The sequence below is a fragment of the Rhinatrema bivittatum genome, chromosome 7, assembly GCF_901001135.1.
Source record: "Rhinatrema bivittatum chromosome 7, aRhiBiv1.1, whole genome shotgun sequence".
NCBI classification, from domain to species: domain Eukaryota; kingdom Metazoa; phylum Chordata; class Amphibia; order Gymnophiona; family Rhinatrematidae; genus Rhinatrema; species Rhinatrema bivittatum.
The window spans coordinates 281,872,038-282,016,216 of NC_042621.1; positions in this window are offsets into that span (position 1 = coordinate 281,872,038).

The following is a 144,179-nucleotide window of genomic DNA, read 5'->3' on the forward strand; positions in this document are numbered from 1 at the left end:
GCCCACTCCCTTCCACTGAGAAAATTGTCCATTTAATCCTACTCTCTGTTTCCTGTCTTTTAACCAGTTTGTAATCCACAAAAGGACATTGCCACCTATCCCATTTCAATCAGTTGTCCAAAAGAACTCATATTCCCTTTTCCAGGGTAGTGATTCCCAATACCTAACACAGCATCATATGCCTGTAGTTGAGATTATTTTTCCCTATAAAAATAACTTTGCACTTTTTCACATTAAATTTTAACTGCCATTCAGTTGCCCAGTCTTTTAGACTCACAAGATATTTTTTCAGTTCCTCTCATTCCATTCCCATTTTAACAAATTTGAATAATTTTGCGTAATCTACAAATTTGATTACCTTCCTCATTGCTCCCTTTTCCAAATCATTTATGAATATGTTAAACGGCATAGGATCCAGAACTGATTGTTGTGGTAATCCACTAATGATCTTTCTCCATTTGGAAAACTGACCATGTAGTCCTACCCTCTGTTTCTGCCCTTTCAAGCAATTACCAATCCACAATGGTTCACTGCTTCCTACTCCATGACTTTGTAATTTCCTGAGAAGCCTCTCATGGGAACTTTATAAAATACCTTCTGAAAATCCAAATATACTATCTTAACCAGCTCACTTTTAGCTACATGTTTATTTACACCTTCAAAAAAATCTAAAAGATTGCTAATCAAGACTTCCCCTTGCTAAAGTCATGCTGACTCTTCTCCTTTAAGGCATATCTATCTAGATGGACAGTGATTTTGTCTTAAGAAAGGCTTCTGCCATTTTGCTGGGCATAGATATCAGGCTCACTAGTCTATAGTTTTCTGTATTGCTGTCATGGATGTGAGCCCTTGAGCTGTGGCATGGCTGATGCAACCTAGTAGGCGAACCTACTAGGCCCACTCCAACAGCAGGTAGACTTACTCTTACTAGGACTGGAGCGGGGGTTTCTCCAATACTGCCCCATTCCCCACAGGCTGAGCCTTTGGGTTCCAGGGGGTTGTAGGGCTTAGTAAGAGTCCTGTAAGGGACGGTCAGGAGGAGTCAGGTGACAGGCAGAGGTTACGGCTGGCAGCAAGGAGGCAGAGTCTGGGTCTAGGCCAAGGTCAGATGCAGGTAGTGAGCAGACGGGGTCTGAGTCCAGGCTAGGGTCAGAGGCAGGCAGTGAGCAGACATGGTCTAGGTCCAGGCTAGGGTCAGATGCAGACAACAAGCAGGAGGTTCAAATCCAGGCTAGGGTCAGAGTCAGGTGGCAGTCCAGGAGAGAAATCAATATCCGTAGCGAAGCTCAAAACCAGAAGTCAGAACAGGATTGACAGCCTAGACCAGACAAGCACAGAGCTCTGGGACACATCAAACAGGCAAGGCAATAACAAGGCAGGACAAGGCAAGGTAACAGCAAAGCAAGGCGATACAGAGTCAAGGCAAGGCAAGGTAACACAGAGAGCAATATATACTGCAAGGCAGGATGATCTGTTGCTGAGGCAAAGCTGTGAAGCGCGGCAGAGGCTTAAGTAGCCAGGTCGCTGACATTATCAGGGAGTGCTGCTAGAAGGATTTCCGCCTAGGGAAGCCCAAGGTCCTAGTGGCATGGTGGTACTGATGGCGATCAAGGGTCTTGGCAGCAAGGTGGTTTCTTGGCTGCATGGATCACATTTGGGAGTAAGTGCAGTTGGTCGTGGGACATGCCACAGCCAGCCAAAATGTTACAATCACCCCGAGCCCTTTTTAAAAATCATTGTCACAGTGGCCATCTTCCATTTTTTCAGGAATTGTGGCAGTTTTAAATGATAGGTGACATATTACTAGTAACAGGTTAGCAATTTCATGTTTTAGTTATTTTTTTTTATTTTATCTTTATGCATTTTAACAAAAATACAAGATAACATCTTGAAGGAAAAACAGAGAATACATTCAATGTCACTTGTCAAAAACAAAAATAATTCTAAGAAATTTACAACACATTCTCTGATTAAAGTCCACTGAATGAGAGGGTGGAAAGCACAACCACAAGTAATTTTCTTTAACAAAAGCAAATCCACAGTAGCTAACAGAGAACTAATATACCTTATGAGGAACTTAATGCACCCAAACTGTTTCCTACGGGTGTTACGGGAGATTTCCCAATTAGATATTGGGTCAGTTGGGGGTGGGGGATCAAAAAATATATTCATATTAGCAATTTCATGTTTTAGTTCTTTTAAAACTCTGGGGTAGATGCCATCCAGTCCTGGTGATTTGTTACTCTTTGTCAATCTTATCTATTACATCCTTTGTTCTCACAGATATTTGATGTAGTTACTCAGAATTTCCCCCATTAAAGAATATTTCATGGGTGGATATATTCCCAACATCATCCTCTGTAAAGTCCATGGCAAAGAATTAATTCTGTTTTTCTGCTATTTCCTTGCCGTTCTTCAGTACCCCCTTTTGCCCCATGGTCATCTAGCAGTCTTTTTGCTTCTAATGTACTTGAAAAAGGTTTTATTTTTAGTTTTTGCCTCATAGGCAAACTTTTTCTCAAAGTCTCTCTCTTGGCTTGTCTAACTACTATTTTATATCTAACTTGCCAGTGCTTATGCTCTTGCCTATTTTCATCATTTGAGTCTGATTTCCATTTTTGGAATGATGTTCTTTTAGTTTTAATTGCCTCCTTTTCCTCACCATTGAACCGCGCTGGCAGTCATTTGGTCTTCCTTCAATCTTTTATAATACAGGTAATAGATTTTATTTGGGCTTCAAAAATTTCATTTTTAAACAATGTCCAATGCCTCATGCAAACTTTTAACCTTTGCAACTGCAGGAGAACATACAGGCAGCATCTTTTTGGCCTGCCTTGCTTCTGTTTCCTAATTCCTGTGGAAGAAAACATATAAAGGTAGATATGCAGGAACTATCTGGCTGAGATAGCTAACATAAGAACATAAGAACATAAGAAATTGCCATGCTGGGTCAGACCAAGGGTCCATCATGTCCAGCATCCGGTTTCCAACCTGGCAAACATATCTGGCTAACTTAGGCCTGGATTTTCTAAGGTCACAGACCTTAGAGAATCTGGCAGTAACGGGGGGGGGGGGGGGGGGGGGCAAAGCGGGGGGGGGGGGGCCTGCGAAAGCCGGCAGCGATCGCATCTCCACGGTGCGATTGTTGCCGGCTTTCACACCTAGTAGCGCCATCGTAAAAGGTGGTGCTATTGGGCACGCTACTGGCGCCGAAAAGGGTTCTTACCTTTTCACCGCCAGCGAAGTTTCTGCCATGTCCGCCCCGACGACACCCCGACTCCTCCTCTTCTGGGGCTGACTCCGCCCCGACTCTGCCCCGATCTAGCTATCGCACGTGAAAAGGGACTTTTTGCGTGCGATACACTATGAAAATGACCCCCTTAGCTGGGATATTCAGCAGTGCCACCCATGCCACTGAATAATATACCCAGCTATCTAAAAGTTAGTTGGATAAGTTTATCTAGTTAACATTAAACCTGATGAATAGCAGGTCTAACGTATCCAGCTAATTTAACCAAATAAAACGGAATATCTGCACTTCTCCAGCTATGTTAGCCAGCTTAGTAGGCACAGTCTGGAATGCCCCCATCCTGCCCATCAATTAGCCAGATAACTATTTAGCCGGATAGTTATCTGCCTAAATGGCAGCTGCTGAATGCGGCCAAATATTCACTTAGCCAGATAAGCCTGAATTTATCTAAGTGGTGCTGAAAATCAACCTTATAAGTTTTACTTTCTTTTGTTCCCATAGAAATTCATGAAAGATGACCCATGTCACTTTCTTGCTACTTTATCTATTTCAGTTAAAAAATAGTCATAGGGAAAGAGATGGAAAAAGTCCAGTTTCAGAGCAGTTTCCCACTGCTTTTAGAGCGACAGTCCCCTGATTGCTGTGGCACTTATCTGTTGCAAAGTGGTTTTGACAGTCCCTACCTAGCATGCATCCCAATGCATTATCCATACCAAACACACATTCCACACAGCATTTATGCAACATCTTTATATTCACTCTCATGCTACCAAGACTTGCACGTGCATGGGCACTCACATATGACTAAATCTAATGAACAACATACACAGGACACAAAAGGCATGCAAAATAAAAAATGTCGAATTAAACTCCTCTCCTCCCAGCAAAAAAAAAAGCTTTAAGTACATTTTTTGTCTCTTCCCAAGGGTCTAAGAGGGCCTGTTTAGTTTAATTTAGTTAATTTAGTTATTTGACCACCTTTTAGTGGTTTACTTAAAATTACAAAACCACAAATCAATAAAAAGCCAATGTAATGCATAACTTAATAAGCTAAAACATCAATATAACAAAAACATGCAATCACAGAATATCAGCTGAAAAGTAATCTACCATGTGCCATATACTCACACTTCTTTGGAAGGAGTTGCTGGTCCTGACCCTGCATCTGGGGAAGGGAGAGGGGTGGAGGGGTGCCTCTGTCTCTTTCTTCTGTCACTGATCTGAAAAGCAGAGCATGCATATTTTATTGGGTGCAGCTAAAAAAGAAAAATAGGACAGTTACTCTGGATGTCTCACAGACAACACAGAAAGCAGCAAGTGAGGGGGTCTGCACCAAAAGATTTATGATGTTATAAAAATCTGAGCGGCCTCGGAGGGAACTTTCCTTCCACTCCCCCCCCACCTTCCTCTCCCTTCCCCTATCTAACCCGCCCCCCAGCCCTACCTAAACCCCCCCGACCTTTGTTGGCGAAGTTGCGCCTGCCGGCCGAGTGCCAGCACGCGAGCCCCCGGGCACGACCGCTGTGCCGGAGATCTCGGTCCCGCCCCGGCCTGCCCACTCCCCGCCCAGTTTTTCAAGCCCCGGGACATACTAACGTCCCGGGACTTGCACGCATCACCGTGCCTATGCAAAATAGGCTCAGCGCGCGCAGGAGCGGGTTTTCGGGGTTACGCGCGTAACCATTTGAAAATCCGCCCCTAAATGCATTTCTGGACAAACAAACTAGATGGATCTTTTGAGTCTTTATGTGCCCTAATTTATTAGGATAAACCTCCTATAGGGAGCATCTCTTCACCTCCAGTGCAAACCATAGGAAATACATGCATGCATGTGTGCATTCACTAGTGACATGCCGGACTGCAGAAATCTGGCCCTTTGGAGATGCTGCCGCTTTGCATGTTTTGGGTAATCCAGGTTAAAAATAAAAAATGGAAAGGAACTCTGATACAAAGAGAGACCACAGTTGACTAAAGAAGGCAACAACAGGACAAACAGATAGAGAGGTCACACACTGCAACCAAAAGTCAAAGACAAGCATCATGAGAGACATTGCTTAGGGAATACAGAGCTTGCATGTACTTTTCCATTGCATGCAGAAAGTACAGAAAAGAAACATTGCTACGGGACATCATGCACAGGCATAACAGAAAGGGATAAGAGGTAGAAGTACAGGTTTGGCAAACATAAACAAGACATAGGACCATAGCAGGTGCCACGCCAGAGACAGTCACTACATGAAAAGACACTTGCAGACACACACAGAGGAATTTATGATGGACCATAACAGACAAATACAGGGAACTAGTCATTTATTTTATTTATTTATTTATAGGTTCTTCTATACCGCGGTACGTATAGCAATACATCACCTCGGTTTACAGTGAAACATTAATTTAGCAACAGGCTTTACATGTAACAGTATAAAATAAACAGTAAAACAATTAATAGCAACAGGCTTTACAGAAAAACATGGGTTTCAAATAATATGCATAAAGTCATGGAGTAGTCATGGAGTAGATATATTTGACTGATCATAACTGGTTCCTTGGGAGCTCATATTTCTGAGAGTTTAACTCCAACCAACAGGGCACATTCTCCCCTCAACTTCAGCATCCTGACAGGCAGGAGGTAGGGGGGCCCTATTTCAATTCCTGGACCAGACATCTCATAGGGTCTGGATCAATCTGAAAAATATTGCGAAGGCAACGATTAGTGGACCAATGCAAAGCAAAGTATAAGTCAAGAGAAGGCCTCACTCGCTGATAGCACGCGTTGGACTCATTCACAATGTGTATCATCCCTTTTGTTCTTCGCCAGAAAGGTAGGAGACAAAACCTGCAGACTGTAGTTGGGAAGAAGACCCACACATGAGGTTCTCCTTGTCGCAGTATTGATCCCAGAGAAGAAGCTGCAGGTGCATGAGAAGTGAGGGTGCTGCCGAGGTGCTGGTTGCCATCTCTCCTTCTTGGACAATAAGCATGAACATGGGATGCCTGTATGTTTACATTGTGTCTAGTGCCACCATTATAACCATTTAAAGGGTCCTAATTTGTTTTGTATCAGGTTATCATGTACTCGATGGTTCTAAACAGCAGATTTCGGAGAAGTTGCAAAAAGAACGAGTGGCAATACTCCTCCTTTGCCTCTTGATCTGTCCATTTGTATGTATGTGGCATGATTACCTACCTTATCACTAGCATACATCCCTGTTCAGAGCAGTAGCAGTAGGAAGTGTGTAGGAGGATATCCTTGCCAGTCAGTATATATATGATGATCATTTTAAAACAGTGTTTCCCAACCCTCTTCTGGAGGCAAATCTAACCATTCAAGTTTTTAGGATATCTGGAGGTCCATATATGCAAATCTATCTGATGCATATTCATTGTGGCGTTCTGAGAGCCTGACCCGATAGGTGCACATCCAGGACAGGGCTGGGAAACACTGTTGTAGAAGGTGGCAGAGTGCTTGGAAAAAAAGGATATATAAAAGCAGAGCCCCCTTTATAATAGCATGAGTGCTGGAGATGCAGGGTAGGTGATACAGTGAGGGAGACCTTGTGTGAGACAGATAAGGCTGGCTAGTGCCCCTAGCTTTGCTGGCCTGTGTAAAAGGGAACTGAGAGATAGTGAGATCAAAAGAACACAGGGGTTGAGAACTAGAGATGTGAATCGTGTCCTCGATCGTCTTAACGATCGATTTCGGCTGGGAGGGGGAGGGAATCGTATTGTTGCCGTTTGGGTTTTAAAAATATTGCGGGGTTCAGGAAGCGATTTCTTGCCGCAAATCGTTTTCCGTACGGAAAATGGCGCCGGCAGGAGATCGACTGCAGGAGGTCGTTCAGCGGGGGTTCTGGACCGCCGCTGAACGACCTCCTGCAGTCGATCTCCTGCCGGCGCCATTTTCCGTACGGAAAACGATTCGCGGCAAGAAATCGCTTCCTGAACGCCGCTGGACTCCCAGAAACTTTTGGCCAGCTTGGGGGGGCCTCCTGACCCCCACAAGACTTGCCAAAAGTCCAGCGGGGGTCCAGAACGACCTCCTGCGTCGAATCGTTTTTGTCTATGGCCGCCGCCATTTTGCGGTGGCCATTTTGCAAAATGGCGCCGGCTGAAGACAAAAGGATTCAATTGAGGGGGCCGTTCCGGACCGCCGCCGTTCTGGACCACCGCTGGATCCCCAGGTAATTTAAAGCATTTGTGGGGGGTTCGGGAGGGTGGGGGATTTAATTTAAAGGGCCGGGGGTGGGTTTTAGGGGGTTTTAGTGTGCCGGTTTTCCTGCCCTCCCCCTTCCCCCGATTTACGATTTTTTAACGATAAATCGGGGGAATTGGTATTGTATCGTGGCCCTAACGATTTTTGACGATTTAAAATATATCGGACGATATTTTAAATCGTCAAAAAACGATTCACATCCCTATTGAGAACTGCATCATATATCTAAAGAAAAAGAAGATAGCAAATATTGTCCCATCATAGACAGGAGAGCTGTGTGTAAAGGATGAAGACTTCAGATGGTGTAGATGAGGAAAAGTAGAGTTTTTTTTCATTTGGACAAATGCTGATCTTGAATGCCAGCACTTCCTCAAGTACTGCAATTTTAATAAGATATTGGTTATATGCTTTCTTACTGTAATAAGCAAATGTTCCATGTGTGTGAGAACAGGTGTTTTCCCTCTTGATTCCTTTGGTGCCTGGATAAATAAATATTTCAGAAAAAATTATACAGATGAGAATGTGTAGAGATTGAAGTATGTCACTCTTTTTTGGCTCCTTGCTCTTAAATAACTCTGATGTTGCATGTCCCGTCCGTGGTAGGCCCGCGTCCAGGCCTACTCACTTTGCAGTTCTGCTCTCGGACCCGGACCACCCTCGCTCACGGCTGTGGGCAGCCGCCTACGCCCTCAAGCAGCTACTGCCTCCTTGGCTGTTCTTGACTCCTCCGCAGACCTCCTCAGCTCCTGGCGGGTCTCCCCGTATGGGCCATGGGGAGACGCCGTCGTCCGGCCTCCTGCAGACCTTGGCTTAGGCGTGCGCATGCCTCTCATACTTTTAAAGGGGCCGTGGTGGGAAACTAGCCCGCGGCCCCAGAAGATGACATCATTCCTGGTTCCTCATCCTGATTCCATTCCTGGTTCCTGCTCCTGACCCATGGTCCCTTCCTTGTCTCGTTGGACTGACTCTCTGGCTTTGACCCTTGCTACTTTGGACCACACTCTGGACTGATTCTCTGGCTTAACCCTTGCTACATTGGACCATGCTCAGGACTTAAGAACATAAGAACATAAGAAATTGCCATGCTGGGTCAGACCAAGGGTCCATCAAGCCCAGCATCCTGTTTCCAACAGAGGCCAAACCAGGCCACAAGAACCTGGCAATTACCCAAACACTAAGAAGATCCCATGCTACTGATGCAATTTATAGCAGTGGCTATTCCCTAAGTAAACTTGATTAATAGCCATTAATGGACTTCTCCTCCAAGAACTTATCCAAACCTTTTTTGAACCCAGCTACACTAACTGCACTAACCACATCCTCTGGCAACAAATTCCAGAGCTTTATTGTGCGTTGAGTGAAAAAGAATTTTCTCCGATTAGTCTTAAAAGTGCTACTTGCTAACTTCATGGAATGCCCCCTAGTCCTTCTATTATTCGAAAGTGTAAATAACTACGCTCTGGACTTACTCTCTGGCTTTGACCCTTGCTCTGCTCTGACTCAGTACCTTGTCTTGCTCAGCCACTTGCCCTGACCTCAGCTTGCTTTGACCAAGCCTTTGGTATCTACTTGGACTGGGCCTTAGGGTTCGGCCTTTATCACTTGAGCGCCCTCTGTTCCTATTGGCGCCCAGATCTCTGGATCCCTGCTTCATCTGGACCTATATCGGTCCCTTGATACCTCTGCTGGCTCCCGGCAACCCTTGCAACTCATCTACTGGGAGTCATCACACAGAGGCCCACCTAATACCAGACGGCCCCAGCACCCAAGGGCTCAACCTGTGGGGAATGAGGGCTGGTATTGGTGAAGCTCCAGTTGGCCTCCGTCTCCTACTCAGCTCCGCCTCCCGACAGTGGGGGCTTGCCCTACAGGTAGCGCCAACCCCACCTCGGGCCAAGGATCCATCACCAGCGCAACACCTGATATAGTGTCCTATAGCCAACTAAAAGCTTCCAGACACACATATTTTCAGGCCACGGTATGCCTAATCTAGGGAATGCTCTTCTTCTTGGTTAATTAGAAAGAATTTGAATTTGTGCTGAAGATATTTTGTCTTTTTTCCCCCTGCAGAAAATCATAATATTTGTTTTTTTTTTCAAATTCACCTGTAGGCTCCTGACTTCTAATGTTTAGGTTCTTTGCAAGACCGCCTGGGGTAGGGGATGAAATGACCAGATTATCTGCACAGAGCAGACATTTCATCTCCAAGCTCTGAGCCTGAGGACTCCCTCAGTAGTGTGAGAGGCTCATCGAAATGGATGCTAAAGAGCGCTCAAGAGTTCCCAAGGATCCAAGCAGAGTTCAAGTCTCCTGCAGGTAACATGGGGGCGGGGGGGGGGTTGGGGGAGGGGCAGTATGCATTAATTCAAGGGGAGTTCCTTGCCATCTTTTACCAGGGGAAGTGAGGGCATACAGGCAAGGAAATGATATCCTTGGCCAGTTACTCTCATCTCTCCTGGTGGGGGTACAAATTCCCTTTGATTTTTGCACACTGGTCTTTCTTCGTTGGGGGTGGGGGTGGGGGGAAGTGCAGGAGTATGCATTGGCCTGCAGAAATCCTTTGGTGGATCCATATTCAGTAATCCATGATCATAATGCATTTGGTTAATCACAAGCACCACCAAAATTATGAACCACTAATTGGGAGTTTTGTAGATTGTGCCTTATTGATCCTTGAATGTTGATATGCACGTCTATAATTGCATGTGCAATCAGAAACTTGGGATGGGCTTAACATTTGCAAAATACAAACAGAAAACAAACCTTTCTGTGCTGTTGACTGCATGGTAAATTGGAAACACTAAATCAATAAACCTGTATTTTTCATGAGCTTTTGGCAGCTAGCGGTGAAGTGAGTAGAATTTTTTTTTTTTGTCAGTTCTGTTCAATTGTGAAACTGGGGCTTTCATGTCTGAGAGTTTCCTCTTGCTCCTTTCTTCTTCTAGCTCTGTTAAAAGCAGCTTCTGCTGGGTTATGGCACCGTGAGTCTTAATTCACAGGTACCTGGTATATTCCCCACATCCCCCTATCATTATCAGTTCAGCCTAGCTATTACATTAATGGTCCTTGGCCGGGATGCACAAACCATGACTCCCTCTGGAAACCTGCTAAAGCAGACCCTAAGTCTGGCCACTAATGTTGCCATTGAGTAATGGCTAAAGCTCCCTCCTCTAGAGGCTATAAATGCCCGCCACCAAGGTATCTTCAGCCTACGTCGTCCCAGGAAACAGAAACCCTGGAAATAGAACCCGAGTCCTCCGCATGGCCGCCTCAACTGTGGTGCTGTTAAGCTCCCTTTCTTTAATTATAATACAGATATATGCAAGTAAGCCCACTAATGTCGAAAATGCCAAATGCTGTTAATGCTTAAGGACATGACAGTAGTCTGCTAAAGGGCCTTGCAGGTTCACTCAGTCTTCAGTGCACTAAGAAACCACAATCAGACCGCAATGAACAAAGCAGGGCACTCTCCTATCAAAATTATTAATACAAATCCTTACAAAAATGTTGCTATGTTTCTATAGCTCTCTCTCTCTTTCTATATCTATCTATCTATCTATCTATCTATCTATCTATCTATCTATATACAAACTTAATTGTGAGCCATCTCTGGGGCTTACCTTGAGAATGGATTTGGAAAGGAGAAAAATTAAATCCATATATATATATATATAGAGAGAGAGAGAGAGAGAGAAAGATGGCTATAGATATATCCTCAGTATCTAATATAAGTATTAGGACTTCTATACATAATCAGTTAAAGTTGGCCCAGGGTTTGGAATAAACTAGGACCATTTGTAAGAGGATGAGATAAGAAACATTTCCCTGTACGCCAAAGCAAAATAAGATGAATATATTACTTCATCCGTCATCAGATCTTCATTAAATTACTGTAGAAAAAGTAAAATAGCCCAAGAGCTAACAGGCTAGACAATGCAATTGCAATCAATATCCCCTTTTATGCAACATTGCTACCAAACAATTTAGTAGGCAGCTGAAAGAAACAATCATTACAATTCTTTGTTATTATTCTGACCTGAATTTCGTGTCTGAAGTGAGATTAGTGTGCCTAGGCCTTTGAGAGCTCCCCCACTCCTAAGCCATTTTCCGCTGTGAATTTGCATAAACTGGAGGGCGGATCCCTAGCACAACACCATGTAGGTATTATATTGACACATGCAATGTCAGACTCTAGCACAAATGGTTTAAGAATGAATCAGGAAAGATTTTTGAGAAACAGAGTGACTCCAGTAAGAAAAGTGCATACATCTGATCCCAAAATGTGCCAAAATGTAAGAAATTTAAACATTTTGAGGTTAAAAAAAATATAAAAAGGAGACCTAGGAATAAGACCCAGGGTCTAAGCAAATGTGTCAAACAGAGGAAGTACACATTCTACTTTAAGACAACGAGTATGTTATGTAATAGAAAAGTGTTTTGCTATTAAGCAAAGCTGATGAATAATTTTAGAATACTAAGAGGTTATGGTGTACATTAGCATCAGGTTTTCCTTTCATTTAGGCTTATTTTACAGTTTCAGCGATCTAGCTACTGCTGCTTTAAAAATGTATTTTTGGAAGCCTCCTGCGCTGTCTCTGCTCCTTCCTGCACCCTGAAACCTCGGCTGAGTCTCCCAGCCAGGCCATGCCCATGCATTAGCATCACTCTGGCGCCTCCTAACGTGCGGGTGTGTTGCAGTGGTGCTTCCGCGGGACAGCAGAGAAACAGCGGCATGCACACAGGATCACAGCCTCGCTGCAGGCCCACCCTCTTCCTCCGGGCTCCACGGTGCCTGTTTCCTAGGCAGAAAGGAAACGCCGACTCCCGGGTCAGGAAGAAGAGGGCCTCCCTGCCGAGTCAAAGCAGAGCACTCCCATTCTTTGGCCACCATTTTGTTGCTGTTATCTGTCATAGCCAGAGCAGAGAAGAGGAACAGGGAATGCCAGGAGCAGCTTATCCCCTAATTTGGGGCAGCCATACAGAAGTACGGCGCGCCCACCCCGACATACCCGCGGCTGCTCCAGCACTGTGTGTGCCCTCTCTGGCCGCAGCAGTTCCAGAAAAGCACCCCACCTCTCACCTCTCCCTTCCTCTCTGATATCTACCCTCCCTTTCTCTCCCCACCCTCCACTGCTTGCCTGGCATCCCGTCAGGAAACAGTGGGATGAATAAATGATGTCGGGAGTTGTCAGAGAAGTAGAGGGGCTCTGACGCTCAGCCGCATATTTTTTAAAGACATTGGGGAGGGCTCTGATGCACAGTTGCTAGGTTTTTTTTTAAACATTATTATGTAGGGAGTGGAGCAAGGAGCAGAGGTCTCTCATGCTCAGTAGACACCTTTTTTTTTTTTCCCCCCAACCTGTTAACCTGATAACTTACCCCAGCTGGTGCTGAATATCAGTGCTGGCCGGGTAAATTCAAGCCAGGCTCATGGATTGCCACCCTAAGTTTCAGCCGGGTATTGACTCCAGGGCATGGCAGGCGTGGGAGGACCGGGCTCTGCTTAGACCCACAGGAGGAAAGCTGGGACCGCACAGCCCCGTTAAGGAAACTCCCCATGAAGACTGGGACAGGTGTTACTGTCCTGCTGCGCCCCAGGAAGTTAAGGTACATCTCTTGAAGTAGCTAACTTTCAATCAAACAACTCAGCTTGCCGACTTTACCGCAGGCAAATCATCTCATTTAAGTACTCGCATTGTGCCAGTTTTTCTGGGGGGAAGATAATGCATAGAATTACAAATTCTGCGCATTGACTTTATTGTAACTTGTTTACTGTGGCTTGATAAATGACCCCCTAAGTTTTACCTGAGCAGGGCTGGCGCAAGATTATTAGGCGCCCTAGGGAAAACTTACAGCTTGCTGCCTCCCTCCCCATCCCCGGTCACACCCTCCCTACACACAAATAAAATTATGCAATTATAATAATTTAACATAAACAATAAAATCAAGAAATATAAATTATCAATAGACTAAAACCATACTAATAAAAAGAATAAATATTTCATAACAGCTGACAAACAGAACGTCATCCAGTAATTTAAAAGCTATATAAATTTTCCAGATACCAACAAACTATTAAAAAACAACAGACCCATCAGAGAGCACCCAATAATTACAGTTAATAAAGATAAAAAAAAATCCCTTGCCGACCATAGCTGGAATCTTTTGAATTCCAGATGCCCTGAGATTGTTGTGGATTAGCAGGGGGAGAGCAGAGGGGTTGTTGCTCATAAACTTTATCCTCACTCTCTCTCTCTCATATATATATATACATATATACATGCTTGCTCACTCATACATGCACACACATGCCCTCATACATGCACACACACATACACTGACATGACCTCTCTCTCATACATGCACACAGATGGACATGCTCTCTCACTCATACACATTCGGGCATGTTCTCTCACTCATACTCACGCACACACACGGTCATGCTCTCTTACTCATACTCACGCACACACACGGACATGTTCTCTCACTCATACACACACAGACATGTTCTCTCACTCATACTCACGCACATACACAGACATGCTCTCTCACTCATACACACACACACACACGGACATGATTTCTCACTCATACTCATGCACACACACTGGCATGTTCTCTCACTCATACACACACGGACATGTTCTCTCATTCACACGCACACACACGAACATGCTCTCTCACTCACACCCACACACACACACGGACATGCTTTCACTCACATAAACACACACACGGACATGCTCTCTCACTCATACGCACACACACAGACATGTTCTCTCACTCATACATACACGGACATGTTCTCTCACTCATACTCACGCACACACATGGACATACTCTCTCACTCATACTCACGCACACACACGGACATGCGCTCTCACTCACACACACACACACACACACACGGACATGCTCTCTCACTCATACTCACGTGCACACACGGACATGCTCTCTCACTCATACTCACACACACACACAGACATGTTCTCTCACTCATACACACACGAACATGTTCTTTCACTCACTTCCCCTCTCCTGGCAGTACAAGGCCAACAGCAACAGCCTCGTGTTTCAGCCCCCGCAGCCCACAGTGCTCTTCCTCTTTCTTCAGGCCTGCGGGGGCCTGACGCTTCTCTGCCTCCTGCGCAGCTTCCTATAGCCGAACTGGAACCGGGGCCGACGTTACGGCTTCCTGAGTGGGGGGGGGGGGGAGGGCCTTGCTGCTCGGCTGCTGCTGTTCTTCCTGCTCTTCACTGTAGCACGGCCCAGGCCAGTACCGCATCTTCTTGCGGCGAGGACGCGCTCTCCTCCTCCCCGCCAATGTTGGCGTCGGCATGCTCTTTCCCTCTTCCTGTCTGTGTGGGATCGCACCGTAGCGCGTTCTCTTCCGGCCGCACGGGCGGGAAGATGGAGAAACCATGCTGATTCTTCCCCCTGATCAGTGGTGCCCTAGACGGTTGCCTATTCCGCCTAGTGCTTCCACGGGCCCTCTACCTGAGGCAGTGGAAAATGAAGCGACTTGCCCAAGATCACAAGGAGCATCAGCGGGAGAAGAGGGTTTTCAATCCACTGCTCTTTCTATTAGACTCCCTCTTCACTCCAAGCAGCTTGAGCCAAAATGTCAACTCCTATAAGCAGGGGATTCCTCTTATTGCTGTACCTACTCCTGATGTTCCCTGTGAGTCTTAACTTTAAGCTGGCATAGCTTCATCTGCAAATTATGCCCTTTATTTAAAACATTTCTTGACAGCTTTCCTGGATAAATGGCCATCCAAAGTGGTGTACAATACCCAACCCTCCACAGTATAAGTCAGAAAGAGCGCATTAAAAATGAAAAAACAAACCAGCAACAACAACAAAAATGGAACACAATACAAAACAAAACAAAGATTTTTTTTTTAATGAAAATGAAAGGTGTCTGTATTCAACTGCTGAGCAGCTACTTAATAACTTAGCTGGAAAGTCCTATCCAGCTAACTTAACCAGGATATTCACTGGCGCCGCAGCAGCACTGCTGAATACACCCTAACCTTAAAAGTTAGTCGGATAGCCCGGGTAACTATAGACCTGCCTACAGCACAGCCAGGGTTAACCAGTTAGGTTCACCGACTAACTCTATTCCTCCCCGGAACACCTACCGCCCACCCCAGGAATGCCCTTGACTTATTCAGCTAAATTCTAGCTGGATAAAGAGCTACGAGGCTAGACTTTACCCTTAATCACTGAATATTTGAAAATTTACCCGAAAATGATTAATTTTCCCATGCACACCCCTAGTATAAGAACAATATTCAAAAATAATACCAGCACGATGCAGGCCAACAGTACAAACTAAAAAAAGAAATTAACATAAACTCATTAGCTCATGAAGACCTATTGTAGCAATATGTTACTGCTGCTACCACTGTTTCAGACCTTGAAAGGCATTTACTGGGATAGGTCCTGTGAGATGGACTCTGTAAATATTCTGTCATGTAAATAAAAAGCAGGCCCGTTCTGGAACCACAGCGAACAGGATTGCATGGAGTTTTCTGATGCCTGGGCACCCTCGCTGGAGTATCAGAGGTGGGTTCCCTGAAACTATTTCAAGTCTACCAAAGAGAGTTTATCCAGCCCCAGAGAGGTCTGGTCAGGCCTTACCTAGAAAAATGTTTCACTTTCTGGTTCGCTTCAACGTCCAATCAGCCACCGACTACTTAGAACCCTAGAAGCCATGCCAAGATGATACCCCCAAAACTTAGGTTACAAATACAATTCAAGAAAAGCCGTTACGTTCCTTATCTTATGACCATCCAGAGCATGCAGAGGATGTCAGCATGTGATGAACAACAATGTAGCCTTGTTTTGGATTAAAGGATTACAGCAATTTGTTTCCCTGAAGCAGTTACGTCATTTATCTAAAGTGGGTTTATATGGATAGCCCCCTAGAGAGATGTTTATGTTGTATTAAGAGAAAGAACTAACCTATGTTTCCTTGGGTTTTGTCCTCTCCGTGACCTGCAGATCTTTTAGATGTCATCAGTGGAACATACTGTGTGTATCAAAGGTGTCCTGCCTCCTTCATCTGAAATACTTTTCTCTCAGCTTTTTCCAATGAAACTCTCATCTGTCCACAGGCTTTCGTATAAATTGACTCCCTACTTCGGGAAAACAATAAAGTAAAAGCTGGTTTTCATTTTGCAAGATTCCCAAGTATAGAGATAACAAATAAGCCTGCTGCATGTTTGCAGTGTATTGTGTTTTATTGTTATTAAGTAAGGAGAAGGTATACATCAAAGAGCCTTGCCAATGGGTTATATGTACTACAGAGCATTATATAAAGTAGGACTTCAAGGGAAAAATTGAAGTATATAATTATTTCAATTCGGAATTGAAGTTGAATGTTGAGAAATATTAATAAGTGAGGTCGGCCCTGTTACTTTTGAGACAGTGAATATATTCAAGATGAATATAAAACACATCTCTATTTGTGATGCAAATTCACTTTTGAATCTTTGTCACATTTACAATCAGAGCACATGCAGACAACAGTCTTTTTCTGATTGCGGTAACAATTCAAAATGAAAAAAGAATCAGAAAGAGAGATGTGTTTTGAATTCATCTGAGAAAGAAAGGTCAACAATCAAGTTGTGAGACCTTTTTATTGGACTAACTTATTCCATCATCATGTCAGTGCAAAATGAAAGCTTTTTGCACTGATCTGTAGGGATTATAACTCTGGTAGTCACTAATGTGTTAAATTAATCCATTGAAAAGTTATCGCTTATAATTCCCTTGTTGACTTTTATTTCTATATATCTAAGAGAACTGGAAGTTTTTCAATGTAATGTCAATTTTGTAAAAAGGGCTCCAGGGGTGTTCTGGGAAACTATACACCATTGCACCTGGTGTCTGTGCTGAGCATATGAATATGGGCATATGGGATAGATATGGCTTATCAGTAAAGAGCCACATGGGTTTAGCAAATGGAAGCATTGCCTTACCGACCTATTAAGTTTTTTGGAAGTGTAAACAAACGTAGATAATGGCAAGACAGTTCAATATCATGCTCCTGGATTTTCAGAAGGTATTTGACAAAGTCCCTCAAGAGAAACTTCTGCAGAAATAAAAAAAAGTCACAGGATAGGATGCAATGTCCTTCTGTGAGTTGGTAACAACTGGTTAAAAGATAAGAAACAGAGAGGAGGACTAGATGGTCATTTTCCCCCAAGGAGAAAGGTGAATAGTGGAGTGCCCCGGGGGATTTGGACTGGGACTGGTGCTGTTGATATTTTCATAAGTGGACCCGGAAAAGGAACAGCAAGTGAGATGATCAGATTTGCAAATGACACCAGATTTAATTACTCGAAGTTGATAGAACATGTGCAGACTGTAAAGAAGTGCAGAAGGACCTTGCCAGACTGGGGAATTAGGTATTAAAATGGCAGATGTGTATAAGTGCAAAGTGATGCATATAGGTAAATAATATAATCCTAACTATAGATACACAACATTAGATTCCATACTAGAAGTCTCCACTGAAAAGAATCTTGGACTCATTCAGGCTAATTATAAAACGAGTGTGTGTGGGACCATTCACGTGCGGATTGGCGCGCGGGCAGAGATACGCTGGAATTTTAAATCATGCATGCTCTTGCACGCATATGATTTAAAATACACCTACTGCATGTAAGTATGCTCCTGATTTTAAGAGGTTACTTGAGCAAGTCTACTTCGTGTATCTTCCATAGGACTTTGCTGGTTTTTATGTGCTTATGTAAGCAGACTTTAAAATAAGGTTGCGTGAGGGGCATTCACAGTCTTTTCAATTAGTCCACCAGTTTGCCTAGTCAATCTTGAGAGGTCATGCAGACCATTCTGGTTCTTCATCCTGCACAGCCCTCAGTTGGTCCGGACCGCTCACCCTGTCGTGTAAACCCTAAAATGCGAGATCTGCAGACATGCTCCTCATTAGGAGCAGCAGTAAAGTTATGCAGCTAACAAGCCGATGCACGCTGCGGCCTCCGGTTTTAAAATACGGAGTTACGGGTGTAACTGTTGGGCCCGCCCTGGCGTGCTTATGCTCACCCATGCCCTGCCCCTTTCCAGCCCTTTATTTTTTGCTCGTGCACGCTCTTATTAGCACGTAAGTCACAGCTTTTAAAATCCTCATTGCTCGCGTGCAGCCGACATTCAAGTGTATGTGGGCATTTTAGCATGAACAACGCTTTTAAAATTGACTCCATTGTGAGCAATACATTAAAATCTACAACTCAGTATGCAGTGGAAGTAAAAAAAAAAAAAAGCCAATAGAATGTTAGTAACATTATCGCCGGCAGCGAAGACACTGCTGACTCCGCCCCTCCCTGCCCCGACAACATGCACCAGAAAGCACGTATTATTCCACCTTTGGTACCCACCCCAGAGAGCTTACAATTACACAGCCCAGCCAGCTAACATTTGATTGATTGTATGATGGAATAGTACACACGTTTGTCACCAGGCACCAGAAAGTATGCAATATTCTGATTTCTGTACCTACCCCAAAGAGTTTTCATTTAGATATTTTAGCTTACGATTTGCTTTCACTTCTATTTCAAACTTACAGGCCAATACAGTAAAGTGCGGCCGCGGTTACCCTGTTCTAACCCGCTTTCTACTCACAATTTGGCCTCGTTAGTCCAACCCGCGATTCACTATCCCTTTTAACCCATCCTTACCGCTTCTTTAAATCAACAGGAAACCCTTTCCACCCGCGGCATGTATATGAGATGTAAACGCTCCGATTAGCTATTCCCTCCCATACAGTAACGCGCGCCCCGATTATCGCTTTTTAAACCTGCAGTTTTGCCGCGCGTTTAACCCGCTAATTTACCGCCTACCCTTACCCCTGCGTTAGAGGCAGGGGTAAGGGTAGGCGGCAAACTTTCCCCCAGCCCCCGCTCACCTGCCCTGGCCGCGTCCATGCTTGCCGGTCTCCGGGGCAGCCCCAGTCCTCTCTCCCCTCCTCCCGAAGCAACTTTAACCAAAAGAAAACCTAAAAACCTAAAATCCCCTCCTCCCGAAGCAAGGCGCAGGGCGAAAAGCAACTCGACATGTAAAGTATTGTGAATAAGTGTAACCAAAGTTAACTTACTTTTTCTTTCTTTTGCTCCCTCGGGAATGAATCATAAACATGTACAGATATGATCAGAACCCCATTTGTAAAATAAAACGTCTCGTTGCTCCTCAAAACACAAGCAGGCACAAGTAAAGCGCTGTCAGACAAGGGACTTGGTCTGAATAAAGTTGACATGAAAACCTATTGTACAGATGGGGGAAAGAAGTTTATTGGGCAATGACTAGCCACCCAACTTGTAAGGGCCTGGAGAGGCAAGAGATTTCTAGCCATGGGGGGGGGGGGGAGCAGACTTCGGGTGGCTGTTTGCAAACAGAAACCGGATTCTTTGGGATCTCAAAAGAAACCCTCCCGAGCCACTTTCCTTTGTAACAATATACTCCCAGTGCCCGTCCAGACTCTGCGCTGAAAGCCGACCAGGAAACTCTCTCAGCCCGGCACTTACCTCATCTCCAAAGCTCAGATTTGACACAATCACCTTTATTCCGGGGTGGGAGGGGGCGGACCCCTCTCTTCTGCTTCAGCTTTATAGATCTAATTCTTTTTTTTTTTTTTTAATCCTTTTTATGGGGTGAGGAGGGGGGCTTGTACTGGATCCGTTTCAGCCGGACGGCGGAGGTGAGGACCAAGCCCAGCTCAGTTTCCTGCTTTCTCAGCCGATCCTGCACGGGAGGAATCAGGTGCTTCTCTTGCCGCTCCCGCACGCTTGGCTCTTCTGCTTTCTTTGGGTCCCGATATCCGGCCTCCTCTCCTCGCCCGTTCATGTGCTTTCGCTGGCTGAGCGCCCGTGCTCTACGGCGAAGATGGACAAACGCACACCTGTAGTGCACGGGCGCTCAAGCCAGCGAAAGCACATGAACGGGCGTGCGTGACGTCACGGCTTGCGTATGAACGCACCGCCGGCTGCCCCCGGGAGGCAGGGGAGCCGCGGTGCGCGCCTCCGGAGGAGGGCAGAGAGGGCTGAAAGAAAGACAAAGTAAGTTTACTTTGGTTACACTTATTCACAATACTTTACATGTTGATTCGCTTTTCGCCCTGCGCCTTGCTTCGGGAGGAGGGGATTTTAGGTTTTTAGGTTTTCTTTTGGTTAAAGTTGGGATCCACTTCCTGGTACCTGTCATTTCAAATGTCATTTGAAATGACAGGTACCAGCACACCCAGGATACTGTATAGGCGCTGTATAAGCGCCTATACAGTAAAATGGATTGGGCTTCATGGACGCGCGTTAGACGCGCGTTGGACGCGGCTTGCATTTGCATGCCATTTAAATAGAGTATCGAGCAGAATGTGATCCGAACTGTGCGTGCGGCAAACGTGGGTGCGCCCGGCACTGCTGCACTCTTTCTACCGCATCCATACTGAATCGGCCCGTTACTGAGCAACCAACCTTCACTGTATTTTTGTTTGGCCAATTACCAAGGATGAAGGAGTCATGGCTACTTCTTAAAACTTGGAAACAACGCTGATGATCGTGATGTTTATTTATTTATTTGTTTATTTATTTATTTATTTATTTTGTATACCGACATTCGATCGAGATATCACATCGGTTTCCAGATAACAGGTTGAATAGAGCCGGAACTGCCCTATTTTACATTGTAACAAGATAACAGTTGATTAAACAATTAATATAAGGAACATTGTAACATCTGAATAAAATTAAAATTAAATATTAAATGTGGGTATATAGAAATGGCATATAGCCTATATACAATATGTACAGTATGACTTGGTTACGAGTAGGGTGGGGGACATTGCACACAATTTTCACATTCAGGGAATGGAAATGTTTCCTGTTATGGCTTGCCATTTCCAATGTGGGGAGGTGAGATCAGCATGGGTGCAAACATTTGCGCCCATTACATTCAGAAGAGATGTGAATCGGAACCGGAATTGGTTCCGATTCCGGTTCCGATTCACATCGTGATTTTTTTTTCGTCCAGCCCGATCGGGTTTTTTTTTATCGGCTGCGCCCGAGCCGATAAACAAAAAACCTACCCCGACCTTTTAAAACTAATCCCTTAGCTTCCCCCACCCCCCCCCAACACCTTTTACAGGTACCTGGTGGTCCAGTGGGGGTCCCGAGAGCAATTTCCTGCTCTCGGGCCGTCGGCTGCCACTAATAAAAATGGCACCGATGGCCCTTTGCCCTTACCATGTGACAGGGTATCCGTGCCATTGGCCGGCCCCTATCACAAGGTAGGAGCACTGGATGGCCCGCGCCATTTTTAAAGATGGTGCCGGCCATCCAGTGCTCCCTCCATGAAGCAAGCTTTCTTTGATACAGCTGGCATACTGAATGTGAGGGATGTGAATCGTATTTCTGACGATTGAAAATATTGTACGATATTTTCAAAGTCGGCAGAAATCGGGGGCTCCCCGAAACCTATAGGAAAACCCCATAAAATTGTTCGTGGGGTTCTCTTATCATTTTGGGGGAGGGCGGGATTTTCATATTTTTTGGAATGAGTCCATTATCAGTTCTTTCTATTTGGAACAAACAGAAAAGGGACTCATTCAACACATTTCACCCATTCGGATAAAACAAATGCATATCCTTAGTAAGCAATGGGATGGGAAGAAATAAAGTTAGACTGGATAACTGATAGGGCTGCCAGCTCACACCAGATCACTTGAACAGTCCTGGTTTTACTCTGTAGTACACGTGAGTTCATGGGACTCTGATTTCCCTAAGAACAATGCAACTGCAAATCTATGGATGGCATGGGGAGCAACCAGGACCGGATCAGCCTGTTCAGTTCAGATGGGATGAAGAGGACAAACTTAGGCCTGGATTTATCAAAATGCACTAAATATTGCATGTGATAGAAAAAGGGGCATGTTTTATTGTAATAGGCAGTTTATCACAAATTTGTGCTAATTTCGTGGGGTTTTCCTATCGGTTTCAGGGAGCCCTGGATTTCTGACGACTTTGAAAATATCAAACGATATTTTCAATCGTCAGAAATACGATTCACATCCCTATCACAGACTACTTGCATATCGAGGAAGTGGAAGCCCTTGCGGTTGTGTTAGGTGGCATCATCTTCCCCGGTACCCTTATAGAGATGTGACTGCAACCTATAGCTATCAAGACAGAGGGGAAGTATGCAATTTGATAAAAATCAGTCATGATTTGTTGTTGTTGATGTTTGTCTCGAGGGATGGGTATACAGTGGTGTGCTTTCTGGAGCAATACTGCCAGGAACTACTCGATATGCATGAAGTTGGCAGAATGGCTGATTCCATTCCTTAGTGATGTCTGGAAGATGCCAGTGGCCAAAAAATACCAGGTCAATAGTGACCTTGGCATGTATTGGCAAAGCATAGCCCCTTCTCTAACATCTGGCATAGGTACAGTAGGGTTTCCTGACTGAACCTGAACCTGGGCAGGAATTGTTCCTCTGAGAGATCCAAAAACTGTGCTCTAGCCCTGCAGTCTCCCTGTAAAGGGTACCTCCTCTTCCTCCTCTTCCTCTGTTCTCTCTCCCTCTTCAGTCTTTGTGACATGAGTATCTATAAGGCCATTAGAGTCATATTGAAAAGAGAATCTCCTCCACTGACTCCCATCCCTGGTAGGTCCCAATATGTCCCATCAACAAGCACTCCCACCTCCCTGTATAGCCCTGTAGGTCCCAGTTACCGCCAATCTGTTCTAGTTACCCCAGAATAAACCAGCATGTTCCAGTTACCATCCACTGTGGCCCCATTTATCCCAGGTACACTAAATCCCACTTCTGTTTTTGACCATGTGTATCCCAGTTACCCTCACTTCCACCACCCTCTGTATGACCCTGTGTATCCCAGTGACTCCCTGTATGATCCAGGTATGTCCCAGTTTGGCCTCAGTGGTTCCCAGTCTGTTCCTTGAGCGCTCCTCTCCTTCCTCTAGCCTACTCTGGTGTCCACTCACCCCGAGAAGCCAACCCACCAAACACAAAGTCAAAAATCAAAATAAAAGTTTGTACTTGTGTGCGTAAATAAGCAGTAATAAATGCACACACATAAGTTGGATGATGTTCACATGTACATCACTTTTAACATACCTCATTACGCACATATATGCAAACCCTGCCTCGGCAAACCCCTAACACATCCCTTTTTGCGTGTGCACTTTTGCTCATGTACGTTCATCTACACATGTATGTGGCCCCTTTTAAAAATACCTAATAGGTGTGATTGGGACACATACATGTGTATATGGCCTGTTTGTACATGAGTAAGCCTTTGAAAATGTACCTTTTAGTGTGCATTAAACATAATAATGCATAATAGGTCAAGTTAGCAGGCACTCTCCTGAAAAAAAAATGAAATAAAACAAAAAGAAAATGAGAAATGAAACAAAAATATTTTACATGTACACTTCTACCAAATAATAAGACCCAGAACATATGAAAGAGTTATTGAAGAAGAATACCCAGAGGTAGTACAACAATGTAAATAAATGTGAACTGTAAATAATATTATATATACTATTTATCATATTTATCAGATATATTAAATCAAAAAAATTCACAATTTATTAAAAGTTAAGAGGGCTCCTGTCCACTAAAATATGTTGATAATTAACATGAAATTCTCTTACATTGGTTCTCAGTGCGGCAACCATTCTCCCTTTATTTTGAAATGGTTCTGTAATTTTCTGGAGTCTTGCAGTAAAAAAAAAAAAAAAATGGACCAAAATAGTTTGCTTATTCCAGCTTTCCAAGAGATGCACATACACATTGTTCCCAGTTGAATTTTCTGAAACTTTCACCTGCAAATGCCATTAACAAGCTGTCATTTTATAACCTGCAGCAAAAAGTGACCAAAAGCATTTCAAACCCATACCACATTCCCCAAAGTGCCATCAACCCCCCTTTTCATTATAACCTCAGGGAATCTGAGAGGAATCCTGACAGCAAACACGGTACATCTCATGTGGAACCGCAGCAGGGACACTGGATGACATATGACAGTGGCACTTCTAGCCACATTTCGAAAAGGAAGGACAGGCACAGTCAATTGTATATAGTACACTATTTCTTGAGGGCATCAGAACAGGAGTCATTGAAAACAGCTCTATTTTAGCCGTGCTGTCTGAGAAGGTCATGAATGCCTAAGCCCATATAGGTTTCGAATACAGAATGTAGAGCAAGGCAGAATGCCTTTTCCAAATGGTGGTTTTTTTTTGAGAGACAGAAGTAGAAGTTGTTTGAAAATAGAGCCCAATTATGGCCGAATTTTAAATCGGGCATGCATGTAAAAAACAGGAGTTATGTGTCTAGCCGGGCCTTGTGTGCGCTACGCATATTTTCAAAGGGGCCCAGCTACACGTGTAACCCCCGTTACGTGCAGAAGTATCAGGCCCAGGGAAAGGGGCGGTCTGGGGGGCAGGGAGGGGCGGGGCTGGAGGGAGCCGGTACAGCGGCCATTTGCCGCTGTGCTGGGGAAGCGCACACTGGCCATCAGCCGGCATGTGCATGTTGCTTCTGTTCCAATGGAGAAGTGATGGTTTGGGAACCTCCATTGGATGATTAGGCCACACCAGGGGCATGGCCCTGCATCATACCTTTACGGCCTTCACCTCTCCCAGCTCCCAATTGTAAACAGGGAAATTCAAGGCTAAATGGGCAGGAATTTCTACCTTCCTTTAAGGTTTGGACCATTTGCTCACCCATCGGCAGAGTTTGGTTAGCACTTATGTCCTCCTCTACTGACAACTGTGACCACCATAATTATGGGCTCTGACACTTGAAGTTTGGAACAGGCCTTGGGCAAAATCTCAGCTGACTCAGGAGTGTGGCTTCCCACATTGCAACTTTTACTGTTCTCTTCCAACTCAAGAGTGACAGTCATACTAGAGTCCCTCCCGATAGTCATATGGGTCAGAGCACGCACCATTGCCAACTCGGTCCATACTAGTCCAGTGCTGGCACCTGGTTCAAAAAACATGGGAGTAGCACATTGGCAGCACTGCAGTGCCACAGGGTGTGATTGTTGAAAAGTGTGGTATTCAGTATAGTCTGCTGTCCCCATTATGGCACAATCTACCACAGCCAACTGCAAATGGCCCCAAGGATAGGAAAATCACATGCCTTCCATGCTGGCAGTGATTGCTGCACTGCTTCTCACTGCGGCTACAACCAAAGAGGTTAAACTACTTTCTGATTCACCACTGGCTTTGGCCCAACCATTTTCCCTGCATGATGGCTGGATGCCATCTTCCACCCAGGAAGCAGATAGGTCCGACATCATTCTGCAAAAACTCAGGCAATTTTTGCTGCATTCCGTGCTTCCAACTTCAGCAGTCTCTGACACTCTTTGCTCGGAGTCCATGGACTGTACCACCACTCACACTTTTTTGCTCTTGTCCTTGTGCTGGCCAGGATCTGCCCCCTGCCTGGGAAAATTGGAGCTTGCTGAGTGGCTGGTCAATGATGACTCATGATTTGACATCACGACCATGCGCACAGGCAGTTTCTTCTCCAAACTAAGGCTATCTTGCCTCTGCCAGGACAGGAAAGGTACCATCTTGTCCAAACTTCAAGGTTTCAGACAAATACATCAAATTCACAAAAATTGGTCAAAAATAGATAAATCTTCCTCATTGTCCCATTCCACCACACAAACACCATGGGGTCCCTGTTTGGCTGCCTTCTGTAGCTCCCTCTCTTGTGGAGGGTACGTGATGCAGGGGCTACAACAGAATCCCAGCACTGTCTTTACTCTCCCAGATCTCTTTCACTCTCAATCTTGGACTTCAGCCCTGGGGACTGGGATCCTTCAGCAGTGAGGAGGCCTGAGCATCTGGGGCCCAAGTGCTGTGGTGGAGTAACCAGGCTGCACAGTCATGCTCACATTTAGCTTGATACTCAGTGTTAGAAAGTCTATTGAACCAAAATGGCACACTCGAATAAAAAGACTCAGAGTCTGAGATTGGTATTCAAATAATAAAAAGGTTTACTTACGTTTGAAAATTAGGATTCATGCAATGATTCCAAAACCCATGAATACATTGAGAACATTAAAAAAAAATGAGGTTTCCCTGTCCATAGTATTTCTTTGAATGACTCTCCTGCTCTTAACTGATAGATAAATTCTTCTTCAGTTCCAACATATGCCAGAGATGATGGAAAACTTTCCCCAGGTTAAAAAAACCAGATAGATTCCCAAAAACACTTTTCACAAATGCTCAAAACTCCAATCTCTCAAAAAAGAAAAACTTCAGTCTGTTTTCCACCTTGCTGTTAACTTGGTGCAAGGTGCAAAAAACAGGGATCCAGGCCTTTATCCAGGAGGACCCCATTCTAAGATAGGAGCTGATCCAAAATATCAAAAAATCGTCTTTCAAAATCCTCGAAACTCTTAGTCTTCACAAATCTCTTCCCTTGACTAGGCCTTGAGGATCTATCCAAGTCTTCTCCCACAAAACACATCTTTTCACTGTGAGATCCAGGGATGATAACTTTCCCTCTTAATAATTCCTTCCCTGCAGTTTCCTAACCCTCTGAATACTGCATGTGCTCAGTGGTAATTTATACCACTAAAATCAATCCCATAAAGAGAATAGTCCACTCACTGGGGAGGTGCAGAATATGCAAAAAACCTCTCTGAAAATTCTCACCATGACCACAGTGAAAATATTAGAATGGGGTTTAATCCCCACAACATTTTCAATGTATGTGTGCTTTGCTGTATGTACTAGTGCTCACTGACTCCACACACAAAAAAACCCTGTTAAACATTAACAGACAGAAAAGACTCTTCTCCTCAGTTTCTGAGTGTGTACTGCTCACCTCACTGATGTCCAGACAGTCAGAGACAAAAAAACCCCCCCAAACAAACCATTAACACTGTTGTAACTATGCTCCTCACTCTGTCTCCCACCCTGACCTTTCCCAGTGAAGAGAAAATCGAAATCAGCAGCAGTGCATTTCCTGGCACAATAAGTGTGTGAGACCACTGGAGAACAGAAAAAAATATCTTACCAAAGTTGGTAATATATTTTTAAACTCTGTAAAAGCTTCTAGTAGCACATTCTTCTCTTCCATGACCTAGAGAGGATCTACAGTAGTTTTTGGTCACACTCAAATTTCATGGTGGTAGTGGATCAATGTTACTTTATTCAGATAAGCTGCTATAGGCTAGTTAATGTTTCCTCTGGTGAGTCTCCTTGCCAACTTGTCCTGCTTTAACTCTGACAAGAGATGAGATCACACAGGCAAGAGCAGGTTGGCAGTTGTTTTTTTTTTTTTCACACAATGCACAGCCATAGACTTCAGTGCACAATAGAAATGAATGGGAAACATAAAAGAATGGGACAAAGCATATTCGTTTCAGTTATGGGATGCCTCCACTTGTTTTGGGGGACCACAAATGAAACAAATATGGGCATATTCCTTATGTTTAGCCCTACTTTCTAAATCTGTAGAATTTTTGGCTGCAACAGCTTCATATTTGTATGACGAGCATACTATATTCCACCAAGAATATATGTTTAGGAAGGAAATGACATTCCAGTTATCAGAATGCATTTTAAAGCCAAGGATAGTAAAATATCTATCAATTTATAATTACAGGTTGAAATAGGTTCCATAATTTTAATTGATTTACAAATAATTTCAGACATAAAAAGGGGTTGAATTAGGCACAAGTTTGAAGCTTGTGAGCAGCAGCACCAATTGTCAAAGCTTCAGCTCTGGAAATTGTCCTTTTATGCTTCTTTCATATACTGTATATTCATAATTCAATCAACTTTAAGAAATCCATTTAAAGTGGAAAATATATCTCACATTTACTTACCACTTGTTTGCATCAGAAATGGCCAAGCATTCAGCCTAAAAGAACATTTATTTATTTATTTAACACTTTTCTATACCGACCTTCATGGTAATAACCATATCAGATCGGTTTACATCGAACAGGGTAAAAAATTGAAACAGAAATAAACATATGAACGGAGGCGGAACGGAGGCATAGAATAGAGATGGCTGCTTAGTATTCTAGCTTTCTCCTGAGATTATCTGTTTTTAAAGCAGTAAAAATGCATAGGTGCCTGACTCTGGTCCAGGATGGGATTTCTGTTTAGATCTGTGGACTTCTAGATTCTTCCGGTATTAGAAATCATTTACTAAAAGGCATATGTTGCTGCTGTTTTCTTTTCAGGAGCTCTTCCTTCACAGTTGCTCATGGTACACCATTTGAGTATGTAAATGGACCCACAGAGATTTATGGCGTGATTTTTTAAACCATGTGGTGGAAGCTGCATAGTTTATAAATTATCACATATTTTTTTCAGTGCATGTTTCAGTACACGTGTATACTTGTAAAGCAGGAACACACATAGTTTCTCTACCTATTTTACAGACATATATTCGAGCCATTGTGAAGGAAATGCTCTAAACAACGGTATAGAAAAGTCACCAAATAAATAAATAAATAAATATGCAGAATAATACATATGTAGTTTTATAATTAAGTCATAATTAAATGCAGAAGTAGGTATTTTATAAATGTGCATACTTCACTTTTCAAAATACTTGTGCACATACTTGGAATCTTCAGTTTCTCATTACTTCTGTCAGCTTATTTATATTATTTATTAAGAACATAAGAACATGCCATACTGGGTCAGACCAAGGGTCCATCAAGCCCAGCATCCCGTTTCCAACAGTGGCCACTCCAGGTCACAAGAACCTGGCAAGTTCCCCAAAACTAAGTCTATTCCATGTTACTGTTGCTAGTAATAGCAGTGGTTATTTTCTAAGTCAACTTAATTAATAGCAGGTAATGGACTTCTCCTCCAAGAACTTATCCAATCCTTTTTTAAACCCAGCTACACTAACTGCACTAAATATGTACACGAGGGCTCAGGAGCCTGACCTCTGTGGCTCACCTGACACATGCTTGCTCCATCATGCATGTGACGCAGACTTAAATCCCCTCCATGGTAACACATGACTCTGTAACCTGAGCCATGGAGCTGGCCCAGGATACACTTTTTAAGTTTGAATGCACTGTTTCTTGTTTTATAAGAATATTTTTTTCTTCTGCACTTTTAGAATAAATATAGTATTCTGTATGTTCTCTGAGTGAAGCAAATGACTGAAAGTTCTCAGTTTAGGAACTAGTCTAGTAGAATGGTGCTTCACAATGGAATGTCTTTTCAGGTTTATTAAAACAAATTTTCTAAGATACTACATTCTTAGTTTAAAAGTTCTAGCGAAGCACAATAAAGTCAATAGCTGATTCAACTAATATACCCAGAGAAAATCTCTTGTTGTCACGTATGAATGATTCTGCTCCAGAAAAACCTCCTTCCTGGATTCAGAATCTTCTGTACTCATATTCTACTTGTTGGATCCTGCATTTACGGGCCGATACAGTACAGTGCGCTCCGACGGAGCACACTGTTAACCCTTGATTGGACGCGCATTTTCGACGCGCTAGCATTACCCCTTATTCAGTAAGGGGCCGAAAACGCATGTCCAAGCCCCCCGAACCTAATAGCGCCTGCAACATGCAAATGCATGTTGATGGCCCTATTAGGTATTCCCGCACGATTCAGAAAGGAAAATGTACAGCCAAGCCGCATATTTTACTTTCAGAAATTAGCGCCTACCCAAAGGTAGGCGCTAATTTCTTCAGGCACCGGGAAAGTGCACAGAAAAACAGTAAAAACTGCTTTTCTGTGCACCCTCCAACTTAATATCATGGTGATATTAAGTCGGAGGTCCCGAAAGTTACCAAAAGTAAAAAATAAAATTTGAAGTCTGCCCGCGGCTGGCTGGTCGAAAACCAGACGCTCAATTTTGCCGGCATCCGGTTTCCGAACCCGTGGCTGTCAGTGGGCTCGAGAACCGACGCTGGCAAAATTGAGCGTCGACTGTCAAACCCACTGACAGCCACCACTCCGGTCCAAAAGGAGGTGCTACGGACATGCTAGTGTCCCTAGCGCCTCCTTTTACCTGTTTTTAATGACGGGACTAATTTGTATACTGAATCGCGCGCACAGGAGAGTGGCCTGTGCGCGCGCACGCCCGCTCTCCCACGGACTTTACTGTATCGGCCCGTTAGCTAGCTATTCTTTCCTTTCCTTACTTCGTATTCCCATGGTTTCTCTGATTTATAGTCCCTATTCCCCTTAGAAAACAACAATTAAAATATCCAGGATTTGTTGGATGGAAGTTAACATTCAAAAATGACAGGTGTCAAACGATGTTTTCTACACTATTTGAAAGGATGAAACTTTTGAAAGATTTAAACTGGGCGAATGACAGTAAACTCCTTTTAATGGAACGATCAGTAGAGCTCATCTCCCTTCTTTGTTCTGGCCTGTCAAAGATTTTGCAGCAGTTTTAAGGAATGAGCAAAATTAGGACAACAAAAATGCTAAATGTCTGCAATAGAGTTCATGATATGAGCCCCAGCAGGGAAGGATTTAGTAGTAATATAAGGAAATATTTCTTCATGGAAAAGGTTGCGGACATGTGGAATGACGTCCCAGGGGAGATGCTGGAAACAAAAGCAGTAACAAAACTCAAGAAAGCATTGGGTAAGCACGAAGGATCTTTGGTGGCAATGAAGAAACGGGAAAGTCTAAAATCAAAGCTTTGGTCTATGGCATTGTAACAAGAGGTAAACTGGCCCTTACTTGTCATCCTATTCTTTGCTTCTGTAGGTTTCCCTATGCTGCCAGTACCTGTGGCAGTGTAGTGGTTTCCCAATTATAACTAACTGGAGTTTGAGTCATGCAAAAGTAAGCCCCAAAATTGGTAGCCCCAATTCTACATAAACATGTTTGAAGCTGAAGTAGAATGCAGTTCAAGGTAATTTGAAGTTAAAGATTACACTGTGTCTGTCCACCTAAGCATCTTTGCTTCCTGAAAATGAATGGCTCAGCCTTTGCATCTCCAAGCAAGGCAGCGCATATGAATACCAAGTTCAGTTGACCTAATTCCTAATGCCTTAGAGAAAACATTGCTGCGTTCCTACAAGCTGAACAAATATCATAGCCTCATTTTTGTTTTTCTAATAACCTTATTTAAAGGGAAGTCATTCGGCCTATTCTACAGATTCATTTGTAAACTGGACATGTTACAGAAAGTTGCACATCTGCTGCTGCGCAAAAGGAATGAAACTTTGGCAAAGTCTGATGGGTCTCACAGGCAGGCAAGAATGGCATTGGTGCAACTCTGCTATTTCTGTCTTTGGAGAAACATTTATAACATGCAAATATTTGTCAACACATGTATCTGTGTAATAATATCCTGCAAACTTTGATATTATTTTTAAAGCACATGTTGCACATGAAGAACAAAGCCCAATAAGCCTTTCTTGCTGGCATTGTAATGTTCAAACATGAATGAGGGATGTGATATGAATGGGTTGGATGCAGAGGAATGAGGGCATTGTAAAGAACATTCCTTTGATCTAATATAAGAGCCTAAGAAATTGCCATACTGGGTCAGACCAAGGGTCCATCAAGCTCAACATCCTGTTTCCAATCCAGGCTACAAGTACCTGGCAAGGACCCAAAAGTAGATCCCATGCTACTGATGTTAGTAATAACAATAATATTTTTTGTTTTTTAAATGTATGTTTTGTTTTCTTCTTATTTTCTTTATATTTTTTTTAGTTATTTAGGCTTTGATTTGTGGTATTTTGTATGATTTTAATATTGTTGGTTGCTCTGGCCATTTTTTTTTCCTGAGAGTGTGGTATATAAGAATGTTTAAATAAAATAAATAAATAATTTTCAATTAAATTAAAAAAAAACCAAACTGTTGATTAAAGCAGAAGTGATAACCATTTTTAAAAAAATGTCAGAACCAGTCTGGGGACTCTAGCAAGTGCTGTGTTGCTGTGCTGAAGACCTGGGTTGAAGTCTTAAACCAGGTCTATGTCCTGAGCCCACCTGGGCTGGGGATATTCCAGAGGCAGTGTTCATAGTTTCAGGGAGGGAAGGCTCTCTGGAGACATCTAGTGGTCAGATTCAGTATCCTTGTTACATTTCAGAGGACTCTGGGTTCTGTCACTGAGATGGCTAAGTTAAGTAACTTGGAAGGAGATATAAAAATATGAACTCCTTTCCTCCCAGGCAGTTGCAAATGAAAGTTCATGGGAACCATAGCCAAACAGAGGCAGGTTCTTAAAAAAAAAAAAAAAAAGTATTTGCTTTTCAAATTTAAATCATGTACAGTTTGAAAGAAGAGAAGTACATATAATGCAAAAAAAAACCCAAATCCAAAACAGTATCCAAAGATAAACTATTGTAATACAGAATTCTTTATAGGCCACTACATGGAAAGAAACTAAAAATAAAACCCTTGGAGAAAAGGCTAAATTTTAAGAAGTGGTAAAATAAAATCTGAACTCAGAAAAGCAAAACATCCAAACAAAAGTGCAAAACTAAACTAAGAAAATAGAACTAACACTCCTAAATTATTGCCAACATCAATTTTAAAGACCTATCAGAAACAAGCCTACCTTGGATTTGTGTGTATATGTAGCTTTATATTTCAGTCATCAGTCCATGCATATAGGGATGGTAACTTTCAAACTGGTGCACGGGAGCACATGTGCAAGTGTGCGTCGGCCTGTGTCCAGGGATGTAGCCATTTAGTATAGTAACATACATACACATATGCATGCATATTATAAAATAGTCTGACTGCACGCACATGTGCACCCAATACTAAGTGGGTGTGCGCATGTACACGCAAATCCTGCTTCTATCATGTAAGCTGGGGGATTTTAAAAGTGGCATGCGCTGATACCCTTGTCAGTTAAACCAGTTCACGCCTAGACTACCCGGTTAAAGGGTAGGTCCTCCAAACCTCCCTAGTTTAATAGCCTTCACTTCACCCAGTTAGCCCCAATCCTTAAAACCCTGCAGCTCTACCTATTTTTCATTTTATAACTTACACCTCATCCATAGCAGCATGGGATCTGGGTGCATGACCAGGCGCATAAGTATTAACACTCACACCTCTGGTTCATGCCCCTAAGTGCCCATGCCCTGCCCAGACCATGCCCACACCCCATTCCTTTTTGCAAACTTTGGAGATGTGCATGCTGTGGGAGATACGCATATGTCCGGCTGCTTTTAAAATCTGCTTGGCGCCCCTGAGCCCAAATTATTTGCACATCCCTTAATTAATGAGCACGCCAGGCTTTTAAAATTCACCTTAAAATGTCCATTTGATAATTTTTTGAAAAAGTTTTCTTTATGCCAGTAAAAGTCACTTATCTCAAATGCTATGAAGGCCTCCCAGCACTGGTCATATTTCAACATTTCTGCATCAGGGAAACTGTGCATATGCGATAGAGTTAACTAGCAGCCATTTTATCTTGAGTTCAACAAATGACCTGCAAAAGTAGGAGAGGATTTGTTGGATCTTTTAAAAAAGCAAAAGGCCACTCACATCAAGGATTGTCATAGCACATTCAAATGACAGAATGCCATTCAATAGTTTCATTGAGCTCAGAGGGATGGATGGAGCATAATTTGAATATCCAGAACTGCTTGCGGTAATTGAATAATGAGACTAAATCACCACCCCGGTCCGAAGAGGAAATGAGGTCCATAACAGTCCATTTCAGATCTGTAAAAGCATGTCCAAACTCAAAACAATGAGCTACAGTAGGTGCTGTTAATGTTTTGGTTCAGGCAACAGTGATACTCAATGAGTCATGCCTTAATTGGATGCTTGGTTCCCCCACATAAATAAGGTGACAAGAGCAGACAATAAGATAGATGACACTGCTAGACTGGCACATAGTATATGTCTTCCTCCTATAAGTTCTTTTAGTTACAGAAAGAATCCACAATGGCCCCTGCAATGTTTGACCACAAAAGGAATGGCTGCTGCAGGCACAATGACCCTTTCTTCTGAGAGCGCTGAATGAAAACCAATATCTCTAATATCTTCCCCCATTTGTATGCAATTCGTAGTTGTTGGGAAGAAAAAATGGAATAAAATGACAAAATATAATGGACGCTGGCTCAAGGGAATTGGTGGAATGACTCAACACACATACCAGCTTGGGATCAGGAGATGGCTGTCTGTATGCCAAAAGAAGATCTCTGTTAACAAATAACATGTGTCAATACGCGGCTTTAATACCAGACATGAGACAGCCACGATCTATAAATCACTTAGCCAGATCATTAGCAGCTATTTTAAAATCATGTTGTCGATTAGAAGAAATATGGCTCAAAAATTGGCTGATAAGGAGGTCTGAAGACACTTGGGATGATGGCTGTGAAATTGTAAAAAAATCATTTCTGTCAATGGGCTTATGATACAGCTCGGCTCCCAAATGAAACTGATACTTATATACTAACACATCCAAAAGGGGCAAAGTATGTAACTCATACATCATAGAAATCTTTAAGTTGGTGTCAAGTCCATTACTGACGATGACCAGATAAAAACGATATAGTCTACATAGCGAACCTATGAATGGATGTGTCAAACCAATGAGGGGAATACAAAAAGGTTTCCTCAAAATGGGCCACATACAGGTTCTCTATATTGGCACCATCCCTGCACCTATTGCCACTTCATGTGTCTGGAAGTAAATCTGATATTGGAAGAAAACAAAGTTGTGGAAAAGCACCAAATGGGCCAATTCTGAAAGAAACCGAGATGGAATTCGTTATGGTCAAAGGTGACAGTCCTTGACTCCTTAGTGGCCTCGGCAATTTCTTGTGCTCCACTTTGTGGAATGTTCTCCTTGCCCCACATTTTTACCTGTCTTTGCTGACTTTTTAGTGTCCCCAAAAGTAAAATCTTAACTGAAATGGCTCAAAAATATGCATGAAATATTTGGTCTTAGTGACAGTGCGCTAAATAGTCCCTCGAGAAGAGCATATCATGATAATTAGCGAGCGGTTGCTAAGCCTAATTTGCAACTCATGTATTTCATGCATATCTGCTTGCTAACATCATTTCAAATGGTTTAGCATTGCACGATAATGCTTTGCACAGTACACAATTTTTCATGGATGGTAAAGGATCTAAGCATGCATGCTAAGCTTTAGTGCATAGGCCCTCCTTCTGCCTGAGTGTGAGAGGCCAGTTCAGCCACCCACCCACAATGCTCCATCCTCTTCCTCTCCACCTCACTGGTAATATGTATGCATGCTGACTTCTGGATGGTTCATGGCAAGATGACAGTACATTAAGTTACTGACTATATCTATTGTACAACTCTCTTCTGTTGATGCCCACACTAGGATATAAATATAAAAAAATAAACATTGTACTGGGACTGGAGCTAGAATTAGGTCACTCGCACTGCAGGATGTAGCCAGCCTTACACATATGAGACCATGGCATTCGCCCTCTAGGTCTGTGATACTGTGCAAGATGCCCTTGGCTTACAGAGGATGCCGGAGAACAGGAAGATTCTGGACTTTGTCCTTTGCTTCACAAAAGTGGTTTATTAATTGCACAGAAAAACAAAGCAGAAAAAGTCCTGCTTACCTTAGCAGCTTTTAAATCAAAATTATAGCAGTCAAACATATACAGTCAGTGTATTGCCTGTTTCCTCCTCTCCATTCTACCCAGGGAAATGCCCTGTGTCTTGGCTTTCCCATCTTGGTGTCCTGTAAGGTGGACTGTGCTAGATGGCTGAAGCTGGTCCTTTAAAGTATTCCGAGGGGTTTTCTTTTATACCCTTTTGCAGGACTTTTTTTGTCTTTGCCAGTATAGGCAGCTATATCACCCGACCTTCCCCACTGAGAGTCACTGTAAAATAGTGGAGGGTGATCAGACTGAGGATGCTCAGAACTGAAGAGAGAGGCTGAAGCACCGCAGTAGTAACTAGTAGAGGTCATCCATATGGCATTTCAGTGCTAACCAAAAATGATTAAATCCACACTTATGATTTTTTGCATTGAATTTATGGTAATCCCACTGTCCTGTATCATTTTCAGCCTCAGCCTTACAGAATCCCCAGCATGGAATGGAATTTGAATTAAAACAAAAAAGAAACTACCCATTTCTCGAGTATGATTTTCATATGACTTAATTTAATCCAGAATTTCTTTATTTTTTATTTTTTTAACTGCTTGGAGAAGATGGTGGGACATTAATTCAATGGGAAGTACTGACATTAAGGCATTTGCAGCGAGCATTGATCACTGCAAGTGGTGAGAATTTCTAGCAGATGCTGCCCGATTTGTTGCTCCTGTTGAAACTGAAGACTTAGTTCCCTTTTCTGTAGTATATCGTGTATTCTGGATCCATCTTATGTCCAGCATGAGTTATTTATCTTTCCCTACCTTATGTTATTGTAAGCTCTGCAGTATAATCAGTAAATCACAAGTAAGCACTAAGAAGTTGTGGTTGTCTTGACATTGACTTTGCTACTGTGGAATATATATATCTCCTCTTTCTGTACTTCTACCAACGTGGGGCCAGATATAAGAAGAAACCTCAGTGATCTATCAGGTTTTGAGTCATGAGTTATCACAGGAGGGCAGGTGGCCTGGCCTGGTCACCTAGGAGCTTTCACCTTGTTGATGGAAAAGCTTTGGAAAACTGGAGAAGAGGAATCTTAAAAACAACAATTTCATTTCAGAGCAAGAGAAAACTTGTGAGCTGTAATTAAAGAGTAATGAGAAATATTATGGAATGCTGAGAAAAATATGAACATGACATCTTTGACTTTTTCAGGAATGTGAACAATAAGAAAACTACTTTTACAGAGAACACTTTTTTTTTAGAAGTTGTAGGGTGTTTGGATTTTTTATATTTTAAATCCGTGTTATCTTCATCTTCTTCAAACTGACCCCTAGATTCATCAAAATGCTATAATTTTCGCATGGATAATGCCTGCAATAAGGAAATGGGTGTGGCTATGATAATTTTAGAATTATTGCATACTGGAGTGCGTTAAAATTTTCACACCTTGGGGGGGGGGGGGGAGAGATAGTACCCTGGTAGAGAATCCATCAAGCTAGGGTGAGACAACATTGTAGAAATCTCATCTTTGCGTGACTTTCCTTAATTCAAATCAAGTCAAATCTTCACCAAGGGCTACCGTGCTCTTCATACATCTCACTCTGCATGTAAAACTGGTCCCCAAACCCTAGACTACCACCAAAACCTTACCTCGAGTTACTAGCTGGCCCTCCTATAGCAGTATAAATAGTTGACTACTCTGCATGCCATTGCAGAGGCTCTCTCTCTCTCACAAAAAGGATTTGCAATATTTATTGTGTTTTGGGCAGATTGCACAGCTTAATGCTAGGAAAAAAGGTGTAGTTATTTCTAGTGTGTGATAGTGATCGATGTGATAATGCTCCTCATTTTCATTAATCTCTTCAAACCCCTCCCCAATCCTGCCCCTTTTGAATAAATGTGACAAATTTGCATTTGTGCCTCATGTTGCGATAACTATTGCGGGTGTTAACGCCATATTGTATTTTGATAAATGACCTTGAAAATTGCTAAAAGAGTCATATATCTTGTGTTCAACAAGTCAGAGAAATTTTACAGAATTAAAAAGTAAGAAAAACCAGTTGCATTCTAGAGATGTGCTTAGTTTTAAACTTTCGGGTTGGGCTTTGGGTCAGGCGCCTTCATGGAAAACTTTGTTTTCCACCGGTTTTTTTTGGGGTTGTTTTTTTTTGGCAAAACCAAAGCCATTGGTCGGCCCCTGTCACATGGAAAGAGCAATGGATGGCCTGCGCCATTTTCAAAGATGGCGCCGGCCGTCCATTGCGCCTACCATGTGACAGGGGCCGACCAATGGCACCGGTAGCCCCTGTCACATGATATGGGCAAAGGGCCACCGGCACCATTTTGATTCCTGGCAGGCCTGATGGCCCGAGAGCTGAAGATCGCTCCCGGTATCCCCGCTGGAAGACCAGGGCTTTCAGTAAGTCTTGGGGAGGGGGGGATCTGGATGGTGGGGGGTTGTAATTAAATACATTTGAAGGGTTGGTTTGGGTTTGGGTTTTTAAAATAAATGTGCCCCTCCCCCCCCACGCTAACCCAAAAAACAAATTTTTCCTGAATTTTGGGGAAAATCCGTTTCGGGGTTCAGCCCTCCCGAACCAGGACGAATTAGGCAATTTCATTGAAATTTCCTAAATGAATGCACATCCCTATAATGCATTCTGCATCTGAAATAGTTCCATACCCAAGAATTGAAAAAAAAAAATGACTTGTCTTTCATTGGAAACTTGCTGCAGGAATGGGTGCGATGGCCGAAACCCAGATTGGAACCCGAGTTGCATCCTCTGAGTTGCAGTCAGTTTTATTGATAGCAGCATAACTGATGATGACAGTTAAAAGACTAAATGGCTCATCCAGTCTATCTATTTATTCTAGTCTGCTCTGCTTCGAATCTGGGTAAAAACCTTGTTTATCACAAGCTGATGTGTATTAAAACATAAAGGCCACTTCTTTTTGAAACTCAGAATATAGACGCAGATCCAGCAGGAGTGTGGTTCATCATTAATGCTCTTCATCGGCCGTTTGGTTTGGAATGCTGATGAAGGGAGCCTGAATTAAGCCTAAGCCAGGATTTTCTCATCAGTACCTGCTTGGATGAGCCTTCCAGCCTCCCCTATTTGTGCACTGAGTTTCTTACTGTTATTAGTAATGTAGTTCGTAATTTTACATAATAGTCTATCTATAAAGAATAATATTGTGTATGCTGTAACTAGCCTTCTGCAGCCTGTTGTGCGGTCTACTTTCTAGATTTTATACACATGGCAAGCCACAAAGAATGCAAGAGTTGAACAGCTTCATTACAGTCCCCCGAAAAAGGTCTTCAGTAACATGCCTCATATTATTTTCCAGCCTGTAGGTAAATGTGACATTGTGGAAGGAACAGCTAAATGCTGGAGGCCATCACGTTTCTTCTGAATGATAATCTTAGTTTTCCATTACGTATTTTCTTAGTACAGGTACTTTTCATATTGGCATTGAAGGAAGTCTTGGCATGAAATGCTGGTGTGCTGCACTTACAACATTAATTTATGTTGGTTGTTATTGGGAGTCCAATAAAACCAGTGTTATTACTGGACTTTTTCCAAGTTTTTTTTTGGAATAATGGCATATTTTATAGATCTTTCCACGGCAATATCCCTTCTTTAATGTCTGTAATTTTCATTATTGCATTTGAGATTTTTAAGATAATTCCCTCTCCATTTGTGTGTATAAGCACTTTTGAACTGAGATATGAAAATTATCAAGCACCATGGAAACAAATTTTTATACTACTACTACACACACACATATATAGACAGATAGAGATAGATATGTGTGTGTGTGAGTGTATGTATATATACACACACAAAACCCTAAGGAAAGAGCACTAATATACTCGTATAACATCTATAAATAGAAAAACGTATTTATTCATGTTTTATATATGTGAATTTTTACTATGTATGAATATACACCACAATTTTACCACATACATGCATGTTGACACTTATACGTACAAATAAATATACCACCCCTGTGCAAAAAAACTAAAAATGATAGAGTATTCTAAATCTAATAACACATGTATCATAGTCTCCTGCTCTACCATCACATATCATGCATATTATCAAACAAAATGTTATCTATAGATACAGAGGTATTTATAATTTAAAAATAAAATTCAAATTATTTAAATACAGAGCTCACAATGCAGTATTTTCACTTTGATGTAATGATAATCCTCATAATATTATCAAAGTTCAGATTTTCCAAATGCATAAATCATAATGCAATGTTTTCACTCTGATGTAATGATAACCCTCATATGTAAATATAGGCATTGTAGATTAGACTGGTTGGTAATGAAATAACCACAGTATTTAATAATGAAGGTAGGAAGCACTTAAGGGGGAGAAAGAAGAATGGCAGTAGAGAGAGAAAACGTTGGCATGGTTAAGTCAAATCTAAAGAATTTGATTCACCTTGAATGTTTGTGCCTACACTAGGTGAATAGTAACAAGTATTGGGTTAAATTTACCTCAATAACCACTTTCATAAAAGTGGATATTCAGTCACTATTGGTGCTGTCTTGAAACACTTCAAAAGTTATTTGGAAAGGCCTGGAATTAAAGATATTTGGAGTGCAAAGGAGGCAGAGTTAGCCTTTAGGCTCAATTATCAGGTTCCACTCCACCTTGAGCTCTGTTAACAAAAGGTTATTTGCCCACCAGGATACATACATCTGCATTATTTCTTTCCCAGGTAGATTTACTCCAGTTCATAGCAGGAATAAGTCTGAGCAGCCTACCTTTCACCCACATAACTTCCATTGTTTCCTATGGGGGGAATTAGTTCTGATTCTGTTTTGGACCTGAGGGAGTGTCAGCTCTTAAAAGTTAGTCAAGGAATGTATTAAGTTAGTCCAATAGGAAGATATTACCGGTGGCCTTAACCCCAAGTCTACTGACTCTTAATCCCTTCCTTGTTTTGCAGAAGGGTTTGAAAAAGGGATTATGTGCCTTTAAGAAGTGATGATATTACCTGTGACACATTTTGAGTATAAAGGATGAGACTTGATGCAACTCCAACATGTACTCTCAACTCCAACATTACTCTTTAGAGATGTGAATCGTTTTCCATATCGTCTTAACGATAGAAATCGTGTGGCAGGAGAAGAAAATCGTGTTTGGCACGATTATTTCGTTGAAAAATCGTTAAAAATCATTTTTTCCGATTAGTGCGCACTAACTCGAGTTAGTGCGCACTAACTCAAAATGATACAAATAGACACTTTCCAGGTCACTGAAGGTCAGTTAGGAATGAATATGTGTTCCTATTGGCTGGCAGCCCTCTTATCTATTGATGTTACCAAGGTTACCACTGAGGTGATGGTTGGGGGGATGGGAAATGGAACTGGAAACTCATGAACACCAACAGAAAATGAAACAAAGTGTTCACACTTCCCAGGTCAGTAAAGGTCACTTAGGAATGAATATGTATTCCTATTGGCTGGCTGTGCTCTTATCTATTGATGTTACCAAGGTTACCACTGAGGTAATGGTTGGGGGGATGTGAAATGGAAACAGTTGGAAGCTTGACATGTGATGATCAGCACTCACGTGACTAGAACTTCTTTGTTTATTATTTTTGTTAGCAGACACGTGCATGTTGAATTTGCCAATCACTGTGCATTTTAGAAAGGTGGTCCTGGCTGGAACTGTACACAGTTCAAATATATGTAATTGATTGTTGGTAAGTGTATTTTTAAGTAGCCACACTGGCACAAGTATGTTTACTTTTCCTCCTACTTAACTCACTAGCTCAGCTTTGTAAGAAGGGCTTCTCTGCTTGAGTGAGGGTCAGGCAGCTCCCCCCTGTCTGTGAAGCCAGCCTCTCACTAGTAATGCAGGGAGGGAGCTGTCTCAGACTTCACCATCCCCCCCCCCCCCCTCACCCACACACCATTCACTAGCTGGGACATGGGGGAAGTCAGGAGTGAGGGTCAGGCAGCTCCCCCCTGTCTGTGAAGCCAGCCTCTCACTAGTAATGCAGGGAGGGAGCTGTCTCAGACTTCACCATCCTCCTCCCCCCCCCCCTCACCCACACACCATTCACTAGCTGGGACATGGGGGAAGTCAGGAGTGAGGGTCAGGCAGCTCCCCCCTATCTGTGAAGCCAGCCTCTCACTAGTAATGCAGGGAGGGAGCTGTCTCAGACTTCACCATCCTCCCCCCCCCCCCTCACCCTCACACCATTCACTAGCTGGGACATGGGGGAAGTCAGGAGTGAGGGTCAGGCAGCTCCCCCCTGTCTGTGAAGCCAGCCTCTCACTAGTAATGCAGGGAGGGAGCTGTCTCAGACTTCACCATCCTCCTCCCCCCCCCCCCTCACCCACACACCATTCACTAGCTGGGACATGGGGGAAGTCAGGAGTGAGGGTCATGCAGCTCCCCCCTGTCTGTGAAGCCAGCCTCTCACTAGTAATGCAGGGAGGGAGCTGTCTCAGACTTCACCATCCTCCTCCCCCCCCCCCCTCACCCACACACCATTCACTAGCTGGGACATGGGGGAAGTCAGGAGTGAGGGTCAGGCAGCTCCCCCCTGTCTGTGAAGCCAGCCTCTCACTAGTAATGCAGGGAGGGAGCTGTCTCAGACTGGTATCAGGGTTAGGGCACTGTGTGCAGGAAGATCACAACACTCCTGGTATTAATAGGGATAGGGCACTGTAAGAGATGACTGTAGTAGATTGAATAAAGATCTGATGTTTCTGCTCTCCTCACACCAAACAAAAACAACACACAAGCAGAGAAGCCCTTCTTACAAAGCTGAGCTAGTGAGTTAAGTAGGAGGAAAAGTAAACATACTTGTGCCAGTGTGGCTACTTAAAAAATACACTTACCAACAATCAATTACATATATTTGAACTGTGTACAGTTCCAGCCAGGACCACCTTTCTAAAATGCACAGTGATTGGCAAATTCAACATGCACTAGCATTTCAGGTGCCTGCTAACAAAAATAATAAACAAACAAGTTCTAGTCACGTGAGTGCTGATCATTACATTACTTTTTTTGTCAAGCTTCCAACTGTTTCCATTTCACATCCCCCCAACCATTACCTCAGTGTTAGCCTTGGTAACATCAATAGATAAGAGCACAGCCAGCCAATAGGAATACATACATACATATTCATTCCTAAGTGACCTTTACTGACCTGGGAAGTGTGAACACTTTGTTTCATTTTCTGTTGGTGTTCGTTAGTTTCCAGTTCCATTTCCCATCCCCCCAACCATCACCTCAGTAGTAACCTTGGTAACATCAATAGATAAGAGGGCAGCCAGCCAATAGGAACACATATTCATTCCTAACTGACCTTCAGTGACCTGGAAAGTGTTTATTTGTATCATTTTCAGTTAGTGCGCACTAACGGGGAGTTAGTGCGCACTAACTCGATTTAGTGCGCACTAACACGATTTAACGATTTTTAACGATAAATCGTTAGAATTTCTATTGTATCGTGTTCTATAACGATTTAAGACGATATTAACATTATCGGACGATAATTTTAATCGTTGAAAAACGATTCACATCCCTATTACTCTTTGCTTCTACGGCAAAAGGCAACAGGGATTTTGGACACAGCAACCAACAAGGGCCCTGACTTTGACAGCATGGGAAACTGATAAGAATGGGGGACTTGTATGTCTCAAAGAAACTACTGTACCATAAACTTGCTGGGCAGGCTGGATGGACCATAGGTCCTTTTCTGCCATCATTTCTATGTTTCTACATTCTATGTAAACAGTCTTTGCCTTTTCTCTTTTGATCTCTCTGGGAAAAGTTTGTAGAGAGAAATTGTAGTAACGGCTGATGCAGAAGGCATTTGATGAATTTCATTTTTCTTTTATGAAGGGAGGAAATCAAATACTCTACTCCTAGGTCAATGCCCTCTATTCTGAAGAGCCCCTGCGAGGCTCATAGGGACAAAGAAAGAAAAATCCTGTTTGTTAGAAGTCTCAGCATTAATCTCAATCTCAAGACTAGATAAGTTGAGAACCTCTTGTCAATGATGAACTATGCCAGGGATGGCAAACCCCAGTCCTCGAGTGCCGCAAACAGGCCAGGTTTTTAGGATATCTACAAGGAATATGCATGAGAAATATCTGTATGCACTGCCTCCATTGTATGCAAATCTATCTCATGCATATTCCTTGCGGATATCCTGAAAACCTGGCCTGTTTGGGGCACGTGAGGACTGGAGTTTGCCATCCCTGAACTATGCTGACTTGATCCAGAGGATGAATTCTATATGGAAAAATATTTAATTTTTGCTCATATGTGCTGCTATGTGTGGTGAATTTGTACTATGGAGCCTGTAGTTTTGAACTTGTTTGATAAGTTATATGTTTGGATGCAATTGGTGAAGTGGAACTTGTCTTCCATGCTTGGAGTGAGTTCATTTCCAGGGCTTGGGTTCGGGTGAATTGAAGATTAACTGCAGCTTTGTCTCTGTAAGAAGAAGACAGTCACTTATGTTTAGCCTCAGAGGGGAAAGTCTCCCTTTTATAGTAAAGGATATCTTTTGGGGTTGGGTCCACTACAAAAACTGTTCAACCACATCCTACTAGGAATGTGCATTTATGATACGACTGTGAAATTTTTATCTGAGTGAGCCAATATTTGGTTCGATTTGGGTCATCCAAACTGAATGGGTGCAGTCCCTAAAAAAATCTGAATCCTTTCCAGCTCATTTGAGTCAGTTGCATTGAAGTCTATGGGAGAAGCAAAGCCAGACAGAGCAGAGTCAGTTGGGGATGGGACAAGAAAGAAGTAGGAGCAATCAAGTGTCAACATTTTTTCAACCAGTCTATCCCAAATGGCAACTGCATGTCATAATGTCATAACTTTTTTAAGGTGAAAGTTAAACTAAAAGCATTTTAAGTAGTGACCACTTTGTTCTCGGTCATCCCTCTTTTGGATCTCATAAAAAGCAAACAGAGAATCCACGGCTCCTTGCTTCAAAATTTAAAGTAAAAGAAAAGCTCATAAAAAAGATAATTCACAGGAGGAAGCAAAGTTAGAGTCACTCATAGACACTGTGCCAAACTATGGTTTGGATTGCTATCTAGCAGTAGGAGAAAGTCTGTAATCTCTTAGGAACCAATGCAATTACCTGCGCTAAGCCATCCGCGTGCTTTTACTCCAATTCTTGCGTGTGTTTTTCTGAGCTAACCTTATTCAGATATGTAATATAGGGTTTAGCATCGAAAAATTCTGCGCAAAAGCCACACAGAAGGCTTAGCATGGGTGCATGCAAATGCCATGTAAACAAAGCAATTAGCTATTTCTGGATAATATAGAAAGCTGTGTTAGAGGGAGACATGGTCAGTCTCTACTGCAGGTCTCCTGAAGAATCTTTTCAAAATATTGATGTCGGGACTTGCTTCTTTGTTAAAGGTCCACAGAAGTCAAGTTGTATCATTCATCGGATAAGTTAAGTACTTTTTACAGCTTACAATGTTGGCATCATTTGTTTAATTTTATTTAAAAAGTTTATTTTTGACACTCTGGCCTGGATTCACTAATGCCGCAAGGCATAGTGAATCCCGGCAGGTAACGGGGAGCAGGGGGGGGGGGGGCAGGCCTGCGCTGCCGGCGTCACCACGCCGAATAACTACACCATAAAAGGTGTAGTCATTCGGCGCGAAATAGGCAGCGATACGGAAACAATACCGTTTCGCTGTACTCGTGTGTTCGCAGAGTTGGCCCTGGTGCCGCCCTGACTCCTCCTCTTCCAGGGCCGATTCCTCCCCGATGTTGCTTTCGCACACATGCTCTAAGCTTTAGAAAATAACCCCCTTTAAGCTCTATTTTGGGCACCATTTACTTCGAAAAAAGACTTTGGCAAATGATGACATGGGGTGGAGTTGCTCACTTAAAAATCTTTGTGCTAAAATTCCATGTCTGATGCCGCTTTAAAAATATTTTTGATCCTTTATTTTTAAACTCTTGTTGAATTTGATTCCGTGTTCATTGTTTGTTTTGTATAATCAATCCATGGTTGAGATGCTTCTTCTCTTACTTGCATTAGTGCCTCTTTTTTTTACTTGGGATTTTTAGCCCCCTGGGTGAGGGCAGGAGTAAAAGTTAAAACTCATGTCTGATGGTCATTTTACTCCACTGCTGGCAATTATGCGGCTGTGTGTACGTGCTTCTGTATTGGTTAAATGGATTACATATGCTTTTTTTTTGATGTTTTGGTACATTTTGAAGGTCAGCCAAAGACTAAGAGAGGCAGAAGTGATACATTGAGGAAGAGAGAGGAAACAGGCTGACAGAAGACAGTTTACTGCTGAAGAGGAGAGGAGGACCCAAGGGGAACAGGCTAACCTGGCTCAAGCTGTTCACAGAAGGACACAAAGACAACGGATATTCCACCCGCGGACAACACTTCTGGGGCTGCTGGAGACAGATGTGGTACGTACCTACAGACTGTGCTCTAAGGGCAATTCTTGCTCTCTATGAAAAAACTCAAGGATGATATAGATCCTCTAACAGAGCGTGGGCATGCCATTCTGGGTTTGGTCAAGCTTCTCGGTGCCTTGCATTCTCTCACCACAGGCTCATTCCAGAACACAGTGGCTGTGGTTGTCAGTTTGGACCAGTCAACGTTTTTAAGGCATTTCAGCCAGGTACTGAGGGCCCATGATGAAGCAGTTCAGGCAATACATGAAGTATCCACAGCGGCTTATGGAGTGGCAGGATACGAAGCATGCTTTCTAAGACATAGCTGGCATGCCGAATGGAATGGGCTCAACTGATTGCAAAGAAACAAAAAAGAGCGCAAAAATGATTCTCACTGCAGGTAACTATTTCTTCCAAAAAGGGGATAAAAAAAATTATTTAAATCTCCAAATAGCCACTCACAGTTTTTTTATATATTTTTTAGAATCACTCTTTCTCAATGTGAACTGTTTAATATAGTTCTTATGATTCTTACGATTTTTATGATTTTTATGACCGCATCATCAAGCCTGACAACATGCATACCTGATATTCAAACGGAGACTGTCCGGTCTTATAATCATTTGCGGTCACAAGCGTGAAAGATGGAATGTTTCTTTTTAACAATGTACTAGTTATTTCTTCACACGGTGATCCATTTGTTATACAAAACGTTTTTAGCTCAACAAACGGCCGATGTTTCGCAGGAACTCTGCTTCATCAGGAGCTGACCAGGTACAATTCTATCCTAGTTTAATCACCATTTCAATTTCTCTCTGTTCCTTTATCTGCATCATATAAAAAGATACTGTTACTATACAATCAGAAATATAATAGATCACTTATTTGCTGTTGGCCATCTACTCCAACCTTCTATCCGGACCAATCCAGTCTCACAGGCTAATTGCTATTACTGTTGCAAGCTAATGCTTGTGTATTTTATTTAAAATGATAAATAAAAAGTTGAAAACCCCCCCCCAAAGCAGTCATCGAATCTTCATTCGGTGTTTTGAAATGCAGGTTCCTCAGCCTTGCCCGATCTAGAAGTGTGCTGTAGTATTCGCTGGAGAAAGTTGCAGATATTGTAAGTGATGTGCTGCATCCTGCACAATATCGCCTGTTGGGGAAACAATACAGACTTAGGAAGAACCTGTAGAATGAAAAAAACAAGATCAAACAATGAGATTTCAGTCAAAGATAATGCAGTATATGCAATGTCCCATTCTTGTGTTCGGTTGATAAAACAAGGAGGTAGGTGATTTAAAAAAGCCGTGAGGGCAACACAAACGATTAGATGCGAAGGGTTGTCCATTTAGAATCTTTATTTGGAGACTCATTCATCCAATAAAAAAAGCCCAACTCAGGCCGAGTTTCACCCACACAGTGGGGCTGCCTCAGGGGCTGTATGAAATATCTCTTATGTATGTATGATGGTTATCTCATACCATTGAGTTTGTCAGAAAGTTTGGAGTGGTATGCCAGCAGCGTACCAGTCTTCTTCTGAACGTGATTAAGAGTTTGATGGAAACAGAAATCTTTAGAACGCTGAAATGCATGCGAAAAATACTGTCACTCAAAGCTGTGGGCATAGGGATTAGAGTTGCTTTCAAGAAGCGCGCCGGTCTCCTATGTGTTCTGCATAAGAAGACCTTATATAAAACAGGAGGTAGCCTGCACTATCAGATTCAGTGTCTTATGTCCTTAACTAGAGAGTGCCAATATGTTTATAATCATTGGTCCATCATAAATCCTTATATTGCATGATCTAAACAATTTTTCAGGATCTAAACAATTTTTCAAAACAAATTTTTTTAATGCAAATAAAAGCTTTCTTATTAATGTAAAGCAAAGCCAAGTAAGGAGCTGGCACTTATCTTACAACTCCATGTTCGAAAACTCAAACGTAGGCTTATTAAAATAATCTTTAAATCCGCAAGAATCGATACAGATAAACTGCATTCTCATGGAGCATCTGATGTTGTGGTATTTTGAAATTTCAAATCTTTGTTAGGGGTCAGTTCATCATATGGCAGTGGAAAGAAATAATGCCTACTTGGTTGTTAGAGTCTCATTCAAATCATAACGCCCTAAAGAACAGTCATAGCAGGGTCAGAAGTTGTCACAAAGGCATTAAGAGCATTATATTCTTCAGTAAACTATTTATCTTTTGGCGCACAACTTGAGTCTGGTGAGTGGTTTGTTTGTGTGATGTGATCTCAGCCTGGTACTAGCCCAGCAGGTTATCTTGTCCCCAGCTCACGGCCCCGGAGATTTAATTCCCTACCTCGGGATATTGACTACAATGCTCCCCGAGGCTGGGAAGGAGATCCCATATATACAGGGGGGTTACACATTTAAAAGGAAGGTGATTCCTACTCTGTATGCTAAACTTATTGCCTTGCTCAGATGTAGGCACAACTGTAAGGTGGAGGGGAGCAGCATTATACATTTCACCATTGACATTTGGACCACCCAGAACACTATGGGCCAGATTTTAAAAGCCCTGCGCATGTAAATCCGGCCGGATTTATGCGCGCATAGCCCCGGGACGCGTGTAAGTCCCGGGGCTTCGTAAAAGGGGTGGGAGGGGGCGTGTCCGGGGCATGTCCGGGGTCAGGAGTTGGTTCGGGGTGGGTCCCGGGGCGTGGCGCCCGTAGGGGGCGTGGCCGAGGCCTCCGGACCAGCCCCTGGGTCGGGTGATGGCGCGCCAGCAGCCCACTGGCGTGCGCAGATTTACACCTGCCTCGGGTAGGCGTAAATCTGCTGACAAAGGTGGGGGGGGTTTAGATAGGGCCGGGGGAGTGGGTTAGGTAGGGGAAGGGAGGGGGAAGGTGAGGGGAGGCGGAAGGAAAATTCCCTCCGAGGCCGCTCCAATTTCGGAGTGGCCTCGGAGGAAACAGGCAGCACTCGCCGGGCTCGGTGTGCACAGGTTGCACAAATGTGCACCCCCTTGCGCGCGCCGACCCCAGATTTTATAAGATACGCGCGGCTACGCACGTATCTTATAAAATCCAGCGTACTTTTGTTCGTGCGCGTGCTGTTTTTGAAAATGTACCCCTATGCGTGCCTAACTCTCCCTCATGGCACACTGGTGGCAGCCAGCTTTAATTGGAGCAAACCAGCAGGGGGCAGGTGGGTTGTGCTGCACACTCAGATGATGGAACAAGGCCTTCCTTGACCCATATGTTAGCAGTGGTAGTTGAAATTTACATAGAAACATAGAAATGACAGCAGAAAAGAACCAAATAGTCCATCCAGTCTGCCCAGCAAGCTAATGGTTGTAACTACTGTGCCATACAAGTCGCCTTTATAATGATCAGTTTCCCAGACTGTCAAAGTCAGGGTCCTTATTGGTTGCTGTTTGAGTCCAATTCTCTGTTCTGTCTTGCCATTGAAGCAGAGAACAATGTTGGAGTTGGTTAAGGGTAGTAACCACCGGTATTTGCCATTCAAAATAATAGATTCATTGAGAGATCTCCTAATTAGATCTGATGAGGCCCCGTATATGAATGATAGTGGAGGAAGTAGGGGACAGGTGCCTTGTGGACAGTGTTCGGTTTGTCCATTGATGTTAAGTGTTTCAACATTTGTGCATCCCTGTATGGGTCAAGCTTATAAATTGAGAGAAGAATATAACTGTAGGGGTATGCAGGTAGTTTATGCTGTAATATGCCCATGTAATTATATTTATATTGGGCAAACTAAACGGATGGTTAGTGCACGTATCTGTTAATGTTTGAGTTGTATTAGGACTAACAAAATGCAGGCTTCATTGGTGGAACATTGGACTCAGATGGCTCATGTTGAAGATGATATAAGATTTTTTGTCATCCATCAGGATCATAATAGACGCGGTGGTGATGTCACAATAAAACTTATTTTAAAAGAGCAGAGGTTTAGTTTTGAGTGGCAAACTCCTGTACCTAATGGACTAAACCAGGAGATTGAATGGCAGGCATTATTGTAAGTGAACTTTTGCAGTGATTGAAGAGTATTGTTCATGGTGACAGTGGATTATGGGGGTTGATGCATAATTTATCTAATCTTTTTTTAAAAAAAGGGAGTAAACATGGTTTAGTGCGCAGGTGCGGTGGTTGTGAGGGAGTCATTAGCGGATATTGGAGAATGTTAGTGGTGACAGTGCATTATGGGTTGCGATGCATAATTTATCTGATTGGGTTTAAAAAGGGAGTAAATAGGTTGAGTGCGCAGGTGCGGCATTCGTGAGGGAGATAACAGCAGAGGATGTGTGGAAGAAAGGTAACTGAAGCAGGGAATGGTTATATTTTTGGGTAGTTGTATTATGAGTCGAAATGCGGTTGTAATATTTGAAAGATCGCAAATGTAATAACATATAATATTTGTTTGGTATGGTAGTGAGATGTTGAAGGAGTCCCATGTGTATACAGACCTAGAAAAGAGTGGGAAAGAGAGGTGATTGATGTAGGTGATCATTATACTTTACGGCAGTAGAATTGTGAGTTGAAATGTCATTTATATTTGAAAGATTGTAAAAATAATAATAGGAAAAAAAAATATAGAGGGAAGACCAGAGAAGGAGTTTGGCGTATTACAGATTTGGGGACTGGAGGAGTTTGAAACAGTATTGGTTGAATAGTTAGTTTTGGGCCAAAGCGGAACCGGAAGCTTTGAGAGGGAATTAACAGCATAGAATACAGGTATGAGAGGTAATTGATATGGGTAAGTAGAAGACTGTATGGTTGTTGAAATTTGGGATGAAGTATAATTTAAAATATTAATAAGGTTGTAACATATATATATTTTTTTGGTTTAGCGCTGGTAGTGTTCTCCGTGATGGGGAGACTTGAGAAATTTGCTGCAGCATTTCCGTAACAGTTGAAGTGTCGGTCTCACTGGAAGCAGATGGAGTTCTATAAGAAATTAAAGCGAGTTGTATACAATCTTGTGCTTGAAGAGGATTTTAACGATATTGACAATCAAGCAGAGAGAGAGAGAGATTTTGTTAAGAATGTTATGATCAACAGATGGGAATTAACAACTTCTATATTAAAGGTTGATGGAATCAGAAGAATTATGCCATAGAACTCATCAGTTAGACCATATTATTGTGAATTAATGGAGATTTAGATGTCTTAAGAGAAATGCCCTGAGGAATCCTTATTGAGGCGAAACAAATAGGATCCTGTTTGTTGGATTTTTATGATATTTGTAGTGTGTATGGGGTGCGTATGTATTTTAAGTGGGGAAAAGTGATATTCAAGTAATAATAATGTCTATAAAAATTATTTTTGTATTAATAAATATACAGTGTGAAATAAATTAAGTTGTGTTTCCTTAGGTTTGTGATTTAAGGCCATATCAGCAAGTTACTCCCATGCTTATTCATTTTCCCTGTCTGTGCAATTCAATGTCTTTGTTGGTTGCTGTCTGAACCTAATTCCCCTTTTTCTCTTTTCCTTCTGCCGTTGAAGCAGAGAGCAATGATGGAGTTGCATCAACAGTATGAGGGCTTATTGGTTAAGGGTAGTAATCGCCACACCAGCAAATTACTAGGGATGTGAATCGGGCTTCGGACGATTGAAAACGGGGGCTCCCGATAAGAGAACCCCACGATTTTGTTCCTGGGGTTCTCTTATCATTTTGGGGGAGGGCGGGAAAAACGGCACACCAAAACAATCCCTAAACCCACCCCGACCCCTTAAAACTGTTCCCTTAGCTTCCCCCACCTTCCCAAACCCCCCCCAAAACTTTTTACAAGTACCTGGTGGTCCAGTGGGGGTCCCGGGAGCCATCTCCCACATAGTAGGAGCACTGGCTGGCCCGTGCCATTTTTAAAGATGGCGCCGGCCGTCCATTACTCCTACCATGTGACAGGGCCTGGCCAATGGCATGGATACCCTGTCACATGGTAAGGGCAAAGGGCCATCGGCGCCATTTTTATCAGTGGCAGCCGACGGCCCTGAGAGCGGGAGATCACTCCCGGGACTTCCACTGGACCACCAGGTACTTGTAAAAAGTTTTGGGGGGGTTCAGGAGGGTGGGGAAAGTTAAGGGAACAGTTTTAAAGGGTCGGATGGGTTTTTTTGTTTATCGGCTCGGGCGCAGCCGATAAACAAAACCGCGATCGGGCCACACAAAAATAATGAACGATGTGAATCGGAATCGGAATTGGAACCGATTCCGGTTCCGTTTCACATCTCTACAAATTACCCCATAAGGGATCTATAATATTTATCCAATGCCCCTTTGAAATCTTTCACAGTTTTAGTCTTCACCACTACCTCCGGAAGGGCATTCCAGGCATCCACCGCCCTTGCTGTGAAGAAATATTTCCTGATTTTGGTTCTGAGTCATCCTCCTTGGAGTTTCATTTTGTGACCCCAAGTTCTACTGATTTCTTTTAATTGAAAAGGTTTGTCATTGATTGTGCATCATTAAAACCTTTCGGGTAACTGAAGGTGTGTATCATAACTCCCTTGCACCTCTTCTCCTGCAGGGTATATATATTTAGTAGGGGTGTGCATTCGTTTTGAACTTAAATGTAAAACGCAACTTTTTTTTTTTTTTTAACTTAAAAAAGTGATGAGGCATAAACGATCGGATTTCCAACTTATTCAACATAGCTATGTTGAAAAAGTTGGAAATCGCGATTGTTGATCTAAATAAAAATTTAAAACCCTCACCCTCCTTAATCCCCCCCCCCCCCCCAAGACTTACCAAAACTCCCCAAGCTGGCCAAAAGTTCCGTGAGGGTCCGGGAGCGGACGCGCGGGGAATCACGTGACGTCCGCGTCACTCCGACGTGACGCCGACGTCACGTGGTCCATTGCGGTTCCGCTCCCGGACCCCTCGTTGGACCCAAACGGCACTTTTGGCCAGCTTGGGGGGGCCTCCTGACCCCCCCAAGCTGGCCAAAAGTGCCTTTTGGGCCCAACGAGGAGTCCGGGAGCGGATCCGCGGGGAATCACGTGACGCCGCGTCACTCCGACGTGGCGCCCACGTCACGTGATTCCCCTCCTTTTGGGCTCAACGAGGAGTCCGGGAGTGGACCCGCGGGGATTCACGTGACGCCGCGTCACTCCGACGTGGCGCCGACGTCACGTGATTCCCCTCGGGTTCGCTCCCGGACCCCTCGTTGGGCCCAAAAGGCACTTTTGGCCAGCTTGGGGGGGCCCCCCCCAAGCTGGCCAAAAGTGCCTTTTGGGCCCAACGAGGAGTCCGGGAGCGGACCCACAGGGAATCATGTGACGCCGCGTCACTCCGACGTGGCGCCGACCTCACGTGCTCCTTGCAAAGGAGTTCAGAAATGGCGTCCTGACTCCGCTGGACCACCAGGGAGTTTTGGTAAGTCTTGGGGGGGGGGGGGATTAAGGCAGGTGAGGGGTTTAAATTTTTATTTGCACATATGGACATAGACTCAACTTATGGAATTCTCCATATGTCCATATTGACCGCAAATGACCCCCCCTTTCGACTTATGGACTTATGAACTTAAACTTTTGGTCTGCACATCCCTAATATTTAGGACCTTCAACCTCTCCTCATAAGTCATTTTATGGAGGCCCACCACCATTTTGGTTGCCATTCTCTGGCCGCCTACATCCTGTCTCTGTCCCTTTTGAGATACGGTCACCAGAACAGAACACAGTACTCTAGGTGAGGCCTCACCAAGGACCTGTACAAGGGGATTATCACCTCCTTTTTCTTACTGGTTATTCCTCTCTCAATGCAGCCTAGCATTCTTCTGGCTTTTGCTATCGCCTTGTCACATTGCTTGCACCATCTTCAGATTGATAGACACTATCACCCCAAGGTTTCTCTCTTGTTCCATGCATTTCACCCCCCATCACATACAACTCTTTTGGATTACTACACCCCAGATGCATGACTCTGTGCTTCTTGGCATTGAATCCCAGCTGCCATATCTTCAACCACTGTTCAAGCTTCCTTAAATCATGTCTCATTCTCTCTAATCTCTCATTCTCTCTAATCCTTCCGGCATGTCCACTCTGTTGCATATCTTAGTATCATCCGCAAATAGACAAGTTTTACCTTCTACCCCTTCTGCAATGTCACTCACAAAGATATTGAACAGAACTGGTCCCAACATTGATCCCTGTGGCACTCCACTTAACACCATTTTCTCTTCAGAGCAGGTTCCATTTACCATCACATGCTGATTCTATCCATCAACCAGTTTGTAATCCACACCTCCAGCTTGGCGTTCACTCCCAAGATTCTCATTTTATTCACAAGTCTCCTATGTGTGACCATATCAAAAGCTTTACTAAAATCTAAGTAAATCATATCTCCTGCTCTTCCCTGATCCAATTCTCTAGTCACCCAATCAAAAAATAATCAATCAAATTCGTCTGACAGGACCTTCCCCTGGTGAATCCATGCTATCTCGGATCGAGCAACCCACCGGATTGTAGATAGTTCGCTATCCTTTCCTTCAGCAGAGTCTCCATTAATTTTCCCACCACAAAGGTGAGGCTAACTGGCCAGTAAATTCCATTTTCCTCTCTGCTCCCACTCTTATGAAGCGGGACCACAATTGCTCTTCTCCAGTCACTTGGCACCACTCCCGTTTCCAAGGATCTATTGAACAGGTCACACAGCAGACCCGCCAGCACATCTCTGAGATCCCTCAGTATCCTGGGATGAACCTCATCAGGCCCCATGGCTTTGGCCACTTTCAGCTTTCCTAGCTCTTCCCATACGTTCTCTTCTGTAAACAGAATTTTGTCTGCTCCACCCCCTTCCACAGTCTTGTTAACTAGCGACAGTCCTTCTCCAGGGACTTCTTTAGTGAACATCAAACTGAAGTATTTGTTTAATATTTCTGCCTTTTCTTCGTCTCTCTCTACACATTGATCCTGGACACCTTTCAATTTCACTATACCTCTTTGGACCTTTTTCTTTTCCCTGATGTATCTGAATAATGTTTTGTCACTTCGCTCTACCTCTTTGGCAATCCTTTCTTCTGCCAGATGTTTTGCTTTCTTGATTACTTTTTTCATCTCCCTAAGTTTTACCAGATGCTCTTTCCTGTGTTCCTCTTTTTAGGATCCTTTATAATTCTTGAATGCTGCTTTTTTTGCTTTTATTATGTCAGCCACCTCCTTTGAGAACCAGATTGGTTTCTTATTTCTCTTACTTTTGTTTACTTTTCTAACATATAGATTTGTTGCTTTTGTAATTGTTCATTTTGTTTGGCCCACTGTTGTTCCACCTCTCCCATTTTCTCCTAGTTCTACCTCCAGGTATGTCCCCATTTTAATAAAGTCTGTATTTTTGAAAGTCAAAACTCGGGTCTTCATGTGACTTCTCTATCCTATTTGCGATGTCAAACCATACTGTTTGATGATCCCTGGTGCTGAGGTGGGCACCTACCCAGACATTTGAGACATTATCCCTGTTAGTGAGCACTAGGTTGAGTATAACTCCCTCTTTCGTGGGTTCCATTACCATTTGTTTGAAGAGAGCTCCTTTCAGGGCATCCACTATCTCTCTACTTCTGGTTGATTCTGCAGAAGGGATTTTCCAGTCTACGTCCGGCATATTTAAGTCTCCAATAATCAACACTTCTTCCTTCTTTCCTACCTTTTGGATATCTTCAACCAGATCTCTGTCTAGTTCTTCAGTTTGAGTCAGAGGCCTGTAAACCACACCTGTAAAATTGTATGCACCATCATCTTTTTTTAAGACGGCCCATAATGCTTCTTCCCTACCCCACTTTCCTTGCAGTTCAGTAACTTGGTTATTGTTTTTGACATAAATAACTACTCCTCTCCCTTTTCTGTCCTCTCTGTTCTTCTTTAACAAGTTATAGCCCTGATGTGGCCATATCCCAATCATGAGAATCCATGAACCAAGTCTCCATGACAGCAAGAATGTTCAATTCCGCCTCCACCATTAGGGCCTGCAAGTCATAGATTTTATTGCCCAAACTACGAGCATGTATAGTCATAACTTTCCAATATTTCTCCCTTGATTTGTAGCAATTCCTAGGCACCTTTTCTGTTTTTTGTTTATAAATTTATAGTCTGCTTACCTTAAATACTAAGTAGATTCCAACATACATATATCAGAGCATAAATAAATAAAAACATAAAACAATAAAACAAAAAAAGCAGGACTTTAAAACAGACATAGAATAAATGAAATCATTAGAAATCATAAAAACATCATTAATGATGAAATGATGAAGGGCAGGTAATTGGGCCAGAAACACAGGACCATTCCTGGATTTTTTTTTACTACAGATGGTAGAAGGAATATGAACAAGGCAGTAAATGATGGGTCTACCAGGGTATCCGATGCTTTGCACACTTGCTGTGTCTGGCAGTAAGGGTCTTCCTGGGACTGGGAGTAAAGGAAAGTGTCAGCATCACCATGCAGGAATTGATAGAGAGGTGACGGAAACTAGTGGGGCATTTTAACTGGAGCATGAAGGGTGGGCAGCAGCTCCACGAGAAGCAGGAAGCAGTTGGGGCACTTGGTGCACCAGCTTATTCAGGATGTGGGTACCAGGTAGGATTCCACTGATGTGATGATGCAGAGCTTAGTGGAGCAAGATACACCCATTTTTGAGTTGTCTTTGGATGCTGAGATTGGTGTGGATTTCCGCTGGAGCATCAGGATTGATTACACATGACCCAGGCAAGGCTCTTCATGCCACCGTTTCTGCCACTTTGCTAGTTTTTTGGTGCCTTGTGGTACTCATGTCACTATTATCACTATTTTGCCCTTATCACTGTTTTGGTGCCTTGGACTATTCATGCCACTTTTTCTGACTCTTGGGGTCTTGGGGTGTTTTTATCTCTCTTGTTGATACCTACCTGCAAGTTTCATAAAACTTGGATGAAAAAACCCCAAATGTTAGGGTCAAAAATAGGATGCACTGTGTCCCCCATTTTATTTAATAGAAACAAAATAAATGACATAGCTTGAGAAAAATAAATGAACAAAATGACACAAAATGGCAAACAAAATAAAATAGCAATGCAAAACAATTTTTCTCCATGCACACCCCTAGTGGTCACGTTTCATAGTGCACAAGAGTTCAGGGTGTGCAAAGAGCTGGGCAGTACGGTCTCTCTGATTTGGAGACTGGACTCACATATTTTTTTCAGCAGACAATCTCAAAGACATTATGATTTAATATTATGCAGCACAATTATCCCAAATCCTTTAATGAAACAGATAAATCCAGACTTAAAATGCAATAGAGATGGAACCAAAGAAAAACCCTTACATTCAAAAGCGTTGTAGCATAAGTGCATCACGTGCTCTCCCCGGGGATTCAAAGTGGCTTTTTAAATGTACTGCATACAACTGCTGATAAATAATGTGAAGCTCTACAGCCATTACAATTCATTTGGGAACATTTTCTAGCGAGCAAATATTCTACCCACTAATATGCACAATTGTCTTTTATTTGTGTTAGTTTTTAAATATGTTTTTTAATTAGCATATTTTTTGTCAATGAATGCCATTTGAATTGAAAAAACTTCTTTGAAAGATATTCATTTCTTTTGTCATTGTTTTTATTTTAATAAATTGTATCCCTTGTGTTAATGTAAGGGAGCCTGAAAGTCCCCTAATCTCTTACTATATAACTGTCTTGGATAGTAACGTTTAAACCGGCGTGTGAGCGCACATGTATGCACGTTCATCAGCCCACACCCAGGGATGCGGCTATTTTATAACATAAGCGTTTATATGTGCACATGTTATAAAATAGCCTGGCTTTGCGCACATAGAAACATGGAAACATAGAAATGATGGCAGAAGAGGACCAAATGGTCCATCCGGTCTGCCCAGCAAGCCCACAGCAGCATCTGCTGTGCTGTGTAGGCCACCCCCATGCTTATCAGTTTCCCACACTGTAAAAGTCAGGGCCCTCATTGCTTGCTGTACGAATCCAATTCCCCTTCCCCCTTCCTGCTGTTGAAGCAGAGAGGCCATGATGGGGCTGTGTCAACAGTATCATGGCTTAATGGTTAAAGGTAGTAACCGCAAGTTACCCCCATGCATTCTTTTCTTCGTTTCCATCCATTAGCCTTTAGGGATCTACAGTATTTATCCCATTCTCTTTTGAATTCTCACACTGTTTTTTGGTTTTCACCACCTCCTTCGGAAGGGCATTCCAGGCATCCACCATCCCCTTCGTGAAGAAATATTTTCTGATGCTGGTTCTGAGACGTCCTCCCTGAGCTTATCCGGCTAACTTAGCCTATATATTCAGCCCTAGTGGGGTGGAATGGATTAGTAATGGACAGTTATGTACCCTTTCAAATAATACTAAAACAAGGGGACAGTGCATGAAACTAACAACCAGTAGATTCATCACAAATCATAGAAAGTACTTTTCCAGTCAGCGCGCCATCAAACTGTGGGATCTGCTGCCAGAGAGGTGATCAAGGTGACAAATTCCAGGAGGAAATCTCCATATCGCATTATTATCCAGGTAGAATAAAGAAAGCTATTGCTGACCCTGGGAATGAGTAATAAGAATAGATCTACTTTATGCAAGCTGGATTAGCCACTGTCGGAGACAGGATGCTGGACTTAATGGACCTTGGTCTGACCCAGTGTGGTGATTATAATGTTCTTGTGTTATGATCTTATGAGTATTCAGTGGTGCAGATGCTTCACGGTATATATACCTTTTTAAAACCAAGTTATCCAGACAACTTGAGGACTGGTATAACTGGTATAACCAGACTTACCTGGATAACTTACCCTAATACAATTGAAAATCGACATTATCCAGCTATCTGGATATCTTGCTCTGTAATGCCCCCAGAACATCCCTGATATATCCAGGTACCTTTTATCCAACTAAAATCTTACCTGGATAAATCAGCGGCATTGGCATGGTGGGATTTTTAAATCCCGTGGTTTATCCAACTAAATGCCAAACTAGCCGGACAAACTGTTTTAATATCCTCTTAAAGTGCAGAGAGAGAGCAGAGGTAAGGGCAAGGAAGAGTAATGGCCAGAGATGGGATAGTAGAGGCAGGAGGAACTGAGCAGACTGGGTGGGCCAAATGATCCTCACTTGCCAACACCCACTACATTTTATCTTCTCTGGAAGTTCCATAAATTCATGGATGCAAAATCTAAGCAAGAAGATTAAAACAGAACGACTTAAGAGGATTTCCAAGCCCTAATGATGTGCTCCTTCCCCCAGCATGTACTGGAATAATCTTGCATGCTTACCCCACATCATTAATAATGTAGTTGTACTAAACTGAGCTCTGTCTATTTGGTTGCACCTTTTTAATAACCTGGACCCTATTTACATGTGGGATAAACCTCTGAGAGTTGCAGTTGAGTAGCCGACAAGACAGTCAAAATTATTGGAAACAACTGACCAATGGCCGGCAGTAGGAAAATATTGATCTTTAAAGCCATACTCAAATCACAATGTTGCATACATTGTGAATCACATAATATTAGGCCTTTACCACATTTTAAATAGAGCCTTACTATGTTTGCCTGCTTTTTAAAAAGCGTCAACGTTTGGAGCAATTTTCACAGCAGTTATTTCTGCTGATAATTTGTATTAGTATAATTGTGCTTGATTATAATATTGAACAAAAAAAAATCTCATTTTATGTCATGCATACATTAAAATAAATTTCAATGCTTAATAATGTCCTCCTGCATGGAGTGCATTAACTGGAGTTTATATTGCTGTAGCACAGGCAGAGGCCAGCAATGTGGATCACAATAGGGTGCTAAACCCTGAAATCATCTTTAGGTTCTAAGGAGAGGGAATCAGAATTAAACTTAGAAAATATTTCTTCATGGAAAGAGTGGTGGATGCACGGAACAGGCCCTCAGAGGAGGTAATAGAGGCAAAAAACAAAACAAAACAGTAACAGAATTCAAGAAAGCCTGGGGCGATCACAGAGGATCTCTAGCGGTGAAGGGAAAGCCAGAGATCAACTTTGGTCTAATCTATGGCACTGCTAAAGGGAAGAAATGTTGCAGATAAGATGGGCCTTGATGGGCCCTGATGTGCTGTCCGCAGTCCATGCTCTTGATATGCACCAATTACAACATATTGCTGAGATAGGGTGCAGGCCAAGACACAGGGATAAACTGTCCCTAATACATGAACGGGACAATTTTCTAAAGACATTTACACAGGCCATTACTGTTTATCTGGTTAATTTGCTATCTGAAAATTGCCTTCCATCTATGTGGCTATGTAGTCATATGTAGTGGAAAAGATGTTTCTGGGAGTGTGTTTAGACTGGGGAAAAAATGCATGAAATATGCAAATATGCATGTTCTTTTCTATGGAAAATATACCAGCAGAAAAAGCAGGTGCAAATGTCTGCAGGTACTTTTAGCCCCAGGGCAATTTTCAAAGGGAAACCATGCATGTACTTTCCCTTCAGGCATTGCTCCAAAGCCCACAGGTAAACAGTACTTACAAAACGTACTTACAAACTTTGTATTGATGCTGACAATTGGAAAATTGCCCCCTTAATGCAGCCCATGACCAGCTGGTGTCCTCTCGCGTGGTCTTTTGACCTTCCCCTAGGTTTCATGCAGGATGGATTTTTGTTAAAACTGCTAGGGGTTGATGCAACAGGCAGGTGGAGTATAAATGGGTCATGCAGAGTAGTTAAGAACATAAGAACATAAGAAATTGCCATTCTAGGTCAGACCAAGGGACCTTCAAGGCCAGCATCTTGTTTCCAGCTCCACCATTCCGCAGCGACCCTTAAGGCATGCACACATACCTCAGCTTTGTAAATAGTATAAATAAATGAATTAGAAAGAAGCTTACCTAAAAACAGGACCTGCGGGGAGAGCCAGTGTATTCACTTTGTCAGGAAAAGAAGTTTCTGTCTGTTGCTTGTCTCAGGACGTGATAAACAGCTCTGAGTTAGATTTGATACAATCAGAGAGGCAGGGAATAAAGTTGAGCCCTTAACAGGAAGTAAACAGTAGGGATGTGAATCGTTTTTTGACGATTTAAAACAATCATCAGATATATTTTAAATCATCAAAAATCGTTAGAGCCGCGATACAATAGCAATTCCCCCGATTTATCGTCAAAAAAATCGTAAATCGGGGGAGGGGGAGGGTGGGAAAACCGGCACACCAAAACAACCCTAAAACCCACCCTGACCCTTTAAAACAAATCCCCCACCCTCCCGAACCCCCCCAAAATGTTTTAAATTACCTGGGGTCCAGTGGGGGGTCCCGGCGCGATCTCTCACTCTCTGGCCACGGCTGCATTAATAGAAATGGCGCCGGTGGCCCTTTGCCCTTATCATATGACAGGGCAAAGGTAGCGCCGGCGCCATTTTGGTTCCTTGCACCCTTCGTCACGAGTGCAGGAGATTGCTCCCGGACCCCCGCTGGACCCCAAGGGACTTTTGGCCAGCTTGGGGGGCCTCCTGACCCCCACAAGACTTGCCAAAAGTCCAGCGGGGGTCCGGGAGCGACCTCCTGCACGCGGGCCATATTGCCAATATTCAAAATGGCGCCAGCGTTACTTTTGCCCTCACTAGGTCATACGGGCGACGTCGGCATCATCTGCCACCTTGATTTACTTTTGCATGTCTAGTCTAGTTCTTATCAGTCTTTTGTCTAGTCTTGTCCTTATCCAGTCCCTTGTATACTATCCTAGGCCTTGCCCTTGCCTTGCCCTTCCTCTGGTCCAAGTCTGCCCTTGATTACAGCCTTGTCTCTGTCCCTGCCAGTACTAGTTCCAGCTTCCAGTCTATATTTAGCTTCTGCTCCCAGCCAATGCCCGTATCCAGCCCCCAGCCTGTGCCTATATCCAGCTCCCAGCCTGTGCCTCTTTCAGCTCCCAGCCTTTACCTGTATTCAGTTCCCAGCCTATGCCTGCATCACCATGATTTTCTCCAGAAGAAGACAAGTCCTAGCAGCCCCCAGAACCATGAGGAAGGGGCTGGCTAAGCAGAAGATCACCTACAGTCCTTTCTTGCAGTCCTGTGTCACTTCTGTGGGGGTAATCCCAGATTCCAGCTTGCCAGATCATGTCAGACGCTGGTCTTGGATCATTGGTCTATCTTAGCATAACATTTCTTGTATCCTATTGTTCATATGCACTGTTTTGGATCAGAAAGCTGGAAATGCTTGTGCCAGGGAGCTAGATCCGGGGACAAACTGAAAATTCCTGCTACAAGGCAAAAGGTGGTAATATAAGGAATAGTCCATTGAAGGATCATGGACCAGGCATGAAGATCTATCAGTGAGAGGTCAGGAACCAAGGCAGAGAGTCTATCAGTGAAAAGTCAGGAATAAGAAGTCAGACCAACAGCAGGAAAGTGTCCCAGGATGCTGCTGGACACCAAAGTGCCTCTGGGGTTGCTTTAAGAATGGGACATGGGAACACGATGGCCTCCAATTGAGACAGATGCCAAGAAGCTCCGTGGAAATTCCCTTTGTTGCTGTTTCCCCCAGCAAATTGATGCCGCATACTAAATGAAAAGCCAGGTTAAGGGAGATGGTATCTAGCTCTCCTCTCCCTGGCTTGACTCAATCAAAAATCCCAGAGTTCTTTGGCGCGACACCAGTTAGAGATTCCAGAGCGATGGCCACAGAAGAGAGGGACGTTGGGCGGAGTCCCCCTTTACAGGCCGATGAATTCTCTCTTAGCCCAGGAGCACCGGTAACTCCCTCACCTCCAAAGTTGGGAACTTTGGCTTCCAAAATACCTTTGGATGATGGCTAAGCGTGAGCAATGGGAAATTGCAGGGAGAACAGAGGCTGCGTCTATGTATGAGATGGCGTCCGCGGCGCAGATTACGGAAGGGGTGTTTGGTTTTGAGGGCCATGTTGAGATCACCTCTGTACCTGCTGATTTGGAGCAGTTGCTGGCTGCAGAACCTGATAGGATCCCTTCTTGGACTGATGGTGAGTAACTTAAAATTGTCTCGGCCAGCAGTGATTACCCTGGATGCATTATGGCATGCTTTGGTTAAACTAGAGATTTCCATCTCTTCTCTTACTTCTGTTGTTTTGGAAACAAGCAATTCTTTAAAGCAGAACTCATTTAAACTATCGACTCAAGAAGTTAAGATTACTAATATAGAATCTAGAGTGACAACCGTTGAAATAGTACAACAACAGCTTGTACAATTTGACTTAATTTGTTCAAAAAAGGTTGATAAAATTGAAAATTCATTGCGTTTTCTAAATTTGAGGATCATCAATTTTCCTATAATAAAAAATATACTACGGTGGAACTTTTTAGGAACTATCTTTATCAGTTTCTCAAAATTCAGGATACAGCTATGCCAGTGATAGTAAAGGCCTACCAATTGCCAAAACCACAGAGAGAGGAAATTCAAGACAATATACCTTCTGGGATCCTGCTGGATCTGTCAGATTTTCTGCAGAATTCTCAAGAGCTTGAAATTAACCAAAGAGGAACATTGTTGGTTAAATTTACTTTTCCAATGGACAGAGAAAATGTCCTACATGTATTTTTCCATAATGGCTTCAAATTACTATATGGTCAGAAAATGTGGGTATATCCTGATTTATCTAGGGTTACCCAAATTCGGAGGAAAAAATTCTTGCAAATGCGTTCCAAAGTTCAATCTAAGGAGGGCTTTTTCTTATTGCGTTATCCATGTAAATGTTTAGTTAAAAACAACAATGTTAATTATATTTTTTTGAGCCTTCTCAACTACGTGCATTGTTGAACTCTCCATTGTAATCGAACCAGTAAACATGATGTAACTGTAGGTTCTCAATTTTCTTTTTTCTTTGTATTCATTGATTATGAACCGCTCTTTTTTTTCCCTCTTGTTCCCTCCCTATTACCTTTAAAATAAGGGGTTGGAAATGTTTTCTTCAATTGTAATGATTACTTATATATATTTTTTTTCTTGTATAACCTACTTTTTTCAAATCAAGGTATTCCTTGTAATTGTTTTGAAAATGCATAAAAAAAAAAAAAAGAATGGGACATGATATGCTTATATGCAGTAGAAAACCAAAGAGAAAGACAATTGCAGAAGACTGCATGGGTCAATTGGTCTTTATCTGCATGGGCATCCATGTACTCATGGTTGCCGACGCGCACATGTTATAAAATCCGCTACCTGCGTGCACATGCGCACACAATTTTATATCAGCAAGCACATGTGCGTGCAAGTGCTGAATTGTGGGTGTAAGTGGGGGGATCTTACAATCTGCGCACGGCGATGCAATTGGCCCTATTCCCTGTTCCCTCCCAGTCCGCTCCAGTAAAGGAGCAGACTAGGATGGAAATTCCTCAACCCCCTACCTAACTTGTCTCTCTTTTTTTACCCAACTACTTCCAATCCCTAAAATCCTGCTAACTATCCTACATTTGTTTTTAAACTTACCTGATCTCCGAGGCAGCAGCCGGATGCGTGGGCCAGTCGGTGGCACTGTCCCGGCCAACCCATGCCCCGCCTCCAGCCCCCGCTTCCAGCCCGCCCCTGTTTCCCTAAACCGTTTTCTGTGCATACCAGGAGATACGCGCGTGGCCATGGAAGTTCGAATATCTGCGTGGCACTCACATGTTCTGGCCACACGCTTATCTCCTGGTATAGGCGCGTGTAGGCCTTTGAAAATTCAGCCTTAAATAAATAAATAAATAAATAAATATGTAAAAAAAATCTTTGTTATTCAAATACATATTGGGAAGATAAAAGCTCAAAGTGTGTAAGGTAATGCACAAAATCCTTCATTGAAATTTTGCTATGTAGTATCTAATGACATATCCCCACAGTATTTTACTATCAGCGTTATTAAAATAGGGATACTAATGTTTTTAATTCATCTCCATGGAGGATATAACCTTGTTTTTGCTAGCTCCCAGTTAATTGACTATTAAATGATATTTTCAATTTTAACATCTGGTCATGCAAAAAAGGACAGACAAAGTGCCGCTGATGTGAACTTTTTCCGCGTGAATGCCAGAAATTGGTATCACAGGGGAACAGAAAGCCCTCATGTTTTTCATTAGGTTAATACAAAAGCCCCCAAGGCAAAAAGAAACTAAAGACCCTTTATAAAACAGATTTAATTTCTTTAAAAAAAAATAATGTATTGTAATCCAGGCTCTGAGGAGCATGCAGGCTTTATTCATGCATCTGCTTCTACATGCCTCAGTCATTTCTAATACACATCACCTTAAAATGCACAAAAGCACAGCTCCGTCTCTTCTCCTGTTCTGGCTGGTTTCATAATAATTTAGTATTTCTTTTCAAAATAATTTGTTCGATCAGTTCAGGCTGGGATACCACATCCTGGGGAATCTCTCAGCTTTTCTGTATTGTGGAGGCATCACAATCTACATTTAACGTTTCCACAGTCTACTTTGAACCTCATTGCTTTTCTGTTTTCTAGCATGCTCAACTCAAAGGTGTGTTTTTTTTTTTTGAAATTCAAATAAAATTCATTTCAAGTACATTTTATGCTGTTTGCTTTTAATTTGTTAGGGTTGGAGATGTCAGGTGGGATTAAATGCAAACTTTGGCTTTAGCAAGATGTAAATGAGAAAGAACTCTCTCTCAGTGTTGAAATCTTTGCAGTTTGTTTATGTTGAAATGACATTTATTGCTGTTTGCCAATAAAACATTTAAATATATTTTTAAAAATTCATTTCAGGCTCCTCTGATGAAAAAAATTACTGCATAACGAAGGATGCACGCAGAAAAACATGCCTCTAAAGCATGTAGATGGTTTCTTAAAATTCTCAATGAATGGCAAGCTTTGCTATTTCTAACTGTGCACAGTACATTCAAAACTTAGTTTTTTTGGCCAGATAATAATTCACTGATAATAAGCCAGTGGTTTTGCGGTAACTACAGCTGGATCAATAGAAGAACAGTGGGGTGGAAAAACTATTTACAGCATACAGGGTGTTCAGTTTTGACTTAACTGCTTCAGACGCTGGGATCAAACCACTCCAATTATTAAGTTCCCCCCCGGGACCCCGAGCCCTGTAGATTAAATGAATCCTTGGTGTTGAAAAGGTCACACTGTAAATGCGTACAATATTGCAGAAACTGCATATCAAGCTTCAACCAGGCTAAAACTTCAGCTTGGTTTTCTGATTAGAAAAAAAAGCAAAACAAAGCATTGCAATCCATTGCATCTTGAGGCTGAATCAAGAAACAGTATTAAGTACATCACAGAATAAACCTTGATTTTAATGGGGAAGTATAGAATCTTCACTGGTTCTATTCTCCTGTGATCTGCTTACAAAATGCAAGCAAAAGGCCATTCCTAGGACATTACAGCAATTTTCACTAAAGAGATCTTTGGGACCAGATGAATGGGTTTCTGATAGAATTTCTATAGATCTCATTTGTTACAGATACATCTTTTGTAAGGAGTATGCTTTCTAAAGACTATGGACATGTGCATGCAAAATTTTAAGTGGGTGTGCACAAATGCATTAAAGGCCACTTCTACCATGTAAATTGGGCGATTTTAAAAGGGGCGTGTGCCAACGCCATTTCCAGGTGAAATCCCTGCTCACAAGAGACAGAGGTTGGGGCAGGTAAACCATTTAAGCGAACTGTAGCAGAGAGAGAAAAAAAAAAAAGGAGAACAATGCAGCAATGTAAGTTAAGCAGCCAGCCCAGGAAACCCAAAATAACCCTTACTGTGACGTGCTTAACTGACCATTGAGTAGATGAGTCACAGATTCAGGTAGGGGATTTGCATATCACAGCCCCCCCCCCCCCCCAAACTTCTGCTGTTAATTTTGTAGGAAATATCACTAAAAAATCAGAGGAGTCAAACTCCTAAGTTACAGAACTATGACTAGGAAAGGGATTTATGAGAGAAATGCACTGGAAAACAGTCCTAGGAAGGAACCAAACACATTTTCACCCTGACTAACAAGGATATTCAGACACGTGGATACCGAGATCCCAGGAGTTGGCCAGGCAGGATAGAGAGGTCTGTACATGATCTCTTGCTGAGGTCCTGCCTGGGTCTTGGTCTTTTAGCTGAGAGATGACCCATACAGTGTCAGACAACAGATAAAGCAAAAGCCAGGCTGAGAAAAGATGACTTATACAGGCTGGATAACAGCATATGATTAGATATGAGCTTAGTGGAGCTGAAATTCCTGGAAGCTGAGACTGTGGAGGGCCAGAACCACTGAATGCCAAAACAGCCATGAGCCTAGTGGAGCCATAAGTCCAAGCCACAGAAAAACTTCCTACCAAGGGAGGAGAACTGAAGGAAGGCAGCAGGCCTGTAGTGGTCCCCCCCTCCCCCTTGAGTGAGGGGATTACAGCGGCAGATCTGGAAATCAAGCAGTCCCCTGAGAGCATTAGGATGTTGCTGGAAAAATTTCCTGCCTACAGGATGAAGTGAAATCTATAAAAAACTGTCCAAGTCTCAATTGTTCAGGATAATGGGAACATTTCCAGAAGAGTAGAATTTATTGAAAATAGACTGAAGCATCTTAACTTTCACTTATTACATTTCCTTTGAGTTGTGGATGAAATACTGTGGTTAATGCTCTGTAGATATTTCTAGAAGGTTCTAAATATTCCCCAAAATTATTTCCTACTATTGTTAAATTAAATCAACCGATTTTCACATGGCCATCGGTGCCATCTTGTGCTCCTACCATGTGACGGGCTGACCAATGGCACTGGTAGCCCCTGTGACATAGTAAGGGCAAAGGCTATCAGCGCCATTTTGTTTACTGGCAGCTGACGGTCCGAGTGCAGGAGATTGCTCCCAGACCCCTGCTGTCCCCACCAGGGACTTTTGGCAAGTCTTGGGGGACCCTCATGACCCCCACAAGACTTGCCAAAAGTCCAGCAGGGGTCCGGGAGTGACCTCGTGCACTCCATAGCCTTTGCCAGTATTCAAAATGGCTATCGATAGCCTTTTCCAGTATTCAAAATGGCGCCGAATGCCTTTGCCCTCACTATGTCACAGGGGCCGATTCCCAATTCGTAGGGAACGAATGCACACCCCTAATAAGCAGCTTGGAATCGGTCTACCCTTTGGGATCCTGCCAGGTACTTATGACCTGGATTGGCCACTGTTGGAAACAGGTTAGTGGCGGGCTTGATGGTTCTTAGGTTTGGCCCAATATGGCAAGATTTATATACTTATGTACTTTTGAGTCTTTGTAGATTCTGTCTTCAGATACAATTTGCTTTTGAAACTGAATATAGTACATAAGGGGCAATATCGAATAGTCCAACTAGACACAAGGTACAGTATGTGTTACTTATGCCTAATTTTCAAAGAGAAACTATCTGGGCGGGTACTGCTACTTTGCCCCAACTAATTCTGTGGGTGGCTGACTGTGGGGGGTGGCACAATGGTGCATGTACATATGCAAATGCCCTTTTATAATCCAGACAGAACTAAAGGACTTGTGCTGTGGAAGTCTCCATTTATTTTGGACCTCACTGAGAAGGACAATCTTTTCAGGTAAATACTTATTTACCAGGATAAATGCTTTTGAACATTGCCTACAACATGTAGCTCCTCTAAATTTGACATTTCTCTGTAGTGAATGCTTGGGCTATAGGTTTTCTTCCTCAACATGATCTAGCAAGCGATCTATTTTTTCCCTGTAATATTACATTTAAGTTGTCTCTAAAATGCTAGAATTATCATTAATATAATGATTTAATGGACTTATAACTGTTTAACTCTCCTCGGTGAGCTTTCATTTTTTTCCCTCTTGCAATATTAATGATATAAAGCTAAAATCGTTTTCAGCCAAAATGGCTAATCCAATGGGAATGCTTTCCAGAAAATAATCTCTAAAATATGACCTTGTGATTTCATAACCTATAGTTAAATAGTAAAAGACTTTTTAAGAATTCAAAATTTTAGGGGGCAATTTTGAATGCAGACCTGACCTAGCCAGTTATGTTATGGCTGGCTAAGTTCAGACTCATTTTCAGAGAGAACTCGGCACAGTAGCACGATTTCCCGTTTGGGTGGTAATTTTAAGACTGCCCTCACTGACGAAAGGCCTGCTGGCAATTTCTATCCATGGACTTTGCATCACTTTCCAGACTGAAAGTTTTGCACTTTCTTTCCCTTTGAAAATGATGCCAGGAAAAATTACCAGCACACAGACATTTGCACCTGCTAACGTGTGCAGGTAGATTTCTGGACGAAAGAGATGTGCCCATTTTTGAAAATGCAGAAGTATGTGGGTAGTTTCAAATCTCTCCCCGAGCCTGCCCCAGGAATGCCTCTTCTCACTGCTGGCACCAATATGTGGACAGAGGCCCTACATGGCATGCATCCTTTTATTCACATATAGGGCAGGCAATTTTTTAAAAAGCCCACTGCTGAAGCACATTTTTACCCACAGAAATGACTTTAAAAATTATCCTCCCTATGCCCTGCAGTTCAGCAACCCACAAGGAAGCCTGGGAAAGCATGTGGTGGGTACAAATAATCCAGGACCAGTATATTAAGGAATCAGGTGGCAGTCATGGGCTCCTTTCTCAAGGCTTCAGAACAGAGTTCAAGTCCAGGCCCTCATAACTCTTCTGTCCCACTGAAGTTCTGTTTAGTGGCCTCCGTTAGGACCTGGTAGAGTCTACTTAAGTGTAGTGAGTCAGAGCAAAACAATAGTGAGTACAATATATGTCTGTAGGGTGTAAGCATGTCCAGAGGTTACATTTGTGTTTTGATTCATTAAATTGTTTCGTAGGTCACTTCTATTCATTTTGCTTGTTTGATGTGAAAAAAAAAATTGTTTGGTTTTTTTTTCCATTTTTCTTTGTTCATTTGTTAACCATTAAATTCAATGTAGGGAATGCCTTGGCTTCAGAAATGGGGTTTTCTCATCAATTCTAATAAAACTGGTGGATAGATGTCATCAGAAGAGTGAAGGCATTCCAAAGCATCAAGACTATGACAAAATGGCACCAAAATTGGCATGAATAGCCTAAGGCACCATAAGAGGGCAAAGGGGTACCAACAGCAGTAGGAGGTGAGAGGTGCAAATCAATCCCCCCCCAGCAGTGGGAAGAACACCCAAAGTATAAAGTCTGGGTATGACAGCAAAGCAAAGTGACAACAAGACATTCAAGTTGCAAAGTCAGGGTATGGCAGCATTGCTAAGTGGAACAAATAGCCCTACCTAAGGTGAAGGATAAGGGGTATAGCAGCAAGGCAGATGTCTGTCTTCTTGTTGAAGCACTTGCCCCTTGTCAGATTCAGTACAAGTACTTGTCAGATTTAGTAATTGTCAGATTTAGTACAGTATCATTTTTGTGACTTAAGACATAGATTTTAAAAGCCTTGCTTGCATAAAAACAGGCAGCCACATACAAATAGCTGAGAAGGACATGCATAACCCTTGATTTTACTCAGCCGGTGCATGTTACTGGAGAGGGAGAGGGAGAGAGAGAGAGAAAGTACTTTGATTCGGGGTGAGTTTTGGGGAGGTAGGTTGAGGTTTGGTGTTACAAACACATTCAGAGGTATTCATTGTAAAACTGACATCATTAAAGAATTTTAGATCTTATAAGTGATGAAAATTCTAACAGGATGAGTTGAATTCGACACCGCAGTCTCTGCTAGCAACATGGCACAAAGCAACTCCTTTTCATCACTCATAACAACTATAATTTTTTAATGATGATGTCAATTTTACAATGTATACCTCTTAAAGTTTCCTCAATGTATACCTCTTAATGTTTCTGTAATACCACCTCCCAAACCCCAATCCACCTCCCGAAAGCTTGCCCCGAATCAAAGTGCCCCCCTTATAATGGTGCATGTATTGAATGTCAGGCTGCACCTTCTAAAGAGTCTCTCTCCCCCCACCCCCCACCCCCAAGCATGCAAAGAGTGCAAACATGCATGTGAAGAGTATTTTAAAACCTATGCAAATACTTTATAAAATTGCACATTTATGGGAAGACCTGCTGCCCTTTTAAAATCTACCCTAACCTTTTACTACATTCCTTACTTGAAATTGATCTTGCTGCTGGATATTTTGAGGTTTCTTTTGAAATTTGCTTTCTGATTGAAACTCCACCTAGCTTGATGGACTCTCTACCTGGGTAACATCAAGCTAGGTGGAGAGAACATTGCCCAAATCTCATCTTGGAGTGAGTTTCCTCACTCCGAAGGCCAGCAAATCTTCACAAGAGACCACTGTTCTGTTCGTACGTCTCATGTTGAATGTCAAAGTGGCCCCCAACCCCCTACACTCATACCTAATCCCCACCTCGAGTTACTAGGTGGGCCTCCCATAGGGATACAAATATCTGTCTAGGGAGGAGGCACTATAGCAAGTCTCTCTCTCTCAGAGATCCTTTTCTTGGGTGGTGACTCCCAAAGTTGAACCTTGCATTATGTAGCTATAATTTGGGTTGCATCACTTTGCACTTGTCCATATTAAATGACATCTGCTATTTGGATGCCCAATTTCCCAGTCTTTCAAGGTCCTCTTGCAATTTCTTACAATCTTCTTGTGATTTAATAACTTTGAATAATTTTGTATTATCAGCAAATTTGATCACCTCATACCTCATTCCCATATCTAGGTAATTTATGAATATCTTAAGAAGCAGTAGTTCTGGTACAGATCCCTGGGGCACTCCACTATTCACCTTTCTCCATTGAGAAAATTGATCATATAGCCCTACTCTCTTGTTTTATACTTTTTAACCAGTTCTCAGTTCATAACAGAACATTGCCTCCTGTCCCATGACTTTTTAATTTCAATAGTCTCTCATGAGATACTTTGTTAAATGCTTTCTGAAAATTCAAATACACTGTATCAACTGGCTTACCTTTATCCACATGTGTATTCACATCTTCAAAAAAAAATGTAACAGATTGGTGAGGAGGGCTTCCCTTGGCTAAATAAATCCATGAATACTTTTATGAATTCTCTGCTCTACCCCTGTTTGTGTGATATTACTAACAGCTTGCTCATACAAAGGAGAATTTTCAGCTGAATTTCCTGCTAAATCTATTTTGCTTCTTTTCAATATTCCTGTGCTCCCCCCCCCCCCCCCCAGTTAGAATAGGAGGAAATATCCTCTCTCTATCTTTCTGACAACATCTATTTTCCTTCCAGATTCTCACTGAACTTCAAGTGCAGTGTCCCTGTATAACAGTTTCTGGGATCATCTTTTTCTGAAGATTCCCTAGAGGTCAAAAGATGGAGATGAAGGAAAGGAATAACTTATGTTAATTGGGGTAACCTACAAGAAGTGGAAGTTACCACCCTAAGGAATAAAAAAACTAAACAAAATTCTATGTATTTATTTATTTGTAGGCTTTTATATAACCATTGTTTGGTGCTTGCCTTCACAACCGGTTTACAATAATAAAAATAAACATGAGAAAATTGTCATCTGGAAAACAATAAAAACTCACTAATACAGGAATTACTTACACAATGAACTATAAATAGAATAATAATATTAATCATTAAATAAATAAAAATGTAAAAATAAAATAAAATAAAATAACCTAAGCTAAATATTAAATATATAAATCCATAAATTCAAGCCTTCATAATTCATAAGAAACCTAAAAACCTTAATAATGACTAAGATAGACATATCTTAGTCATTAAGATAGTCATTAAGATAGACATAAAATCAAATTAAAATAATCAAATAAAATAGTCCTAAAAAGCTTCATAAAATAATGTAGTGAATGTGGAAATGAAATTTAGCCTATGCCGTCCTTATAAGCTTGCTTGAACAGTCATGTTTAGAGATATTTTCTAAATGATTTTAAGTCACTCTGCAGCCTTAAAGTTTCTGGTAATGTGTTCCACAAGCCAGGCCCTGATACGATTGAGGGTATCGATTAAAGGGCCCTTATTGGCTGACCTAAGGTTACGCTGTGGTGTATGTATTCGGATTACTGCATTTAGGCATTCAACTTCCTTGCCATATATTGCCTTGTGCAAGATGCAAAGTACTTTGTACTCAATCCGTTTGTCAAGTGGTAACCAGTGAAATGCTTTTAAGACAGGCGTGATATGTTCAATTTTTTATGACCAGTTAATATTCTAGTGGCTGCATTTTGAAGGATTTGTAGCGGTCGTATTGTTGACTTGGGTAGACTCAAAAACAGCGAATTACAATAGTCAAAGCCCGTGAAAATTAAAGATTGTAATATGGTTCTAAAATCATTTTGGTGCAGGAGTGGATTTAAGCATTTAAGTATTAATAGTTTGCTAAATCCTTCTTTTATCCTCATGGATATTAGGGATGTGAATCGTGTCCTCGATCGTCTTAACGATCGATTTCGGCTGGGAGGGGGAGGGAATCGTATTGTTGCCGTTTGGGGGGGTAAAATATCGTGAAAAATCGTGAAAAATCGTTAAAAATCGAAAAATCGAAAAATCGAAAAACCGGCACATTAAAACCCCCTAAAACCCACCCCCGACCCTTTAAATTAAATCCCCCACCCTCCCGAACCCCCCCAAATAACTTAAATAACCTGTGGGTCCAGCGGCGGTCCGGAACGGCAGCGGTCCGGAACGGGCTCCTGCTCTGAATCTTGTCGTCTTCAGCCGGCGCCATTTTCCAAAATGGCGCCGAAAAATGGCGGCGGCCATAGACGAAAAAGATTGGACGGCAGGAGGTCCTTCCGGACCCCCGCTGGACTTTTGGCAAGTCTCGTGGGGGTCAGGAGGCCCCCCACAAGCTGGCCAAAAGTTCCTGGAGGTCCAGCGGGGGTCAGGGAGCGATTTCCCCGCCGCGAATCGTTTTCGTACGGAAAATGGCGCCGGCAGGAGATCGACTGCAGGAGGTCGTTCAGCGAGGCGCCGGAACCCTCGCTGAATGACCTCCTGCAGTCGATCTCCTGCCGGCGCCATTTTCCGTACGAAAACGATTCGCGGCGGGAAATCGCTCCCTGACCCCCGCTGGACCTCCAGGAACTTTTGGCCAGCTTGTGGGGGGCCTCCTGACCCCCACGAGACTTGCCAAAAGTCCAGCGGGGGTCCGGAAGGACCTCCTGCCGTCCAATCTTTTTCGTCTATGGCCGCCGCCATTTTTCGGCGCCATTTTGGAAAATGGCGCCGGCTGAAGACGACAAGATTCAGAGCAGGAGCCCGTTCCGGACCGCTGCCGTTCCGGACCGCCGCTGGACCCGCAGGTTATTTAAGTTATTTGGGGGGGGGGTTCGGGAGGGTGGGGGATTTAATTTAAAGGGTCGGGGGTGGGTTTTAGGGGGTTTTAGTGTGCCGGCTCACGATTCTAACGATTTATAACGATAAATCGTTAGAATCTGTATTGTATTGTGTTCCATAACGGTTTAAGACGATATTAAAATTATCGGACGATAATTTTAATCGTCCTAAAACGATTCACATCCCTAAATGTGTTTTTTAAAATTCAATTCTGGATCAATCCATATACCTAGGTCCTTCACTTTATCACCTAACTTAACAAATAACTTATCAAGCTGCATAGTGTTATTCACATTGTTTGTTGAAATAAAATAAAACTAACCTTGCTGGGCAGACATGATGGACTACTTGAGTCTTTTTCTGCCATCATTTACTGTGTTACTGTGGGTTAGAACAAGAAAAGAGATGTGTTGGGAGAAAAAAGTTGTATTTTTTTTAAAGTGTTTAACATTAATACGTTTGGGAGACAAAATTCCTGGTATAAACAAGAGAGAAGCAGGGTGGGAGTACTAGGATGGGATCCTAGAGGTATACAACAAAAGAATAAGGTGAAGAACCAGAAAAGAGGTGGGGAGAAAGGAGAAACTTGTATTTGTTTTTTCAATTTTTTCCCATTTATATTTTGGGATAAAACATCCAGTATAACCAAGAAAGAAGTAGGGTAGGAGAATTAGGCTAGGATCCAAACAGCAAACATGGAGGCATCAAAACATCTAAAGTGATACATCATAATAATGGCAACTAGACATAGTGGCACCAAGACCCCCAAGATGGTACATTGGGGCATAGTAGCAGCAAGACCTTTAAGGTGGTACATCAAAGGAATGAGAGGTAGTGTAGCAGCAAGACACCCAAGGTGGCACATTTGGAGCATTGCAGGTAGGCATTGTAGCAACAAGACTCCTAAGGTGGGTATTTACCAGGTTCTTATGGCCTGGATGGCCACTGTTGGAAAGAGGATGCTGGGCTTGATGGACCCTTGGTCTGACCCAGTATGGCATATTCTTATGTTCTTAAGGTGATACATTTGGAGCATGACTAGCAGAAAGACCTATAAGCTTCTTTCAGTCATCTTGCTACTCACATGGAAATTTGTAAAGCCCAGCAATTGCAGATTAATTTTCAAAAAGACCAGCTTTTCTATCAACTCTGGCACCAGCCTTGAGTGATAAGATCCCACAATGTCCCCTGTCATTGAGAAGACATGTTCACTAGGCTCTCTGGTTAAGGAAAGATGATGCTGAGTCACCTTGGACGTCAGGCCAGACCGTGGTCTTATGTGCCCAATATGCCAGTCCATCTGTGTCCATGTCCTTGATGGGGTTTGTTTGACAACATATCAGAGACATTTCAGTTGGGGTCTCTTTTGCTGGGGTAGGGTGAGGGTATCTCTTGTACACTGCTTGAACTATGGCCTATGTGAGGAGAGCTGGTTCTATGGGGGCAATATGCCTTTGGCGTATTAAGATGGGGTGGAAGTGCTAGCTGACAGGCGTGCTGCTTGTGCCTGCACTATTCCCTGCAGTGGCCATGTTTTCTTTTGTTACATCCCCACTGTGCCTCTGCCTCTGGAATGCCAGTTAATGCACCCCAACTACCAATATCCCCTTTATGTAGGTGCGACACTGGGATTGCAGAGCGAGTCTTCCTTTCATCCATGAATCGCAAAGTGTCAGTCTCACTTGTACTTGCCACTGCAAGGAGTCAAATAACTGGCTGCAACACCTCTATTTCCATTCCCTCTTGCTCACAGAAGCCTTTTAACTTTACTCCAGAATATGTCCTATAAGGATGACCCCCCACCAAGGGAGGTGCTTCTGGAACTGAGATCCTCTGTGCATCCCTGAAGGGCTTCAGGATTTGTATCAGCTGCTTCATGACTACCCAGTCATGATGCCCCAGGGGGTGATCCACACCTATTTCTGTTTCTAGAGACAAATTATGAAGGGGTGTCTGCTGCTCCACTAAACTCTGCAGCATCATATAGGTGGAATTCCAGTAGGTGTCAACATCTTGAATCATATGTTTATGAGGCATCCCAAATTCTTCCTGCTTCTCATGGAGAAGCTACCCCACTTCAGGCTACATTGAAAATGCCAGGCTAATTTCCTGCATCTATCAGATCCTTCAGGACTGGATTCCCATGGTCCTTGTGCCCCAGCCCTAGTGTATTCCTCACTGCCAGGTGCAGCAAGTGCACAAAGCAAGGACTCCTGCTGCTCTAGTCTAGCTGCTAAACCACCAGCATCTTTCTTACGCCTGATAGAATATTGCATGAAGTATGAAGTCTATCTATTACCTAGGTATGTATGACCACAGCCCACCTATACACTAATGCTTGATCCCCACTAGAGCTGATGCTTGCCTTAGTCATCTTCACCTGTATGTGACCAAAGAACTGGTTGTACAGGGTGTGGATAACCTGCCTACCATATTTAATCCTGAAGAATAGTTGGATCTAACACATGCAGCATACATTTAAAGCCCATGTTCTCCACTACCTACAGGGGCTGGTCATTTTGGAGAATTGTTTCCCCAATGTACCTTATTACTACATTTAATGTTGCCTGCTTCTTGTCCCTGCACAGTAAAATGAAAACCATCTTATTTCTTCTATGGTGGTTACTATTGCAGACACATTGTAGGGATTTCCTGGCCTGACACATGACTGGTGGAAGGGGCCATGGGATCAGTTTGGAGAAAAGTCTTCTTCTTTTAAATCCTTTTTCTCTGACTTTTGCTTTGAGTGGCAGAGTGGTTCCCTAGGCTAATACTGCCATCATCCCCTGATGCCAATGCTATTGTATGAATATGGTCAGTACAAGAGATGTCAGAGCTGAGAAAACAAAACTTAAGAAGACTGATTTCCTGGAAACTAACAGCAAGTGTAAATGGCAGAACAAGTGCCCCTAGCAACAAGGCACGTATACATGCAAAAATGTACTAATTGGACAAGGGATAAGGGACGGGTAAATGCAGACACCTGTTGATTGGCTGAAGGTAAACTCTTATAATGCTGTGCACGAACAACAGATCTCTTGCACCATTTGCTCTGTAACGCTTGCTACTCCTAAAGAAACCACAACTTTCTTTATAATAAATTTCTCTGTTTGACTTTTAAAGTTGGTCTTTATTAGTCTTAATTTATCTGAGGTTTTTACACTATATATTGCTGTTCCTGCAGGTAATACTGCATTTATCAACATTTGTCAGATGCCCCAGTATCTTCCTTTAACTGATAGCCTGATTCCAGACTAGGTATGACTTCCACATTTTGTTCTTTGCATCTGTGGCTGCTGATGCTGGCACTAAAATTGTCAGATGCATTTCTAATACTCTCTAACTGAACTGTCTGAAGGTTGCTCTTAACATCGTCAGTATCATCTATCTCTGCCTTCACCTTGCTAGAGGCTACTGACTAAACCTCCCAATTTTCTTCAACTACTAGCTCTTCAATTTCTGATTCAGGGAATCTTAGACAGGAATCTTCCTCAGAATCAGTTGTTGAAAATACTGCTTCCATTGCCTGAGAATCAGTAACCATAGATTAGCATGCTGTTTTTGGCTATTGCAATTTTGCTGACCCTGTCCAATCCCCTGCCCTGCTAATGTTAGCTTTGGATGCTCCTCTGCTTTCGACTCTGCTCCAAAATAAGACAGAGACAGATTCACCTGGTCTATAAATTTTAATTTCTTCAGGTTTGACCTGGCTTCCACTGCTAATATTCTGTGGCTAAAAAATCTTTTACGTTTAGGGGCAGGACAGCCTTTTTTTTCTTTGCTACTACTAGGCCAAGTTGGCTCTGCAGCAAATTCTCTGCCCCTGCCATTCTATCCTCTGCCCTTTTCTCGCATGATAGAATTTGAAGTGCCCATTGATATCACAATAGAATTTATTGATATTGTATCTCCATTCACAGTGTGTGCATACATGCACACACACATATTCAGTGTATGCATGTGCACTGCTGACTGACTCATTTTGCACATACTAAAAACTATTAGAGAAATAAAACAAAAAATGCTGGCAGCTTGGCAAGGCTCTTCCTAACTTTACTCTGCTAACTTTACTCTTCCTAACTTTACTCAAAAAATCCCTTGCATGGTTATTGCAACCCCAACACTGCTCTCTGCATCAACGGCAAAGGGAAATGTGGAAAAGAGGATTTGCATTCAGATAACAACCAAAAAGGACTAAACTACACAATCTGGGTAAATAAATAAATGTGGGGGTAGCTTGTTTATTACGGTGGTTACTACCCTAAACCAATTAAGCTTGATACATCACTCAAATGCATGCACAGCGTTGCTCTCTGCTTCTACGGCAGGGGGTAATATGGAAAAGAGGATTAGCATTCAGACAACAACCAACCAGAACTAAACTTCATAATCTTGGTAAACAAATAAGCGTGGGGGTAGCTTGCTTATTATGGCAGTTACTATCCTAAACCAATTAAGCCTGATATATCACTTTGAATACATTTACAGTGCTGCTCTCTGCTTCTACGGCAGGGGGAAAAAAGTTGAAAACAGGAGTTTCATTCAGGCAACAACCAACAAGGACTGAACTTCACAATCTGGGTAAACAATCTTCTTTTAAATTATAGAGGTTATACCCTAAACCAATTAAGCCTGATACATCACTTTGAAAGCATATACAGCATTGCTATCTGCTTCAACGGTAGGGGGAAGTAAGGAAAACAGGATTTACATTCAGACATCATCCAACAAGGCATCGATCTGTGCAGTCTGGGTGAACAAGCATCGGGGTAGCTTGCTTGATGCGAAGGTTACAACCCTTAAACACAAGCCTTATGCTCACCTTTGATGCAACTCCAACATTACTCTCTGCATCAATGACAGGAGATGGCAGGAAATTTGAATTAAACAGTTACCAACAAGAGCCCTGAAGTTGGTGGTTGGTGAAACAGATAAGCATGGGAAAATAAGAGTTGAAATATTGGAAAATAAGAGTCGAAGTTGGTGGTTGGTGAAACACATAAGTATTGGAAAATAAGAGTCAAAGCTTGCTGGGCAGACTGGATGGGCCGATTGGTCTTTTTCTGCCGTCATTGCTATGTTTCTATGTTTCTATATGCTAACCTCACTGCACTGAACTGTGCTATGTCAGACAGAGGTAAAAAAAAATCACTAGCACTGATTCAATCTCCATTCCACATCACCACTCTTCCCCCAGTAAACACAAAAAAGAGTGTCACTGCCTTTGTCTTTCTTTTGATACAGTGAGTGAAAGAGCCCAGACCACTCACTGCAGCAGAGAAGATCAGAAAAAGCCCTTTGCCAATGCCAAAGCCTACTATTTTAGAGCTTTTTTTAAACTCTGAGAGATTTTGAAAAGAGATGCTTCTCTACAAACTGTCACTTGATCCAGATGGCAGTTACAGAATAGATAAAATGATGCATCACTGTGCTTTGTCCTCCTTATCAACTTGTCCTGCCTCAGATCTCAGGAAACCTTGATGTCACACAGACAGAATTTGAAAGTTATAGTTACCAGTTGTTTGTTCATTCAGCACATCCATAAACTTGAATGGGAAACATAAACAAATGAGGTGAAAATTTTTGTTTACATTCATAGGCAGTCTAGGGATGTGAATCGTTTTTTGACGATTTAAAATATCGTCCGATATATTTTAAATCGTCAAAAATCGTTAGGGCCACGATACAATACCAATTCCCCCGATTTATCGTCAAAAAATCGTAAATCGGGGGAAGGGGGAGGGCAGGAAAACCGGCACACTAAAACCCTCTAAAACCCACCCCGACCCTTTAAATTAAATCCCCCACCCTCCCGAACCCCCCCAAATGCCTTAAATTACCTGGGGGTCCAGCGGCACACTAAAACACCCTAAAACCCACCCCGACCCTTTAAATTAAATCCCCCACCCCAAATGCCTTAAATTACCTGGGGGTCCATAGCGGCGGTCCGTAGCTTAAATTACCTCCGGGTCCGTAGCTAAATCAGGGGAAGGGGGAGAGCAGGAAATCCGGCACACTAAATTGTGGTGTCTTCAGCCGGCGCCATTTTGCAAAATGGCCGCCGCAAAATGGCGGCGGCCATAGACCAATACGATTCGACGCAGGAGGTCGTTCCGGACCCCCGCTGGACTTTTGGCAAGTCTTGTGGGGGTCAGGAGGCCCCCCCAAGCTGGCCAAAAGTTCCTGGGGGTCCAGCGGTGGCCCTGGAGCGATCTCCTGCCGTGAATCGTTTCCGTACGGAAAATGGCGCCGGCAGGAGATCGACTGCAGGAGGTCGTTCAGCGAGACCCCCGCTGAATGACCTCCTGCAGTCGATCTCCTGCCGGCGCCATTTTCCGTACGGAAACGATTCACGGCAGGAGATCGCTCCAGGGCCCCCGCTGGACCCCCAGGAACTTTTGGCAAGCTTGGGGGGGCCTCCTGACCCCCACAAGACTTGCCAAAAGTCCAGCAGGGGTCCGGAACGACCTCCTGCATCGAATCGTATTGGTCTATGGCCGCCGCCATTTTGCGGCGGCCATTTTGCAAAATGATGCCGGCTGAAGACACCACGATTTAGTGTGCCGGATTTCCTGCTCTCCCCCTTCCCCCGATTTAGCTACAGACCCGGAGGTAATTTAAGCTACGGACCGCCGCTACGGACCCCCAGGTAATTTAAGGCATTTGGGGTGGGGGATTTAATTTAAAGGGTCGGGGTGGGTTTTAGTGTGCCGGGGGTGGGTTTTAGGGGGTTTTAGTGTGCCGCTGGACCCCCAGGTAATTTAAGGCATTTGGGGAGGGTGGGGTATTTAATTTAAAGGGTCGGGGGTGGGTTTTAGGGGGTTTTAGTGTGCCGGTTCACAATTTTAACGATTTTAACGATACTCTAAACACCCAAACGGCGACGATACGATTCCCTCCCCCTCCCAGCCGAAATCGATCATTAAGACGATCGAGGACACGATTCACATCTCTAATAGGCACCCTCCATTCATTTTGAGAGTCCACAAATGAAATGAAAATTGACTCATTTATGTATTGAGAATCGTGGTACAATGTTAGTAACCTTTGCATTTGTTTCGGATAAGGAAAATGTTTTAAAGTATTTTTTCAGGAACAGAAGGAAAACTTTTTATGGACAAAAGATCTGGATATATCCAGATCTTGCTAAGTCCACGCAAATAAAAAGAAAGACATTTCTAGCTTTCAGGAAAAAGGTGATTGAAAGTGGGGGACAATTCTTATTAAAATTTCCCTGTAAATGTGCTGTAAAATTTAAAGGGCACAACTACTTGTTTACTAACCCTGAACATCTTAGATCTTTGTTGGGGAACGAAGGACAGGCAGTAGAAAGTTAATAGGGTAGAATCTGCTTATTTCAATTGATCTTTAGTTTATTACATATTATAATGATAACGCTCAGAATGTAACAGTGCATCTCTTATTTATCTTTGGTAATATACAGAATATTTTCACTGTATTACAAGAAATGTTCTTTTTTTCTTATTTTTCTTATTTAAATATTTTCCTTATATTCTGCATTATTTTTGAATACAAGGTTATCTTGTGTGATGTGTTGGGGAGCGCTAGGAGAGCGGTCCCACTTCCCAGGAGATGTGTGTCCTTGGGCCATGGCTCGACCCCAGCGGAACTCTGAGGAGGTGCCGTGGTAGGCGTGGCATGCCCGAGCATGGGCTGGACAGGAACGAGGCTGGAGTGGTGACTGGGTAGACAGGCCCTCCTCCGGACCTGTACGCTTCGGAAGACCAACAACACAATGTTGGTCTTATGAACAGTCCTCCGACCGTTCCAAGCTCTTTCGGACCTGCCGCAGGGTACGGCAAGAAGCGGCAGGCCGGATGGAGGCCAGGGCAGCGAAGACTGGAACATTGAGATACTGATGAGACTTCAGGAATGACGTAGACTCAGGCACAGACGTGGACTCAGGAACGAGGTGCTGGATGCACAGACGTGGAGTCAGGCACAGACATGGACTCAGAACGAGGTACTGGATGCACAGAGGTGGACTCAGGCACAGACGTGGACTCAGGACGAGGTGTTGGATGCACAGAGGTGGACTCAGGCACAGACGTGGACTCAGGACGAGGTACTGGAGACACAGACGTGGACTCAGGAACGAGGTACTGGAGACACAGATGTGGACTCAGGCACAGCCGTGGACTCAGGTATTCGGACAATGACGCGATCCCTCAGGGCGCCCTACTCAGCCCACCGACACGGGCAGACCCCATGGGCTGGTTGCAGACCACCCTGTTCTACATCCGCGGGAGCGGGACCAGTGCAGGAAGGAAATATGCTGCGACAAAGTAGTTCAGGGAAAAGTACTGCACTCCTGGCAGTCGAAGCAAGTTGCTGCACTCCTGGCAGCTGAAAGCTGGTGCTGCACACCTGGCAGCCGAAGGCAAGTTGCTGCACACTGGCAGCCTAAGGCAGGTTAAAGCATCAGGGTCAGGAAAAACCACTACGGATATTGGAACAAGAGACAGACCTCAGTGCTGGAACATGGACATCTGGAACAGCAGGTAACATCAGGACTGGAACACGGATACTGGATCAGGAGACAAACCTCAGGACTGGAACATGGACATCTGGAACAGCAGGTAACATCAGGACGGAAGCACGGATACTGGATCAGGAGACAAACCTCAGGGCTGGAACATGGACATCTGGAACAGCAGTTAACATCAGGACGGAAGCACGGATACTGGATCAGGAGACAGACCTTGGGACTGGAACAGCAGGCAGACATCTGGACAAGACGAGGAGCTCCAACGAAGAACAAGAAACACAGGACCTTGCAGAAGTGCTGGAACACGGACGACTCCTGGAGCGAAGGATAGCAGGATCCCAGGAGTGACCAACTCCTTGCGAAGGCAAAGCTGGAATGGACGCTGAGCCCTTTTGTAGGGCTGAAGAGGACAACGCCCAGGGAGGGGTCAGCAGGGGGCCACACCTGGCTGGCCCTTGAAGAGGAGGAGAGAGGCACGTGCCCGTGCCCTAGGAGGCTGGAGAGAAGAGAGCTGGAAGCTGGTGGCGTCCTCAGCCACATGGAGGGCCCAAGGAAGCCAGGCAGGCAGCGGAGCAGCCCTGCCGTGAAGCTGGAGAGGTGGCAAGCTGCTGGAGCGGCTCCCAGCCGCGAAGACTGAAGCAGAAAGAGAGGTAAGGCTGGCTGCAGGGAGTTGTGGGAGACTGCAGGCACCGGCAGGGATGGCCTCCCTGCTGGGCGAGGGCACAGACTGCAGCAGGCACCTGCAGGGATGGCCTCCCTGCCGGCTGAAGACCCCAGGATCGAATGCAGCACATCGGAAGGCACCGGAGCAGATGCAGCTGTCCCAGCCACATGGAAAAGCTCCCGGTGGACAGACCCCGCTGCGCAGGGCTGAAGGCAGCCGGGGAGGAGCCCGGATACGACGGCATGCTTTCCGCGGAGGCAGCCGCGCTCCTCGCGGGCAGGATCGCAACATGATGTATAAGATTTAAAATTTATAAATAAAGAATTAAAAAAAAGAAAATTGACTCATTTGTTGAATTTTACCCATATATTTCAAATACACATCCCTAGTGGAGTGCTTCCCTTCACTTGAGACTTACACCTAATAAAGAGTTACTGTTCTGGGGACCTTTCTGTTACCCAACCCTCACATATTAGCTTCTGTGTGGTGTTCTTGAGCATGGAAGCTTCCCTGGGGATCTTTGGGTTTGAGAGCTAATACCTATCCATCTTCCAGGTACTTGGTGGGCATAGCCTCTTTAAAACATAGAAACCTGACAGCAGAAAAATACCATACAGCCTTACTAGTCTGCCCATTCACACCAACTACTCAGCTCCACCATCCCTACCACTCTCTTAGAGATCCCTTGTGCTTATCCTGTGCTTTCTTGGATTCAAAGATTAGGGATGTGAATCGTGTCCTCGATCGTCTTAACGATCGATTTCGGCTGGGAGGGGGAGGGAATCGTATTGTTGCCGTTTGGGGGGGGTAAAATATCGTGAAAAATCGTGAAAATCGTTAAAAAATCGAAAAATCGAAAAAAGCCGGCACATTAAAACCCCCTAAAACCCACCCCGACCCTTTAAATTAAATCCCCCACCCCCAAATAACTTAAATAACCTGCGGGTCCAGCGGCGGTCCGGAACGGCAGCGGTCCGGAACGGGCTCCTGCTCCTGCATCTTGTCGTCTTCGGGCCGGCGCCATTTTCCAAAATGGCGCCGAAAAATGGCAGCGGCCATAGACGAAAAAGATTGGATGGCAGGAGGTCCTTCCGGACCCCCGCTGGACTTTTGGCAAGTCTCGCGGGGGTCAGGAGGCCCCCCCAAGCTGGCCAAAAGTTCCTGGAGGTCCAGCGGGGGTCAGGGAGCGAGTTCCCGCCGCGAATCGTTTTCGTACGGAAAATGGCGCCGGCAGGAGATCGACTGCAGGAGGTCGTTCAGCGAGGGTTCCGGCGCCTCGCTGAACGACCTCCTGCAGTCGATCTGCCGGCGCCATTTTCCGTACGAAAACGATTCGCGGCGGGAAATCGCTCCCTGACCCCCGCTGGACCTCCAGGAACTTTTGGCCAGCTTGTGGGGGGCCTCCTGACCCCCACGAGACTTGCCAAAAGTCCAGCGGGGGTCCGGAAGGACCTCCTGCCGTCCAATCTTTTTCGTCTATGGCCGCCGCCATTTTTCGGCGCCATTTTGGAAAATGGCGCCGGCCAAAGACGACAAGATGCAGGAGCAGGAGCCCGTTCCGGACCGCTGCCGTTCCGGACCGCCGCTGGACCCGCAGGTTATTTAAGTTATTTGGGGGGGGTTCGGGAGGGTGGGGGATTTAATTTAAAGGGTCGGGGGTGGGTTTTAGGGGGTTTTAGTGTGCCGGCTCACGATTCTAACGATTTATAACGATAAATCGTTAGAATCTGTATTGTATTGTGTTCCATAACGGTTTAAGACGATATTAAAATTATCGGACGATAATTTTAATCGTCCTAAAACGATTCACATCCCTATCAAAGATTGTCCTTCTCGCCACCACCACCTCCACTGGGAGACTATTCCATGCATCCACTGCCCTCTGTGTAAAGAAATATTTCCTAGGATTACTTCTGAGTGTCCTGACGTTCATCCTCATCACATGGCTCTAATTTCTAGTCTCTCTTCCTTTGAAATAGGTATGTCTCCTGTGTATGCAAACCTTGGTGGTTGTCTCTACCATATTTCCCCATCCCGCCATTCCTCTAGTTTATACAAGTTTAGATCTTTAAGTCTTCCCCCATATGCTTTAGAATGAAGCCCACTGATTATTTTAATAGCCACCCTCTGGACTAACTCCAACTGGTTTATATCCTTCTGAAGGTGTGGTCTCCAGAATTGTACTTTGTATTCCAAATGAGATCTCACTAGGCAGGGATCTATACAGGGGCAATATCACCTCCTTTATTCTGTTGACCATTTTTTCTGCAGCCAGGTATTTTTTAGTCTTTTGCTATTGTTTGGCCACCATAATATCATCAGATATGATCACCCCCAGATTCGCTCTTCTTTCATGCTTTAGAATTTCCCCTCCTTTACTGTACTGTTCCCTTGGGTTTTTGCAGACCAGACGCACATCTCTACATGTTTTAGCTTTAAATCTTATCTGCAGGACTTTAGATCATTCCTCGAGTTTCACTAGATCCTTCCTCGTGTTTTGCACACTTTCCTGTTATCATCTGCAAAAAGAGAAACCTTTCCCAACATTCCTTCCCCAATTTTGCTTACAAAAATGTTGAAAACTATCAGTCCAAAGACCTAGCCCTGTGACACACTACTAGAAACACCCGTGTCCTCGGAATGAATTCCATTTACCACCACCTATTATGGCCTCCCGCTCAACCACGTTCTAACCCAGACAGTCACGTTAGGGCCCGTACCAAGGTGCTCAATGTATTAATAAGTCACCTTTGTGGAACTGTGTCAAAGGCCTTACTGAAATCCAGTACACTACATCTAATTAATGTTCCTCCCCTGATCCAACTCTCTGGCCACCCAATCAAAGAAATTGATCAATTTTTCTGCAGGAACTACCTCTTGTAAAAAACATGCTGCCTTGGATCTTGTAATCAGTTGAATTCCAGAAAATGCACCATCCTCCGTTTTAACAGTGATCCCATTAGTTTGCTCAGCACAGAAGTCAGACTAAGCAGCCTGTAGTCCCCAGCCTTCTTCATACTTTTACATTTGTGAAGAGAACCACATTTGCAGAACTATTCTTATGTCTAAAGAAACGTTGGAAAGGTCAGCTGGTGGAGCTGCCAGAGCTTCTCTATGTTCCCCTAAAGCCCTTGGATTTATCCTGTCTAGCCCCATTTCTTTATCTACGTTACATTTAACTAGCTCCTCATAAACACACTTTTCTGAATATTATTTGAGATTTACCTCGCTTCCAATCCTATTTATGTATATTTTATGTGTTCCTACCCCTGCCCTTCCTCAGTAAAAACCAAACATAAATATTGTTATGGAATTCCACTTTTCCTCCATCAGTTTCTTCTTTACCATCTCGGGTGCTTACATTATCTGAGATGAATACGCTCAGCTCTGCTGAAGCCTCCCCCTATGTTCTTCCAGAAATCTGTGGACAATGGTGATACTTCAGCTAGCGGTTCTCTGGGTACTTGCGGGCACCTGTCCAACCAGTTGACTGCCAGGCTCTGGCTCTGTTTCCACAGGAGCATCCGCTAGGGATATGCATTCTTTTCATTGAATTGCACATTGGAACTGAAAATAGTCTTGCACAAAAAACATGGTGCATTTGGTCTCCCTGAGTCCCTCCAACCTCCCCTCCATCCCCCCACCTATCACTGAAGATAGTCATGGAGTCTGGACTTACCTGGCTGGGCTTAGCTGAGCTAGGGCAGGGCCTCTCTGAGCCCCTCTGACCCCTCTGCTGTCCCTGCAAGAAAATTGCAGGGCCCGAGTTTACTTGTCTGGGTTAAGCTGAGCTTAGCTGGGGGCCTTCCCATGACCCTCCAGCACCATAGAAACATTTGCCGGGGCCTAGGGACCCATTTTTCCTCATCCATGGGGTCTGCATCAGCCTGTTGATTTTTAAAAAATGTCACTGGCAGCCCTGATGCTGGGATTAGCGATGTCATTTTGGTGCCTGGTCACAGGGGCAGCTGGTGTCAGACAAATAGTCCTGGCCACACTTGAGACAGGTGCTGAAGTGACCTCACTCAGCACCAGGTTAAGGGCCGCTGGTGACATTTTTTAATCTCTAGCTTGCAGGGCAGATGTGGGCCCTAAGAAAGGGGGGTAAGGAGGGCAGGGGAGACCCCAGCTGCATCTGGCTCTGGCCAGCTGGATAGGTCTTGACCTCACAATTTTTTTTTGCATCTACAAGAGGGTGATTGAAGGGGCCTGGGTAAGGCTTAGCTGAGCTTGTCTCAGTATTACAGCAAAAGACTGTTCTATCAAATTATCAAAATACAAACCTAAAGAAAGAACAGTCTATTATTATAACTCTAAACAATCTATAATTATTGAATATTTTTTATTGTGTTTTTTTCATTTAATTAGAAAGCAAATGCACAAGCTAGATCTTACAATTCAATCTCCAGTCCAAACTTACATTTACTAATGATTTTGGACTTACAGCCTCACGATCACAATTTATAGTTCAATAGTAAACTCATTGAAGTATCTTACTCCAACTTCAGAAATGCTACTCAAAGCAAAGCTCTAGTATTTTAAAGAGTATTTTCCCCCAGCTTCCCCGTGCTTCATCTCGGTCATTCACTACAAAAACTTTCCCTTTTAATCAGGTACTGCCCAGCAAATCCTCTCGAGTTTAGCAGTACCATGAGATAGGGTCTAGCATTGTCTTTGGAGTATGTGTGCTGCGAAGGTTTAACTCTTCTGAGTCCTTATTGATCAGACGCTTCCAGTGAATGCACATTCCTTCAGGAACTCCAGGCTTCACTGGAAGATTGACCTCCATCTCTTTGTCTCTGTGCCTCCGTCTCATGCAGGCAGCCACTCTCAAGCTGCTTCACATGCCAGACTTCAGACACACTGAATGCTCTCTGAACGGAATAATCTAACACAACCTCTAGATAGAACACGCTCCCAGCATCTCATATGACACCATCACAGGAGTTTACCGTCTTCTGGGACAGTGCTTTCCAAGCCTCTCTTGGAGGCACACCTAAACAATTGTTTTCAAGGACATCCATAGTAAATACACAGGAGAAAGATTTGCTTACATTGGAGACTCAGGGGATGCAAATCTATTTCATACATATTCGTTTTGGCAGTCCTGAAAACCCATCTCCTCCAGGAAAGGGTTGGGAAACACCGTTCTGGGACATACAGTACTCTCCCTTTTCTGCTATCCCATCCTTCCTGCATATCAATCTGCCCGGACAAAGTGAAACTGTACCCTGGGAATGTCTCAAGCGCCATTTCTAATTACAGTTTACCTAGACAAAATTTAGCTTGTGAGCACTGGGTTCTGGTGGGGAGTGGGGGGGGGGGGGGAGAATTTCAAACATGGTTTATCCAACTAACATCTATGTCAAAGCATTTGCGGCAGGTCAGGAGCTCTGCAGCCATTCTGCAATCTTAGGCCAATGAGTGGAGGAGTAGCCTAGTGACTAGAGCAGCGGGCTATGATCCACGAGACCAGGCTTCAAGTCCCACTGTTGCTCCTTGTAACCTTGGGGGTCACTTTATCCTCCATTCCCTCAGGTACACACTTAGATTTGTAAGCCCTCTGGAGATAGGGAAATACCTACAGTACCTGAATGTAATCTGGTTTGAAGTGCTGAAAAAAAGTGCAAAAAGCAGAATATAACAATCTAAATAAATAAAATGACCAGGCTTCTTAGCCCTTTCCCTGATTAGGGAGTGCCTGAAAGTAACCACCTGACTGCGCTCCTCGTCTGTCCTCAGTCAGGGCAGATAGAAGAAACGCTGGCCTGGATTCAGACATGGCCTATCTTCCTGATACAGTGAGTAGCTGGCATCTCTATCCTGTTATGTGCCCATTTATCTACTGTCTTTCAGTGCCCTGTTATCTTTACGATAGCAGAAGGCACACAGTCAGTATCACTAGATTCGCCAAGGGCCTGATTTACTCCTTTTTATTTCCGTAGACACAGAATGGGAAAATTCCCTTTATACAGGGCGTTCCAAATTTGCCCCGGGGGACGCCACTGCCAGTTGCATTTGCATGAGCTAAATTTACATTGAATGGGTTCTCAACATATGCAAATTAAGGTTACGACTATTCACTGTGTTTACCCCAGCGGTGGGGTCCTCGGGAGGGATTTGGGAAGGCCCCGCCTTCATATAGAGCAGTCGCTGATTCCGACGTTCCCCCACGGGCCCTCCAGTGGCACCTCCGGCCTGAGGAGCGGGAGCTTGTGTGCGGGGTCGGGCACGGCTTTCTGACCTGCTCATGCAAGCAAGGGCTCGCTCACAGAGCCATCGGACTGCTCGTACTCTCAGTCGCCTTCTTAGGTGCATCGTAAAATACTCTCTTTGGTAGTTCCAGTTGCTTCGATACTCATATCGGCATCAGGGAGACTTGTCTCCTAACAACAAGAAGTTTAATCATTTCCCGCCGCCCCCCATGATCTCATTATCCCAGTATATCATTGCCTGTTTTTCAATAATGATATATTTTACCTCACACTGGCACTCATTTCTTTCTGGCATGTTTTATGGCGTCTCAAGCCAGATGTAACAGTTCATCTTGTGGTTGCAATTCATTCTCTCTAAAAAAAAAAAAAAAAGAAGGATTCATGCTTCACAGTTCTCTTCAATTAGGGAGCGTATAAGTTAAGTGAGGAGGTAATATACTTCATGTAAATTCATATCGTTCAAATGAGAAATAACGCTTAATGCATTTTGGTTGAATTGCTGCCTCTGAAGTCACGCTGTTATTCGCAGGTGTCTCTGTGCGCCTTCTCTCGGGATTCAGCTGTGGTGCTTGATTAGCTATTATAGTGAAATAAACCATTTTGGGTCTGATTGAGATCAGGAAGGGAACGGAGGTAAAGCACGGAGAGTGCAAAGGAACTCCCCCCCCGACAAATATTTTAAGTAGATTTTTTGCTAAAGCTTTTAGCAGGCTTGGTTAATTGCGTGCCCATCATTTTCAGGATTTCAGTTTTCCCTGCACTTCCTTTCTACCTCTCTCTGCCTTCTTTTGCACGGTGTAATACTATTTTGCTAGTAATGTCTCAGAAATGTCTCAGAAATGTGTATCAGCGATTTAACGAGCACCCGCCATAGAAAAATATAATTCACATAAAGGTGTGCCGGCTGAAAGATACATTTGGAATAGGAAATCTTATCGAAACCAAACCCTATTTTTATTTTTAAACTAGGTTCTCTCATTCTATTTATATGAAGTGAAATTTTCCAGTGTCCTTTGTCCTTTCTTTTCCCTCAGCATGCTACAAATTTACTTCTCTTAGCCTCTGTGGGATTTATTGGTGAAAAAAGAGCTAGAGGTGCACATTTATGATATATGCTGTTTAACTTTGCATTGTATTTCTTCATTCCTGACAATTTGTACCTTTCTTCTACTTTGTCCTTAGTCCCTGCATATTAAACATCTGATAAGGTCATTTTCTTACTCCAGGATTTACATAGGGACCAATGTAATAAAAACCACAGAATAAATGTGAGTAAAATGTTGATACAAGCTAGGGCGAGAGAACATTGTAGAAATCTCATCTTTGGGAGACTTTCCTCACTCCAAATGATGTCGAATCTTCACCGAGGTGCACTGTGCTGTTCATAGTCTCACTCTGCATGTCAATCTGGCCTCTAAACCCTAAACCACCACCAACACCTCACCTCGAGTTATTAGCTGGCCCTCCTATAGTGCTTTAAACAGTTGACAACTATGAAGGCTAGGGATGTGCAGCAGGGACAGATTCATCCCATTCGGTATTTGTATTCGTCAGTAGGGATGTGAATCGTTTTAGGACGATTAAAATTATCGTCCGATAATTTTAATATCGTCTTAAACCGTTATGGAACACAATACAATACAGATTCTAACGATTTATCGTTATAAATCGTTAGAATCGTGAGCCGGCACACTAAAACCCCCTAAAACCCACCCCCGACCCTTTAAATTAAATCCCCCACCCTCCCGAACCCCCCCCCAATAACTTAAATAACCTGCGGGTCCAGCGGCGGTCCGGAACGGCAGCGGTCCGGAACGGGCTCCTGCTCCTCAATCTTGTCGTCTTCAGCCGGCGCCATTTTCCAAAATGGCGCCGAAAAATGGCGGCGGCCATAGACGAAAAAGATTGGACGGCAGGAGGTCCTTCCGGACCCCCGATGGACTTTTGGCAAGTCTCGTGGGGGTCAGGAGGCCCCCCACAAGCTGGCCAAAAGTTCCTGGAGGTCCAGCGGGGGTCAGGGAGCGATTTCCCGCCGCGAATCGTTTTCGTACGGAAAATGGCGCCGGCAGGAGATCGACTGCAGGAGGTCGTTCAGCGAGGGTTCCGGCGCCTCGCTGAACGACCTCCTGCAGTCGATCTCCTGCCGGCGCCATTTTCCGTACGAAACGATTCGCGGCGGGAAATAGCTCCCTGACCCCCGCTGGACCTCCAGGAACTTTTGGCCAGCTTGTGGGGGGACTCCTGACCCCCACGAGACTTGCCAAAAGTCCAGCGGGGGTCCGGAAGGACCTCCTGCCGTCCAATCTTTTTCGTCTATGGCCGCCGCCATTTTTCGGCGCCATTTTGGAAAATGGCGCCGGCTGAAGACGACAAGATTGAGGAGCAGGAGCCCGTTCCGGACCGCTGCCGTTCCGGACCGCCGCTGGACCCGCAGGTTATTTAAGTTATTTGGGTGGGGGATTTAATTTAAAGGGTCGGGGGTGGGTTTTAGGGGGTTTTAATGTGCCGGTTTTTCGATTTTTCGATTTTTTCGATTTTTCACGATTTTTCACGATATTTTACCCCCCAAACGGCAACAATACGATTCCCTCCCCCTCCCAGCCGAAATCGATCGTTAAGACGATCGAGGACACGATTCACATCCCTATTCGTCAGGACCCAAATCCGTTGCATCCGTTCTCGGGGGACCCCGAACCGTTCATTACTTACATATGTATTTGTTTCCCAAAAAATACCCCATCCCAACCCTTTAAATTTAATTTACTACAACCCCCCACCCTCCTGACCCCCCCAAGACTTGCCAAAAGTCCCTGGTGGTCCAGCGGGGGTCCTGGAGCGATCTCCTTCACTCGGGCCATCGGCTGCCAGTATTCAAAATGGCGCTGATAGCCTTTGCCCTTACTATGTCACAGGGGCCAACCAATGGCACCGGTAGCCCCTGTGACATTGCCTTTGCCCTTACTATGTCACAGGGGCTATCGGCGCCATTTTGAATACCAGCAGCCGACAGCCCGAGTGCAGGAGATCGCTCGAGGACCCCCACTGGTCCACCAGTGGGGGTCCTCGAGCGATCTTTGGGGGGGGGTCCTTCCTGACCCCCCCCAAAGACTTTTGGCAAGTCTTTGGGGGGGGGGGGTCAGGAAGGTGAGAGTTTATTCGTTAGTGATATGTTGTATTCGTGGGGGTTCGCCATACGCTTCGTGACCCCCACGAATACAACGAATATGGCATATACGTTGCGGATTGCCAATACGTTGCAAACAAATGCACACCCGTAATGAAGGCCTTACTTTAACATGCCCCGTGATACTAGCAGAAATAGTAAAATTATCATAGGCGCCCCTTTTTCTTATTGCTGGCATTATCCATGCAAAATTGGTGGAACAGCCACCTGAAAACGTGGCTGTTCAACCAAGCTTTTCTTTCATACAGAGGATCTTCCTAGGTCATGACTTTCACAACAATAGTCTAGAATTCAGGCTAGCACTCTAACCTGACAGATGTCTAATCTAATTAGACATCAAAAAACCAAGGAAAAAGAAAAAAGAAAAAATTTTTATCACAAAATTGTGCTCAAAAAATTTTTACTCAAAAAATTTTTTATGGAATAAGACTGACTGACTGTATCGGCAAGCCTGACGACACCCCTTAAATAATTTAACAGGGGTAGTCCGGACTTCTCGTCATGTACAGTCAGCCTTTTTCAATTAGATTTTTTCAATTTTTTCAATAATTTTTGTTTTAAATAATTTTTTATATAAATGTTGCTTAAAAAATATTTTTTGAAGTCCAGAGCAATTGTATCCAATTATCTCAATTCAAAGACACAATTGTTTCATTGTTGCACTTGACTCAGTCCAGAGAAGTAATTATTTTCAAAGCCAAAAAAATGTAATTTTCCATAGACAGAGGACAAGAATATTTGTTAAATAACCTCTAATTATTTTCAAAGCCAAAAAAATGTAATTTTCCATAGACAGAGGACAAGAATATTTGTTAAATAACCTCGACACCCGGCCGATGTTTCGCTACTGCTTCATCAGGAGCGTGACATTATTTACTTCCAATGTCTCCCGTTGGTATTCTATACAAGGAGCTTATAAAAAATCTTGCTTGTCCAAGTATGGTGTCTCCCGTCGAAATTATTTCATCGGGAGCTTACCCAACTTTTTCCGCTCAACATTTTAACAGCGGTCTCGTTTTTCAGAATTGTTGCTTCTCATTATTGCCCGGAAACAACCTATAGTAAAACATACATACATGTTCTTAGAATATGTGTAATTGTAAAGCTAGTTCCTAGTTACTTAACTTAAACTCGTGAGCACTGCCAAACCTTCATTTTGGACAAACACCGTCTCAACTGGCTTCCGGAAATGCAGGAAACAGCAACCGCTTGAACACGTAGTAAACGCTTAAATAGAGAATATCAGCCTATCAAAATCAGACAAGGGCAGTCAATCAAAAAACAGAGATGACGTCATTATACGATCAGCTGTGAACCACAACTCAAAGGAAAACATTTAATTCCTGTTCCCCATTCAGTCCATTAGGTTGTAGTGTGTCAAGGAAATTAATCCATTTTTGCTCTGCCTGCATTAATTTCTTGAATTTGTGCAATGGTTGAATAATTGCATTTCCAATTTACATTTTACAGCTGTCTTTGATTTTGAAACTATAAATTTTTTGGATATTTCAATACAAAAAATACCGGATGGTTTTCAGACATCAGTGTATCGTAAACCTGTAAGCAGTAACACCTTTTTACACTTCTCTAGCTCGCATCCTCGTGGGCTGAAAGAAAATCTACCAACTAGTCAGTTCTTAAGAATACGGAGATTGTGCTCTACTAAAACTGATTATCAGTTACAAGCCAAAGATCTGAGTGGACGCTTTTTAGAAAGGGGATACCCATTATCTTGCATTAAAAGAGCTTTTAAAAGAGCTGAAAATGCACACAGAGAATGGCTTTTTCTGCCATCACATCAAGATCAACACACGGAAAATATGTTGACATGTGTTATCCCCTTCACTCCTATGGCATCTATGGTAAAAGAGACAATTTTTCAAAATTGGCACATCCTTCAGAATTACACTGAATTTTGTAATCGTCCAAGGTTTACTTACACTAAAGGATCTAGTTTACGAGACCAACTGGTTCATTCTGACTCATCGCCCCCACAGTTGAATCATAATTTGGGGAGACATCAATCCTGTGGAAAATGCTCGGTATGCAATGTAATGATGGATACTGCACAGGTATTATTACAAAATCCATCATTAACTATTACATTACGACAAGACACCAATTGTACATCTATGGGTGTCGTGTATATTATTATTTGCCCGTGCCAAATGATATATGTGGGGAAAACTATACGTCAACTGAGAGTGAGACTGATTGAACATCGTTCCAGCATAAACACGCAAAGAATAAGTGCTCCTTTAGTCCCGCATTGCTTAGCCAAACAACATACATTTGAAGAATTAAGAGTATGTGTAATACAGCAAATTTTGCCTCATTGGCGCGGAGGCGATCTTAATAAGAAATTAATGCAGGCAGAGCAAAAATGGATTAATTTCCTTGACACACTACAACCTAATGGACTGAATGGGGAACAGGAATTAAATGTTTTCCTTTGAGTTGTGGTTCACAGCTGATCGTATAATGACGTCATCTCTGTTTTTTGATTGACTGCCCTTGTCTGATTTTGATAGGCTGATATTCTCTATTTAAGCGTTTACTACGTGTTCAAGCGGTTGCTGTTTCCTGCATTTCCGGAAGCCAGTTGAGACGGTGTTTGTCCAAAATGAAGGTTTGGCAGTGCTCACGAGTTTAAGTTAAGTAACTAGGAACTAGCTTTACAATTACACATATTCTAAGAACATGTATGTATGTTTTACTATAGGTTGTTTCCGGGCAATAATGAGAAGCAACAATTCTGAAAAACGAGACCGCTGTTAAAATGTTGAGCGGAAAAAGTTGGGTAAGCTCCCGATGAAATAATTTCGACGGGAGACACCATAATTGGACAAGCAAGATTTTTTATAAGCTCCTTGTATAGAATACCAACGGGAGACATTGGAAGTAAATAATGTCACGCTCCTGATGAAGCAGTAGCGAAACATCGGCCGGGTGTCGAGGTTATTTAACAAATATTCTTGTCCTCTGTCTATGGAAAATTACATTTTTTTGGCTTTGAAAATAATTAGAGGTTATTTAACAAATATTCTTGTCCTCTGTCTATGGAAAATTACATTTTTTTGGCTTTGAAAATAATTACTTCTCTGGACTGAGTCAAGTGCAACAATGAAACAATTGTGTCTTTGAATTGAGATAATTGGATACAATTGCTCTGGACTTCAAAAAATATTTTTTAAGCAACATTTATATAAAAAATTATTTAAAACAAAAATTATTGAAAAAATTGAAAAAATCTAATTGAAAAAGGCTGACTGTACATGACGAGAAGTCCGGACTACCCCTGTTAAATTATTTAAGGGGTGTCGTCAGGCTTGCCGATACAGTCAGTCAGTCTTATTCCATAAAAATTTTTTTGAGTAAAAATTTTTTGAGCACAATTTTGTGATAAAAATTTTTTCTTTTTTCTTTTTCCTTGGTTTTTTTTATGATTAATTGAATGGAAAATTATTAGCTCTTTTTGTATATTTTTAATCTAATTAGACTCCATTTTTACCTTTTACCCTTAATTTATCCAAATCCCATTCAGATACTTAGTCAGCCAATTCGAAGGCCCCTCGTTAAAAGCCTATAATTTTATTGTTCTTTGACCTGTTACTTGGCTCCAGGTTATATTATACCTGTTATATGTAAAAGCATTCTTACATGCTAGTTTATGTTATACTGTAAACCGAAGTGATGTGTAATTGTCTACATGAATTTCGGTATATAAAAATGTTAAATAAAGTAAATAAATAAATAAATTATAAGCATTTTGATGAATCTAGGGGTTAGCTGAAAAAACTCTTTTGAATATTGTCTTCATAATGTCTCATACTGCTTTAATAAATTAGTTTGAAACCAGTGATCTCCTCTTGTCCCCTCCCCCCCCCCAGGGTTCTTTCTCCCTGAAACCAAGTTTTTTCAGTTTGAGAAACAGTAAAACCCTTTCAAAACTAACCTTCCCATGTTGTAAATATTTATGACTGTTCTCAAAACCCAGAGAATATCTGCCTTGAGCTTTAATGATTGAATTTCCATGAGAGACAGGAATTAGTAAAGTGTGGAATGCCTGTTGGAAATCTGGGGTGCACAGCGTGAACGGAATTGTTAAATACGCGAACAAACAACCAAACAATTCAACGTAAATTATAAAAAAACAAAACTAGTTTTCCCTACAAATTATATATTGATATCTACAAATACTGTATATTGACAACTCAAACTTACTATGATTTGTACATTTTGGTTTACAAAACATATTGTTTATCCTTCCTTACAGGGAAGGAATGCTGAAATGTCTGCAAAGTTTTCCTAAATAATGTTTTAGTCCAGTAACATTACCAGGGATCAGTTAGGCATCTGAAAACTCCGGCTAGCTAATGAAATACGCAGTTTAATTGCTTTGTCTTCTGTTCATGGCCAATTTTATTGCAACCTTCTGTTTGGCAAATAACTTCTTCAAGGAGTAAGGGTGTAAAAAGAAGTCCATGAAATATCACCAGTGAAAGTCCCCTTATAGATCTCAAACGTTTTCTGGTCACGTAAATGATAGAATTAAGAAAAACATCTCACCCACTTTGTACAGCTGTTCTCAATACAAATATGACAGCTTCCAAGTTAATCTCACCATGCAAAGCTCAGTCATGAAGAATTAAAGACTCATCCTGGTTTGTCAAATTAAGTCTAACAAGGGTTAATTCACCCTTGCTCAGGACATAGAAACTGCCATTAATTTTCTTTTTAGCCATCTCAAATGAATAAAAAGTTTTATTTCCTACGTTTGAAATAACCCGCCTAGAGGCCCCTCGAGTCTTGACAAGCCTGTATAAATCCTCTTTACCCTGGATTTTTAGGTTTGACCTTTATCTCTGGCACATAATATATTATTGGTTTCATTACAGTATACATGACCCTCATTATACCTTTATGGATCGGCAACAGTAGTCTGCAGATATCAGCAACATCTGGAATTGGCTGGAGGGAACGCATATGGTCATGGTGTGATTTAAGCACAAACAAAGAGCAAGAAGCCAAATTCACTTACTCAAACTTCAGTCAACACCTGGCCTTATTTAAATATATTCTTAAACACTTATTTGGTGTGTAGGAAACAATGGGGAAAACAGCAGTAGCAAGGTACATATAGCAAACTGTTTATTTCTCTTCCCAAAAAAAATAAAAATGGGTATGGGAATCAGGCTAACCCAGTGACAAGTGTTGCACAATACTAGGGCTAGGGATGCTGCGGAGGCAACACTCAGAATCCTTTGGGGATGGTGGGGTGCAGAAGGAGAGAGAGAAGCAGCTTCATTCTTCACTCAACAGCAAGGCCTAGCAGCCAGGCTTTCTATTTACATTAAGGTTCTGGAAGGAGCTGCAGTTTATGGCCTCAGGGCGAGGTTTATCACTACAATGGCTGGGCAGAGTTGGGCGGGGGGTGGAAGGAGCATGAAAAAATAGATGGGTAGTTGTGAATGATGGTTTATGGCACCACCGCCCAACAGAGGCTGGATAGTCCAAAGGACACAGAGGAAATTACTGGACCAAAAATAACGGCAATGGCTCCAGAAGGGAAAAGAATGATGGACTGTAACCTCAAGAAGGATAGCACGTATTCTAGCCCCCTCCCAAATAAACCCTCACGGTGCCCTGCGCTTTGCCTTTAATTGAAGACTGGTTGATAAAAAGGCAAAACGATTACCGGCATGGTTAAAAAGGGAGGTGAAAGAAGCTATTTTAGCCAAAAGATCTTCATTCAAAAATTGGAATAAGGATCCAACAGAAGAAAATAGGATAAAGCATAAACATTGGCAAGTTAAATGTAAGACATTGATAAGACAGGCTAAGAGAGAATTTGAAAAGAAGTTGGCTGTAGAGGCAAAAACTCACAGTAAAAACTTTTTTAAATATATCCGAAGCAGAAAGCCTGTGAGGGAGTCAGTTGGACCTTTAGATGATCGAGGGGTTAAAGGGGCACTTAGAGAAGATAAGGCCATCGCGGAAAGATTAAATGATTTCTTTGCTTCGGTGTTTACTGAAGAGGATGTTGGGGAGGTACCCGTAATGGAGAAGGTTTTCATGGGTAATGATTCAGATGGACTGAATCAAATCACGGTGAACCTAGAAGATGTGGTAGGCCTGATTGACAAACTGAAGAATAGTGAATCACCTGGACCAGATGGTATACACCCCAGAGTTCTGAAGGAACTAAAAAATGAAATTTCAGACCTATTAGTAAAAATTTGTAACTTATCATTAAAATCATCCATTGTACCTGAAGACTGGAGGATAGCAAATGTAATCCCAATATTTAAAAAGGGCTCCAGGGGCGATCCGGGAAACTACAGACCGGTTAGCCTGACTTCAGTGCCAGGAAAAATAGTGGAAAGTGTTCTAAACATCAAAATCACAGAACATATAGAAAGACATGGTTTAATGGAACAAAGTCAGCATGGCTTTACCCAGGGCAAGTCTTGCCTCACAAATCTGCTTCACTTTTTTGAAGGAGTTAATAAACATGTGGATAAAGGTGAACCGGTAGATATAGTATACTTGGATTTTCAGAAGGCGTTTGACAAAGTTCCTCATGAGAGGCTTCTAGGAAAAGTAAAAAGTCATGGGATAGGTGGCGATGTCCTTTCGTGGATTGCAAACTGGCTAAAAGACAGGAAACAGAGAGTAGGATTAAATGGGCAATTTTCTCAGTGGAAGGGAGTGGACAGTGGAGTGCCTCAGGGATCTGTATTGGGACCCTTACTGTTCAATATATTTATAAATGATCTGGAAAGAAATACGACGAGTGAGATAATCAAATTTGCAGATGACACAAAATTGTTCAGAGTAGTTAAATCACAAGCAGATTGTGATAAATTGCAGGAAGACCTTGTGAGACTGGAAAATTGGGCATCCAAATGGCAGATGAAATTTAATGTGGATAAGTGCAAGGTGATGCATATAGGGAAAAATAACCCATGCTATAATTACACGATGTTGGGTTCCATATTAGGTGCTACAACCCAAGAAAGAGATCTAGGTGTCATAGTGGATAACACATTGAAATTGTCGGTTCAGTGTGCTGCGGCAGTCAAAAAAGCAAACAGAATGTTGGGAATTATTAGAAAAGGAATGATGAATAAAACGGAAAATGTCATAATGCCTCTGTATCGCTCCATGGTGAGACCGCACCTTGAATACTGTGTACAATTCTGGTTGCCGCATCTCAAAAAAGATATAATTGCGATGGAGAAGGTAAAGAGAAGGGCTACCAAAATGATAAGGGGAATGGAACAACTCCCCTATGAGGAAAGACTAAAGAGGTTAGGACTTTTCAGCTTGGAGAAGAGACGACTGAGGGGGGATATGATAGAGGTGTTTAAATCATGAGAGGTCTAGAACGGGTAGATGTTAATCGGTTATTTACTCTTTCGGATAGTAGAAAGACTAGGGGACACTCCATGAAGTTAGCATGGGTCACATTTAAAACTAATCGGAGAAAGTTCTTTTTTACTCAACGCACAATTAAACTCTGGAATTTGTTGCCAGAGAATGTGGTTCGTGCAGTTAGTATAGCTGTGTTTAAAAAAGGATTGGATAAGTTCTTGGAGGAGAAGTCCATTACCTGCTATTAAGTTCACTTAGAGAATAGCCACTGCCATTAGCAATGGTTACATGGAATAGACTTAGTTTTTGGGTACTTGCCAGGTTCTTATGGCCTGGATTGGCCACTGTTGGAAACAGGATGCTGGGCTTGATGGACCCTTGGTCTGACCCAGTATGGCATTTTCTTATGTTCTTATAATACTAGAAGTTCAACTGAGAAAGCAAATCTTTCTCGTACTCCGATGAAGCAGCACACTCCTCTTTTCTAATGCATGCTAAGGCTTGCTTAACGGTTCAGCAAGGCCTAAGCCAGGCCAAAGCAGCATAAACCAATGTAGAAGCAATGTGAAAAGGTGTCCCTTTCTGGCTTGCCATGGGGTGTCCTTGACAGAAAATTATCTGAAAAAAAGAAAACAAAAACACAATCACCTCAAGACCAGAAAAACAAATTGTTATGCTTCTGCTCCTGAGGAGGGAGGAGTTAGCAATCTGTTAGGGATCTGCTGCTCGAGTTAGCAATCTGTTAGCGACTTGCTGCTGGATGCTCCTGTAAAGGGAGGAGTTAACAATCTGTTGTGTGGTCGGCTGCTAGAGAGAGCTATCGGATAGGATCCTGCTGCTGGACACTCCCACAAGGGGAGGAGCCAGCAATCGGTTGTAATACTGCTAGCAGTTAGCAATCTGTTGCAGGGTCTGCGATGCGGATGGGAGGAGCGAGCAGATACGAATAGCAGTCTGATGGAAGTCCCTCCCCTAAGGGAGGAATAACAATCTGTAGTGAATTGCCTCCTATGGGTCTGCTAAGGAATGGCAATGTTAATGTAGACTGCAGAGTTGGCAATCTGTACCAGTAGAGTACTGGAGATTGTGCTCAGCTGTTCAGAAATAAATTGGTGAATCCTTGGGCCGATGGCAGATGACAGCGCTCTCAGGAGGGAGTCCCGAGAGGGACCACCGTTTAAACTGGAGTATGGAGACAGACACAGATAGTTTCCTTATTAGATAAGCAGTATAACCACCAGAGGTGGCACTAGTGAGCTGGTATGTCTGGCAGGGCTGAAGTCCCTCAGAGACTGGAACTGCAATTCCCAGATGACTGAGCTGCAAAGAGACTGTAGATAATGAATAGACAGGATATGCAGATATACATAGCCAGTACTAGATGATATCTCACATAAGGTCTTGAGATGGCTCAGTAGTTGGAAAGGGTAAGGCCCTCGAGGAGCGAGTACCTGGTTCCAGGGAAGCTCTGAGAGAGTGGTGGGCACTCACACTAATCTGTATCTGGAATAGCTTCTAGTTAATAGAGAATCTTCAGGGTGTTCAGGAACCTAGGCCCTCGAGGAACAAGTATCGGTTCCTATATACCACCTGAAATAGTAACTCACAATGTCTGTAGATGAAATGGCCTCTGGACAAGGAGAATCTTCAGAGTATTCAGGACATAGGCCTCAAGGAGTGAGTGCCGGTTCCTATCTGTAGTCTAAAATAATAACTCACAATGTCTGTACCTGCGATGGCTTTTGGGCAAGGAGAATCTTCAGAGTGTTCTGGAACATAGATCCATGAGGAGCGAGTACCGGTTCCTGTCTGTAGTCTGAAAGAGTAACTCACAATGTCTGCATCTTGAGATCACTTCCAGGCAATGGAGAGTCTTCAGAGGGTTTAGGAACATGGGCCCTCGAGGAGCGAGTACCGGTTCCTTTCTGTAATCTGAAATAGAGAAAGAGAATGAGGCCCTCGAGGAGCGGGTACCCCTAGTAGTTCCGGAGAGGCAATGCTGCAAGAGTGAAGCTGGTCCGGAGGAATCCCGCAAACAATCCTGTGGTGCAAGATGGTGTTTGGACAGCCGGAGCTAGTCCAATCGGAGTCCTTGCTAACTCCAGTTGTTAGCAAAAGAAAAGACCTTTTATGTTGGAAGCGGATGATGTCAATACAGGGGGACACCCCTGAGGTTTGCGCCCTTTCTGGTACATACTTCAGAGCATGCGTGCGCCCTATGTCATCAGGAACATGGCAGATCCGCAGCGACAAGCCGGCCCAGGGACTCTGGGGAGAAGCGGCATGGAGGCGTCGCGGCAACAAGCCGTCCATCAGGCATGGAGGGAGTCGCCACTCAGGTAGAGAGCGTGGAGCGAGGGCGAAAGCAGGCATGAACACAACACAAATGCTCACAGTATCTCACATCCTAATCAGCTATGCCATGTCAACACATGCCATTCACCTTCACACCTACCAGATGAATCTTTCTTGAAATATTGTCATGTCCAAGAGGCATGGTCATTGTTAAAAAATACCATTCTAGAAGCACAGTCCAGATGTATTCCACACATTAAGAAAGGTGGAAAGAAGGCAAAATGATTACCGGCATGGTTAAAAGGGGAGGTGAAAAAAGCTATTTTAGCCAAAAGATCTTCATTCAAAAATTGGAAGAAGGATCCAACAGAAGAAAATAGGATAAAGCATAAACGTTGGCAAGTTAAATGTAAGACATTGATAAGACATGCTAAGAGAGAATTTGAAAAGAAGTTGGCTGTAGAGGCAAAAACTCAGAGTAAAAACTTTTTAAAATATATCTGAAGCAGAAAGCCTGTGAGGGAGTCAGTTGGACCGTTAGATGATCGAGGGGTTAAAGGGGCACTTAGAGAAGATAAGGCCATCGCAGAAAGATTAAATGATTTCTTTGCTTTGGTGTTTACTGAAACATAGAAACATAGAAATGACGGCAGAAGACGACCAAACGGCCCATCCAGTCTGCCCAGCAAGCTTCACACATTTTTTCTCTCATACTTATCTGTTTCTCTTAGCTCTTGGTTCTATTTCCCTTCCACCCCCACCATTAACGTATAGAGCAGTGATGGAGCTGCATCCAAGTGAAATATCTAGCTTGATTAGTTAGGGGTAGTAGGGGTAGTAACCACCGCAATAAGCAAGCTACACCCATGCTTGTTTTACCCAGACTATGTTATACAGCCCTTATTGGTTGTTTTTCTTCTCCCCTGCCGTTGAAGCAGGGAGCTATGCTGGATATGCGTGAAGTGTCAGTTTTTTTTTCTCCCCTGCCATTGAAGCAGAGAGCTATGCTGGATATGCGTGAAGAATCAGTTTTTCTTCTCTCCTGCCGTTGAAGCAGAGAGCTATGCTGGAAACGCGTGATGTATCAGTCTTCTCCCATGCCGTTGAAGCAGAGAGCCATGCTGGATATGCATCGAAAGTGAAGTATCAGGCACATTTGGTTTGGGGTAGTAACCGCCGTAACAAGCCAGCTACTCCCCGCTTTGTGAGTGCGAATCCTTTTTTCTTCTCCCCTGCCGTTGAAGCTATGCTGGATATGCGTGAAGCATCAGTTTTTCTTTTCCCCTGCTGTTGAAGCAGAGAGCTATGCTGGAAATGCATGATGTATCAGCCTTTCTCCCATGCCGTTGAAGCAGAGAGCCATGCTGGATATGCATCGAAAGTTGAAGCAGAGAGCCATGCTGGATATGCATCGAAAGTGAAGTATCAGGCACATTTGGTTTGGGGTAGTAACCGCCGTAACAAGCCAGCTACTCCCCCCTTTGTGAGTGCGAACCCTTTTTTCTTCTCCCCTGCCGTTGAAGCAGAGAGCTCTGCTGGATGTGTGAAGTATCAGTTTTTTCTTCTCCCCTGCCGTTGAAGCAGAGAACTATGCTGTATATGCATTGAAAGTGAAGTATCAGGCTTATTTGGTTTGGGGTAGTAACCGCTGTAACAAGCCAGCTACTCCCCTCTTTGTGAGTGCAAATCCTTTTTTCCAGGTTTCCTCTTGCTGTTGAAGCTTAGAGCGATGTTGGAGTCACAGTAAGCATGTATATGTTTATTGAATAAGGGTATTGTCTCCAGGCAGTAGCCATCATTCTGGCAAGTCACCCACTCTTCATTGGTAGCCTCTTGACTTTATGGATCCACAGTGTTCATCCCACGCCTCTTTGAAGTCCTTCAAAGAGGCGTGGGATAAAAGAGGATGTTGGGGAGGTACCCGTAATGGAGAAGGTTTTCATGGGTAATGATTCAGATGGACTGAATCAAATCACGGTGAACCTAGAAGATGTGGTAGGCCTGATTGACAAACTGAAGAGTAGTAAATCACCTGGACCGGATGGTATACACCCCAGAGTTCTGAAGGAACTAAAAAATGAAATTTCAGACCTATTAGTAAAAATTTGTAACTTATCATTAAAATCATCCATTGTACCTGAAGACTGGAGGATAGCAAATGTAACCCCAATATTTAAAAAGGGCTCCAGGGGCGATCCGGGAACATAAGAACATAAGAAAATGCCATACTGGGTCAGACCAAGGGTCCATCAAGCCCAGCATCCTGTTTCCAACAGTGGCCAATCCAGGCCATAAGAACCTGGCAAGTACCCAAAAACTAAGTCTATTCGATGTAACCATTGCTAATGGCAGTGGCTATTCTGTAAGTGAACTTAATAGCAGGTAATGGACTTCTCCTCCAAGAACTTATCCAATCCTTTTTTAAACACAGCTATACTAACTGCACGAACCACATTCTCTGGCAACAAATTCCAGAGTTTAATTGTGCGTTGAGTAAAAAAGAACTTTCTCCGATTAGTTTTAAATGTGCCCCATGCTAACTTCATGGAGTGTCCCCTAGTCTTTCTACTATCCGAAGAGTAAATAACCGATTCACATCTACCCGTTCTAGACCTCTCATGATTTTAAACACCTCTATCATATCCCCCCTCAGTCGTCTCTTCTCCAAGCTGAAAAGTCCTGACCTCTTTAGTCTTTCCTCATAGGGGAGTTGTTCCATTCCCCTTATCATTTTGGTAGCCCTTCTCTGTACCTTCTCCATCGCAATTATATCTTTTTGAGATGCGGCGACCAGAATTGTACACAGTATTCAAGGTGCGGTCTCACCATGGAGCGATACAGAGGCATTATGACATTTTCCGTTTTATTCATCATTCCTTTTCTAATAATTCCCAACATTCTGTTTGCTTTTTTGACTGCCGCAGCACACTGAACCGACGATTTCAATGTGTTATCCACTATGACACCTAGATCTCTTTCTTGGGTTGTAGCACCTAATGTGGAACCCAACATCGTGTAATTATAGCATGGGTTATTTTTCCCTATATGCATAACCTTGCACTTATCCACATTAAATTTCATCTGCCATTTGGATGCCCAATTTTCCAGTCTCACAAGGTCTTCCTGCAATTTATCACAATCTGCTTGTGATTTAACTACTCTGAACAATTTTGTGTCATCTGCAAATTTGATTATCTCACTCGTCGTATTTCTTTCCAGATCATTTATAAATATATTGAACAGTAAGGGTCCCAATACAGATCCCTGAGGCACTCCACTGTCATGTTCATATGCTAAGATCTCTCTGAGAATTAGCACAAGTAACAGATCCTTCTTATTACTGGCTGGCTCTGGAGTGTAGGAAGTCGCTCCAGGACCCCTGCTGAACTTTTGGCAAGTCTTGTAGGGGTCAGGAGGCCCCCCAAGATGGCCAAAAGTCCCTGGGGGTCCAACGGGGGTCCCGGAGTGATCTCCTGCCCTCGGGCCATTGGTGCCAGTAATCAAAATAGCGCCGATAGCCTTTGCCCATACTATGTCACAGGGGCTACCGGTGCCATTGGTCAGCCCCTGTCACATGTTAGGAGCACAAGATGGCGCCAATAGCCATGTGACAGGTGCTGACCAATGGCACCGGTAGCCCCTATGACATAGTAGGTCAAAGGCTATCGGCGCCATGATGAAACCGGCACCGAGGGTGTAAGAGTGCAGGGGATGGCTCCTGGACCCCCCGCTGGACCACCAGGGAGTTTTGGTAAGTCTTGGGGGGGTCAGGAGGGTGGGGGGTTGTAGTTAATTTTAATTTTAGCTGGGACACAAATAGAAATCGCCGTATTAATGCATCGGGCGCCATACGGCCAAATGCAACGTATCTGCTCCCCGACGAATCTGAAACCCGAATGCAACGTATGGTGTCCCGCTGCACATCCCTAAGGAATAGTGCTGGGGCTGTAATGAAGTTCCCAATGGAACACTGGTGCAGGCCCAGGGCTCCTCACTAACAGCAGCTATGAAGTCAGTGGGAGGCTGGTCCCAAAGACAGCCTGAAGACAAGTTAAAAGTTTAAAAAAGAGTATTTAAATTTGCTAATATGGTCATGAAAAGATACAGGACACTTGTTATATTTATTTAGAAGCTAACCTGAGAATCTGGTATGGTTTAAACAGTGTGAGTGGAGTATATATTGGGTGCTATTTAACATTTTTTTTCCTATTCATTTTAATGAAAAAATGTTAAGGGTAGTTAAAAAAACAATCTGTTCCACTTTTGGAGAAGGAAAAAAATAAAAAAACAAAAAACTCCTTAAGCCAGCTCTTAGGCAACACTATGGCAATGCTATAGCAATGCTAGACCATCTCAGTGTTTATACAAAACAGTTAAGTGACCAGGTCTGTAAAATAATACTAACTTAAGCCAAAGGACAGGAAGATTTAAGAAATAAATTACCTAAAGTTTATGTTTTGAGTGTATAAAATTTTTTTTTTAGGATGTTTTCTTTAGCCAAGGGGATTTTAAATGGTTGCATAGAGAACAAGTAGGTATCCTGAAGTAAATAAGTACTTTTTTCTAAAATGACATCAGAGGAGTAGAGATCGCTGCTGAGGATTTTCACTGAGCACATTCTGAAACTGCAGGCAGAGCTGAGCTGGGGACTGAAGGAGAGAGACCAGGTTGCAAACGTCTGACTCTGAGACCTAGTTTATATGGAAGAGCATCCCAAACATTTAGAAACAGTGGGTTAATGTGTGAAAGTGTTTATAAATGGTATAGTTTGTAAATGTAAAGCTGACAGAGGTAAGAATTTAGTTAAAGTAAATTTAATTTCATACATGGTTTGTGGTGTTTATCAGCTTTGATAGATAACTGAATGTGAGAGGAGTGGGATGATTGGTGATCTGATTCTGAATTTATTTAACTGAAGTACATTCTATATCAGAAAAATGATTTCATAGTGTCCCATAGGATTCAAATTGTAGACACTCTACCTGTACATAAGAGTCTTGAAGTGTTGAATACACAATACCTATAGATAAAGGTACTTCTGTGTGGTTTCCTTAGAGGAAAAATCTTTGGAATAATTTAGAGTACAGAAATCCCATAATTTTGTTCCTGTATGTACTGGTGTGGCCCCATTGCCACAAGAATGTATAGATGGACCCAGGAAACAAATTGGAAGCCGATCCAAAGTGCTGACAAGCAAGGGAAAACAAGCGGAGCGAAACTCGGCCAGAGTCGGGCTTTTTCCAATAAAGGCTGTTTTTTTCACCGATCAGCTTGTTTTCACAAGAATGTATAGACGTTAACAGTGTTAACAGGTTTTTATAGTGAAATAGAGGTTTTCCCTTTACGGGAGCCCTGAACGGTCTTAAACGGTTTGTACTATCTGCTGGAGCCAATGTAGGAATATTCCAGAGCTTTGGATCATCTGTGTGTCAGAAGGTGTTACCTGCCTTTCTTGACAATGTAGTATATCCCTTACAGGCTCCGTCAGTGATGAGAAGTGATAAAAGCCCTGGCTCTGTTGAGCTTGGGACTGTACCAGATTGCAAGGGAAAGGGAGTGGTTGGAGCTGTGAGATCCTCTCTCCCAGGATTTCAGAAGGGAGCAGCAGGGGTGGGGCAGGGACTTTCCTCTAAAAGTCCCCAGAGGCCTGAGGCAAAGAAGCAGAGGGTTGCATTATAGGCTGGAAGTTTAAAAGCTAAAGCCTATGCTTAAGTGGAGCAGGAAATTAGCTGGACCAGGAAACCAAACTGTGAAAGAGGGAACTTGTTTTAGGGCTCGGGGGATCCTGATACTGCACCAGAAGGATTTTTCCTTGAGCTGAACAGGGATTTTTTGTGAGTAACTATTTTGCTAACTGGTTAAAATAAAGAGAGAACCAGGCTAGGTTGTGCAAAAGACTGAGGAGAGACAAGAAACAAAGAAGAAACAATGAAACCAGAGATCCTGTGTTACTGTAGGAAGAAACTGTTATTTAAGGAGAGGAGCTATAAGGAGAAGAGTTAGAGACTTTCTGTAACTGTAATTCTGTTTAATTTCTACATCTGCCTGAACTGTCAGTATGTTTGATTCAGAAGATTCTGCAGTACATTATTTATTTTTTGGAGCACAACTCGAGTCTGGAGAGTGATTTTCTTGTGTGGAGTATTCTCAGCCTGGTGCTGGCCCTGCAGCTTATCATGCCCCCAGCTCACAGCCCCAGAGATTTAATTCCCCACCTTCGGGATAGTGATTACAATGCTCCCTGAGGCTGGGAAGGTGACCCCAGGTGTTCAGGGGGTTACCTGGCAAATTTATAAGTGTGGAATGAGAGAGAGAGTAATGATCATTAATTATTTTCTTTCTCTTATAAGTTCTCAAAAAGCCTGTAATTTTAACACCTAAGTTAATCCTCTAAGAATAATCGTACAGGGCTGATAAAATTATCTTTTGATTTCTGCTAGTAAGAACTCCAGTCTTGATTATACATCGAGACAAACACTAACAACATTGTAGGCTGCAAAAGATTGGCGGGATTAAGAAGTCAGTATTTGCTATTGATCTGATCTGAATTAGCCTAGAAGGTAAACCATTTTATCCTGAGACTTTGTGGTCAAGAGTGGCAGTACAGGTCCAATTGGCATTATCAAGCAGTGTACTCTATTCCTCGATAACAAGGCACCAGAGCTGCAATTCATTCCTGGGTTGGCACTCTCTATCCAGCGTACACAAGCTGTGCTCTCAAAATTTATTACCCAGAAGTAAAATTAAGCTAAGTGCATACCAATGGACTCTGACAAAATTTGGTTAATCCAATAAAAGAAAAGTTAAAGACCCACCTCTTATACAAGGCACTTAGGGGGTCATTTTTCAAACCATATTAGGGCCTTATCATGGGCGTTAGGGTCCCAACGCCCGTGATAACGCCACAATGCATGTGATAAGTAACGCATTGTGAGATACATAAGTACATTTAAAAAATTTAGACACGTGGGTGGAGTTTATATAAATGAGGGGTGCTTAACATTGCGTTTGATAGTGTAACGCTTTTTCCTGGTGTTATGCTGTGCATTATGGCCAAAACTGGATTTGCGATATTTAACGCAACTCCCATTTTGGGGAGAGAGAGAGAGAGAGAGAGAGAGAGAGATTAGTCAACTTTTTATACCACTGTAAGAGGGGGCATTTTGAACTTGGTGAGATTTTGGTGGTGGGCTAAGTTTTGGAGGGCACTTTTACATGCACAGACAGAGGTACGAACAGCACATTTACCACCAGTAAAGATTTCATATGATTTGGAGTGATGAAAGGTACACAAAGATGAGATGTGTACAATGTACTCTTCACCTAGTGTGATGCACTCTCTACTTAGCTGCTATCAAGCTAGGAAGAGAGTACAATGTACACATCTCATCTTTGTGTACCTTTCATCACTCTAAATCACACAAAATCTAACTGATGGTAACTGTGCTGTTCATATCTCTGACTGCATGTAAAAGTGCCCCCCCAAAACCTAAGCCACCATCAAAACCTCACCCCGAGTTACTAGTTGTCCCTCTTACAGTGGTACAAATAGTTTACTTATAGGGCAAGCCTTATAAAGAGTCTGTCTGTCTGTCTATGTATATTCAATGGAACATTCTCCCACCAGACCTCAGACAGGAACCCTGCCCAATTTCATTCAAGAAAAAACTAAAAACTTGGTTATTCAACCTAGCCTTTCCTGAAACAGCATCTTAGTTAACACATTTTCTCCTCTTTTCGTAGCATACCTCTGCTAATTCCTCACCTCAATTTGATTGTTTTATTTCTGCTTTCATATTTCACTTTTCATTTTCTCTAACTCATTTCTCTTGAAGAGACCTTCAGTTACCCTTTGGTCTTACTCTACCTTTTTCTTCTCTTTTTCCTATCACTCCTCACTTCATCTCATTTACTTCTACCTAATTTAAATCTAAGCCCAATTTAATGGAATCAATCACTTTTAGTGACTTTTTGTTATATAATTCAAATTGTTTTTCCAAGTTCTTCTAGGTTATTGTTCATGGTTCTATGTATAGCCTATAGGCAAGTTTATGTTCTTTGTAAACCGGTTTGATTTGTATCTAATGCAAGAAGATCGGTATATAAAAACAATAAATAAATAAATAAATATGTCTCTCTTTCACATTCTAACATCTTCAATAGGGGTATGTTTGAATGCTTGCCAAAGCAGCTCCTAAGTATAAATCATGCAAACAGCACTGACCCTCATGAGTCTAGAAGAGCATTTAAACATACCCCTGACAAAGATGTTAGAATTCAAAAAACCTTAGCATCAAGTGTTTTCATTGTCAGCGCTACAAAACTAGCTGGCTCCTGTGGATCCAAAGATGTATCTGTTAAGCCTGGTTATAGGTTCTATTTAATTGGAGTAGCAAGATAATTCATATGTTATCTATTTATTTTGTGCCTAAAGATAAGATTTTATTTGCAACAAAAAATAATACTTTGAAAAAATAACATAAACCTGGGACATACTGATAGTTAATCTACCCGGAGCCAATGATTATAAATATATGGGCACTCTAAGCAATTGAAAGTTGATAGTGCAGTCTAAGTGCCTTGTATATGAGGTCCGTCTTTAACTTTTTATCTATATTTGAACAATCACTGCATTTTTTCTTTGAGTGAATTTTCTATTATTGGTTTAAGCTGTTTTCACTCTCAGAGTTCTTTCTTCATAAAATTTGGTTAATTGCATTAGTAAGCTAGTTCAACACATATAAAGGCAAGAGTTCAGTCATTGAGAGGTTAAACAATGTTAAGAAAAGATTTTTAAAAAGTTCATACTTTTCTGAAGAGGAATCCCGCAGAATTCTAAAATATCCTGAAGAGTCTGTAATGACAAAAAGTTAACACAAAGAATCAGATTTTCTTGGATTAAAGTTGAAAATTCAATATTTGTTCTCATTAAGATGTAATAGATAAGGAAAATACTTATCTGATATTATCCTATTAAGAAATAGTCCTTGTAAAGGAACTGGTTTCTATTCAAACACTGTGTTAAAAATTAGAGTGAGGGTAACATTTAAAAATTGTTTTGCATATTAGAAGTAAAATATTTCTCCTTGAAAATACTGTAACAATTGAAATGTTTATTCTGTTCAATAATTAAACTTATTTCTAGAGGTGAAAAAACTGAAATGTTATCTATTTGCCAGGAAAATTAAAATATGAATTTGATTATAGAAGTGTCTATGAGTTCATTTTTCTACTTTAATTTATTTCATGGTGAAAATACTCTGCAAACTATTTCCATAACATCTTTTAAAGTGGAAACCCCAATAGCCTTGCCATCTGGCTATGCACTAAATAGAAATAGTACATTGCTAAAGTTATTGCACAGTATTTGAGTTAGTACATGCTATTTTGAATTTGTGCACTATATATTAATTAGTGTGCACTAAAACCTTAAAAAAATTGTGGAATTTTTTATTGTTTCTTTTTATAAATAACATGAAATGATATAGATAATGTCATTGACATTGTTTATTTCAAACAAAAGCACTTCTCTAAAACAGAAGGAGGTCCATATACAAAAGCATTTCACCAACTACCTCAGAAGTTAACTGTCTAAATGTATATTTGGGCACATATCCAGCTAAATTCTAGCCAGCTAATAATTTAGGTGACTAGAATTTAGCTGGCTATATCATGGGTGTTCCAGATGCATAACTGGAAGGAGTTGAGATTGCTGGCTAAGTAACCGGCTAACTTCGATATTTAGAATTAGCTGGATGACTTGCTAGCTCTGACTGGTCAGTCCAAAGAGCTGTCCTAAAGTTAGCCAGCTATAGTTAGGATAACTTTAAGATAGCTGGCTATATTCAATAGTGCGGTTTCCATATTGAATTTACGTCCAAAGAGAGCCAGATAAGTTTATCTGGCTAACTTTCCTATCTGAACTGTGTCTGAAAATGGACCTCAATAATGATTCAAAAAGGCATGGAGAATAAAATGGAGAACATTCCCTAGGCCTCTGTATAGATCTATGGTGCAGCTCCATGGAACCAGGATCCTTTGCAACTGCTTTGGTGCATTCTGAAATGGCATGCTTGGCAAGCTCCTCAGGGAATTATCAACATCACTGTATCTTCCACATGGTGATGGTGTTTCTCATGCTGTTCAGAGGAAGTTGACAGACTCTGATGAAAGATGCTCAAACTTATCACTATTCAGATAGTGTTACATTTTCCAGCTAATGGGACATCCCTGTGAGCCAGCGCACTCACCCCCGGGAACTGCCAAATAGCGGAGCCCTCTTCGTGGTGGCAGGAACGCCACCACCATGTTGTCGCAGGGATCCCCTTAGGTGCACACTTAATCTTAATGGCCCCTTGGTGGGATCTACCATGGCTACACCCACAGATGACATCATGTGGCTGGTATTTAAACTCTAGCTGTGCAACGAACCAATGCCTCAGCAAAGGGTCGACTACACGGTCATGTAGCATGAGTTGATGCTCCTGTTTCAGCCTTGCCTCATCCAAGCATTGTCTTCCGGCCTTGCCTCGTCCAGCCACATTTCATCTGTCTCCCTTGTTCCTGTCATCAGAATCTCCTGTGCATCTGTTGCGTTAGTGCCTCTTCTTGCCCCTCACTCCACCCTCTCTACCTTGGGAGCGACTCCCTTTGGCTCTGATGGACAGATGCAGTCGCGGCTTCTCCCTGCCTCTTGGTCCCGGTGTTCCTGGGCTAGCTTGACACTACGGATCCACCATGTTCCTGATGACATAAGGGCGCGCGTGTGCGCGCATTCCAGACTTTGTACCAGCAATGGGGCGAACCTCGGGGGCGTCCCCCCGTAGTGACGTCATCCATTTTCACTTTAAAAGGTCTTTGTTTGCTAACCTCTAACGAGTTAGCAAGGAACTCAAACAGGACTTGCTTTGGCAGTCCACGATACTTGCAACAACGATCCGAGTCAGCGAGGGGAATCCTTCTCCACTGCTAGGCCTTTTCAAACTTACCAGGAGTACCCGCTCCATGGGGGCTCCGCTCTCTCTTCTTGATTTTAGATTGCCAAGATGGGATCTAGTACTTGCTCCTCGAGGGCCTACATCCCTGAATACTAAAAAGACTCCTCATTGCCTGGAAGCGATCGCAGACGTGAACACAGTGAGTCCTATTGTAGATAGGAATCGGTACTCGCTCCACGAGGGCCTACATTCCTATAGCTCTGAAGACTCCCTTCCGTCCAAGACGTTATCGCAGGTACGGAGATCGAGAGTTATATTGGCAAGATTGCAGTTAGGAACTGGTACTCGCTCCACGAGGGCCCATGTTCCTAGAATCCTTTACAGACTCTCTTCTACTCTAGAAGCCATTTCATATACAGCTATTGTGAGTTCTTATTACAGACTGTTTAGAGGAACCAGTGCTCGCCTTCGGCTCCTGTTCCTGAATATACTGAAGACTCTCTGTGGCACAGAGACCATTGCAGACATCTACTCTTGTGAGTGGACCATCTTGTATCCAGTATACCCTGTCTACTCACTACTTCTAGTCTCTCTCTACAGCTCAGCGACCCAGAGATTATATTCCAGTGTCAGAAGGACTTCAGCCCTACCGGACACATCGACTCACTACTGCCACCACTGGTGGTTCAGCTTCCAGCCTAATAAAGAGCTATTTGTGTTTACTTCATATTCTAGCCTAGCTGGTGGTTCCTCTCAGGATCTCCTCCTGGGGGCGCTATCATCTGCCATCAGCCCAGGGATTCACCATTTCCTCCAAATGGTCATTCCTTACACTACAGGGATTCACCATTTCCTCCAAGTGGTCATTCCTTACACTATTATCACTCTGTGGGAGCTAACCACTACCGACCACTAACACTACTTACGGAAGTATTATATAGATAGCTGCCTTCTCTTTCTATGGGACTTGCCAGCAGCCTATATATAACAGATTGCTACTCCTTAGCGGAGGCATGATGGATTGCTATCTCAGTAGCGAAGTACAATATACCTATTGTTAGCTTCTCTCCTCAGAAGAGTATCATTGAACAGATTGCCAACTCCTCTTCCCTGGGGAGTTGACCCATAACAGATTGCTACCTCCTTCCCTTACAGGAGCCTCTAACAGTAGTTTGCTAACAGATTACTAACTCCGCCCTCCTGGCGGGGTAAGCACTACAGATAGCTAACTCCTCCCCTCTGGAGGAACAGATCATGACAGATTGCTAACTCCTCCCTCTTTCAGGAGAAAAGCAGAATAGATTGCTAACTCTGCCCTCCTGGCGGGGTGAGCGATAACAGATTGCTAATTCCTCCCCTCTGGAGGAGGAGAGCGTTACAGCGTCCATATTCCCTTCAGCTTGCTGTTTCAGACCCGACGTCTTGCCTTGACCTGTATACGTTGCCTGCCTCCTGGAGCTAACCTCTAGCCTGGACCTGACTGCTCTTGCTCAATGCCTCTGACATTAGTAAGCCTGCTGTTATCTTGTCTCCGGACTCTAGCTACCACCTCTACCGTAGGGACCCACCTGCCGGCTGCCAGAATACAAGGGCTCAACCTGCGGAGGAGCGACTGGTAAAGGCGAAACTCCAGGCTGTCCCGCTACAAGGGGCATTTGCCAGCTGCTGGCATAGGCCTCGGGGGCTCACCTTCAAGACTGTGCCAACTAAGTGGCACTAAGGGCTCATGCGCCCCATATCCGTTATAGAGATTTGCATACGATAGAGGTGCCTGCAAATCTTCCTCTTGCATATTCACGGTGGATATCCTGAAACCCCGACTAGCTCGTGGTATACCGAGGACAGGGTTGAGAATAACTGGTCTAGGCGGGTGGGGAGGATGGGGGGCGCTGGGAAATGAGAACCGAAAGCTTCTTGCGATGTGTTTGCCATCTCCTTTTCTTGGAATCTCCTGATTCCAGATGAATTGTATTTGCTTTCATCTGATCCATCATGGTGCAAGGGGGACTGAATTAGTTTTTTTTTTTAAACCCATTTCCATCTCTGGTTTTCATAATAAAAACTTAATGAAGAAATGATTCTGCTCATTAAACGCTCATAGGAAAACTGCATTACCTTTTCATTTTGTTTAATTCTTCTGCAGCAGCCACACATTTGCTGCTAATTTTGACGCTTGTCTGGATGCCTCACATTTCTGTACCATATTACAGAAACCATTGCCGTCATTAAGTCTATAGTAATTGCAATTATTCACAAAGAATTACCAGTGCCAAATGAGAACAGCAAAGTCAATTGGGAAACAATTTGGCTACAAACACTTATATTAATATCTTAATGAAATATACATGCCTTTGAAACTTCCATTATTGGTTTCATCAAGTAATTTTAACAGTTTAAATCCTGATGAATCTTTCCCAGCTCTGAAATAGAATAACATAGGGAAATATGCAGCACACATGTGGCGCGCGTTTCATTATCGTTTGCCCTCCATGTATTGAAAAAGAGGCCCTGCAAAGTCAAGAAGGGGAAAAAAAAACTGTTGTGCAAATAAAATCTTCTCTAAAATATCGTGTGGAACGTTAACTCCAAGACACCAAACGTAAGACTCGAGCCTTTTGCACAATTATATTGCAAGCTCTTGGGGCCAGGGACTTATTATACTGCTTTAAGGTGCCTTGAGCATCATTTGGAAAGGCAAGCTAAAAATCCCCAAAACTATTTTTCATTATTTCCTAGTACTGCTTTTTTGTGGAATCTTTTCTCTTTCGAGAGCTGCAAGAAGTTCAAGACTTGGGCAAAAGACGTGCTATTCCAAAACTGTGGAAGCAATCCAAATTGAAGGCTTCTTTGCAGTTTTGTTTGCCAAATTTTCTTTCTGGCCCATTGATGGCTTTTCATTTGAAGTCATGAATTTTGCTTATCATACAAGTGTGGCCCTCCCCCTTGATCCAACCCATGAATTACCTCTATGCTTGGGATGGGGAGCACCACTTGAGAAATTATGGGGCAGATTTTAAAAGGCGTACACGCGTAAATTCAGGTGGATCTAAGTTCGTAGGGGGGGTTACGTGTGCTGGTCCTATTTTCAAAAGGCCCGGCGACGCACGTAAAGCCCCGGGACACATGTAAGTCCCGGGGCTTGCAAAAAGGAGCGGAGTGCGGGCAGGGCGGTCCAGGGACAGGGCGGGGGCATGGCCAGAGGCCTTCACATGGCCGCTGTGCCAGGGGATTATGTGCTGGCAGTCGGCCGGTAGGCGTAACTTGTAAGATAAAGGTACGGGTTTTTTTCAGGCTGGGGGCGGGACAGGTAGGGGAAGGGAGGGGAAGGTGGGGGGGGGGGGAAAGGAAAGTTCCCTCCGAGGCCGCTCTGATTTCGAAGCGGCCTCGGAGGGAATGGGGAAAGCCAGCTGGTCTCCCCGAGGGCTTTTATAACATGTACGTGGCTGCGCGCGTACATGTTATAAAATCAGGCGTACATTTGTGCATGCCGGGTAGCGTGCACAAATGTACGCCTCGCGCACTCCTTTTAAAATCTGCCCCTATATTTACTGATATGATTTATCTTCAGGTTCGTAGCCTGAGCGGGGGATGAGACAGGGTCCTGGTCACCCCAGTACCAAAATGTTGTGCCCTTCCCAAACAACCTCCCACTTGCACCGCAGACCAGATAAAATCATCACATCAGACTAAAACAGTAATTAATCCTTTTACTAGTATTGTGTTAAGTAGACAGTAAATCCAACCAGAACATTAAATGGGAAAAGTACAGTAGTGAAGTATAATATCAACTTGTAGTTTTCTTATTTCATATCAAGCAATGCAAACATTACCCTGGGTATGGCCTGTTAGCCACGGAAACCAACATATACATATGGATAGTTAAAAAGATAAGGAACATTCATAGACAAAGGTTGGGGGGAAAACAGTGACGTGCACAGCTTTCAAAAATTGTCTTTACCCCTGAGTACTCAAAAAGAGAACCACCCCAATGTCACCAGTTCACCTGTCCCAAACACAAAATTGTGTGGAAAAAAAACACGAAAATGAGGAAGTCCTTCTGGATGGTGGAGCTGGTTCACGACAAACCCAACAGACGAGCACTGCAGCATGTGCAAGGTCTCTCTCTCCTGGGGAGCTTCCCCAAATGGTTTACTTGGCACTAAACAGAAAGCTGGCCTGGTTTCAGTCTCTTACAGAAAGATCACAGTCCACCAGTTTTTATTTCCCAGCAAAGCTTTATACTTGACTTTGCTGAAAAGCTGAAGCAATAAAGATGAGATACAGAATTTAAGGAACAAAAGGCAAGGAGTAAACCTTCTCCCTCCTGTGCTAAACTACATTCAGTGCAAAGTTTAGATGACTTAACTCAGTCTCTTAGGAGGGTGATCCAGCCATGTGCTCCTGGGCCTGGATATCTCTGGAAAGGAAGTCTCTCAATCTCTGACTCCCCCATCCCCTGCCGGGACCTCTATTTCCTCAGCGTGCAGACTTCTGTCTCTCCCTCTCAATAATTAGCTCTTCAGGAGAAGAACTGATTGCAGGGCTGTCAGATGCACTCCTCTCTTTCTGGCTCCTGGGTCCAACTCCTGGACATCCCCACCTTGCATACAGACAGAGACAGCCAAATTGTACTTTTTCTACCTTAAATGGCCTACCAGCATTTCTTTGGCTTCCTCCTCTGCTGGCTATATATTGCTGTTCTCTTGGCAAGCTAAACACTACAGTGCAGCCCTTTTTCAAGCTTGTTAACACTGTGAGTTCTGGATGCTGTTTCTTGCAGAACATTTGTCATTCACAGGAGAGCACACAGGGGTTTTGATGTATTTTTATATTCCTTCACCTTGGTTGTGGCGACTTGCAGTCTCTGCAGGGTTGAAACCCCTTTTTGACAGGTCCAAAACCTATCACTCAGATGCTGCTCAGTCCACACTGTAAGGTTTCCAACACATGATAAGCTCATAGGAGCAAGAACCTGGTTTATAGTAGCTTGCTGTACAAGACATCAGAGAGCAAGGAGTTTTGGCCCTTTCAAAGCAAGGTCCAAAGTCATCAACTGCTGCATCCGAAGGCATTTTTTCAAAAAGTGACTTTATATTAGGTTTTTTTTTTTTTTTTTTAAATCAGAGAAAAAGCATCAGGTATTAAACAACTGTCATGTAGCAATCCCATGCAGTTTCTTGTGAAATATCAAGAGGATCATTTTTTGCAGCCCACATAAATCTAAAATTTGCATGTACGAAGTGCACGTGGACTTTATCCCAATTTTTCAACTTACGGGTGTGCATGGAACACAGGGTGGGACATCCGCACATATTTAAACCTGCTTGTGAGCAGGGATGAATGTGCCTGGGTAGATTTATGGGCAGACTTTTGAAAATGGAAGGTATAAATGCAAATGGTCCTCCCCTCCCCAGCCCTGGAAGGCCTTTTTCTAGTACATGTGGAATCGCTCCTGAATGTACTTTTATGTGCACAACCCTGCAGGCAATTTTTGAAAACTCCTTTTGGAAATCAGGCCCTAAATATAGAAGAGAAACACAATAATTACCCCTTTTAGGATACTACTAGTGCACTCCAAAATCTGTGATGTAGATTTTTGAAATACCCTAATTAGAATAGACTCAGATTCTTTTTTAAGGGGTCCATTCACCACCCAGTCTTTCGAGGTTCCAGGCGGAAATGACTGATTTTTGCCAAATATCTGCTGTCGTAATAGATTTATTTAAAGACATGCAGCGATAGATAAAAAAAATGATCAGAACAGTTCAGAAGGCTTTTTTTTTTTATAAACACAGTAATTAACGAACCCTGTCCAAAACGATAAGTGAATGGATGTTAGGTATGGTTGAATCCTTGATGACTCGTGCTACAAACTTGTGCTAACTCAACTGCTTTTCACAACTCTTCATGTGAGGACAGGTACTGACTACTTCCGGCAGATGGAGGATGGACTTTCTCAGGCCCATTCAGACTCTTCTCTAAGATAAATTTCACACCCTCCCCCTCTGCCAGGAGAAAAAAAAATGTGTGAAGCTGTTATGCCTGTCGGTCGCAGACAGCTGCGACCACTTCTGCTTACCTCTTTCTTCACCTCCCTAACTCAATGGGGTGGATTGGCAGCCTCCCCTAGCTGCCTACAACCTGCCTACCACTTCTAGGCCTCGCGGGTTGGCACGGATGCCGCCAATCGCCATCTTGCCATCTGATCTCTCTAGGTCTGCGCGCGCGCTCACAGGCTGGACTTATGCATGTCATGGCGGGAACCTCAGTGGTGTCCCTTCCAGATGACGTCAGGATCTGTGGATATTTAAACCTTCTGGCCCTCTCCAAAGACGATTTAGCAAAGAATGACATCCTTTCTATTTCCGCCTCGCTTCCTGAGGACCCTGCATTCCAGTTTCAGTTCCGACGTGGACGTCTCAGGTACCCACTTCTCAGGGGCCTTTCTCTCATCCTGGCTATCCGCTCCTCAGAGGACCTGACGCCTGGAACTCTGTCTGCTCGCTGGGGCTTCCTGGAACCAACTCGCTCCTTGTGAGTACTTCGCCCTGCGGATCACTTTCTACCTGCCAAGTGCCTATCGGGTGTATCCCGCACTGCGGGTCATTACCATCACTACAGAGAGCTCCGTCAGAAGTGCCTGCTCTACGAATCTTTACCATGCTATTGAGGACCTCACAGGCGCACCCTGCCTTGCGGACCGCTACCAGACCGACCGAGGACCCTCACCGGTCCATGGCGCTGCGGGCCTAAACCATCTCCACCTAGGGCCTCGACTGTGCTCCTCTCTCTACGCACTGCTGTCACCTCTTCTGAGGGCTTCATCTGCATTTCCTACTCTGCAGGTTTTACCATCTTTACCGAGGACATGATTGGTGTACTCCGCCCCCGCGAGCCACTACCATCTCCTTCAAGGTCTCTTCGGTGTACCCAGCTTCGTGGGGCACTACCATCTCTACAGGAGTCCTCTACGGAATACTCGCTTCACGGACTACTACCAGCGCTACGGAGATATTCCCTCAGGGCACTACCTATCTCATCGACCCTGTGTCTCAGGGCCTGTGTGGACTCTCTCTCTCCCTGTTCCCCCCCCCCCCCCCGCTCCACGGGTAGTGCTTCTATCTCTTTAATAAAGACCCTATTCATTCTGTGCCTTTCTCTGCTGAGACCTAACCTCCCGACAGTGAGGCTCACGGGGCTCCTCCCCATGGGCGGTACCACCTTTCACTTCGGCCCAAGGTTCACACCCCTTCTGACATCACAGAATCCTAACAGAAGCCTTGGTGGAAGGTTTCCCCTAAACCCATGCCTTACTGCAGGCGGGGAGGGTGAGAAATTTCCTTGGGTTTCTTAAACTGCTCAGCGCTGGGGGCGCCTTGGAAAATCTAATGTAAATTGTGATGCGTGTCCCACGAGCCACCAGCCAGGAAGACCCCGCTCTCATAAAAATGAGGAGGCCAGGATACCTTTTAGCACAGATTGCAGATACACCGCGCAGTAACTTTTCCATTACAGACAGCAATGAATATGCCAGACTGTTACAATTGTGTGCAGTGGCAGGCATGAGGAGCTGGCTAGCCTGCATTAGTATTTCATGGAAATAAATGCTCGGCCCGCACAGTTTCTTGGTGGTTTATAGATCTGTTGTACATCAGCGCTGGGAATGCTAATGAAGTGCGCCTGCTGCCTCCTGCATCAAATCGAGCAACCTCTGGTGCTCTCAGCTCCTTTCATACTCAACTGCCCGTCTCATTCATTACACTGATGAAGGGGAAGCAGCTCAGTGTCTGGGTGAGATATTGACGTTTCAGCGCGCATCGCGCAGTCAGAGATCAATGCCAGGGAAGGGGGGATGCTCAGGAAAATCGCACACAGCGTCTTCCCCAGGTAAACAAATCCTCCCCAGGAAGTGCCGTGCGTCCCTGCTTCACTTGCTCGGCGGAGCGGACGCCCGATCTCCTCCCCCACTTCGGTGAACTCTGCAGACAGGATGACATGTTTTAAAGGCTTTTTCACATTTCTGCTGGAAAAGACAGCACATGGAAATTCATTTTCATGAAAATGACCTGCATTAAAATTCAGAACTCAAGATATTTCCCCCCCCCTCCCCATTTGCCTGCATCTCGCCCCAGTGTGGCACAGCCTGGCAGAACAGTGGTTATATCTCAGTCGGAAGGAGGGGGGCGGGGAGAGAGGAGGGGGAAGGGAAATTCTTAGCGCACGGGGAGGCTATGAAATTGGACGGTCAGTTACGAAATGACGGAACAAATGTCTCTTGCTTTGTGGCCGAAGCCATCACTTTTGCACATCTGTTGCTTTTGATATTCCTCAGAACAGAAACCTCAAAATCGGCATTCAGATAGTCTGTAAGCAAAGCAATCTGAAATATAATACTCAGTATGGATATGTGTAGGGGGCTATGCAAGAATCAGAGCAATGATTCCCCTGTTAAGGAGACCTTTCACACTGTAAGTGCTCTGAAGCACATCCTCATATCGAGATGCTGATAATAATAATAATTGTGGTGTATGTGCCATGCTGACAGTGTAATCTAATGTAGTGATTATAGAGATGTGAAGTCTGATGATGCAGGCTTGAATTTCAACTCCTCAAGTCTATTTGCATCTATGTTTTTGTATGTATGTGTGTGTATATATAGATATACCGTATTTTCCGGCGTATAAGATGACTTTTTAACCCAAGAAAATCTTCTCAAAAGTCGGGGGTCGTCTTATACGCCGGGTATCGTCTTATAGGGCACACCTGCTCTCTTACCAGTTTCTCTCAATCACACACACATGCTCTCAATCAAATGCATTCTCTCACTTACACACAGGCTGGCTGCTTCTCTCTCTCTCTCTTTCAACCCCCCCCCCCGAGCACAAATGGTAGCTGCAGCAGCTTCCTCCTCCAGCCCCCGCAGGCCAAGAAAGAAGAAACCCATCGGCCGCGGGAGGCTCATGCTGCTGTCTCCTTTCCCGATTACCAGCTCCTTCGACTGCTCGGGGCCGTTCCTGCTGTCGCCGCTGCAATTTTTTCATTCGGCACGGCTTTCTCCTTCCCGCGCACCGCACTGCCGTTGCCGCTGGGCTATCAGCACGTTCAAGCCCAGCGGGAACGGCAGCGGTGCAAAAAAAAAAAAAAAAGCTGTGGCATCCGCGGCTGCCCTTTTCTTCTTCCCGCCCCCCCCCCCCCCACTTTGAACCGGAACAGGAAGTGATGCGCGGGAAGAAAGAGCCGTGCCGCGTGAAAAAATTGCAGCGGCGACAGCAGGAACGGCCCCGAGCAGTCGAAGGAGCTGGTAATCGGGAAAGGAGACAGCAGCATGAGCCTCCCGCAGCCGATGGGTTTCTTCTTTCTTGGCCTGCGGGAGCTGGAGGAGGAAGCTGCTGCAGCTACTATTTGTGCTCGGGGGGGGGGGGGAGTGGAAGTGAGAGAGAGAGAGAGAGAGAGAAGCAGCCAGCCTGTGTGTAAGTGAGAGAATGCATTTGATTGAGAGCATGTGTGTGATTGAGAGAAACTGGTCAGCGAGCTCGTGTGTGAGAGACAATGAAAGTGACTGCTCAGAGAGATGACTGATGTGTATGTGAGTGTGAGAGAGAGAAAAAGCATGGAAGTGAGAAATCTGGGTATGTGAGAAAGCATGGGAGTAAGAAGCCTGATTATGTGAGAGAGGGCATGGGAGCGGGAGGGCTGGCTGTGTGTGTGTGTGTGTGCGCGTGCAAGAGAGAGAGACTGGTTGATAAGGTGACGGTGTGTGTGAGAGAAAGAGACTGGTGTGTGTGAATGTGAGAGAAAGAATGTGATTCAGGGAATGAGAAGCCTGTGCACGTGTAGAGTGAGCATGGAAATGAGAGAGAGACTGGTGTGTGTGTGTGAGACAGAAAAAGTGATTATGAGAGTGAGAAGCCCGTATATGTACGGTAAGCAGAACACGGGAGTGGGAAGCCTGTGTGTGTGTATGACATGAGAGAAACTGTTCAGGAAGGTGTCTGGTGTGTGTGTGTGAGTGACATGGGCCCTAAGGAAGAGGAATAGGAGAGCTGCTGGAGGGGGTAAGGAAAGGTGGCTTTTTAAGTTTATTTTTCTTGATTGACTGCCATTTTAATTATTTAATATTATGTGATGTGTCTGCTTTTTTGAAATATTTTATTGGTGTTTGGAGAATGTTTAATAGTTTTTATGAGTTTTTAATTGTTGGATGTTATTCTGTTCATAGCTGTTTTGAAAATTTTATTCTGCTTATTAGTATAGTTTTACAATTATTTATGTGTGGGGATCTATAGCTGCTTGCTAGTTCTGTTTTCCTAATAAGAGGTATATTGGTTTTTAGGGCCTGATATACGGTATTTGTAGTGTTGCCTTTTCATAGATAGGGTTGCTCCTGTTTGAGTGTAAAATTATTTTTTTTCTTAAAAATATGTATAAAAAAGGGGGGTCGTCTTATACGCCCAGTCGTCTTATACGCCGGAAAATACGGTAGATATAGATATACATACTAGAGATGTGAATCGTGTGCCAGATCGTCTTAACGATCAGATTCGGCTGCGGGGGGGGCTCGAATCTGATCGTTAAGATATGTGAATTGGAATCGTTTCCGATTCCAATTCACATTTTTTTTAGGAGGCCCGCACCGCAAAAAAAAAAAAAACACATCCGACCCTTTAAATCGACCTCCCGACCTGACCCATCGCTAATTATTTTTTACGGAGGCCCGCGCCACAAAAAACCCCAAAAAACCCATCCGACCATTTAAATCAACCCCCCCCCCCTCCCGACCCATCGCTATTTTTTTTTTTACGGAGGCCCGCGCCGCAAAAAAAACAAACCCATCCGACCCTTTAAATCGACCCCCCCTCCCGACCCCCCAAAACCTTTTAAAGTTACCTGGTGGTCCAGGGGGGCCTCGGGAGACCTCGGGGAGAGATCCAGGGGGGCCTCGGGGAAAGATTTCCCAGGCATCACCTGTTCTAAAAAAAAAAAAAAAAAAATGGCGCCAATGCCCCTTTGCCCTTACCATGTGACAGGGTATCCGTGCCATTGGCCGGCTCCTGTCACATGGTAGGAGCACTGGATGGCCGGCGCCATCTTTAAGGATGGCGCCGGCCATCTTTACTCATCAGCCCATAGTATAATATGGGCTGATGAGTAAAGATGGCGCCGGACATCCAGTGCTCCTACCATGTGACAGGGGCCGGCCAATGGCACGGATACCCTGTCACATGGTTAGGGCAAAGGGGCATCGGCGCCATATTTTTTTTTTTTTAGAACAGCTGATGCCTGGGAAATCTTTCCCCGAGGCCCCCCTGGATCTCTCCTCTCCCCGAGGCCCCCCTGGCTCTCTCCCCAAGGCCCCCCGAGGACCCCCTGGACCACCAGGTAACTTTAAAAGGTTTTGGGGGGGTCGGGAGGGGGGGTAGAGTTAAAGGGTCGGATGGGTTTTTTTGGTTTTTTTTGCGGCGCGGGCCTCCGTAAAAAAATAATTAGCAATGGGTCGGGAGGGGGGGGGGGGCGGTTTAAAGGGTCAGATGGGTTTTTTTTTTTTTTTTGCGGCGCGGGCCTCCGTAAAAAAAAAATAGCGATGGGTCGGGTCGGGTCGATTTAAAGGGTCAGGGTGGGTTTAGGGGCTTTTTTGGTGTGCCCTATTTAATGATACAATACAAATGCCCCTGACGATAAATCGTGGGCATTTGTATTGTATCGTGCACTCTAACGATTTTGGACGATTTTAAAATTATCTGACGATAATTTTAATCGTTCAAAAACGATTCACATCCCTAATACATACTGTATATATAGAGGATGCATGCATATATATAATTTAAGTTTTGGATCTGTTCAGATAGGTTCAGATTTGTGCCAATATTCACAGTTTTAAGAGTGCTTAAAATATTTGCACGTAGTACACAGCAATTACTAATTAGAGCTTCAAACTTCAGTGCAAATCTGCTAATGTTTTGTTCCAAAGTCGGATCTAGTTTTGACTTGACATGCCTTGGAAACTTTTATTCAGATTCACTCTCTGATTTCCCCCAAGTAAACTTTAGGCAAAAATGTATAGATCCAATTCAGCCTCTCTGGCATTTTCGCTCCTGCTCTCATACTAGCTACCACTCTGGAAGTCCCATTTTCCAGCAATCTGACATGCCAAACTGGCTCATTCACTACAAATCATTCTCAGGGACCAAATAAGGGTGTACTATTTTTAAAAAAAAAGTTTTGCTTGACCACTAACCAGTCTACTGTAAGATCTACTGCTCCAGTTCAAATATCTATAGATGCTGAGATGAAGGGCTCATTTGAAACAAATTGGAAATGGTACTGTTTTCACTTGGTGCATAGTTTAGCTGTGGAGTTTGTTGCCAGGGGAAATGGTGCAATCAGTATAACTGGGTTTAAGAAGGCTTTCGACAAGTTCCTGGAGGAAAAAAATCTATAAACTAATATTAACCAGATAGGCTTGGGAATGGCACTGTTGATCCTTGCTTATGGCAAGAAGGTTTGATCTATTTTTGAGGATCCTGTTAGGTACTTGTGACTTGGATTGGCCACTGCTGGAAACAAGATTCTGGGGCTTAATGGACCTTCGGTCTGACCCACTATGGTATTGTGTATGTTTCTTATACCAGCTTCAAGGGTTAGGGAGCAGTGGATATAGATAGATAGCTATAGATAGCTATAGATAGATAGATAGATATAGATAGATATAGATATACAGAAATATAAATATAGAAGTATCTACACAGAATACACTAAGCAGGAGCCACAGTTTAGCCCGACACCATTCTCGTTCCGTCCCCATGAAAGGTGAGGTTTAAGGACTGGAGACAAAATTCACAAAACTTATCCTGTAAACTACTGAGCTTTTTAGGGTGTCTTATGAACTTTGTATTGTTCTTTACAAAAAAGGCTGTGTAAAATCCTAGGCACTTCTACTTTTATGGTATTTTTTGAAAATTGTGAAAAATATAAGCAAGCAGATTACAAATCATTTTTTTCCACCTCTGTGAAACAGCACAAGTTTTATCCAAGGCATGATTTTGACACTGGGCAATATCTTGCGCAAAGGAAAAGTCTGCAAGCTGAAAGATGGATATGTAGCATTATAGCTTCTTTGGCCTAATCCTTAAATGGGTCCCCTTACATCACTTTGTGTCACCCCTTTCCTTTCCTTATCCTTTTTTTGTTGTTGTTGTTTCTTTTCTCCTTAGCATATGCTTTCACTTCCTTCCTGCGGTATTTCCTCATCTAAGAGAAGGTATTTCTCGTCAGCTCCCCCCCTCATTCACTTCAGTGCCTATTTATTGACTGGGTATCTACAGGCAAGGATATTAGATGCAAGGGATAGGCATCCTCTGCATTTGAAAGCTACAGTCATTTCTAGCATGTAGACAGTCTGTTAAACTAAAGGGCTCATGATACAGATATCCTGCTGAAGAGACAATGTCATCAGCCCCAGGAATGAATGGCACGCTTGTTCTATGCTTTTTGGAAACGTGACAACAACATGTAGGCTGATTTTCAAAGTGTTTAGGAGACGAATGTTAGGAGTCAGAGGCATCAGCTGGCCCCTTTGAAAACTGACTAGGGCTGAAAGCCTTGATTTAGGCTCCTAGTTTCACTAAGTGCCTACATTTTGGGTGGCTACAAGGGTTGGAATTAGATGGGAAATACAGGTTAGGGACTTAGCACTGAATTTCAGTACTAGGCATCCAATTTAGGACTCTAAATCTAGGCAAAATAAATATCAGGATTATATTTAGGGTCCTAAATTTTTAGCCTCCTAAACTGAAATGTTGATGTTACCCAGGTAGAGAGTCCAACAAGCTAGGTTGAGAGAACATTGCACAAATCTCATCTTTGGGTTAGTTTCCTCACTCCGAAGGTCATCAAATCTTCACAAGGGAGCACTGTGCCCCATGGAACTAGGCCCTGCCCTGGAATCTACATCAGGGCCGCTAGTTCGTGCGCACACGTAGGGGCATGGCTAGCTGCTGCGACACTGAGGCCTAGCGTTAGGCCTGGCATGCCGCCAAAGGCCTGGCGACCGCTGCCATGGGACACCGGGGACTAGCTGGACTTGCAAGGGCCATGAGGGAGACAGGACCAAGACCCGCTGTGGAACCCCGAAGGTGAGGGATCCCGTGTGCGGGACGACCGCGGGTGGGGCACGTAACAGATATGATGTTATTTCGAATAGCAGTATAGAAACCAAATAAATAACTAAATAAAATAAATAATAATACACTTCCTTAAACCCTCTGAAATCTTTTAATTCCTTAGGCAGCACTGGATAAGCACTCTACTCTCATTGGTATTTTCGCTGAATAAGCAGCAACAAAGTTTTTGTTACCTTTACTTTGTATCCTCTGATTTCCTTCCCTTTATGCCATTGGCTTGCATCCTCTCCTTCAAAAGAATTCCTTCACACTTCTGGACATCTGAGGATGAAATACTCCACTTTCCCAATGGTTTGGTTACTGAGTCCTGGGTACCAAGGACCATCACCTCCCAGTGGAAGAAAAATAGTCTTTAAACCCATAAAGGGCAAAAATCAAGCAAGAGACTGGAAGAGTGGAATAACTTCCAACCTCAAACAAAAGAGATAGTCCAAAACTACAATTAATTTAAAGTTCAAACTCCTCTACATCAGGACCCTGTCAAATCTATCCTCTGAAGGATAGAGAACACACTGCAGGTCTTCCTTATCCTATATCCAGCCTTCAATACAGGGATGCTCCAATCCACTGCAACAAGGGGACCAGGCTCTCACAGGGAGTCCTCCAAAAATTGGATTAAAAGAGTAAGGGCAAGCAGAATCTGGTCACCTGGAGGCAGACCACCAAAAGGAAAGAGTCTCAAACTCCTTTCCATAATTTAAAGAAAAATTATACAACAGGAGACGTCAGGCTCCTCCTGTTTGCTTGAAAGACTAACTCACAATCCATGAGGATAGATGGTATTGGGGAATGATAAACAGCTAGGTGACACCATCTGCAGCTCCCACATGGGGGAGCAAAACCCAAACCTCGCTCTAATATTTCCTACACAGAACCTCCCCAGTTATATGGCAAAAACCTTTTAGTGAAGGAAACCAAAGGTTCCCTACATAAATAACTACCAATAGTGGCATAGCTGCTGCATAAGCATCCAGCCTCTTGGATCCCTTATGTTGCTTGTCAAACAAACCTAGCTATATGAGCGCCTTTGTTTTTGCTAGGACTTCTACTTTCTATTGTATTTGCACTCTGTATGACAGAGCTGGCTGCATGGCTGCCTCGTTTTTCCGCTAGAACTTCTAACATTTCATATTACTCATGATCCATTCATTCTGATAGCCCCAGCACTTGCTATTGAATCGGTCAGTAAGGCACTTTAAACACGAGCTTGACAGGTTTTACTTCTCTTAAGTTTTTGCATCTAAGGATTTTCTTTGCTTCTCTAGTGCCCTCTTAAAGTCCATTCTTGCTTTAGCCTCCATCACCAGCTCCTGGTGGGCATTATAGTCATCCACCAGATTTTTCTATAGAAGAAAACATTTCTACAACAGGTTCCCTCTCTCTCTTTCTCTCTTTACAGGCTTTTCCATAGACAATTACAAAAACAGATTATGATGGCAGAAAAGGACTGTAAGGCCCATCTTGTCTACCAAATATACTATCTGCACCCTGTTCATTTTTTTAGCTAGAGACTGTTCCTTTGCTTTCTTGAATTCTGCTACTGTTTTTATCTCAATTAATTTGCATCTACCATTCTTAACATGAAGAAATATTTTCTAATGTTACTCCAGAGTTTACCCCTTTAGAATCTCATATCATGACCTCTAATCTTAGAATGTTCTTTCTACTGAGAAAAATATTACTTTGACTGTCTCTATCATAGCCCCCTCTCTTTTCTCCTGGCCTCTAGGCTTACATATTTGGGTTCTAGACAACCATCTTATAGGGTTTTTGGTATAGTATCTGCAGTCTTTTGTGTCGATCTCCAGAACTGGACACAGCACTCCAGATTTGGTTCCATCAATGACTTATACAGAGGTACAGTAGTAGATGAGTACAGTGTGTTCAATGATGATTTTTTTTAACGTGAAAATTCCGCTTCAGTCAAAACTTGACTCCGTTTTTTTTCTCTAGCAACAGGCACAACATGCAAATAAGGGTTCTTTGAGAACATGTCTTAACAGCTTACGGTCTGTCAGGTAGAAAATGAAATCCCCTGAAGCAGTATAATGAAACCAGCAGGGGGAAAGGAAGAGACTACAGATCTTTTAATTGTCTAGTAGTACTGAGATTTTCCTTGGAGGATAAACACATATGTCAGTATTTTAGCAGAGAGATCAGATAACACTAGGGACAGAAAGAACAGCGGCATTAGTCCTGATGTTTCTGTTACTATTCTAACATTTTGGGAGCTCCTCGATTTAAAAAAGCTTTGCAACTCAAGTTGAAAAAATGAAGACAGGCTCTTGTGTTCCTTTTGATCTGTTACCCTAAGTGTAGGCTTGTCAGGACAGACATATGTGACAATATTCTAGCAAGATTAGGTCCTACAAAATCCTGGGGCTACGCAGCAAACATAGAGATGCTAAGAGTTGTAAGGTACTTTGAATCCAAGAATCTGACATCCCACTGATACAAATGGAAACAAAAAATTATACTTAGTCATCATGAGTCTGAATGATATAATACTCTAGATGGAATATCATAGATAAAGGTTTAAATAAATATATCTCTACAACAAAAATAGATTCTTTTTGAACTATCAGACATTATGCATATACATAGAGAAGGGTGTTTGATTATTCTGGAGAGGGTTTTTCATTGGGGGTGTTATTAATATTGAGGAAGTGTTATTATGAAGTATTTTACTTAATGTTAAATCTGTTCTAAGGAATTGGTTAAGTATTCATGACATGACTGAAGAAAAGCAATTTGATTTAGTAGTATGTATTACTGAGATATGATTATTGAGTAGCCAGTCTGTAGCCATCTCCCAAATTTGTCCTAAAGGTTTTAAAATGACCACTTTTATTCAAAGGTGTAAGAGGGGAGCCTAGGTGGCAGTTATTTTAAAGAGATTTTACCTTTTAAAATAATTCTTTACAGAACAGGTTCAAAGATGCGAGATGATTTTATTTCCCTGTGGTATTGTTCTCCGGGAATTTCTGTATCCTCTTTGGAAGAGATTTTGGAGATATTGTTAGCACAGGCTAATCTTCAGAATGGTAGACTGGATTGATCTAAGGAGCAACAGTTTTTATCTATCTTGATGACTGGTGAATTGAGGCAGGTGGTGTAGGGTCACATTCATGAAATGGGTCATACCATAGATTTGGTGTTTGGTTCCTGGATGGTTCAGAAGGAAGGAAGATTAGAATTTTTTGGTTCAGAAAGAGTTTTGAGGTTGGACCATCGTATGATATATTTTGTTTTTTGATACGTTCACAAGGGACAGAATGTAGTAGGTCTAACATCAGTTTGTAGTTTGATTAGAAAAATTGCTACGGAGAAATTTAAAGAGGTGGTAGAAAATTTGATGGAAGATGGTTGGACTATGGAGGAGAATGCGGAGTTGATGGTGGATCAATGCTATTGATTTTTGAGGCAGCGTTTGGAGTTGGTTGTTTTAGGGGTTAATCCTACTAAGTGCAGTAATAAAAATATTTCCCCCTGGTATACACTAGAATTGGCACTAAAGAAGTGGGAGTTGTGGTATTTAGAGCAGAGATGGAAGAAAACTGGGTGTCAGGTGGATAGGGTGAATGCGGCATTATCATATTTTAAATAAATGTTCATATAAAAAGGAATTACTATTCTGACATTATTGAAAGATCAGATAATAATCCTAGAGATATGTTTAATATAGTGAAGTCTGTGTTAGGCCAGGATTTTGGGAAAAAATCTGTGGTATATGAAAATCTATATACCGGCTATCAGACATAGGAATTACAGGATTACCGGCTATCAGACATAGGAATTACAGGATCAGCTCTTAGATGGTTCGAATCCTTCCTTAGCAATAGAGGCTATAAGGTTAAAATCAATAACAAGGAATCCTCTCACACCAACGCCCCATTCGGAGTCCCACAGGGCTCCTCCTTATCGCCCACCTTGTTTAACATCTACATACTCCCTCTCTGCCACGTACTCTCAAATCTAAAACTTAAGTTCTATATATATATGCAGACGATGTTCAAATTTTAATCCCCATATCCAAGTCACTAGACTCAACACTCAAACTATGGAACTCTCACCTGCAAACGATCAACCATCACCTTTCAAGCCTCAACCTGGTGCTCAATACTTCCAAGACAGAACTATTACTAATTACCCCAGAAGGCAGTCCCTTCCTTCACCAACTGCAATCTAACATACAAATATCCCACGCTAGAGATCTTGGAGTCATAATTGATAGTCACTTGAACCTAAAGCAATTTATAAAATACACCACAAAGGAGTGCTTCTACAAGCTATAAGTACTTAAAAAACTCAAACCGCTCCTTTTCCATTACGATTTCAGATCTGTCCTCCAAGCCATTCTGTTCTCCAAGATTGACTACTGCAATTCCATCTTGCAAGGTCTCCTGGCTTCTACTATAAAACCCCTCCAGCTGCTCCAAAATGCAGCGGCGAGAATTTTGACAAATACTAATCGGAGAGCGCATATCTCTCCCATTCTAAAAGATCTTCACTGGCTCCCAGTAAACTTCAGGATTCTCCATAAATCACTGACAATTATCCACAAAAATATTCACCATCAGACCGCACTCGATCTTCTACACCCTCTCAAATTGCACTCGACGGCCAGACCCTTAAGGGATGCCTACAAGGGATCCTTACATGTTCCTCCAATCAAAATTGTACACCACTCAAATATCAGAGACAGGACATTCTCTATCACAGGTCCCTCCATCTGGAACGCCATGCCTCCGGACCTCAGGCAGGAAACTTGTCTTCTAACTTTCAAAAAGAAACTAAAGACATGGCTGTTCTGCTGAGCCTTCCCCGCCACTAGCCCAACAGCTTGACCTAGAACTGTTCCATCACTTATGTAAATAAAGAAACGCTAATTACACTCACAAGTCATCATGAGGTCGGCTCCTTGCCTCCCTCCCATACTCTATTGTATATAGTACTTTATCTTGTTCTCCCTCTCTTTTTTTTCATACTCCCAGTTAAGGCTTCCTTGTTATAATGTAACTTTATGCTCCTTTTAATATATCTCTTGTTGATTGGCTGGTTATAGTTACTGCTTAGTTCGATGTAAACCGAGTTGATTTGATTTGTATCAAGAAAGTCAGTATATAAAAGCCTTTAATAAATAAAATAAATAAATAAATACACAAAAAGAGCCATTGTATCCACAAACATGAATCAACAAATCATTTAAAGGGAACAACAAACACAAAATATAAGCAAAACAACTTACTCTCACATATAGGACTATAAAGAAGGTGTCAGCAAACCAGATGCTGTGCCCTACAGAGAACAGGGGCTATCGGACTAATCAACCATTCACCTTCAAGGGCAAAAATCCTTCAAAGTTTTTGAAAAACATTTTTTGCAAATAAAATCTTATTCTAAAGATGAATATTCTCAAATCAATATCAATATGAAGACAACCCAGTCTCAAAACAGTGTAAAGTCCTCTCCCTAACTCAACACAGACAAGTTTCACAGTTAGCTTCTTCAGGGGCTAATTTGTGCATATCACAGTAAAAAGAGTAGTATGACCATTGTGTCTTTAAAGGAACGACTATCGCATCTTGATTCATCCATCTTGAGGGTTCAAGACGTGATGGTCTCTTCTGTCCCTGCTCTGGGCCTCCCCGACTACTCTCTCCCTTTCTCTTTTGCCATGAGAGAGATGGAGTAGCTATGGGATTCCTCACCCAAAAACACAGGGCATTTAACAGACCAGAGGCCTACTTCTCTCTTCCACTTGATGCTGTTTCCCATGCTCTCCCAGCATGTTTGAAAGCAGTCGTGGCTGCGGCTGACCTTTTAGAGCAATCATAGCCTTTTGTACTAGGCCATCCTTTGCAACGTTTTGTTCCACATGCACTTTTGACTCATTCTTTTGACTAGATACAAGCTTTTACTTACTGACTAGATACAAGCTTTTACTTACTGACCAGGATACTTTGACTATTGATTGTTTCCCGCCACTTAACCTGGCTTCTCTTTTGCCTTTGCCGGATGATGGGGAACCCTATGACTGTGATGCTGTTGTTCTAGTAGATGCTAGATTTCATCCTGATGTTCCTAATATTCCTCTTCTAAATCCTGATTTAATTTACTTCGTTGATGGCTCCTGTCTTAAGGGTCCTTCAGGGTCCTTTCAGGCTGGTTATGCTGTTTGTTCTCCATCGGAGGTTAATGAGGTGCCCCCCCCCCCCCTTTCTTTTTCATATGATTCTGCCCAAGTTGCAGAGCTTGTAGCTTTAACTCGGGCTTGCCTCTTTGCCTCTTTGCAGTAGGTTAACATATATACCGATTCTCAGTATGCTTTTGGTGTTGTCCATCATTTTGGGGCTATTTGGAAGAGTCAAGGTTTCTTTACCTCTTTTGGGTCTTTGATTCTACACCATGATTTAATTCAGGCCTTGTTATATTCTCAGTTTTCTCCCTCCCAGGTTGTGGTGGTGAAATGTTTAGCTCATTCTTATGCGGACACTTTTGAGGCTCATGGAAATGCTTTCACACGTGCTGCTGCCCTTCGGGCTGTCATATCAGACTCACCCACTTCTCTTCTTTCTAATTATTTGTTTCCATTACAGGTCCCAGGTTTCGGCACCAGTTGTCAGTCCCTGTTTCCCCTGATAAGACTGTAAGGCCTATTTTCAAAAGGCCCGGCGACGCGCGTAAAGCCCCGGGATGCGTGTAAGTCCTGGGGCTTTACTGAAGGGGTGGGGTGGGACCAGAGGCTTCCAACACAGCGGCCATTTGCCTCCTTGCCTCTTTGCCATTTGCCACTGTGTCGGAGGATCGCGTGCCAGCAGGCTGCCAGCACGCGCAACTTGCTTCTGCGCAACTTGCTTCTGCCCCATCCAATTTCTGATTAACTTCCCAAAATAGTAACTATTCAGGTTTTATATTTTAGGAAGTTAATCAGAAATTGGATGGGGCACATGCAGGTTTTAGAGGAGATTGTATTATGGAAACTTCACATGGTGGCAATGATGGAGGAAGTAATTCCTTGGTTGGATGTGGATCATACTGTTTTGATAGTATTTATGGTTTTAAAGAGCACTTTTAATCTGGTAGATCATGGGGTTTTTTGCCTCCTCATTGTCAAACACTGGGTTTGGATGTTTTGGTTTTAAAACGGATTGCCTGTTTTCTTGCAAGGACATTTCCAAGCTGTTACATTCAAAGTATGAGAAGTGAAATCTGGAGCTCTATAAGGGTCCTTCCTGTTCCTATTTTTTTTTAAGGTGAATTTGGCCCCTTTAGGGAAGTTGTTTGTTCTTTTGGTAGTCCTTTTATGTATGAGGATGATATCCAGGTGGTAACCCCTTTGGGAGTTGATGAGGGTGAGGGAATTAGGTGGCTGAGTGCTTGTTTGGATGCTATAGGGTCTTGGACAAAGAAAAATATGTTGGTACACTAAAATATTGCAAAGTGGAGCTGTTAGAGACAATTCTAATTTAGTTATTGAAGGTGTGAAATTGCTAGCAGTAGAGGAAGTTAAACCTTTAGGGATTAAACCTGATGGGAATTTATCCATGGAAAAACAGGTATTGTTGGCATATAATACATATTTTACCTTGAAGTAGTTGAGACAGTTGAAGTTGTTTCTGGAGTTAAATGCATTGAAATATGTGGTGTTTGTTTGGTATTACGGATTCTACATAAATAAAAATGTTAAATAGTTTGTACGTCGTCGCTAATCTCGCCAACCGCTTAACCGAAAGCGTTCAAATTTGCACACAACATTCACTTCACATATGGGAAGGATCTTATACACTTACATTACATATAGGTCACACCTGTGACAGGTAATACAAGTTTAAAAATTGCTTACACAAAACAGCGACATCTGATGGCCATCAGCGCAAGCGCAACCTCTTACACCTTTCACACACACTCACACACCACACCCCACCCCCACACAGGGCTATTGTCTTTCAGTCACACTCCCTCATAACACACAGAAATCCACACTCATCACACCACACCCCCCCCACCCACACGCCTGCCAATGTCACTTACTTCACCCACCCTCCCAAAACACACTAAAACACGAATTCCTGGCTGCTACATTGGGAAGCCACGCATTTAATACACCCTCCGATTTTAATTTAAAGTACCCTCTTCCACCCACCCACGCACTGCACTCCGATCACACACTATACTTGAAACATGTCCGTGCTTCTCCGCCGGCACCACAGGAACGGTCTGGGACACATCGCATTCATTAGGACCGTCGGATGCCAGCAACCAAAATGGCGCCGGCGGACCTTGCCCTTACTATGCTATACGGAGACAACAATGACATCGGTACACCATGTGATATAGTAAGGGCAAGAGCCCATCGGCGCCATATCCTCAGCGGACATTTGCCCTTACTAGGTCAGGAATCCTGATGCACATCTTTCACCGGTGAAGTTTTGCGACATGGCAGCCGGCGGAACAAACCCTAGCACACACCCTAGCCACCGGCTGGCAGTTTACACAGGTAGCCGGGGAGGAGCACGGTGAGGGACCGTTCTTATTTTCCGCCACGCGTTTTTCACAGGGGGGGGGCACTCATTCTCCTCATCTCCCGAGAGGGGGGCTGTAGCGTGGGTAGCTCTATTTCGCCGGGTTGGGGGGGGGGGGGCCAGGAAGGTGTGCTTGCATATTTAAGCTATTCTTTGCTGGTGCTGTTCATTTGGGGGTAAAAAAAAACAAAACAAAACACACAAACTGTAACCTTTACTGCTCTGTTCTGTTTTTTCAACTTAACCAGGCTCAGCCACTGCAATGCATGGCAGGGTACAGCTAGTCTCAAATAAATTACTGCAATGCTTTATATTTGGGGTTATCTGGGAGAATGATTAGGAAATTGCAAGTCATCCAGAATACAACTGCAAGAATTTTGTGTGGGACGCCTGGATGAAGGCAGAGTTGCCATTATTGATGAGGTTGCTTTGGCTTTCTATTAAGTCACATTGCTTATTGAAATGCTTAATTTTGGCATTTAAGATGATTGTTCCCAACAATTAAAAAATTGATTGTGATGAAAATCTTCTATGCAGCCATTAAGGTGTAATCAGCAACATCAGCCACAACTTCCTGCTGTGAAATCTTTTCACCAATTAGATTGCAAAATTGAGATTTTTCTTCTGTAATTTCTGCCTTGTAGAATAGGTTACTTTTAAAAATAAGAGAAGAAAGAGACTAGATGTCGTTCTAATGGAAATTAATGACCTGGTTGATGATGTCTGGGGTTTAGAGTTGTGGAAGGTGTAGATCTTTTTGGTGGGTAGAAGTTGTTTGCTGTTAACCCCTGGGAGGGATAAAATCCGGACACTGGATCCAAAGGCATAGAATCTAGGATTTGACTCTATTTACAACAGTTCTCCAGGATAGCTTATATGTCTGAGTAGTCCAGGGCTCCCTGTAGGGGGAAGCTTAGCTTTGAAGCCTTTTTGTATGGATCACAAATACACAACCACTTACATCCCTCTGCAAACAATACTGATGATCTTTACAGTCTTTGAGTCTATGAATGGTTTCCAATTTATTTTACTGATAGTTGATCAAATGGATAAAAAAATGTTGTTTGTAGCTCTTTCATATTAAATTAAATTGATGCACATTATTGAAATATATAATAAATTATATGACCTTACTTTTCCAATAAAAGTTTTAATTTGATCAAGTCAATTCCTTAATAATGTTATCTCCTTTTCAATTACTCAGATTGAAAAAAGCATAGTCCTTCTTCCTCTTGCAGATGTGGACAATTAGGCTAAGGGGGAATTGGCGCAACTTGCAGAGAGAAGCCCTGCAGGTCCCCATGATCGGTAGGCAGAACTGGCTGAAGCAGAGGCCCAACTGGAGCTTCACCAATACCAGCCCTTGTTCCCCTTAGATTGAGCCCATGGGAGCCAGAGCCGGCTGAACTTAAGCCAGACCGATGTGGAGGTGATCCATAGTGTAGAAGATATTGCGGGCCAGCACAGTATGAGAGAGAGAGAGAGAGGAGTCAGCTCAGGCAGCAGTCAGGGCAAGCAGCAGGCAATCAGAGTCAGATTCAGGCTGTGGTCAGAGGCAGGCAGAGATCTCTCAGCTGTGGTTCAGGCAGTGGTCGTGCCAGGCAGAGTTCAGTCATTAACGGTCCGCAGGCAGATTCAGTGGCAGGCAGAGGTAAAGCAATGTCAAGGTCCAATCCGAGGTCAAGCCAGAAGGCCCATCCAAGGTCAAATCCAGAAGTCCAATCCGAGGTCAAATAAAGAAGTCCAATTCAATGAGGCAAGGAATGAAGAGGAGGAAAAAGGACCACAGGAGCAGGAAGGGGCACTGAAAACAGACAAGGGAAGTCTGACCAGGTAGAGAAGAATTCAAAATAAGCCAGACTGCCAACAGAACCAGGAACAAGACAAGGGAACTCAGGAACACACAGCAGGACCCAAGAACAGAAGTCAGGAAATAGGAAGGCAGAAGCAATACACTTCTCCAAGTAGACAATCTATAGCCGAGGCATTGGAGGGGTCACTTCCTCAGCTGTTTATAGGGTTGAGATGATGATGTCATGAGGGTGCGCCTCCAAGGTCTTCCCGCCACTGGTCTTTTTAAATTGGTGCAGTGTGTGCATGCTCTAAGGGAGGCAGGGCCCCATGGTCTCGGTGGCATCCTGCTGCATAGGAATAGAGCAGCAACCAAGATCATCATGGCGCAGCCTCCTGCCACATTCAGAAGGGCCAGCCCGACAGGGAAGCCCAGCAGGAGTTCGGAGGTAGGCATGGTGGGCAGCTCTTTCTCACTGGGGAGGCCGGCCACGGTGTCAGGAAGTAGGATGGACAGGCCCGGGCAGGAGGTAAAAGCGACGGGCCACAGGCCTGTCCCATGGACCACTAAGCACAACACTTCCAACTCTCAAATGTATATTAGAATCTTTCCATTGTGAAATGGTCAGATTAGTAGTCCCAATTACGTAACAGAATGAAAAGCCCCAATATTCTATTCATACCTCTTCTGAATGTCTTTTCTATTCTCCTAGATCTCCTTCTGACAATACAAAAGGGGCACTCTCCTCCCAAGTGTAGGACACTTGCCTTAGTAGTAAAAATATTTTGGAATGATACCTTAACTCCTTCTATCTTGTAATGGATATGAATCTATTGCTCTGTGATTTCACAGCTATTCCTCAGGTTCTTTTGAGGTGAAAGACACCTTTTCTTCAAGATGATTCCAAACTAGGTCCCTGCTACCATCAGTCCAGAAAAAAAAACAACTTACAAATCTTACTCAATGGGACAAACCAACAAGAGACAGGAAGGGTGAACAAAAATCTTCCTTCTCCCTTATAATGAGACAAATAGTCATAGAAGAAAGAACTCAAAATTAGAACTCCTCTGCATCGAGTCACTGACTGGTCCATCCTGTTATGGGACCGGGCCATGCCCCGGTCCCTCCTCCTACCTCGGGCCCGGCCCGTATGGACTCCTCTTCAGCCCAGTAGGTCCAACCAGCATCCTGCCACGGCGGCATCTCCCTGTGCGAGGGAGATGCCGCCGACCCGGCACCCTTGGCCCCGCTCCCTAGGCATGCGCGCACCCGGGGCCTGGAGCCTTAAAGGGGCCAGCGCGTGAAATATGAAGGGGACGCCCCGGATGACGTCAGATGCTGCAGGGTATTTAAACCTGCAGCTTGACTAGGACAGGGCCTTGCAACGAGGTTCACTCAGTCCCCTGAGTTGCTAGTTGCTGTGTTGGATCTTGGATCATCTCTTCTGTCTTCTGGCTTCTGACCTGGCTTCATCTCTTGACTATGTCTTCAGCTTCCGCCCCTGGTTTTGGTTTTGACTTCTGGTTTCTGACCCAGCTCCATCCCACGACTCTGTTGTCAACTTCCGCCCCTGGCTCTGGCTTCGGACCTCTGACATCTGGCTTTTGACCCAGCTTCGTTCTTGGACTCCGACTTCAGCCTCTTCCACCACCTCAGGTATCCGGTACTTCCTGCCCAGAGGATTCTCCTAAGTCACAGCAGCTCGGGCTCTCACGGGCTCCTCCCGAGGGAGCCGTTGGCTTTCGAGGGTGAAGATTCTTCCAGCCTCCTGGGCCCTGCCGTCCTCATTGTCCATCTCGTCGGCCACTGCCCGGATCCTTGGTCACATAGGGTCCCGCCTAAGTCCAAGAGGTCCGGGTTCCTACGGGCTCCTCCTGGGGGCAGTGGTGAAGTCTTCTCCAGAGTCTCTTCAGCGCTGCTTCCCAGCTGTGACGCTCCCTCTGGCTTCCCAAAGTATAACATCTGCAGTCTCAGCTGGCCCAAGAGTCCACGACCATAGCACATTCACTAGAGGTGGGATAGACAGTAGCAGATCTTCCCTAACACCAGGCCTAATCATGCACAAGGAGTCCCCAAAGCCCTCTGGCAAGGGGTATCTGGGCTTTCATAGGAGAGGATTTCCATAAAATGTGGTTTGAAAAGAGTAAAGCAAGTCAGAAATATTTCAGTCAGAATTTCTGACTCACAAGAGGGCAACTCAAGAAAAATAGAATCCACAACTAAATCCAAACTGAAATCCAGAACTAAAACCCACAAAATAAAGCCACAACTTAAATTGGTGACGAGGGTTTGTGTACTGCTAGAGCACACTATCTGTTGCTCTTACAAAGGAGAGTCAAGACCCTAACCCCTACTCACTAATCTCCCTGAATCTCCTCATTAAGTTAGTACACTTCTTCTGGTAAGGAAAACCAAAAGCTCCTTATAAGTTCCATACACTGTTTTGTTTCTTTCAAATGACCATCTAAAGAACATACTATACAGAGCACAGCTGATTCATATTCAGCTTTCTCAATGATAGACATAAAAGGATTTGAACGAGTAAATATGAATCGGTTATTTACTCTTTCAGATAATAAGAGAACTAGGGGCCACTCCATGAAGTTAGAAAATAGCACATTTAACACAAACTGGAGAAAATTCTTTTTCATTCAATGCACAATTATGCTCTGGCATTCATTGCCAGAGGATGTGATTAAGGCATTTAGTGTAGATGGGTTTAAAAAAGGTTTGGACAAGTTCCTGGAGAAGTTCGTAAACTGCTATTAATCAGTAGGTAATAGCCACTGCTTGTTGCTGGCATTAATAGCATGGGATCTATTTAATGTTTGGGTACTTGCCAGGTACTTGTGACTTGGATTAGCCACTGTTAGAACAGATTCATGCAATTTAAGGCGTCCGCAGCAGGTGGATATGAGAGTAATTCACATGAATCAGCATTGGATATGGTCGGATTTTACCCAGATTCACCAGGGATATTTCTACCACTTTCTCCAGCAAATCGTAGGAAAAATAAAACAAAATTTCAGAAAACTGGAACCTGACTGAACTTCATCGTAATCCAGGTTCAACAGGGAATATATGCAGTACATCTTTTAATGCTTTGGTTTTCTTCTTGCTATTTATCAGCTAGGGAGCCGTGGAAAGTTATCATCCTTGTTAACACCCACAGAGTCAGGCTAGAAAAAAAAACACTGCTGCTGAGATACCAAGTGCTTGATAGCTGGGATTTCTGGCTTAAAGCCATTGCTGGGCTTGTTATATAACGGGCCAACACTGAAATGGGAAGAAAGACTCTGCTAACGCTGCAGTGAAGGTTTCGAAAACGTGAAAAAAAATAAAAACAGAACATAAGCTGTTGGGTGATTTTACTTACAGTGTTCTAAAAGCAGAACTGCCTAATGGAGCTTGTGTCAATGTGAAATCTCAACGTGCCAGAGCGTTTTTGAAAGTTGGCACACTCTGCAATTGCCAAGGACGAGCGAAAACATTTCAAAGGCAGCTGAGCTTTCCGCTGCTTCACTCATTATGCTAACCAAATAGAAAAGCTTCACAATTAAACCATCGCATCATTTAGTGCCTGGGAGGAAGAGGTCCGCTTGCCGCATTGAATTGGTTAGACTGACAGGGGAATACTCTCCCCTCTCTCACAATCCCAGGCAGTTTATAATAAAGTCAGGTTAAGGTGCCTGACTAACCAGGCAGGAGCATTTGGATGAAAGCAGGCAGCTGCCTTACCCAGGGGAGGGTTTCCCCTCCCCACTGTGGGAACTTCATTTTGGGCCGGCAGCGTAAGGGACCGCATGTCCGTACACTTCGCAGGAAGGGGGACGCTTGCTACAATATTCTTCCGCTGCACGGGATCCGACCCACGTTTTCTGCGTAATGTTTCCCACTCCGCTCGGGCACTTTAACAGCTACGGAAAACGTTTTTCGACGTAAGCAACTGCGGCTGGCGTCCTGCCAGGGTCTGCATCATATTTCCAAACAGTTGCTGTGGTTTCTTTGAAACCTGCACTTTGTTATTTTTTATGGGGGTGCCTCCTTAATTTTAGTAGCATTTGAAAGGGCAAATAACCACTCTTTATATCTTACCCCATTCATGAGTTTGGACTTAGCCTTAGCCAGGTAACTGGTGCGGTTTGACTATCCGAGCATGGTCAGCGGCTGTCACTTGGCTGGCTAACTTTTTATCTGGCTAAATGAGGAGTGGGACATGGTGTTCTGGGGGGGGGGGGGGGGGGGTTACTGACACTTGTCCAACTGCTGATATTCAGCATTATTTAGCTTATTTTGCCAGATAAGTCTAGGACTGCTGTTCTTCTGTCCTGAAGTTAGCTGGCCAAATTTATCCGGCTAATTATATAATTGCTAAGTAAATTCAGTGGTGCAGCCACGCCACTGAATTTCTGAGCCACGTTAGCCAGATAAGTTTATCTAACTAACTTGTGCAGTGGGGTAAATGGCTGAATATTGGCCCTTTGTCTTTACCTTTGTTGGCTGGGATCCTACAAACTCATCACTTGCCATAAGCTTCCTTTTTCTATTGATACGTGTAGAGGATGTGACAAAGCCTTCCTTCTGATGCCCGTGCCTGTTGATCTACATGCTCAGGTTTCATCTCGTAATGCGGTATATAACAGGAAAATAATTAATTACTAATTGTAATGTTCTCTCCCAGACTCCGAGAGATCCAGCCCTGTTGGAGATCTAAACAGCAACTATCCAATGGGAAAATCCCTTATTCAATCTATGGTACAGCAGCAGATGATATGGAATTGCAGTGTGTGTTAAACTATGCAGGAGGTGCTGGTCAGACTGGGCCTAAATATGACTGAGTGATTCAAAGCTTTCTTTGTAGAGTGATGATGACTTAGGGAGCCTCAGGGACTTCTGATCCTTCCCTAAGAAACTCGGATGATATGGAGAGCCCATCAGGGCCACCAAGGATGGACAAAATGCAGGGAGAGAGCAGAAGCTTCCATCTGTAGGCTAGATAATATGTATTTATTTATGTAACTCTTTTATATACCGACATTCATGAAACATATCATATCGGTTCACATGGAACAGGGGTATTATAACTTTAACATTAAAGAAGAAGATCAGTTACAATAAACAAGAGTTATGGGAACTTGGGTAACTGAGAGAGAGCAGATGATAGAGGTTTAACAATATAAACTTAACAAGGTAAGTACTGGTTGTGCTATGGGTCACATATAGAACACTCTATAAATAAATATAGAACTTGTATACTATAAAGAAAATAAGTGTGGCTACAATGCAGTGCAGTGGCAGTACTGGAGGGGATTTAACAAATGGGTAAGGTTGTGGCTTTCCCGGAGCAAGGAATTAGGAGGGGGGGGGGTAGAGGGAGGGATTATGAGAGATAGGATCAGGTTATGTGAAGGCTTGATGGAACAGCCAGGTCTTGAGCTTTTTCCTAAAGGTTAACAGGCAGGGTTCCTGTCTGAGGTCTGGAGGCATGGGATTCCAGATGGATGGTCCCGCTGTAGAGAAGGCCCGTTCCCTGGTGGATATACAAAGGGTGGATTTGGTGGTGGGGGCGTGGAGAGTTCCTTCATAGGCCACTCTTATAGGTCTTATAGAAGTGTGCAGATGTAACGGGATATGTAGGTCACAGTTCCTTTCCTTTCCAATACTTTTAACTCTTAAATATAATTTCCAGGTGCTTCACACAGATTTCCCTGAGACACTGCTGGAGTATCTCTGCCAAACTCACTCCTCTTTTCCCCCTGAAACCTCTGGAGAAAGGTCCCAGCTGCTGCCTTCTCTTTACACGGTGACTCTGGGGGAGCCCCCTGCCCTTGCTCTGAGCAGGGTTATATTTCCTTT